The 118,597-nt window shown below is 35.4% G+C and overlaps 7 protein-coding genes and 1 pseudogene across 9 annotated transcripts; 5 read left to right on the top strand and 3 right to left on the bottom strand.

The window, feature by feature from the left end:
- Positions 1-15,531: 15,531 nt before the first annotated feature.
- LOC132179149 (putative serine/threonine-protein kinase At1g54610) lies at positions 15,532-22,556 on the top strand. The gene is made up of 7 exons (XM_059591802.2): positions 15,532-16,364; positions 16,704-16,988; positions 17,125-17,442; positions 17,613-17,840; positions 19,438-19,538; positions 20,046-20,166; positions 21,962-22,556. The coding sequence occupies exons 1-7, from the start codon at positions 16,023-16,025 to the stop codon at positions 22,256-22,258; spliced, it is 1,692 nt and encodes a 563-aa protein (XP_059447785.2). The 5' UTR covers positions 15,532-16,022; the 3' UTR covers positions 22,259-22,556.
- A 2,576-nt stretch (positions 22,557-25,132) lies between these two features.
- On the top strand, positions 25,133-26,281 carry LOC148587716 (uncharacterized). Its single transcript, XM_088513887.1, has 2 exons — positions 25,133-25,422; positions 25,773-26,281. Exons 1-2 carry the CDS (start codon positions 25,265-25,267, stop codon positions 26,134-26,136), a joined length of 522 nt encoding a protein of 173 aa, XP_088370013.1. The 5' UTR covers positions 25,133-25,264; the 3' UTR covers positions 26,137-26,281.
- A 10,323-nt stretch (positions 26,282-36,604) lies between these two features.
- BMY3 (beta-amylase 3) lies at positions 36,605-40,240 on the top strand. The gene is made up of 3 exons (XM_059578488.2): positions 36,605-37,015; positions 38,586-39,068; positions 39,169-40,240. The coding sequence occupies exons 1-3, from the start codon at positions 36,776-36,778 to the stop codon at positions 40,045-40,047; spliced, it is 1,602 nt and encodes a 533-aa protein (XP_059434471.2). The 5' UTR covers positions 36,605-36,775; the 3' UTR covers positions 40,048-40,240.
- A 994-nt stretch (positions 40,241-41,234) lies between these two features.
- LOC132168101 (tubby-like F-box protein 3) lies at positions 41,235-45,558 on the bottom strand. 2 transcript variants are annotated; one of them, XM_059579440.2, is made up of 6 exons: positions 45,084-45,558; positions 44,026-44,113; positions 43,715-43,844; positions 43,440-43,619; positions 42,558-43,048; positions 41,235-41,607 (listed from the first exon to the last, which is right to left on the bottom strand). In XM_059579440.2, the coding sequence occupies exons 1-5, from the start codon at positions 45,378-45,380 to the stop codon at positions 42,571-42,573; spliced, it is 1,173 nt and encodes a 390-aa protein (XP_059435423.2). In that variant the 5' UTR covers positions 45,381-45,558; the 3' UTR covers positions 41,235-41,607; positions 42,558-42,570. The 2 variants fall into 2 exon arrangements, with proteins under 2 accessions (XP_059435423.2, XP_059436102.2); XM_059580119.2 differs by having other exon boundaries at positions 42,558-43,042; positions 45,084-45,557.
- An 8,118-nt stretch (positions 45,559-53,676) lies between these two features.
- LOC132184637 (uncharacterized) lies at positions 53,677-66,961 on the bottom strand. Its single transcript, XM_059598348.2, has 12 exons — positions 66,625-66,961; positions 65,799-65,901; positions 65,234-65,320; positions 62,107-62,153; positions 60,633-60,690; positions 59,957-60,070; positions 59,630-59,752; positions 57,749-57,851; positions 56,942-57,009; positions 55,623-55,837; positions 54,326-54,539; positions 53,677-53,907 (listed from the first exon to the last, which is right to left on the bottom strand). Exons 2-12 carry the CDS (start codon positions 65,878-65,880, stop codon positions 53,855-53,857), a joined length of 1,164 nt encoding a protein of 387 aa, XP_059454331.2. The 5' UTR covers positions 65,881-65,901; positions 66,625-66,961; the 3' UTR covers positions 53,677-53,854.
- An 8,970-nt stretch (positions 66,962-75,931) lies between these two features.
- Positions 75,932-80,484, top strand: LOC148587717 (uncharacterized; annotated as a pseudogene).
- Positions 80,485-90,259: 9,775 nt separating this feature from the next.
- On the top strand, positions 90,260-95,267 carry LOC132180063 (sodium/hydrogen exchanger 1). Its single transcript, XM_059592915.2, has 14 exons — positions 90,260-90,434; positions 90,765-91,098; positions 91,215-91,333; positions 92,251-92,348; positions 92,501-92,560; positions 92,664-92,710; positions 92,795-92,989; positions 93,071-93,117; positions 93,410-93,476; positions 93,586-93,686; positions 93,819-93,920; positions 94,064-94,202; positions 94,283-94,345; positions 94,429-95,267. The coding sequence occupies exons 2-14, from the start codon at positions 90,931-90,933 to the stop codon at positions 94,846-94,848; spliced, it is 1,626 nt and encodes a 541-aa protein (XP_059448898.1). The 5' UTR covers positions 90,260-90,434; positions 90,765-90,930; the 3' UTR covers positions 94,849-95,267.
- A 968-nt stretch (positions 95,268-96,235) lies between these two features.
- Positions 96,236-101,773, bottom strand: LOC132168019 (vesicle-associated protein 2-2). 2 transcript variants are annotated; one of them, XM_059579087.2, is made up of 9 exons: positions 101,441-101,773; positions 100,812-100,864; positions 100,169-100,239; positions 99,860-99,941; positions 99,259-99,374; positions 98,942-99,190; positions 98,424-98,618; positions 97,774-97,851; positions 96,236-96,651 (listed from the first exon to the last, which is right to left on the bottom strand). In XM_059579087.2, the coding sequence occupies exons 2-9, from the start codon at positions 100,858-100,860 to the stop codon at positions 96,541-96,543; spliced, it is 951 nt and encodes a 316-aa protein (XP_059435070.1). In that variant the 5' UTR covers positions 100,861-100,864; positions 101,441-101,773; the 3' UTR covers positions 96,236-96,540. The 2 variants fall into 2 exon arrangements, with proteins under 2 accessions (XP_059435070.1, XP_059435069.1); XM_059579086.2 differs by having other exon boundaries at positions 98,424-98,624.
- Positions 101,774-118,597: the final 16,824 nt, after the last annotated feature.

The following is a 118,597-nucleotide window of genomic DNA, read 5'->3' on the forward strand; positions in this document are numbered from 1 at the left end:
TAGACTTAGGGTTTGACATAAATGGGTCAATTGGCTTGACCCGTTTATGAAATTTTATATATATATATATATATATATATATATATATGTTGAAATAGGTCAAACGAGTCATGTTTGGGTCACTTGAGGGTTGTGTTAAGATTGAAGAGTTTAACTTATTTAATTAAATAAGTTGTGTTCAGGTTGACCTGAACCCGACCTGCCAATTTGAATTGTCAGCCCTAGATTGGAGAGGCACTGTAAGATGCACAAATGCCGGTGGTTGAGAGTAGCAGTGAAGGTTTTGCGGTGGTTCAGTTGTAACAATAGTTACAATAACAATTATTTCAATTGTAACAATAGTTACAAATTCAGCAATAACAAATTCAACAACAATTAGTAGCAATGATAAGTTTATACATAGCAATAACAATTAGTACAAATAATAACAATAATGTCAACAATAGGAGAATAGTTGCAATATTAATTTAAATAATCACATAAAATGAAGAAAGAAAATAGTGATTAAGGGAGAGAGGATGCGATGGTATGATATTACAAGAAGGAGTGGCATGACCTCAAACCGACAATGGTTGAGCCTTTGACAAATGTTGAGCTATGTATAGGAAAACTAAGGTGTTGTTTTATGGTGGGATGAGCTTTCCACCAAGCTTTTTAGATTTTTCCTTAAATTAAAAATATATGGAGATAATAAGAATGAGATGTGAATCTCTCTCTCTCTTTGTATGTCTTGCTTGGCAAGTGTTCGTCCAACAACAAATAAAGTAAGAGGAATCAATAAAGTTCTTATAGATAACAAGGAGCAAGATGTTCTTTTGCTTATGATAATTTTGTATTATTCCATTGTTAATGTTGTTCCAAGGCTTGGGTTCTGTTCTCTTGTTTCTTGAAGGCCTAAGTTATTCCTCCTTATAAAGGAGAACAAACTTTGCGTTCCAAAAAAAAAAAAAAAACTTATTTAAGTTTCTCACCTATGGTTTTAGACAAATATGCAAGTTGTTGAGTAAGCGGTTTAGATTCTCAATGTATAATGGTTGAAAATACATGAGATGGTGACTTGTCAAGTTACAAGAAACTAAGTTGAAGTTTAGTCATTCAACTTGCTGCATATCAGCTCGATCTATCTTCATAATTTCTATGGCCCATTCATTGTGCCAACTCACACAATGCGTAGTCATGGTTTAATGACAAAGCCGTTGGATCGTGTAGAGAAGCTGAATCATGAATTGAAGATCAATTTTGATATGCATCCCATTGTAAGCCATGAACCTAATAAAATATGATATGAACAATGAATCCAATAAAATGTTAGGATTTTGTGAACTCTTTTTTAATGAAACTTTGGCCCAAAATCATGATTAAGTTTGAGCTGGCTTCTAAGATCGTACCACATGGATCGAGAGTAAAAAATAAATAAAATCAACTCTCAACATTTTTTAAAAAGTATGTAGTTACAATAGATAAACCAATCTATTAGCTAAAATTTTGGATAAAGTTGTGAATGCTAAATGTGAAGAGATGTCAAACCAACCTAGATAGTTTCACAAAAAGCACAATGGGTCGTATGTGTTTCCTCAAGTAGAACCAAGTAGTATTTTTTTTACACTAGCCTCCAAGAAATTGGTGGACATAGACATTGAGCATGAATCCCACCTCCCTTAATCATCGCAAATGAAATTCATATATGACCTCAAATTCATTAAACCATGTGGGCATCGTTACATTTTTTTTTTTTCCTAATATTTTTTACTTTATCTACACAATCATCATACTTGCCATAAAATGTGACTATACCAAAATTCGATAACATTTGCAGTTTATACCAATAGAGATTTCTTAATGCAATCTCAAACATACTTTAAGTTTGGCCTTTTATAGAGTAAAATAATCAAATAAGTACTTTTAAAGTTTTTTTATCAGATGGGTGGGCATTTTGTTTGGCACTGCTCTTTAGGTAATAAAAAATATTTTTTAAGTTTTCTAACGCAATTCCAAACAAGTTCTAAGAATTGCGTTATGGAGGTTAAAAATTACTTTTAGTACCTAAAAAGCTGTGCCAAACAAAAAGCTGTCATGTTTTGTAAAAAATCTCAAAAGTACTTCTTTGACATTTTTACTCTAAAAATAATCAAAATACATTTTAGGAAAAGCTTAAAAATAAAGATTTTTTTTAATAAGTCTTTTATTTATTATTAGTTTTTTTTTAAAGCTCTATTTTCCAACGCAATCCTAATCATGCTCTAAGTCTTGATCTTAAAGTTAAACTACTTAAAAAGAGCTTCTATATGTTTGTTAAGCTTCATGTTTAAATAGTTTCCAATTAAACACTATAACGTCATTATGATGCCCAAATTCAATTGAATATTTGATAATAATGTTGTTACTCTAGCTGTTTTATTTTAAAAGTTAATAGGCATTAATTATACTAAAATACTGTTTTTTTTTTTTTTTTGTTTTGATAAAACAATACTCTTATATTAATCAATCGGCATGAAGAAGAGTACAAAACTGACATAATCAATCATCCAACGAACTCCAATTTCTCCCTAATGGCCTCAACGGACAACAGGTAGCACTAACACAAAGGCTACACCCCCCCCCCCCCGCCACCCCATTGTCCCCATTAGTTTCTGCAAAATCAAAGCCGGGACAGGTTTTCAGTGATAATTAACAAGACTCATACTGCCAGAGCAATTCGCTCCAAACAAATAATTTCCTTAAGACAATCAAGCGTTTCTTCACTCCAGGTCCTATCTATAGCATGTGAAGCTGCAAACCAGGAAAGGAGATGAGCTGCTTGATTCCCATCTCTACGTATAAAAGTAAATTTCCAGAAAGAAATCCCCTACACTTCAGTACGTATGTCGTCCACAACATGACCCAAGTTGCTTATATCACGATCCAAGGAATTTATAGCATCCACAGCTACCTTTGCATCCCCTTCAAAATGGACCCTCTCCAACCCCATAGATCTGCATACTTGGACTGCCAGAAGAGCCCCTGTAAGTTCCACCCCCAAAGAAGTAAGCAAACCCTATCGGGATACACGTTGTGCGGCAACCAGCCGCCCCATACAGTCATGGAGGACTAGCCCAAAACCGGTGCAGCCCTGTGTGCGATTAATGCCGGCGTCCCAATTGATTTTTAGCCATCCTACCTATGGTGCCATCTAGCGAGCTGGCTGCTCAGCTAAAGCGACGGTGGGTGTTCTGTTCGTTACAGTAGCCTTATTGAACTTAGCAATAGCATTTGTGGTCAGTTGCAGCAATACGGACAGATGGGTTAGAAAACCCCCATGTACTATTTCGTTTCTCCTCAACCAAATCCTCATGGCTAGCCCAACAAACATTTGCACCTCATCAGGAGAACATTGAGCTAAAACACCCTTAACCACCTGAACGAAATAAGGGCCTATGAAATTCCTCTTCTGGAGTTTTTTATTGCCCATGCTCCAAACGTCCATGGCAGATGGGCATTGCCATAGAATGTGAAACCCCGTCTCCACCTCTCGCCCACAAATTGGACACTTGGGATCATCAACAATGTTCCGTTTGTAAAGGTTGGCACGTGTAGGGAGGATGTCGTGGCAAGCCCTCCACATAATTTTTTTTTTTCAGCATTTGGCACTTGCAATGCCCACAGTTCCTTCCAAACTGCCGACCTGTCATTCCTATGAGAGCTCCCAGCTGCTTGAGAGAGCAACAATTCTTGTTGTAAATGGTAAGCGCTTCTCACAAAGAAGATTCCATTCTTCGCACCACTCCATATTTGTATATCTTCTTGGTTGGTACAACTCAGGGGGATAGTCTTGATCATCTGAACGTCCTCAATATGGAACAAAGTTTCAAGAAGATGGGATTTCCACAATCTCGTATCATCATCAATTAAAGTGCTTACCGTGGCATCTGCATCCAACACAATGGGAGGGGATAAGATTCGGCCCAAGTGAGGGGAGGGGACCCATCTATCTTTCCAAATCCGAACTTTTTGCCCGTTGCCAACCCGTCATACCAAACCCTCTCTAAGTAATTCACGTGAGCTAAGGATGCTCCTCCAAGCAAAAGAAGTATGCTTACCCAATGTTGCATCAAGGATATTAGTATTCGGAAAATACTTGGCCTTCATAATTTGCCCAATAAGACTATTGGGTTGCTGCCAAAGCCTCCAACATTGCTTAGCCAAAAGAGCTTTGTTAAAACTTTGAAAATCATGAAAACCCATCCCCCCTGAATATTTGGACCGGCCCATATTCTCCCAATTCATCCAATGCACCCGAGACCCATTAGCTTGGTTGCCCCACCAAAATTTCTTTATAAGTGAATTTATTTCCCTACAAAGACTTTTAGGAAGCAAGAAGACACTCATACAGTAAGAGGGGATCGCTTGGACGACCACCTTGAGTAAGAAGACACTCATACAAAGACCTTTAGGAAGCAAGAAGACACTTATACAGTAAGAGGGGATCGCTTGGACGACCACCTTGAGTAGTATTTCTTTACCCACTTGGGAAAGAAATTTCAACTTCCAGTCTTATAGTTGCTTCCAAACTCTGTCAATAATACCCCTAAAAGCTGCCGTACGAGATTTCCCGACCATAGCAGGCAGGCCCAAATAAGCAACAAAAAGTTGAAAAGTTGGCATGCCAGAAGTTGTAAGAATCGCTTCTCTATCCACCAGAGGAGTATTTTTATTGAAATAAATGGACGTCTTAGCATTATTGAGTTGTTGGCCCGAAGCATCCTTATAGATTTTGAGCACATTCGTCAGACAATGCCATTGATTTATAGTGGCCCTGCAAAAGAGCAAATTGTCATCTACAAAGAAAAGGTGACTCAGCCGAGGACCCCTTCTCGATGTAGGGACCCCCGTCAAAACCCCATCTCCATTTGCTTTAAACAATAAGGCACTAAGAGCTTCCGCATATATGAGAAACAGATATGGGGAAAGTGGATCACCCTGTCTTAAACCCCTTTCTGAAATAATATGGCCATATGGGCTGCCATTAATAATGACAGCATATGAGACCGTGGTCACACACATCCTTATAAGACGAATCCATTTTGTAGCGAACCCCATACAACTCATAATAGATTCAAGAAAACTCCACTCCACCCGGTCATACGCTTTGCTCATATCTAATTTCACCGCCATAAAGCCTTTTTTCCCCTTCATACGTGAGTGCATTGTATACAAAGTTTCATACGCTGCCAACACGTTATCAGTGATAAGCCTCCCATAGATAAAAGCGCTATGAATTGGGGAAATTAACAAGTGGAGGATTTTTTTGAGCCTATTAGCCAACACTTTTGAGACCAATTTATACAGTACATTACATAAGCTAATGGGTCTGTATTCACTAACATTGGTAGGACATTTCACCTTCGGAATTAGAGCAATATTAGTGGAATTTAAGGAAGAAGGCATAATACCCGAATTAAGGATACCCAAAATTGCTTGGCTGATGTCTTCTCCCATTGTATCCCAATTTTTTTTGGAAAAATCCAGCAGTGAAACCATCAGGGCCCGGTGCCTTCAAATGGGCCATTTGATGTAAAGCCGATATACCTCTTCTTCGATAAACGGCTTGAGCAATTCTGCATTCATCGCATTGGACACCCTCCTAGTAATCGGGTGAAGGCAAGCCTCTAGATCCCCTGCATGATCCGAAGTGAACAAACCAACAAAATAACTTATGAAAGCATTTTTTACCTCTTCCTCAGACTCCCAGCCCCTTCCGTCACCATCTTTTATTTGCACAATCCGATTGGATTGACGTCGAGAATTCGCACAAGCATGGTAGTACTTCGTGTTGTGATCCCCATATTTTAACCCATCCGTCTTTGCACGTTGCTTCCGTATAAGATCTTGCTTGTCCATTAGAAGTTGCAGTTTAGCATTTGTAGAATTAAGCTGATGACCAGTTTCACCGCCCTCTTCATCGTGTAACCTACTTAGCCTTTGTTGGAGTTTTTTAATGTTGCCATGCAGATTCCCATGCAGGCCTTGCTGCCAGCGTAAGAATCCCTCTTGACAACGTCTTAAGTTTTCTCCAATACTTCCCCTAAATCCCGATTGTAGGTTTACGCCAAGCTTCTTTTATCACCTCGTCATATCCCGCATCAAGGGCCCAACTCGCCTCATAACGGAACCTTGTTTCTGCACGGCCCCTCGTCTTCTCCCCTGTTAATACAAGGGTCAGCAGGAAATGATCTGAACAGGTGGTCACATCCACCCAAATTTCTGCTTCCGGATACAAGATTCTCTATTCGGGGTTTGCCACACCTAGGGGTGTCAACCCGGTCCGGTTTCCTGGTTTTTGGCCAAAACCGGAACCGGAACCGGGGTATCCCGGTTCTCAATTTTGAGAAACCGGAACCGGAACCGAGGTCCTGGTTACTAGCTGGTTCCGGTTTTACCTGGTCCGGTAACCCTTTTTTTTTTTTTTTTTTTAAATTGGTTTTTTGGCTTATTTTAGGTATTGGGCCCAAAATAAGCCAATTTTTTTTTTTTTCATAAGTTGGCCCATTTTTTAAAAAATATATTAGTTTTTTTGTCTAAATTAAAGGGGCTTTGTTGTGATAGTTCCAAATAATTAAAAGATAAACCTAAAAAAGTCCAAAAATCCTAAAAAATCAATGTTTTTGCCTATTTGGGCCTTATAAGTAAAAATTTAATTTTTTAAAATACCCTAAACCTAAAACTAAGTGTAAAATATATATATATAATGGAAACCCGGTTTCGGTATTCCCAGTAAAAACCGGGTATCAAAAACCGGTACCGGTACCGAAACCGGGGTACCCGATTTTTTGATTTTTCAAACCGAGACCCCGGTTTCCCTGTTTTCTGGTTCCGGTTCCGGTTTCCTAGTAACTTTTGACACCCCCACCCTTATCCAATCGCTCATTTGAAAAATCATGTCCCTCCTGACAATTACTCCAAGTGAACTTAGGGCCCACATAGCCCAAGTCAGCAAGATTGCTATACTCTAAAGCCTGTCGAAAAGCTAACATTTGACTTCTCGCCTTATTTTTTTCGCCCCATTTTTCCGACGAGGCCACCACTTCATTGAAATCTCCTATACATATCCACGGTGTTGTAGAATGACGAGCAAGATACTTAATTAGTTCCCATGCTTCAAATCTTTTTGAGGGTTCCGGGTGTTCGTAAAAGCCCGTGAATTGCCACTCCCTCAACTCATCTGGTATTGTCACCAAACCACCTATATGTCGTTGGCTAAAATTTTTTATATTAACCGATACCTCATCCCCCAAAAATAGAGCCATACCACCATTCTTTCCCAAACAGTCAACGACAAACATATTTTCAAAATTAAGTTTACAACGAATTACCTCCATTTTGTTGAAATGTAACTTGGTCTCCATAAGAAAGACCATAGTGGGCCTCTTTTGCTTCAACAACCGGCAAAGTTCCTGAACTGTTCGAGGGTTCCTAAGCCCTCGACAGTTCGAACTAATTATCTTAATTGCGGTTGGCGGGGCTGTTCCACAGCCACCGCTATCCCCGATCTATTTTGTGTATCCACCAAACAAGTTGTTATTTTTTCACTCTGCGTATCTCCACTTGGTTTGAAATCGCCATTAACATCTATTTTGTGCTTTGGGCCTTGGTTAGTACTATTAGATTCCTCTGTGTCTATAACACCACAAACTTTACGTTTCCAGGAGACCATAGCTGTCACGTTATCCCTATTTTCCTTATTTTTTCCCCCACGTTTCGTCTGCATGGCTTTTTCAACCTCAGAGAAAGTCGGGCCTCTAAAGGTTTGCAAATTCATGGGGCTACTCATAATTCCATTTGGGCCTATGGAAAATTTTTCCACCGATCCATTGACGGTCTTGCTACCCACGTGTCCTGGAGAATCATGCAAAGAGAGATTACGTGCCTCCTCATCCCATTTTCCTTTTTTAGTAGCCCGTGATTCCGGATACACTGCCCGCAAATCCTCCCCCAGTGAAACATTATAGTCAGGTTCACGCTCCTTTCCTTGTGAGTACCTATTCCTCTGTAACCGTTCCCCTTCGCGTTTCTTTCCATCAAGAACACCATGATTTATGCCTCCACCTCCGCCCTTATTGTTTTGGAATCTATGGTTGGCATTCTCCTTGGGAAAGTCAGTGACAGTACCGCCGCCCTCATCCCCGTCGGAATCTGCTCTATACTGCTCGTTGTTTTTCTGGTAGTCTCTATCCTAGTGAGTCTCATAGTCGCCCCGTCCTGCATTCCCCTGGTTACTCGATCCTCTTGCCGAATTTCTCCCTTGATTCCTTTCAGGCAGTCTGGTTGGAGATGCAGCCCTCAACCATGGGCCATATTCCTGCTCTTGATGGCAGAATGAACTTCGACGGGTGCAGCCTGCCTTACCGTGGATGATGACCCCACAGTTGAAACAAAATCTTTTTGGGAGACGCTCATATTGAAATATTATCCACCTGACAGCTCCTTGGAGTTTTATCTCTTGTCCTCTCGGGAGTGGTTTAGTTAGGTCGTGAATAATCTTAACACGTAGGGATTCGCCCCACCCTAGCCCCTCTCCATCCGTATCAATGGCTTCCACCACCCCTACCGAGGCCCCGATCATTTGACCTATCTCTCGACCCATACAAGCTAGAGGTAAATTTCTCATCCGGACCCAGAATGCAGCGTGCTCTCTAGAGAAAGCTAGGGTTTAGAGTCTCATTGGAATTGCGTTTGAAAAATATAACTTTTAAGTCAAAAAAAAGCTTTTTGGCAAAAACTTCATTTTTAAGCTTTTGCTAAAAGTGCGTTTTGACTATTTTGTATGCTTTTTGGACCCTTAAAAGCGCTTTTAATTTTTTTTTACCAAACGAGTACTTTTTTCTTCAAACAGACATTTTGAGTGTTAAAAGCACTTTTAGGCCTCTCAAACGCAATCCCAAAAAGACCATTTGTTCGTTTTAGATATATTTTTAAAAGGCAAAAAATGATAAAAGTCTAGATTTTAAGCTTTTTGATGATATTAGGCTAATACGAGTAATGCTAGAAGTCACTAGCATGTCCCTTTTATGTCACTCAAGGAATAATGTGACTTTTAAAATCACCATTGACCTTATGATTTATTATTATTAAATTTCGATCAAATAGTGATTTTAAAAACCATTTTATTATGAGAAGAAAATCCATTTGATGAGTTGGGAGAAGATGGGCCGACCTAAATCTCAAGGTGGTATGGGGTTTAGGGATCTTTGTTGTTTTAACAAGGCTTTGTTAGCAAAACAAGGCTAGCGACTAGTGCAAAACCCGGAGAGCTTAACAGCAAAGATCCTAAAGGCAAAATACTATCTAAATGGAGATTTTCTTGATGCAAAAATAGGAAGTAGACCCTCTTTAGCTTGGCTAAGTATTTTATCGGCAAAAAACCTGCTCCAAACTGGATTGTGTTGGAGGATAGGGGATGGCTAATTGGTGCAAATTTGGAAGGATAATTGGATTTTTAAGAGTACGTCCTTTCAGATTCAAATGCCTAGCAGAATTTTGGCGGCGGATGAAACCGTATTGCTCTTATGGATACACAATTGGGTGGATGGAACACCCCCCTCGTTCAAAGGGCTTTTGGGAAGATGAAGTGGAGATCATTCGTAGCCTTCCATGGAGTAGATACAGCAGCCTAGACAAACTGTTTTGGCAAACAACAAACTTTAGGGAGTTCATGGTGCGAAGTGCGTATTATCTTGAGAAGGAGAGGATTGGATCCATGCAAGGTGAGGGATCTAAAACCTCGAAACTCACAGGCATATGGAAGAATATATGGAAGCTACAAGTTACCAATGCAACAAAGGTTTTCTTAGGAGGGCAGGAAGTGATATTCTTCCCACCAAGAGTAACCTTGCAAAACGTGGAGTAGTGAAAGAAGAAACGTGTATGCTCTGTTGTAGTGAGAGGGAGACAGTAGCACACATCTTATGGTCATGTTTGTTGGCACATGATGCTGTGTGAGGCTATGAACTTCATTGACATTATAGATTACTTGTTTCAACACTGCAGCAGAGAGGATATGGATTTATTTGCTACCACTACCAGAAATATATGGAACAGACAGATATTTTTTTCTTCACGGAGGCCCTTTCCATCATCCTAATTATGTTGCTAAAGAAGTAGCTCTTTCGGTGCAGCAATACTGGAATGTTGCTTTAACGAGGGAAAATGAGAGCAGGCCTACGGGTGAAATGGCACAAGTACACTGGACATCTCCTCCACAAAATTTGTTTAAAGAAAATTGGGATATAGCTCAGTGCAAAGAAAAACAGCGAATAAGGATCGGGATTATCATAAGAGATTTCAAGGGTCTCGTATGTGCAGTTCTAAGTCAAACAATAGAGATCTACACCGAGGCTGCAACTGCAGAAGCCATGGGAGCACTAAGAGTGATAGAATTCTGCAAGGATATAGGGATACAAGAGGTGATTTTTGAAGGTGATGCTGAGGTGGTCGTAAAAGCCATTAATAAACGTTACTCTACGTTGTGCTGATATGGACATATCATAAAGGACATAAAAATTTTCTTGGGATGCTTCAGATGGAGGGAAGTGATTCATGTAAAGAGAGAAGCAAATGGAGCTGCACACGGGTTGGCAAAATTGGCGACACGTAAACAGATTAATAAAATATGGATGGAGGAGATCCCTAGTACTATTTTTGATATTGTAACTTTAGAGCAAATTGCTCTTTCTGTTTTATACTTTAGATTTATTTTGATGAAATGAAGATGAAGTCTTATTCGCACAAAAAAAAGAAAAAGAAAAAGAAAAAAAACAAACAAACAATCTCATTCTTAGAGTAACACAAGAGGGACACAATAGTGACTTCTAGATTTATTCGGCTAATACACCATTGTTAAATCACCTGTTTTCCCAAAAACTTAAGCTTATAGGAATAAATAAATTTAATCACTGAATCATTACTTTAACACTCCCCCTCATGTGTTAAAAGTGAGGTCCAACACGTAAAATATTTAATTTAAATGGGGGTGATTTGATAGAATCAAGGTTCGATCTCATAACCTGTGGCTTTGATACCATGTTAAATTACCAGTTATTTCAACAACTTAAGCTCATAGGAATCGATAAATTTAATAACTTAATCATTACTTTAACACCCTCCCTTACGTGTGGGCTCAAATTATATTTTAATAGATGAAGCCCAGTACGTAAAGTATTTAATTTAAATTGGGGTGAATTGATGGAGACAATGTTCGATCCCAGAACCTTTGGCTCTAATACCATATTAAATCACCAGTTTTTTCAAAAGTTTTGCTCATAGGAAGAGATAAATTTAATCACTTAATCATTACTTTAACAACCACCACGTGTATTCAATTAAATTGCAGTTAACCCTTGTGTGGAAATCTCATTTTCTACTATCTTTGAAAACTTTAAGTATAACTACTTATTGAGGCATGCTATGCTCCTTTAAATTATGGCAAGTGTTTTATAATGAGTTTGAGGTAAGTATAACTACTTAATAAGATTGATACTATTTTATAAATATGTTCAGTAAGTATATTTACTTATTGAGGACAATACTAAGACAAGAGGTATGAAAGAAGTGAATATAAGCAATTTTTTAAATAATGATTCTTATATGGTTAATGTGTCTTTATGGTAAGAGATAAACTCCTTTAAGAATGGAATATGATATTGCATACTTTGTACATTGATAATACTAAAGAATGTTAATAAAAGAGCTTGAGAGTAACGGGGTGCGTGGCTACCTAGTCCAACAAATCATATATATATATAAAAGCCGAATCACTCTTTAGAAGTAGTCTAGAATTGCGACATGTGACGTGAACTCTTTTTTTTTTTTTTTTTTTTAAAGGGTAAACCAGTTTTTTAAGGCATAATTTTTTAACAATTTTTTAAGAGTGAACCGGTCATTAAATTAGCTTAATTAAGAGCATTTAATTATATTTCAATAATTTTCCTTATATGTGATTTTTTTAAGTTCAAAAATTTAATATACGATATTATTTTCTTAGAATTTATTATTTTCCAAAACTATATAAAGACAATATTTAGAATTTAAAAACATACTACATGTTGTCTAGAAGAAAAAAGAGAGAGAAATTTTAGAGATTGTTAAGTTAAATATTCCACGTGTCCTTCTTGCTATTTTTTTTTTCTTTTATACTTTTCATTAAGTACATGTTTGGTATACTTAAAAAAAAATAAAAATAAAAAATACATGTTCAATAATATATTGGTGTATAACCTTTAGTATATGTATTTTCATTAAAAGATACATGATAGATTTTTTCATACACCTATTTTAACTTATAATGTAAAGTAAGATGAAATGTGTTTAAATTTTGAAATCAAATTATAATAAAGAATTCAGCGCATAGTACGCAGGTTATGTGCTAGTATTAATGATAAACAAGCTGGGGAGTTATGGCTATTGGTAAAAAAACCCAATAAACTTTATATGGTGGTAGTTATGGCTAAAAAAAAAAAAACCGTTAACCGAGTTATAACTCTAAATAAGAGGAGTGAAATGAAGATAAATAAGACTCTGCATTCAAAGATTAATATTATAATTATATGAGGATGATATTTTCTTAATAAAGGCTCTAGACGAAATCAGTAATCCTTATAGTTGTTAAGACCGTTGACTCACCTATCTGCCTATGTAATTGTAGTAATTTCCACAATCACATATATGTATATGCAAGATGCAAGTACAGAGGATGAAGGTCAGGACCACCATGATCTATATGCCAATTCTAATATCTATGGATGAGGCAATTTGTTATGATAGATTATTATGTTTAGTCTATCTTTCGCTACTTATTTGCTTGCCTTGTATTTGTATAAACAATTTGGTTATATTTGCTTATTCGCTGCATGTGACACATGTTTAATTATTGCTTTAGCGTGAATTTAAGATGTAATAACACAATGTTTATATTTATTTAATTAGAGTTTATACAACAACTTTGATGTAGTAGTATTAAATGTAAAATTAAATATTGTCGCTCACGGCTTTGTTATTTAAAAGCCAGAGCATTACAGTTATTGACAAAACCACTAAAGTAATATGTGATGTTGTACGGGTGCTAAGTGCTATCCGGACGGACTCTTTAAATAACGAAGCGATGTTTAGAAGAGCGGTTGCCAATGGCCTTGTTAAAGCCACCATTTTTGTGGAGGCCTTGATAAGGTGTTTACAATGTTGTTCTAAGACAAGCCAAAATGTTCTTAAATCTCGCTTTTAACAAATGCACTGCAACAAAAAACCTTTTTCTTCACCTAATAATCTGTGTCCCAAGACTAAATTAAACATCGTACTTAAATAATTATATCGTTGTAAACGTAATCAACCAAGTATGGTGATTCGGTGAAGTTGCTTAAGCATACTCTTCCTAATTTGATTGTGACTTTACTTTTCTTTTTTCCCTTTATTTTACATTTAATATCATGATTTTGATCCAACTCCATCCACCTTCCATCCCCTAAAAAATAAAATAAAAATAAATAAAACACATAAACAGATTTAGTTTCTTTCTTAAATCGGAAAGTACATTTTGCCCCTATAAACTACAACGCATTTTCACTTTGCCTTTATGAACTATCAACTGTGACACTCAACCCCATGAACTACCATTTTGTGCCCAAATCTCTATTCTGTCAGTCAAAGACGTTAATTCAGACGATCAAAGTGACAATGAGTTGTAGTTTATGAGGGCAAAGTGACGGATAGGCCTTCTGAGTAGCCTTTGACTGACGAAATGGGCCTTTGATTGACGGAATGGGGTTTTTGACACAAAATGGTAGTTTATGGGAGTTAGGTGTCACAGTTGGTAGTTCATGGAAAGAAAAGACCAAGGCATTGTAGTTCATGCGGCAAAAAGTACTTTCCCCTATATTTAAATCTAAAAGGACTACCCTCATTTATTTTTTTGTTTTTATTATCAGTTAAAAGAATAAAAAAAGTGAAAAACATGAAACCAATATCCGGATACCTTTTCTCAACAAAAAAAAGAGCAGCTCAACTGCTCAACTATAAAAACCTGTCAAGGAATTCATCTGTCAAAGCATTCAAATAAGCATTAATGCTCTAAGCATGGCATCATCACCACAAAGCTCATGCAGATTCTTCCACAGAATTAAGGCTTCTCCAAGCTGTTTATACAGCTTGAAGTAAAATTCTTCTTTATAAATCACTAATCACTGATTTTGCTGCCATAAAGACATCTAATCAAGCTCCTCCTAATTGTCCCTTTCATTTCGTTTTCATCCAACCTACTTTATTATGGAATAACAACATCATCGTGAAGTGTGATCTATCCTCCCATGGTCAGCATAAGCTCACCCACCTTAACAACCTTGTTTCTTAGTCTTTGTCCCTTATTTTAAATATCTCAATCTTTTTCAGATGGGTTTATCAGTTTATATTGGGGATCTTGACCAATTTTTTTTTAATCTAAATCACTAATAACTTGAGCAGCAATTACGAGAAAATTCAGACGAGGTTCACATGCTCAAATATTTTTTTGGGTCGTCCATCCATCTACAAGCTAGATATCTGAGTTGCTATCTGAAGTTTAGACCGAAGCTGAAAAACAATTGAGTTAATACATAAAAATCATGCAAAGTTAAATTATGTACCAATTGACAACACAAAAAGTAACAAAATTACTGAAGATCTCTATTTTTATAATAGTTGCCATATTAGGTAACTTATCTCTATCTCAATTACAAGTCAAATGCAAGCCAATCCTTTGAATTCCAACGTCAGCAGTACACATTTGCTGCTCGATGGAGGAAACTTTTGATTGCGCCATATCCTCTTGCTTGTCTTTTAATTGCTTTCCCACAAAACTCTCCCTTTTTCTTTTGGTGCAATTCATAGAACTAGCTTTTTGTTTATGTTTCACATACCATGATTTGAAAAGGATTTTTAGCTACATTCCTTCCTCATTAAGACATAATACATACATACATACATAGCTTTTTGTTTATGTTTCACATACCATGATTTGAAAAGGATTTTTAGCTACATTCCTTCCCCATTAAGACATAATACATACATACATACATACATACATACATACCCTCTTTTTTTTTAAAAAAAAAAGCCCAAATCTCAAGCGAAATTTTTAATAAAATAATAAAGTCAGTCCAAATCTCAACCATGGTCCTAAAACCAACGAGCCCTTAAAAACTATTATCAACCAGATTTTTTTTCCCTTGTTTTCAGCTCACGAGCAAATAGTGAACCGTATTGCCGTATTGGTGCGACGTTTCTCAGGAGGGTGTGGAACCCACGGCACCTTCCCACCGACTACCGCCAATTACAGTTCGCCACATCAAAACAAAACTCTATCAAACGCAGACACAACAACTCTCAGGCCTTTCCTTGACGTGGCGACAACTTATTGGTTCGCTTCACGTACAGCATCGAAGTTTCCCCCTACCGAATCACCCCCATATTGAGAAGGACAATTTGACTTACCTGGCTCACTTGCTGTGTGTAGTGTGTATAGCTCGCTCGCTCGCTCTGTCAGGTGGTCAAAAATACAAAGACCAGAAAGAAGAGAGAGGGATCCGATATTCTTTGCTCTTTCTTATACATTCTTTTGGTACAGAGATCTTTGAATCCCGACTGAAAAGTCCAACGGAGGACTTGAATTTTCCCTAAAATCCTCATAAAAAAAAAGAAAAACACTCTCAAGACTCACAAACACAAAAAGCTAGTGTTATTTTACTGTACTCTCTAGCTTTTCCTTTGTTGAGAGTATTATAGCTGGGTGTTTTTTTTGACTTCAAATCATTGCTCTCCCACACTTTTGTCTCGCAAAAGCTTCACTCTCTTCAATTAGCGTATGCGCATTCTGGAATCACTCAAATCTCTCTCTCTCTCTCTCTCTCTCTCTTTCTCTCTCTCAACCTTTTTTTTTACACGCATTAGGGTTTCGGGATTGTGTTTGGATGGAGAGAAAGTGAGGGAAATGCGGTGAGAAAATGAGTCGATGAGAGAGCGAGATGGGGTGTGTGTTCGGGAGAGAGGTATCGGCGAGGCCGAGCTCGGTGGAGGAGGAGAGGAACGAGGAGGTTAGGACTGAGAGAGCGGAGAGAGCCGAGTCTGAGGTTGCTGAGGCTCCAAACGGTGGGAATCGGAAGGAGAATGAGGAGGAGGAGAGGAGTGTGAAGTCGCGGAGGCGGTCGGGGAGGCCGAGGCCGAATCCGCGCCTTAGCAATCCGCCGAAGCACCTGCACGGCGAGCAGGTCGCCGCCGGCTGGCCCTCCTGGCTCTCTGCCGTCGCTGGAGAAGCCATCAATGGGTGGACGCCGCGGCGGGCCGACACCTTCGAGAAGCTTGATAAGGTAAGCGATCTGTTGTTACTTAATGTGAGGTACAGTGTAGAGTCAAGGTTCGAAGAGAGAATTTCATAATTTTTAATCAATATTCTAACAAGTTACTATAATTTCAGTTTGAATACGTGCGTGAGTTTCCTTATTTTGATGATTGTTAAGAAAATGTAGGGAAAGAGATGGAAAGGAATTGTTTAGGTTTCTATAAATAAGAAATGGTCCACAATTTCGGAATATGGTTAACTTGACTTTTTGGAAAAATCAAATAAACCTAATTTTTTAAAGGAGATATGGTTAGTTTAGTAATCTCTTTATTTTCATTAAATCTGTGTTTGTATCTGTCATGATTAGATTGGGCAAGGTACGTACAGTAATGTGTACAAAGCGAGGGATACTTTGACGGGGAAGATTGTTGCATTGAAGAAGGTTCGATTTGACAATTTGGAGCCTGAGAGTGTAAAGTTCATGGCCAGAGAGATTCTCATCCTGCGCCGTTTAAATAATCCAAATGTTGTAAAATTGGAAGGCCTGGTGACTTCGAGGATGACGTGTAGTCTGTACCTTGTGTTTGAATATATGGAGCATGATTTGGCCGGTCTTGCTGCGAGCCCGGGAATCAAGTTCACAGAAGCTCAGGTATTGCCAGTCTTGCTTTGCCGGCTTTTGTTAGATAGTCCAAGATATCTATGCCTGGGTAAATTTTAATCCGTTGGCCAGTTATCGTAAGGAGGCCATGTTGTTTCCTATTTCATATATATTATGAATATGGCAGGTCAAATGTTATATGCACCAGCTGTTATCTGGGCTTGAACACTGTCACAAACGGAATGTGCTGCATCGTGATATAAAGGGGTCTAATCTTTTAATTGACAACGAAGGAGTTCTGAAGATAGCTGATTTTGGATTGGCTTCCTTCTTTGATCCTAATCACAAGCAGCCTATGACTAGTAGGGTGGTTACTTTATGGTACCGACCTCCAGAACTTCTTCTTGGGGCCACTGATTATGGTGTAGGTGTGGACCTCTGGAGTGCTGGTTGCATTTTAGCTGAGTTGTTGGCAGGGAAGCCTATCATGCCTGGTCGCACAGAGGTAACTACCATATGTTTGAATGAATTCCTTAAATTCGTTTATTGCTTCCTTTGGGATGATTAATGTTGTGGAGGTCTGTAGTTCTTAAAGTCACTTGAAGTTTGTTTTGCACCCAACAATTGCTTTTGTTGCTACTGTTGTTACTGACGTTTATCTTTTATGTTACTTAGGTGGAGCAGCTTCACAAGATATTTAAGCTCTGTGGTTCTCCATCTGAAGAGTATTGGAAAAAGTCAAAGTTGCCACATGCAACAATATTTAAGCCCCAGCAATCATATAAGCGATGCATAGCAGAGACATTCAAAGATTTTCCACCATCGTCTTTGCCACTAATCGAGACCCTGCTTGCAATTGACCCAGCTGAACGTCAGACTGCCACTGCTGCATTGAGGAGTGAAGTGAGATTTTATATTCAACTACTATTTTTAATCTTCAGATTGCCTCTTATTAGCTATTCTATCTTTTCAATAGTGGCTTTTGCATGGCTGGTTTGCTTAAGATATATTTCAAGCTACTCAAATGTCTGAATAAATTTTAAGGTGATGTATAATGTCAGATTGATGTATTGATAAGAAAGATATTGCATTCTAGAATTAGTATTGCAAATTGCATTTGGTCATATATCAATGAGAATCCATGAATGAATCTTGTTACCTTTTTTTATTGTGACTGTTGTTATGTCCATTATTTAGATGTGGTTATTAAAAAACGTGCATCTATAGGTGAAGCATACAATTGTCTTCATCCTTTTTAGTCATCCCTTTTAGGGTTAGCCTTCTTGTGTTCCAGGTTTCTTTCAACTGTTAATTTGTTGCTACAACTAATACTTATCAAAAAAAAAAAAAAAAAAAATTTGTTGCTACAACTAAAATCTCTAACACTTGCTATGTTCTCTACTGAGAAAGTCTAAAACTACCATGTCTTACAAAATATTTCGAATGAGAACTGCTAAACTTTGGTATTGATAGACAAAATTAAGGGTCTAAACTATTTTGGCTACTTGAATGCATTCTGATTTTCCTGACATAAGATTCTCTTAGTACTGTATGCCATAGATTTTAGCCATCCAAATGTATTAAGTCTTTGACTTTTGGACCTATCTTTTGCTGATACTACTGGATTTATGGGTTTCTTTTTCCCCCCCTTTAAATGCAAATATGGTTATTTTGACCATTGTCTAAAAGATTGTTTGCCCATTTTCAATTTTTTCTCCCAAATTGAAACAATTATTAAATGAGGATATGGATCAATGGAAGGATTCAGATGAGAAGAGCCAAGCCTAATCAAGACACATCTTTAGCCGCTCAGTTCTGTTTTAAATCGATTGGTTCAAGTTTGTATTGAGCGCTAAACTTTGTAGTGCTCATGCTTGGTCACGTAGGTTTTGTTGAGCTTGAGCTCTTTACATGCCTGGGCTTATTCGTTAGCTGAAGCCATGGTTTATGCCTTTATAAAATAGCAATCAATATTCTTACCTTGACAAATGAACATGGATCCTCTAATTCATGGTCCTAGTGTGTATCCACTCAAAGCTTACTTTCATCGAAGTTTTTTATTTGTATGGAGAGCTTTTCTTTAAGTATACCCTTTGAGTATTTAAAAAAGATCAAATATCATTATACAATACATTCTCTGAGTTTTCCATTCAGGCCAATCTTGGCAATCCTTAAACTTGACTTGTTGAGAAACAAGTCCAAAGGCTGTGTTTTAGCCTGTTATGTTAAGCTGAGAAATAGCTGAAGGGAACTTATTAATGACCTGAGGTGGAGCTTTTCACAGGAAACTTGTTTATTTGTCAGTCCCAGTCAGTATTGGTTTTATCACTAGAACAGGATATTTTCTACTTCTTTGTTGGTTATTTGCTCTGAATCTGAGTTGAATATCTGTGTTTCCATTAGTTTATAATTATTAAATATGATATGCAAAATAATTTGTTTGGAACTCTTTTACTTCACCTCTACTAATTATTGTATATGTGATGGGTTTTTTTGGCAGTTCTTCACAACCAAACCTTATGCATGTGAGCCTTCTAGCCTTCCCAAATATCCTCCCAGCAAGGAGATGGATGCTAAGCTACGGGATGAAGAAGCTAGAAGGTGGAATACTGCAATTAATTTTAGTTTCTGATTGTTCGTCTAATCAAGTTTGGCATTAGTTGATTTCTCAAAGCACATGATTTTTGAACTTTTATAACGTTATTTGGGTTCTTTGTGAAGTGTCGTCCAACAATCTGAAAAATCGTAAAGTAATTTGCATAAGAAATTTAATAAAGGAAAAGTATTGCAAAATGTTTTGACAATTTTCATATATAACTCAATTTTGGTGCCTCTATAATATGTCCACAGCACCATTGCTTTGTCATATATATATGGAACAAGTTGAAATTTCCTCATCTGATGAATGGTTTTCTTTTCATGCTTTTACCAGCCCAGTCATTAGGCATTTCTTCTTGTATTTGTTAATTAGTTTCTAGATCATTTGAAAATTCATTTTCGTCATCTTCATCCTCTTCTTTAGCAAATACAAGATGTCGTATGATTGTCTAAATATCTAGCATATGTACTCTTTCCAACTCTAACCTTAAATGAGCTTTATGGCTGTAGATTGAGAGCTGCTGGCAAAGCTAATGCAGATGGTGTGAAGAGATCTCGGCAACGCGATCGAGCTGCTGTAAGGGCATTTCCTGCTCCAGAAGCGAATGCTGAGCTTCAAGCCAATCTTGATGTATGTCAGATAATTTGTTTCTTTCAGCAAAAAATCCTTCTAGCTTTTTTTTTTATTTGTGTATTTAAGTTAACACAATTGCTGAGGCTTCAGTTGTTTCGATGGACAGAACAAGTTTCTTATTAGATTCCATGGCATTTCATGGATTAGGTTTTTTGGGGAAGAAAATGTTACCTTGAAAACTTGAGAAGGAACATTTTCAAAGTTACACCTTTATTGGCTGATTATGTAGACGTATGAGTCCAGGAAAAGAGGGGCCCATGGACCTCCATAGTTGGCACTATCTATAATTCCTGTGCTTCTTTTTAGGAAAAACAATTCATGGACCTCCATAGTTGGCACTATCTATAATTCCTGTGCTTCTTTGTAGGAAAAACAATTTAAAACACTTGCACACACAATACCCTGGAAAACAAAAGAGCCTGTTGTTAGTATATGGTTACCACCACCCTTAGGGGAAGCATATGGTATAGTCACTTCTTTAACATAATAGGAGTGACAAGCGACAAAAACTGACTTACACACCAATGTGGAGCAAGCTGGTGTGGGCTCAACTGTGTTGTTGAAGTAATAATGGAAGAGAATGCGTGTGGACTTGGTGAGAAATGATATAAAGAACACTTGGAACCTTGGAGAACTGGTAGTATGAGCTTGCTCAATGTCTGATTTAACTGGCCTGGCTTGTAGAGAGGAACTAGCCTACACTCATTGCGTTTTAGTCTTTGTGAGGAAGTTACAGAATGCTGTGGAATGGGAAGCCTCCAAAGGAAAGAGGGTGGAGAAGAAAACTGGTGTCTGTCAATGTGTCTTGTAAATATAATCTTTGTTGTCATGCTCCACTACAAGTAGTGGATGCAAGAATATATCACTCCCAAATTTTAAACCGGAGGTGTATATGTTTGTGTTTCTAGATGTGCAAGGGAATATGTGCGTGTGCACATGAGTGAGCAAGTTAGTTGTGCTTATGGTACAAGTTTGGAGTTGTCTTGAAATTGTCAATTTGAGATATAGGAAGCATTATGTAAATAAAAAGTCAGAAAAACAATGACACCTTTTTTCAGCGTCAGTCCGTGATAGAATTTCAAAGAAATAAGGTATCTGTTTTATATTGGTTTCATGAGAAGAAAATGCAACATTTTTCCCCTTCAAATGTCTCACATATTATTAGTAAATAAAGTGGATAATCTGTAAATGTCCAACTTAAGTTTGGCATGTATGGACCTATGTCGCAATCGAGTAGTATATGACCTACAAATAATGGACAGCAGGGCATATCGATTTGCTGGGGTCAAAATTGGATGATCTAACATTCTAGTATCTGTGCCAAGCATTTTTATCTAATCAGACTAGCCAGCAGTGGATGCTAAGTTCTAGGTAGAGTAGAACACACCCTTGGAGTATGTTTGTTAATGTGTGTTGGGGGGTGGTATTTGTTTTTGGTTTGAAAGAATATTCTGATGTACCGTAAAGGTGAAAACTGTTTTTGTGTGTTGAATAGTGTTTCGTGTTTTAGGTTATTTGTTAATGTATTTCACTTGAGAATAGAAAACAAAGTCATTAACAAAACATTGTTTGTATTCGTCTTTGCTGGTTTGAGCCCTGCACACTCTCTCACGCGCACAAACACAACCCATGTTATTAATGCTTCCTCCCTGCACTAATGTAGTTGTTTCATTCCTGCAGATTTTAGTCCTCTTGCAGGTTCTTATTGTATAACTTCACAACTAAAGCCAGTGGAGTTACTTTCAATTGAATATTCATGCTAACTATAGTTTTATGTTACTTCCTATGACAGAGGAGGCGACTAATAACACATGCAAATGCAAAAAGCAAGAGCGAGAAGTTTCCTCCTCCACACCAAGATGGAACACTTGGGTATCCTTTGGGTTCTTCACACCATATTGATCCAGTTTTTGATCCTCCTGATGTTCCATTCAGTTCTACTCACTTCACATATTCAAAAGCACCTATCCAAACTTGGTCTGGCCCATTGGTGGACTCTGCTGCCGGTGGTGCTCCAAGGAGAAAGAAACATTCAGCTGGTGATGGTCATCCACATTCAAAATCATCAAAGAAAGACTCAAAAAGATAAAAGAGTTCTACTGGGATCAAAAAGACACAGGCATGTAATATAATTTTTATGCATTTGTGAGAATATTCATGAAGCTGTCTTATATTCGATCCGGGAAAGCCAATTAAATTGAAAGGAGAGGTAAGATATATCTTGTAATCCAGTTTTCACATTTCTTGTTCTATTTTTGAATTGTGAGAGGCTTCTCAATATTGTATATTTTTTCTTTTTTCTTTTTTTATATATACTATTTCCCCTTTTGAGTTGAAGTACTCTATTAGTTATGTGAATTTCTTAATAAATTTGCTTTGGGAACCCTGATCTTGTGTTTGATTTTTCTTTTATTTATAAATTTGTAACTTCTTAAATTTAAGAAGCTATTCGTATCTGGAGAGGTTAATTCAGGCTGTTCATATTTAAATCCTTATTTCAAGTGTTTTATTTCTTTTTAGAAGTGAAATTTTATTAAATGTTTGAAAAAAATCACATGATTTGAAAGAAAATAATAATAATAATAATAATAATAATAATAATAGCAGTATGCAATCCCATCACATCCCCAATAAAGACCATTGAATTAGATGATCATATGGGTGCGCGCATAATACGTAAGAATTCCAGCCGGCGCATCTGGACCTGTTACTGTTAAGAGTCCTCAGACAAGGGTCCTAAAGCTGTGTGCCCCATTATTTGGTGACAAGTGACAACCACCACTCTACCTTATGCTATGAAGCTGAAATATGCACATTAAAAAACTTGAAAAGTAAACTTTTTACACCCTTTTATTACATTTATTTTAGACTGATTGATATAACGTGCTTTAAGTGGTTAATACTTTTAATTATTTAGGTAATTTATATGAAAAGTCACTTAAAATACGTCATGTCAACTAATCTAAATTAGATGTGATAAATGATTGTAAAGAGTAATATTACTTATTTAAAAAACTCACGTATATTCGTTCAACAAGTATTTCCTCATACATTACACTGTAAATATACTAAAGGTCCATTTGGATTTGTGGTTAAAAAATGCGTAATTCAAACCCAAAAAAAAAAAAAATTAAAAAAAAAAACAATTTCAAAATGTGTGATTTAAAAACACAAATTTAAAGTAATAGTTAAGTATTTGATAAAATCGTGATTTAGTATTTAAATTAGCAGTTTTAAAAAAAACCCATCCCTTTGCCTATAATTCGAAAAGACATTTTTCTACATTTTAAAAAATACACTATTAAATAATACAATTTTTACAATTTTGTTTAAAATCACACTCTTGGCTTACAAAATAAAAAAGGGTCAAACGACTCTAAAGTAAAGTTGGAAAGTGGAAAAGCACTTAACTATTCCATTTGATACGAAAAGTCCAAAGGCAATACTGCCTTAATACCCTCTTTTATATATATATATATATATATGAGAAAAATTTACTTTACCCCACCTGAAGTTTCAGGGGGTTTTCAATTTGAACCCTAAAGTTTAAAAAGTGGCAATGTACCCTCCCAATGTTTCAAAAAATTTCAATTTAAACCTTTCGTTACAATTTCCGTTAAATTAGACGGAATTTTTTTTAAAAAAAACCTGAGAGTAATTATGTAATTTTAGAGATTTCCGTCCAATTTAACGGAAATTATTAACGGAAGGTTTAAATTAAAAATTTTTGAAACATTGGGGGGGGTACATTGCCACTTTTTAAACTTTTGGGTTCAAATTGAAAAACTCCTGAAACTTCAAGGGAGTAAAGTGAATTTTTTCCTATATAAGTACATTGAAAGAAACCAAACTACAAGAAACAAACAGGTTAAGGAGGGTCTTTCCCACTTAAGAGAAATAGACAAAAGAAAGAGAAAAAGGGAATGCTATTAAAAAAAAGATCTGGCTGCGGCTCAACGTGCCACATAATGAGCACAGAAGTTTGCACTTGTATTAACTTTCCTAGCTTCCCAAGAAAAAGCAGAAAGAATAGAACCTAGAGTATTTGAAATGACATTGGAGATGTGCTAGTCTTTGGATTTTTGTGGGAATTGTAGAGCTGAGATCACCCTCTTATATTTCTTTGTTTCTAACCTTTTCCTCCTTAGCAACTTCAGCAGAAATAAGCAAAATAGCTATTGAAAAGGTACAAAATTTTAATTTAGCTACTCATTTTTTCATACACGCTCCAACAAATTATCTATTCTACTTTTTATTTTCTTTAAATATTATTTTGTGTGGGAGAGAGTGTAAAAGAAAGAGGAGGAGAGAGATAGTAAAAAAAAGAAATTGAGAGAAAAATAATAATAAACAAAGTTTATAATGTGAATAGTAAATAAGATAATCAGTATATTTACTATTTATACGAGAAGAAAAACTACAAAATGACTATTCTACTAGAGAGGAAAAAATGCTAATAATAGTCAAATCTAACTATTATAAAAGATTTGCCTATTCTCCTAGAGATGCTTAATACGCTATGGAAGTAAATGGCAAATGCATTTACATATGGCTTGGTAAATTTTAGCTAAAAAATCTTTTATTTTTTTATTTTTATTTTAGTTATTTACTTCTTCAAAACACCTATATTATACTCGCTATTATAATTACTTAATTTTAGTATTTTATTTAAATATTATTTCTTTATTCACTTTCGCTATGCTCAAAAGAAGAGAGTTTATTAATTAATATATGTATCCCTCTTTTTGACTAAGTTGACTAGGCCAACGCAGATGAATTTTTACCCATTTTTTTACTATTTTGACTGGCCCACGAGAATACTGCTTAATAGTCTTGAATGAAAGGTAGGTTGAAGAGGAGCGAGCAGTTGCATGCTGGGATTGAAAATTTGAAAGGCAGGTAATTGGGTAGCTTTGGACCTTTTACAACAGGATAAATGCATTCAAATAGTCTCTATATATTTATATTGCTAGTGCCCCAACAGAACTGCAAACTCAAGCCATCACCGCCATGAACCCTTTATCTTAATTTCTTGCTTTCACACAAGGCAGAAGCACTGCTGGAGCCTGGAGAGTTGTTGAACTTCAAGGCCTGAATGAGACCACCGCCTCCTGCTGGGCCTGGCGGGCCTCCGCCTCGGCCTGGCTGGGGACCTCCTGGTCCTGGAGGTCCTCCGCCTCCCGTTCCGTGGCCCGGACCGCAAGGCTATCTGGGTGGCTTCTTCGGTGGACTCTGCAACTCCATATCTTCTTGGTATGTGAAAATTCTCTCTACTTTTTTCTTTTTTTTGTTACTATTCCTGTCTTCAAGAAAAAAGAAAAAAAAAAAAGACAAATAATAAACAAACCCTTTTCCATTAGAAGAAGTTGAGAGGCCAATTTTACATGCGAAAATGAAGTTTCAAGCTTTATATATATATATATATATATATATATATATATATATATATATATTTCTCAGAATGCATGTCTAGCTAGTCTTGCAATATATATATTATTTCTGAGAATCCATGTCTAGCTAGTCTTGCAAAAAGCAAGTAGGTAGAGGTAGATTGGCATGTTCTTTTGATAAAAACCTAACAATGTGCTTTCTTTGGTCGGCAGCGTCTACTTCCTCTGCTGCTGCTGGTTGATACAAGACTGCTTTGGAGGCCCACCTGGGCCTCCTCCTGGCCCACCACCACCACCACCTCCTCCTCCTTTTCCTCCCCCTCCTTATCCTGGGTCACCTCTTCCACCTGGTCCCCCGTTCCCTCTTAGTACTCCACCTCCCCCTTGGCCTCCTGAACCACCGGTTGGCCCACTTGGCTCTTATATTGATCTGCCTCCCCAACCTCCACCCCCACCCCCACCCGGTCCTCCTGTTGGCCCATTTGATCCTTTCGTTGGCCCACCTGGTCCTCCTGGTGGCCCATTTGGTGGTCCTCCCGGGCCTCCTGGTGGCCCACCTGGACCTCCACCTCCTTAGTCTCCTAATAAATATGTTTACTGGACCTTTTATTTTCAGTAATCCCATTTTTAACCTTTGCAACCGTGATAGATGTCGATTGATGTTCAGTAATGGCAGGCAGTGCTGAAAGTAAATGTACTCTCTAGATGTTTTTTTTTTTCCTTGGACAATGTATTCTACGAATCTACGGATTGAAAATAACATATTTATATTTCAACTTCTCATCAAATATCAATCCTACAAAATAATTCAACATAGGTCCATGCATATGCAACTGAATGTTTCAACTAAAGATGGAGAGCGGCTAGCCCAGGCCCGTCTTGAAGCACTACGCTCATGGTCATGGAACCTGGCCATCATGGGCTTACTGGCCCAAGTAGGGCTCATGCCCATATGAGACTTAGCTCCATTGGCAGTTTATTTGCACCAAAGCAGTTTGAATATATGGCTTTTTATTTGTATTAAAGGCCCATTGGCTTTTTAATACCATTCGAGGTAACCATCTCTTATTTCTTCAGGCTCTAGCACCGCACCACACACCATTTATTCAATTGTTTCATATTTTTTATCAATCCGCATGTTCTTTAAACCAAGTTGTATTAAAAGGACGACATAATTTTTCACATTGTCTTTGTGAAAAGTTATGATTAACTAGTTGGTTGGCAACGTCTTTTTGTATATATATTCTTAAGATTTTGCTTGTATCATTAGGATGATAGTTAGAAACAAAAATTTAAAGTAAGGATCTATTGACAGATTCGTTAAATTCACCTTAATAATTATGAGCTTCCTTAAAATTCAACTGGGTCTCAATAAAATTATTTTTCTTCATAATCTTAGGTAACTACAATTATATAATAAAAAATAAACATACATATTAATTTACAATTAACTAAAGAACAATCTAAATACCAAAGTTTACATAGACAATCTTATTACTTGATAGTAAATTTAAAAATAAATTCATATAAAAAATTTAATTACATACTTGAAAATTTTCAAGAAACATAAACTATTTGTTATTGGAAATTGTGCAAACTGCAAAATTGAGGCAAAAAATATTATCAGATTTTTTGTTCTATTCTTGCCGTGTACACTGAGCGCCACTTGAGAGAGATAGAAGAAAACAAGCCCATGGTATAAATCTTGGGTATAACATACCTTTGAAAATCGGTTTATAAAGAAAGAGTGTTAAATAATTTATATACACATGGTTAAGATTAGACTTAATTCATGTGGGATATTAGGATCATAACATACCACCACGCTTCTATGGCCAAAGTCCACGGCGGCCCACTCTATTGACACTGACCCGATGGTAGCATTTTCTCTTTTGGTGGCTCCATTCACCTATCAGTATTTTAATCTAGCCTATAAGTCGCCCCCTTGTGACTCGAACTCCTCGACATGGTGGCTAGCTCTTATACCAAATGATACAAACCTTTGATAGAACTCACCCTTGAAAACCGGTTTTCAAGGGTGAGTTCTACCTAAGATTTGTATAATTTGGTATCAAAGAATACTCCATAGATCGTTGATTGCTATAGAAAACAATCAACCTGACTGCTTTGATACCAATATTACGTGAATGCTTTTACATACCTACAACGTGATAGATTGTTAAGTTTTGAGGGAACCTAAAACCTTTTCAAACACGTGGTTTGTATTAATTTTCTGCTTACTTTATTCATAAAGTAATGGCTTTTAAATAGGCAAACTATTACAATATTTCTAGGGCTGAGTCATCAAGACTCTTAGGCCTCGTTTGGTTCGCGGATTGTCTAGTCCATTGGAAAATGATTAGCTACCACTGGGAATAGATTAGTTAGTCCTATTCCTTTGTTTGGTTGTAAGTTGTAACCCTGGAATAGACTACCTAATCCTATTCCTTCGTTTGGTACAGTGCAATATGTTGGTAAATGGAATTGTATTGTGATCTTATTTCCTAAAATACCCTTATAATATAAATACAATTTATATTATTAAGGACTTTCATTCTTTTTTTTTCTTTTTTTTTTTGAAACATAAACAATTTTACTATAATTTTTTTTTTTTTAGTTATGTCATGTATATATAATTTTATATATATATACACGCTTGAACAGGTATGAATAACCTGTGTTCAAGTGTGTGTATATATATCAGTGTGATTTTTAATTCAGTTATATATATATATATATATATATATATATAACTGAATTAAAAATCACACTGAGAAAGTATAGAGAAAGAGAGATGGAGAAACAGAATAATAATAAAAAAAAAAAAACCCTAAACAGAATCAAAGAGAAACGATACAGAGAATCAAAAGAAATAAAAAAACAGAAGAAAAATAAAAAAAATCAGAAACGTTTTGGGTATATATATATATATAAACACACACGCTTGAACATGTATGAATAACATGTGTTCAAGCGTGTGTGTATATATATATACGCTTGAACACAGGTTGTACGCTTGAACATAGGTTATATCTATATATATAACTGAATTAAAAATCAAACTGAGAAAGTATAGAGAAACAGAGATGGAGAAACAGAATAAAAAATAAAAAATAAATTTTTTTTTTTTTTTTTTAAAAAAAAAGCCTAAACAGAATCAAAGAGAAACGATACAGAGAAGAAAAAGAAAAGAAAAAAAAGAAAAAAAAGAAAAAAAAAAGAGAAATGTTATAGAGAAAAAAAAATCCAAGAAATAGAGAGAGAATGAAATAACCAAGAAACAAAGAAGAGAAATCGAAGAGAAGAATGGGGGAGAGAGATCGCTTGCGCAGAAAAGAGAGATCGTTGCTCTTTGAGAGATGGAGATCGTTTTGCAGAGTCTCCTTGAGAGACATGGGTGCTAGAAGGGTGAGGTTTTTGTGGGCAATTTACACGATAATTTTAATCCCACAGGAAAGGATTAGCTAAGCCACTCGTTTTTGAGTGACTTAGCTAACCCCGTGTATATAGGATTAGTAATCCCATGGGAATAGCTATTCCCGGGAATAGAGTGTTATCAAACAAAGGACTAGCTATACCTAGTGTTAGCTAGTCCAATCCAAGGGTCTAATCCGCGAACCAAACGGGGCCTTACATGGAAAAAAATAAAGACAATATCAAATAAAAATAAACACAATAAAATATTCTACTATATCATATATTTGAATATATGATACTATTAATAATCATTCCGTATGAAACTTCGTTCTTGTAACGGCCCATGGTCCTGTTTTCATATGGAGAAGACTATTAAGCACTCGTCACCTCGTTTATTGGTTGCCTTGATTTATGTGGTGTTTGAATTGGAAAATGGGGATTTTGGAGTTTAGTTTAACTTCTATGGCGTTTAAATTGGGGGAAAAGGAATTTTGGAGTTTAGAAGATCATGAAAGAAAATGGCAAATAATAAGATGTCTTTATCTTTTTCGTTTTATGTTCTACTTAAGGTGACATTCTCTTATTAGAGCGAAGAAAAAAAAAAAAAAAAACGCAATTCATTCAAAATTTTTATAAAAGTAATTCTCATACAAAAATATTGGGTGTACATGTGGATGAGGGATGTAGTTATTTGCAAGAGGTGTGATACAGTCACAACTTAAATTTAACTTTGGCCTAATTTATAGACCAAATTTCTCTCTCTACTTGAAGGCTCTCTCTCTTTCACACGCAGTTTTTTTTTTAAAAAAAAACTTAAAGATAAAAGTTAGGTCAAAATTGAATTTAAGTTGTACCTTTATCATTTTCCTTAATAACCACATCCACATCATGTTTTTACAATATTGTGGTTAGTATCTGCTATCCACATTTTATGTAACGTGCCTATTTTAATCTCTTGGGCCTTCTTTGGATCTTTATTACGGCTTATTTTAAACGATTTTAAAAATGATTTAAACCGATTTTTATTTGTTTTTAAGGCTTAATGTTTTCAAAATATATTGATTTTACGTTACCTGTGCATTTTTGCCAAAGTGAATGAGTGAATTGTGAAAAAAAAAAAAAAAAACAAAAACAAAAACAAAAAAACTATATATATATATATATATATATATATATATAAAATTCAAAAGAGATATGCTAAAATCTAATAAAAACTCTATATTTTGCCTATAAAAATTCATGTGACAAGATGCCGCATCATTTTTTTTTTTTTTTACAAAAAATATGATGTGACATCTTATCACATGAACTTTTATAGGCAAAATATAAAATTTTTATTAGATTATAGTATTTCTCAATCCAAAATGACAGCAATCCAATGAATTTATTAAATATAATATATATATATATATATATATATATATATATATAAAAAGGGTATTCGGAACTTTTGCTAACAAGATTGCATGTACAAATACAAATGGCAGATAGCGTGCACGACAAGGCGTTTGGAAAATTGGAAAGAATTTGTTTTGACTACCTTTTTCACGTTTCTCACCAAAATATGGTTTTTGCCGTTACTTTTGACCGTTATAATTTTGTAGAGGGCCTCTAAATTGGTTGAAACTTGGCTTTTTTATTTTATAAAAATGGACTAGAAAGGAAACGGCCAATGGAGAGGCGGCGCTTGTTGGGGAGAATTTTTTATTTTTTATTTTTTATTTTTAAATAAAAAAGCTAATCATTTATCATGCAGATGTCTGGAATGGTGGGCTATCTAATGTCACAGGTCATGGTCATATTCACATGTTGTCATGACTCATGATCATAGCATAAATAATTTAGTCAGATCCACTCAATTCTTGCCAACCATGAGTCATCACCCATAATAGAGAGGATTCTCAATGTGAATTTGATTGCTCTCAATCATGTACACGACACAACGCACCAACTAGATTGTCTATTGGATTGGATTAAAATATTAAACATCAACTATATATAGTTGATGTGGTCCGTCTTGATTCATCCACTGGCCCCATTTTCCTCATCCTTACTACTTATTTCTCTTCTCTTTCTTGATCGATAGTTGAAAACTATATAGATAAGGGTTATTGTGCTGAAAAATATGTGTAGGGCGAAAAATTTCTAGATTGATCCATCAATTTCTATTCTTAACTACTATTATTCTTTTTAATTAAAGGTAAGATGTCAAAGATTACATGGGTTTAAAATGGTTAGACTCTCCAATATCGAACTCCAAACAAAAAATACAGTACATCAAATACAAACAAATAGTAGAAATAGGAAAATTTTTACAAAATTCTCTTCAACTTTCACGCGTTTTAAAATTATCTCTTCAAAGTTTAAAAACTTTCAATTTAAGGTATCAAACTTTCAATTTTTTGTATTGTTTCCTCTTGGTTTAGATTTTCCGTTAAATCTTTACAAAATTTCTAAAATACTCATTTTTTTATAAAATAAAAATTATGTAAAATAAAAAATTATAAACAGGGATGGAGGAAGGGGGGACTAGCAAGGGCCCCCCAAATGACAAAAAAAAAAAAAAAATTAAGGTAAAAACAATTTTTAATGGTTAAATTTTTTTGTTTTGCTAATGGGTCCCTGCCTCCGTCCCTGATTATAAAGATTCAGATTAATAGAATTTGCAAAAACACCCACACCCGAATCTTTACAATTTTTATAAAAAAAAAAAAAAAAGTATTTTGAAAATTTTGCAAAGATTTACCGAAAATCTTAACGAAAGAAGAACGTTGCAAAAAATTGAAAGTTCAATACCCTCGATTGAGAGTTTTTAAACTTTAAATAATATTTTCAAAGTACATGAAAGTTGATAGAGATTTTATAAAGTGTCCCTTATAAAATAAATTCAAAGTAGTGTCGGCTTTGAATTTAATTCAATGACTCGTTAGTCTAAAGTGACAATTTGGTAAGCAATCAATATACACTCTAGGAGTCAAGAGGAGGCAGCAGACATTCCAAATCGCTACCACCCGAAGTTAAGAACCACAAGTCAAACCCAAAGGAAAAAACAAGTAAAAAAGAAAAAAGAAAAAAACATATGTTTGAATACATCTTCTCTCTTTTGAAAGACAGTTCAATGTGCACTTATAACATGCCAGTGTGGGTTGAGTTTAAAGCAAAATAAATAGATGAGAAAATTATGTACTTACTCGTTATTAACTATATTTAATTTATAATTAATGTATTCAATTTGCAATAAAATTATTGTTATTGTACTTGTTGGACTTTCTTATAAAAACATATGTGCTTAGCTTAGGATCGAAATAATATTAAATATAACCTCATGTGCATAAAATATAACATTTTAAACCACAAGTTGAAAAATTAATTAAGCTCAATCCAAAAAATGAAGTGCAGTTAATTAACTGACACGTGGCAAGCTACATGCACGTACAAGATAAAGGGGTATCTCCTCCAATTGGGAAGAAATTGGAGATTCTCTAATTGTTAATCATAGTCCTTCATTTTAAATCCAATGGTCTATAAAATCATTTAAATCTCGGTAAAACAAAAGCCAACATTTAATGTCTCGGTTATATAAAAAGCAGTCGGTATTTTATAGACCATTAGATTTAAAATGAAGAGTTACTATTAACAATTGGAAAATTTCCAATTTCTCCTCAATTGGAGGGAATCTCAATTCGATAAATGGACTAGGCAATAATTAAGTCGGTGGATCTTTGCAGGAACAAGTATTCTCTTCAACTGATATGTTATTTTTATGGGAAAAATATAAAAAGCCTCCCAAACTATTCACCGTTTACAATATAACCTTCTAATGTTCAAAAGGTACTAAAGTAACCCCAAACTACCAAAATATATTAAAAAAGTCACTTATATTTTTATATTCTTATAATACCCATATTCTTTTCAAAAATAAAATAATAAAATAATTGTAAATAAAACCAGACAATTTTTTTTTTTTTAAAAAAAAACCAATGGGCGAATAAATACCAAAAAAAAAAAAAAGAAAGTTTTTTGGAATAAATAATAAATAATATGTCACTGTAGTTGGCCTAAATTACAAATTGCATCATGTCGTATTAAAGTAATATCAAAGGTACAGTTCTTGAGATATTCCAAAAAAAAAAAAAAAGTACTAAAGTAGCCCATCAAACTACCAAATTGATTTTACTTTAATACGATATAAAACAATTTGCAATTTAGGCCAATTACAGTGACTCATTATTTATTTATTCCAAAAAAATTATTATTATTTTTTTTTTGTATTTATTCGCTGATTTTTTATTTTAAAAATTGTTTAGTTTTTTTTACAATTATTTTATTATTTTATTTGTTAAAAGAATATGGGTATTACAGGAATATAAAAAATAAGTGGCATTTTTTTATACATTTTGGTAGTTTTTGGGGCTACTTTAGTACTTTTTAAACATTTGAGGGCTATATTGCAAACGACTGATAATTTGGGAGACTTTTTTTTATATGTTTTCCTATTTTCATCGTGCAATAAAGGACATCTATATCGTCTCAACTCTTGCAGTTGTATGGGAAGTTAATTAATTAGGGTATTTCAAAGTACCCTACCCTAAAATATATAAGGGGGCATATTGGATGACAATTTTTAATCTCACCTATTGAATTAAACAACTAATATTTTTCGTGTTAGGTTGTTAGCATGCACATGATGTGTCAAAATTGTCAATTCTAAATGTCATGTATTGGGTTTGAGTCGTGTTGAGATATTAAAACTATATAGGTCAACCTCAATCTGAACCGACTAATTTACATGATCCAACGTAATCATATCAAGAATTACCGGCCCTATAAACACGTAACATTAACCTTAGATAAAATTAGGGATTAGAATATGGATTGGGTGACCAAGTCTTACGCGTAGAAGATTCAATATGATCTTGCTGCCCACGACATGTAGCCCCGTATATAGGATAATTCAAATTCTCATCAAAATTCTAAATAATTGAGGTTGATTAATTCAAATACGTACACTCTAAAAAGAAAGTAGGATAATTCAATATCTTGTTTGTTGGCCAACGAGAGGCAAACATCAGTCACCTAACCGGCAAGATGCGTACAGACTTTAACTTCTCGAGTGGCTTTTGGTTTCGAAACTTGTAATTCAGGAAACAAATTAAAACGACTTACAGCTGAGGCCTCAGCCTCGAAATCAGTAGCAATCAGAAATGAGATAAAAACAAAAAATGGGTAAGACGACAATCTCGCAACAACTTGTATTATTTTGAATTACGGATGAATTAATTAATTTTGGGTCACATGTATAGTGTTTTGTGAAACAGATCATAGGGGGCCTTGAGTGACGTGGACGTGTTCCCGGTGTTGCCGACTTGCCGTGTTAGTTAATTTTACACCATCTCTCCTCTTTTTGTGTTTTTTCAATGCAGGATTGAAGGGACGGACGGCCGCGTAGAACGCTGCCTTCGATCAAAATCCTCACATGGAGATGGGATTTTAATTAGTATTTAACAGCCTCATCCGTGAATATTATTATGATTGACCCTTTATTATTATTATTATTATTTGGGGGAAAATATTTGAAATAAAATAAAATGTATTACTTTATGATAAAATGTATAAGAAGAAGATTAATTTAAGGAGAAACTTCACTTACCCCCTATACTTTCGCGCTTTTTGCAGACACCCCCCTATTGTTCAAAACCTCTCACTTTGGTGTATCAAACTTTCGTTTCCTTTCAAATACCCCCCTACCGTTAACTTTTGACCTTTCTACCCCTAATTTTTTTTTTAAAAAAAATAAGGGCACTATTGTAATTTTTCACCCTTTCCGTTAGGATTAAAATCCTAACAGAAGGGGCAAAGTGAATGGAAACGAAAGTTGAATACACCAAAGTGAGAGGTTTTGAACAATGAAGGGATGTCTGCAAAAAGCGCGAAAGTATAGAGGGTAAGTGAAGTTCCCCCTTAATTTAATTTGTACTTGAATCCGATCTCATTTCCTTTTAGAATAATATATATATTCTATCAAAACTAACCCAATCCAATCCAGAAGATGCATGCACAGAAGATCAAAACATAAAACAAATATTATCCTTAGAAATAACAAAACAACCGAAATTGCCGTACCAAGAAACTTTCTTATCCACAAACTGTATTACCCACCGGGCCACCCCTCTCTCTCTCTCTCTCTATCTTTTCAAGGAAGCATAGTGCCGTGGGCTGTGGTCAGCAACCAACGGCCATGGAATCTGAGAGAAGATACAACAAAAACTTTGGCAGAGTCTACCCTGGGCATGACTCATGAGTCAGCAGGCACGCAGCAGCCCGTGGGTGTTCGCCACGTGTCAGACCAATCCAAACAGCATCATTAGATTTGTGAAATACTTAAATAATAAAGTAATGAGATGGGACCCTGTGTGTGGTCGTTGGCATGACGTGGCCTTCTAACTTTCCACGTCGATTCAATCATCCACGCTTTTCTCCATATCCACATAATTAATATCTACCGAGCACACATTCTCTCATTTTTATCCCAAAACTTCATTAAAACGTGAAAATAGGAGATTATATGAGTCGAACGTTCTAGCATTTGAAGTTTGAGGATAAAATTTACAAAAAAGTAATAATAAAAAATTTGAATTATTGAAGGGAGCATTATTTATATTAAAAAAAGGGGAAACTTCAGAAAACCCCCCTGAAGTTCCAGCCGATTTGAAAAGACCCCCCTGAATTTTCAAAGCTCTCACTTAGACCCCCTGAACTTTAGTTTTCTCTCACTTTGGACCTCTTTAATATTAAACTACGTCGTTTTGGATGTTTTATACCCATTTTACCCTTCCTCAAAACTATGTCGTTTTGTGTCCTAAAATCACAACACATATTCAGCCCAAAACGACGTCGTTTTAAGCATAATTTTTTAAAAAAATTAAAAAAAGTAAAATATATATATAAAAAAAAAAAAAAAAAAAAAAAAAAAAAAAAAAAAAAAAACGGGCCCCTTGGCCAAAATGGGGTGGCCGGACCACCCCATTTTTGCCCAAGGGGATGGCTCCAGTTTTTTTTTTTTTTTTTTTTTTTTTTAATTTTTTTTAAATTTTAAATTTTTTCTTTTTTTAAAAAAATAAAAATTAATGCCTAAAACGACGTCGTTTTAGGCTGGGTAATTTTAGGACACAAAACGACGTAGTTTTGGGGAAGGGTAAAATGGGTATAAAACATTCAAAACGACGTAGTTTAATGTTAAAGGGGTCCAAAGTGAGAGAAAATGGAAGTTCAGAGGGCTTAAATGAGAGTTTTAGAAATTTAGGGGGGTCTTTTCAAATCGGCTGGAACTTCAGGGGGTTTTCTGAAGTTCCCCCTTAAAAAAATTAAACATGAATAATCCAAACAAAAGACAATTAATTAAGCTGCTATATCGGTATAAATAATCCAAAACCTGAAAACCCCATCTAGAATAAAATAAATAAAGCGAACAACTTCAATAATTTTACGCGGTTCAACTTTGGCATTGTCACAGAGTGACACGTGGCTAGCACCTTTTTTTATTATTATTTTTTGAATAGTATTCCACGGTCCCTCCCCTATATATTTATCAGCTTCCCGTTTCCTAAAACTTCACAAACTCTTTTCCAAACAAAATTCACGGTTTCACTCTCAGTTTGTGACCTCTCCGAGAGAGCTTTTTGTTGTTCAATCTTTGTTTTTAAAGTTTCTAATTGGGTTTCGTTTTCTGGGTTCGAAACTGCGTTTCGGGTAGTGAAAACCTTTTTTTTTTTTAAAAAAAAAAAAAAAACAAATCGGGTATGGAGGTTTCGATGATTGGGAGCTCTCAGGCGAAGATTTGGAAAACCGATTTGGCGTACAGGGAGCTGGGTTTTTCTGATCTGAAAGGTGTTGGGAAGGTGTTTTCTGCGAAGAGCAGGGTATGTTTCGAGCAGAGCCCGAGGTGGAGAAAGGCTCGGGTCCGATTCGCTTTGAAGGCTGTTCAGTCTGAACCGCTCCGGTCCGAGAAAGTCTCGGATTGTACCAGAAGATCCAAATCGGTGAGTTCATTTTTCGTTAATTTATTTTTTATTTTTTATTTTAGTCGGTGATGCGTTTGGTTGCGGAGAAAAAAAATAATTATAACAATTTGAAATAAGTTTTAGTAAGTTACTTTTCGCATTTCATTTTTTTTTTCGCACTTCTTATGTATTAGCCTTGTTGCCCTTAACTTGAATACTACTTTTCCTTTTATTGAAGGAGATAATTGAGTAAAGATAGGAAAGATTTTTTTTTTCTTTTTTTTGTTACTACTATATTTTTAATATGCAATTAAAAAGATAGTTAATTAGAATGGGATTATTCGGTAGCTGTTGACTATATATATATGGTACGCATTCCAAAATTTAGAGTAATTATAGGAGGCCTACTTGTGTGAATTACTTGTGTCCTACTAAGATTGATGTGGCTATTAAAATCACCATTGAGCTTGTGATTGATCATTATTGAATTTTGATCAATGGGTGATTTTAATAGCCACATTATTCTTAGTAGGACACAAGTAGACCTTCTAGAATTACTCCAAAATTTATTCCCAAAAGTTGATTCTCAAATGATGTGTCATTATTCCATAAGTTGGTAACACATTTTTCAAAATAATAAATCTCATGAGATGGTGATACATCATTTGGGAACTAGCTTTTGAGAAGAAAATTTGGGATGTATAGCTTATATATATAAACCCTGAGAGATTAAAATAGGGAAATGCTATGTGCTTTATTGGTGTTCTTTTCTTATGTTCTTCTATCCTACGTGAATATTATTTTATAAAAAATAAAAAATAAAATTGCTCTTATTTCTCTCGCTTGGTCTTTATAAAATAATATTTACCTAGACTAGGAAGACAGAAGGAAAACATTATGAGAGCACCTAACATTTCTCATTAAATTATAAGTGATAAATTTTCTTTTTGGCCATTTTCCTGCTATTTCAAATCTACATGAGCTACTTAACAAAATAAAAAAAATAAAAAATACATGAGCTCCTGGATGGGGTGTGAAAGGGAAAGACAAATGATTGGAATTATAGGGCTATCTTGGTTTTGTTTGAAATTGTTTTTATGCAAATATTTGAAATGATATGTACGTTTCCTTGGTTCCCTTGCCAAGAGAATTAGGTATTAATGTGTCAACCTCATTAATCATGCTATCATAACATACATGCCAAAATTTGTATAGGATAATCAATTTAAGGCCTTCAGAAATGGGATCAGAATTCAGGATTCAGGATCCTATTAGGTTTCCTAGAACCATTTTTTTCAATTAACTGATTCAGATTTTGTCCCCTAATACAATTAATTAAGAAAAAAGATTAAAAACCCTATAGAGATGGTAAAATATGATTCATTTTCTCAAAAATAATTGTTAGAATTTTAAGACTCTAACTTGAAGTTAACCTATGAAATTTAGAGGATCCTAACTTACCAAACCCAGAGGAAGTAAATGGAAAACATACAACTGATTCACTTATTCTTCTTAAGTTATTGCTTAGAGAGTTCCTGCTCTTTTGACTTGATGTATTTCTTATGATACCAATTTAAAAATCTTGTTATCTTTGAATAATTTTTTGCAGCATGATGGTGTAAGATTATTTGTTGGGCTGCCCTTGGATGCGGTTTCCGACTGCAATGCAGTAAACCATGCTAAAGCAATTGCAGCTGGCCTGAAAGCTTTGAAGCTGTTGGGAGTGGAAGGTGTAGAGCTCCCAGTTTGGTGGGGAATAGTAGAGAAAGAAGCCATGGGGAAGTATGAGTGGTCAGGCTATCTTGCTCTTGCTGAGATGGTTCAGAAAGTTGGCCTCAAGCTTCATGTGTCTCTTTGCTTCCATGCATCTAAACATCCAAAAATATCACTCCCCAAGTGGGTATCCCGGATTGGTGAATCCCAACCCGGAATTTTTTTCACCGATCGGGCAGGACAGCATTACAAAGAGTGCCTATCATTAGCTGTTGGTGATCTTCCTGTGCTTGATGGGAAGACTCCGATCCAAGCATATCATGAATTTTGTGAGAGCTTTAAGTCTTCTTTCTCACCTTTCATGGGTTCCACAATCACGGTAAGAAGTTTGTTTCGAAAATTCTATAATCAACAGCAACTGTATTATTTCTTATTATGGGTACTGACAGTCCCCATGGTTATGGATTGCTATTTTTCAGGGCATCTCTATGGGTCTAGGACCAGATGGTGAGCTCCGATATCCTTCACACCACAGGCAAGCCAAAAGTAACAAAATCCCCGGAGTTGGAGAATTCCAGTGTTATGATAAAAACATGCTTAGCATTTTGAAGCAACATGCTGAAGCAACCGGTAATCCGTTATGGGGACTTGGCGGTCCTCACGATGCCCCGACTTATGACCAGTCGCCCAACTCGAACAACTTCTTCAGGGAAGATGGCGGATCATGGGAGTCTCCATATGCTGACTTCTTCCTTTCCTGGTACTCAAACCAGCTCATATCCCATGGAAATCGTCTCCTCTCCCTTGCCTCTTCAATTTTCAGTGAGACTGCAGCTACAGTATATGGCAAGGTGCCACTAATGCACTCTTGGTACAGAACCAGATCCCATCCATCTGAGCTTACTGCTGGGTACTATAACACGAGCAGTAGAGACGGTTATGAAGCGGTTGCAGAGATGTTTGCAAGGAATTCATGCAAAATGATTTTGCCTGGAATGGACCTGTCAGCTGAGCACCAGCCAAATGAGTCCCTCTCAAGTCCTGAGTTGTTACTTGCTGATATCAGGGCAAGTTGCAGAAAGCATGGAGTTGATGTTTCTGGACAAAACTCATCAGCTTCTGTGGCTCCTGGTGGCATGGAACAGATAAGGAAGAATTTGTTGGGTGAGAATGCTGTGGACTTGTTCACTTATCAGAGAATGGGAGCTTATTTTTTCTCTCCGGAGCATTTCCCTTCATTCACAGGGTTCGTCCGGAGTCTTCATCAACCAGAATTGGAATCAGATGATCTACCTAAAGAAGAAAAAGAAGCTCTGCACGTAAGTTCAGAATCAGGCGTTCACATGCAAGCAGCTTAATTAGTAAGAGTGTTAGAAATATATTCCTGTAAATATAGAACAATATATCTATTTTTATCATTTGTATAATAAGACGTTATATAATTTGTACATCCTGGTTTAAACTTTGATGGAATAGAAAGCTCTAATTGTGTAGATAAATTTATCTTAAGCTTGCTCTTTCCTACAAGGATCTTGGCAGTTTGCCAGCTCCTCTCAAGTCTCAAGCCTACCCTCAGCAAAGAGGAAGCAGCTCTCTCTCTCTCTCTCTCTCTCTCTCATGGCCGCCAAAACCCCTCTCTCAAGCTTTCTAACAAAATTGACTCATCTCTTCTACTCTCCATGTTAGGCCTACTTTGGGTAAAGAGTGATTGAATTTTCTCATATATTCTCCTAGTATGATTTAATTTTGCATATCGTAGAACCAACTGGTCAGACTGGTCAATAGGAAAAAAGACACTTCGAAGTTTTATTTATGAAATTGTAAGCTGCAATAGAAATGTTATTCGTTTTAGGTCAACATATATTCATCGTTATTCGTTTTGAAACGTTTGTTCTCTCTCAACTCATCATCTTCCCAACTTTCTTCAACCCCGGAGTACTCCCATCTTTCTTCATTTTGTGCCTTTCATGCTCTTTCAGACTCATTATCCTCCCAACTTTCCTACCCTAGGTCCCCTTGCTCTCATCTCCCTTTTCTTCTCTATTCTCTTTTTCACACCCACCGCATCACTGCAACCATACGCTCATCTTCTCCTTTCCATGTCTTCGGCGTCTCCACACTATCCATCGTCGTGCTCATCATCTTCCTTCCCTTCCACCGTACCATTGCTGCTCTGCACCCGCTTCACCATCTCTTTTTCGTCTTCATCAGCAAAAACAAAGAGATCTATTGGAGATATCTCTACTGACACTTCTGCTGGACTCTGCCTTTGACATTTCGAAACTGGAGGAGGCTAGGCAGAAATAGCCTCCGTCCAAAAAGAGTCAGAACGTTTTTTTTCCAACTCTTCTGACCTTGGCGGAGGCGGAATGCCGAAACCCCATTTTCAACTCTGCCAACTCTAATGCACACCCCTACAGCAGCTTATGTTGTTTTGCAAAGAAAAATCTATTGACCATGATCCATAAATCATGTTAGCATTGAACCCCGCACAGCATGGTATGGAAAATAAAAGTATATGGGCATGTGTTTCAATTCCATGCTCTACCCAAACCAGAAATTATATCATAATATAGTATGTATATTTGCATATCAGTATCTGAATTTCAGAAAAATTAAATTAAATAGCAGCACAACCACAATCGAAGGCACATTGTATAAAAAAAAAAGTTGCTATGTACACAAACAGACAAAATATACGAGGCCTGGAGGGTGAAAAACTTCCGAAGCTCAAGACTCTTGATTTCATAAACTCTTCCCACGATTTAACCAGAGTCTTCATACGGGGTATTGAAGTTAAAACCCTGAAATCTGCCTCTTTCTGCAACGGTGAAAGCCATGACACCATTTGCAATTGCCTTCTCCAAACAACTTCATTGCATTACAACATGCTATATTTCCTTCAAATTATGCTTCTCCTGGACCAATGGAAAGCCGTTTAGTTTGATTCATCTTTAGAATTATTAACATCTACAGTGAAAAATAATTATTAAAAATTATTATAGACCAGTAACTTTATCACTATCTACATCAAAGCACATAGAAGGCCTTAGAGGATCAAAACCATGGTCATTTAACAAAAGAATCAAACAATAAATATGACCAAAGGAAAATGAAGGAATACATTAGATATTTCATAAGCTCGGTGGAGATGGTAGCAGCATGGCGTGTAAGTGAATGGCAGTAAATTGTCAAGCTGGCAAGTTGACAGTGTAGGGCTTAAACTTCATTAAGCCATTTATGCTCGAATGGCACTATCTAGATGGCTTAAACTTCATTAAGAGCATGTTTGAGATTGTATTTGAAAGGCCTAAAAGTGTTTTTAACACTCAAAAAGCCTATTTAAAAAAAAAGTACTCGTTTGATAAACAAATTTAAAAGTGCTTTTAAGGGTCCAAAAAGCCTAAAAATTGCCAAAAAGCACTTTTGACAAAAGCTTCATTTTTAAGCTTTTGTCCGAAAGCTCTTTTTGACTTAAAAACTTTATTTCTCAAATACAATTCCAAACAGGCTCTAAGCCATTTATGCTCAAATGGCAGTATCTAGATGGCTTAAACTTCATTAAGACAAGTTTCTGGTAGTTCAAGAAAAGCTTTGTAGCTCAGAATTTTGGAAGACTAAAGCTTCATGTCATGCCAATCATGTACTATAATCCGAAGGACTTGAAACACATTTAGCCATTTAGGTGCATCCATCAACTTGTACAAGATTACTCTAAAGTTTCTCTCGCTAGCAAGTCAAGCAATGTATCTAATATTTATGTTTGTAGAAAACAAAAGAGGGAGCATGGAAGTTGCCATGATGCCTTGCAGCTTAGTTTTTCAGCTACATTCAAATTCTGGAATTTCAGCTTTAGATAAATACAAACCTGTTCAAACGTGTCATTCACAAGCAATCTTGGTGTCAAAGCTGCTAAGGCAGATTGCAAATGCCTGGAATGCCGATATAGGATACCGGTAATCCATGGTAAACAAGTCCTTCCCTACTTTCCCAAACTGGAGGATGATCTTCTCATGTTGTGGTCCAGTTGGACCATTTTCTGGAGAAGCTACCAATTGAAAGTTTTTCACTGAAGCAACTGTCACCCGTCCATGAAAGTTCAAACACCAACACTGGAGCTGCTCATGCCACCTGGGAGCCTTGTTTCTTAATACTAGCACTCCATCTTTCTGACTGGCCAATGGTCCAGATAAGATATTCTCCACACGACTTGATTTTGATCGGAAAAATGGCAGTGATGGAAAGAAATCTATATTGCTAACAGAAAACTCAGTCTGTGTGGGAGCTACTCCTCCAGGTTCAATTGCAGATGTGGGTATGGCATCCATGCTACACTGCATTCTCCTAGGACCCCTGCTTCTTATGTTATACAAAATCTATAAGTATCTGCAAGTTTGTTTATGAAAGTATGCAATTGCAAAAATTGGGAAAAAGCAGAGGAAAATCTCATCGACTATGGGCCTATTTGGGATTGCGTTAGAGGAGCCTAAAAGTGATTTTAATACTCGAAAAATCCATTTTAGGAAAAAAAACTCGTTTGGTAAAAAAATTAAAAGCGTTTTTAAGAGTCCAAAAAGCTTAAAAATGGTCAAAACGCACTTTTGACAAAAGCTTAAAAATGAAGCTTTGCCCAAAAGCACTCTTTGACTTAAAAGCTCTATATTTCAAACGCAATCCTAAACAAGCTCTATATCTATTATTCCTTCAGCAAAGAAAATATCTCCAAGTAGCTACACAAGCTTGTTCTTACCTAGAACCCAACACATTAAGTTCATACGAGATGTGAGCTACTGGATAGTTGCCAGCAGGGACCCTTGGTGAAACTTGTTTTGAATTCACTAGCCTAGTGGAGCGACTTTTCGTTATTTTTGCTCCCGCATGAGGTGGTTGCCCATCAAAGATTGTGAACTTTGTTCCCAAAAAGTTTGATCTAGCCAAAGAAACAGAATAAAAATATATGTATTAATAGTTGAGCCCGTGAGTGAACAAAAACATAGGTCACATCATACGCCTCTAAAAGCATACCTGAGTTTTCCAATGTAGGTGCCACTCCCCTTCGACATATCATCAGCATCCAGAGAAATGATATAACCTGTGCAGGTGGGGCGTCTCCACTTGCGTGCAGCAAGAAGGAATTTTCCATCATCAGCAAGGGCTGCAACGGAGACCGAAATTAACAAGCGGTTTGACTGAATGAATGAACTACTTAAACAGAACTAGATCAATTCTAGTCTGCAGTAAAAGCTTAGGAAAACAATCTAACCATGTACACTGGTAACTTACAAATAACAGTCTGAAGTAGTATAAAACTCTGATTCAAGATACCAGATGCTCACCATTAGTCAAACTGAGGAAAAGAAAATATGTCTGGGTGGACCGGTTCCGTTTTATAAAGCACTGGAGGAGGGAATCCCTTGGCCCGGGCTGCAAAAAAATTACCACAAAAACTTTGGCAATGCGTAGAAACTAAAGATAAAGAGTACGAATGAGATCGTGAAATTATTTTATTTGTTCATAAAAAAACATGGGATCTAAGCTTGCTTTTTCTACTTATATTGATTGAGTAAACCAGTCCATTTCAAGAAGCTCCCGAATCAGAACCTAGTCTAAATAATCGAAGTAATTATGACAAACAACAATTTTTACATGATTTTAGGTTTCTTGCTGTCACTAAATCCATTTTACAGTACATGGCATCTCACAGTAAATTAGAAGAATACAAAGTTGAACAAAATATCTATCTGGAAACCAAAAAAAAAAAACTTTTTCAAAGCCAATCATCACAATGGACCTGCAACAATTGAAGCGGAAAGTGGTCCCCTAAAGAGCCTAGAATACTTTGGAAGCAAGTTTTTGAGCAATTTCCGATAGAAAAGCCTCAATGATTGTGAAAATGGGATAATTTTTGAGGTGGCCCCATGCATTATCAATACTATCATTCTAACCGGAAAAAATGGCTTAAACTTCATTCTCGAACTAATCCTCTGCAGAAAAAGAAAAATAATAAATACTTCCCACAGAAATTACACACGATATAGAAAGATCACTAATCCAAAAACGAAAACTACAAACAAACCGCCCAAAATCAAATACTATCAGGCAAGAATTACTGAATATATTACATTCACAGTTTCACAATCCCAACTTCTAGACTTGAGTTCCACATCTCATGCGTAAAAATGTGACCTTGATTTTACAAATCCAGAAGTGAAAACTTAAAAAAAGCCCAGATACATAAATTTCAGCTAAAAAGAAAAAAAAAACCATGAAATTGTTTTCAATAAACCCAATTCCCATTCCAAACCAATTAACTCATAAAACCAACCAAACAAACAAAGAACCCATATCCCAGCCTCCAATTCCAATTCCGATACATCACATGTTTTTCCATTACCTGCTTGACAGAGATCGGGAAAGTGAGCTTTCCAGAGACCTCCGGAGCCTTGACGATCTCCCTAGTGATCTCCCGCCAGCTCCGGCAAACGCCGGCGCACGCGGCGACGCTCTTCCGTGGGGGCCAAGCGCTCTCTGAGGCCTCGATCCTCACGAGCACCTCCCTGAGCAGCTCCTGCGGCATGTTGGCCCAGCAGCTCTGGCTCAGCCCGTCGGTGACCGCCTCCACCACCCTGTCCGGCACCGCTCTCTCCGACCTCGACCTCATGTCCTGTATGATGCTCCGTATAATAGTCATGGCTGTAATTGCTACCACACCAGTTTCAGAGTCTTAGCTTTGGCTCCGTTGCACAGCTGGGTTACAGCCATGGGAGGTTTATTTATATAAAGGTTATTAGTGTGTAAATGTTAAGAGCAAATCTGTGAGAGAGAGAGTGTTGATGGGTTGCTTTGGGAGAGGGGCACGAGGGAATATTTTGCGGAGTTGGCTGATGGTGACGTTCTTTTGAGAAAAGGGTCGCAGTGTTCAGTAGGATTGGGAAAAGTTAAAGACCCTGAACTTTTTTTTTTTTTTCTTGTTTTGTTTCTATAAATTGATTTGGATACAAATTCTCCTAAACTAATTTCTAAAAATGATACTTATCACGTGAGAAGTATATATTTGTTTAGAGTAATTTTATACAACCGAGTTGATGCGATAATGTCGATAAGCTTTTGGATTAGTTTTTATTAAAAAAGAAAAAAAAATTAAGGGTGATGAGCAATGCTATATCAGTCTAGATGTATAGGACTGAAATTGAAGTACTATTTTTTTAATAAAAAATATTATTTAGTAGATTATTATATTACTGTCATACAATTGAAATGACGTAATAATGAAAATCAGCAATTAATTTTTCTTTTTTACAAACTCTTGTTGAGTCAAATACTAATTTTCATTATTACGTCATCTTAATTATATAAGAGTATATTAAATAATATTATTATATACTCTCTTTTAATATCATTAATAATAATAAAAAATAAAAAATAAAAGTATTTGCTTTTTGAGATAATTAAAGTGCATATCACTTTAAAAGACTTTTTGGCAAAAATTTCTTCCCACCCTATTTGTAGAAATTTCTGTCCATTCGTTTTTATATTGTGGTGGGTTTTTTTTGAGGAATTTTGATTTTGGTGATTGGGATTTAGTGATGGTTTTGGTAGTCTATCAAATCTGCTGACTATCGAGTGTGACTTTGTTATGTTTTTTGTTTCTCAAAAATTAGTGGTTTGGAAGGTTTTTTTGTTTTTGTTTTTGTTTTTAAATAGAGTGGCCAAGTGAAGAATATTAGAGATAACTAGATAAGATGGCCAAAATGAGTGTCATCTTTTATAATTTTTGTGAGAAAACCAAATAGACAACAGGAAATTGCAACCCACAAAATCCCAAAACCTTTATCTTTTTGTTTGCTCAAATAGCAAGTGAAAATAAATTCTTGGAAAAATTATATTTTACCCCCCAAAGTTTGAGATGATTTGTAATTCCACCTCCAAAGTTTTAATTTTGGCAATCCACACCCCTAAAGTTTCAAATTTTTGCAATTTGACCAATTGTATTCAAAATTTCCAATATTGACCCTAATTTTTTATTTTTTTATAAAAAATTAAAAAAATATTCAGGGTGGCTCCTTTGGCCATCTGGCCATTTTTGCACCCCCAAATTTGCTTCTTTTTTTTTTTTTTTTTTATAAATAAAAATTATGGGTAATATGAGAATTTTGGGATAATATTAGTTGAATTGCAAAAATTTAAAACTTTGGGAGATAAAATATAATTTTCCCTAAATTCTTAATCCTCACAAGTAATAATTCACAGTTATCTCATCATCCAACCATGATGACATCTTTATATGTAGGCATCTTAGTATGTAAGGTGGCATACTTTTTCTTAACGATCAAGGTTGGCCATTTAGTGGTCTTTATTTATGAAATTTATTGTATAAAATACGTTATAAATGTGTAATATTATAATTCTTAAGTGTTAATTAATTTATTTTGATAAGAGAAAAGCATTTAAAACAGACCTATGAGAAAAGTTATAACAACTTTTATGTGCTTGTTTTATGGCCATAATGTTGTACCCTTAAATTCCTCAAAAAAAAAAAAAACATATATAAGGTAAAAACCTATAGCATAAATAACATGTTCCTCAATCCTCACCATAGCCAATCACATCCACAAATATAAAATTTAATTGTATTTTTTGACATTATTTTCGTTTAAAAGGCTCTTCTGTAAATACTTTCAACAAACAAAAAAAAAATCTATCTCTTTCCCTCTGGGTCTCTCATTTGTTCCAAGCAAGTTGCAGTGAATTGTGACTAACATGTCCAAATGTGAGATAGGTATGTTAGGTGAGGTTAAAGGTTATGGGCCAAGAGTTGCATTATTATTCTTTGATAAGAGAAAGAGAAAAGGGAAAGTATACCATGGCAACGTCTAATGGAAGCATCATTACAGAGTGGAGCAAATGTTAGTTGATAAGGATTTGGATTTTGGACCTTTTCCAGTTTGGTACTTCATCAGTTCATTGCATCAATTCCTAATTCAAGCTTTTTTTTTTTTTTTTTTTGGCAATTTAGTTGTTGGTAGGACTCAACTAAACACATTCATGGATGTTCCTTTGCACCCACATCATTTTATGCTAAACTGCAATGTATGTCATCTTAGCTCTATAACGATCCCGGGAAAGCGTTAGTTATATCTGTGTTAAGAGATCAGTCTTACGTAAATGTAAAACTTAACACTTGTGAGTGTTTTTATAAACCAAACGCTCTATATAAATTACTCATCTTTTCAATATGAGACTTGAGTGTTAAAAGCTTTGAAATTAGTGGCAACGCTCTCACCCTATCAACCACTTAAATTTGTTGACAAAGTTTGCTTTTACATACATAACAAACAAGATTGTTATTAAAGCTAACAATTCAATGGACCTACTCAAGTAGAGTAAGGATAGGGGGTTAAATACCAATCACCCTTGAAATTATTTTCTTTTATTTTTATTCATTTTTAGTATCTTTTCATTAGTAACAAAAATCAAGGGGCTTAGATTTACAATATTTTTATATTTAAATGATACTTCTTGTTGTGGTAAGTGCTCTTTATAATGAAAGCAGCTAGCATCTTAAACAAAGGTAAATTACAAAGAGGGTTTTGTTGTGGTGTGCTTATTAGATAATTAGTGGGTTGTTAGGTATAGAGTAATATTGAGGAGAAATAACAAGCAAAGAGATTATGATTGCAATCCATATAGCTTTGGAAAATTCATTTCCTTTATAATTATATTTATCATTGTACTACTACCCCTACAATGATATAAGGATTTTTTTTTTTTTTTTCATTTAAGTAAAACCCATAGTAACTATTTCATATTAAATAAAAATATTTTATTTTATTTCATCTAAAAATATAAATAATTTTGTATTATTTAAATAATATAATAATATATTAAAAAATAAAAATCTTAACCATAAAATTAGTTCCTCCCATTATATAGTGTCATCTCGAAGAAGAGTCCTGCTATCAGGCTGCCAAGAGTCAGACAAGTGTCCGCCAAAGTCTAATGTAGCTTTATTAAAAAAAAAAAAAAAAAAAATTGTAGAAAAATCTCTCTCTTCCTAGTCCTGTTAGATTTTGTTTTGTTTGTTTGTTTTTTTTTTTTTTTTTTTGGTTAAATTTTTATACGTTAATATTTAATTTCTAATGCCTCAAAATTTATTTTTTGATTTAAAACTAAAATCTATGGGTGGAAGGTTAACCTTTTAGGGACGGTATCACTTAAAATGGATTTTATCATCCTAAATTTAGTGCTAATACCTCAAATTTGAATTTTCCTTTAATATCTCTTTTCTCTAATTAAAAAAAAAAAAAAAAAAAAAAAAAAAAAAAAAAAAGAAGAAGAAGAAGAAGAAAGAAGAAAATGTCATATCTAACGCTTGAGGCAGCCGAAAATCTCAGCTCCTTGAAGAGACCAAAGAATTTGTAAAAATAAGAAATAAAAATAAAGTCGTAAAATCTTTTTTTAAGGAAAACAAAAAATCTCCCTTATTTATTTATATTTAATTATTTTGGAAGGATACACGTAGCCTAGTAGGGTGACCATCCTTAAATCTAAAAAAGAAGGGACTTGGTTACTTGGGATGTGGGCCCATATAGATAATATCTACTCCAATGGGTCCTAACTCCTAAGTCATCGCAAAAGGTTATACAAAAAAGCCATAGTCTCGGTCGATGACTCGATGGGCGGAGAGTACAAAGGATAGCATGAGGTGCGCACTAGGATAAGTTGCTGCGACTCCGTGACTGAACCGCAAATCTGTCTTTTGGGGTTTTGACTCCTCTCAAGATTTTTGTACTTGTGCTTTGTTAGAGACGGCATTTTTGGAATAACATGGATTACGACAACAACTTGGAAGAATTATTGTTTATGCGAAACTTATATTTTAATTTAAGTTTTTTTTTTTTTCTTCTGAAGTTGTTGAATGGATGGGTCAAGTTTGTTCAACTTTATTAAAATATGTTCTTATATTAACAAGGAAAATGTACTTCTAGCTTCCTTATTAATATAAGAAATTTTTGCCTTCTTTTTTTTTTTTTTTTTTAAACATTTTTTTTATTAGAATTATTTTTTTCTCTTTTTTTTTTTTAACAAAAAATGGCAATTATAAAAATTATAACAATTGAAAGATTGAGAGAGCATTGCAAATTGTTTAATAGATAGAGGAGAGTAAATTTACTTTTTCCTATTAATAATGAACTTGAAAATCATGAGTTATGATTGTAAAGGTCATTAAAAGTCATGATTTGTAATTGATTATTAACAAATGAAATGGTAAATTACAATTCTTCTTTTTTTGGAATCTAACCCGTGGTTCTATTTCTTTTTCATTTTCTTTTTTCTGTGCAATATAAAGGGAAAAGGGTCGAGGAATATTACATCAAACAAATACAAACAAAGGAGTGAGCTTCCCAACAACATTCCTAAAACAATAAGAACGGTGCCAAAAAAGAAACCTAGAGACTATTAGAAATGGGCAGAATGAATGGTTCTATCCATTTGTAGTGTCAAAGAGAAGCAAATTTGTCAACATAAAACCTATTGCAGCAACCAAATAGGAGAACCACATCAGGGAAAAAGTATTGAAGATGACTGATCAAATCCATCGAAGAGAAGCACTATTCTAGCATCTGGTGAATAAGGTACCCAGCAAAGACTGCTTGGTGGACACCAAAACAGGAACTACGACTAGAATTGAGAATCTTTATAGATCAAAAGAAGGTACCAACTATAAAGATATTAGATATACTATGTGAAAAGTGAAAAAGTTGACAATCAGACACGTGGATCAAAATGAAGCAATTGTGACGACAGCATGTGCAACACGCTCAAGTCAGGCCGGCGCTTGGTGTGGACACATGGTGGTGGAGGACATCGGCTAAAGCAGCCGAGCTCAATGGTGGTGGTGGGAAGGCGCGTTAGTGTAGTAGGAAAATGAAACATGATAGATATGACTTTCAAGTTGCGAATAAAAGAGAGAAAAGAGGGGGAAAAAAAATAAAACACTAAAAACGAAGAAAGAGACTAGAGAAAGGAAGGGGGAATGGAGGAGAATGGAAACAAATGTCATACTTCCTCCATGGATGGCACTCACGAAGGAGGCGCATTTTCTCGTGGGAAAATGATTGTTTTTACTCGAGATGTTTCAGAGCTTCTCCCACTTAAAACAAGAGAGAGAAGCGGCGGATAAAAGAATTAAACCTTAAACCCTAAACAACTAATTATATTTATATTACAAATATGATTCATTTCTACATATTAAAGTCTTCAGTATTATGCAAGGTTTTTTGTTTTTTGTTTTTTGTTTTTTTGTTTTTTTTTGTGCTAAGAGTTCTATAATTTTAACTAGAAACTAATGTGACATTTATCACGCCAGTCACTAATATAATAGACTGTCACGTGGCAATCTTATAGCACTTGTCACAATTACAAACTAGCATGATAGTTTGCTATAACCCTCACTACATCATATACTAAAATGTAAAACTATCACATGACACTCATTTTCATAAAATATAGATCGACTCGTGAGCTCATAAAGAAATTACAAAATGGTGGACCACCACTCACAACAATTTTTAAAATTAATCAAAGGAAGTAAAAAGTATAATTTTTAATTCAAAATGAAAGACATAGAAATAGCCCATCCATGGAAGGTATGAAATGGAGATATTCGATAACTATATTGGATATTTTACAGCGAGTATCATGTAAAATAGATGCCAACTTGGAACTTTTGATTTCTAAACGTGGGTCGGCATAAGAGAATTGGGTTATATTTGAGTTGACTACACAAACTGCAAATGGAGCTTTGATTGATCATATAAAATTGTGAACAGTAATAATATCTTCTTCTTTTTTTTTTTTACTTTTTTTATTGGTCATATTACAAGAATCTGTCTAATTGAACCCCACAGGGGCTGCCGAATCATTTTTCTTCCATATTTAGCACCATAGGTAAATAGTGAATGTATATATAAAGAAAATATATATATATATATATATATATATATATATATATATATATATATGAGACCTTCTGAAGAATATACGTGGGTGAGCCGATGAATTTGAAATCGCAAAAGAAAAAAAAAAGGATTCGTAAATCAATTTGCCTCAATATTAAATTGTAGTCAAACAGAATAAAAAGAAAATAAAAAGGGTTTCCCCCTTTTTTTTTTGGCCGATTTAAAAGCATCAGAAAGATCCAATTTCTCTTTTAGCATGCTTTGTAATATAGTACAATAAATTAGTGATACAGAAAACAGCAAGGCTCAAACAAAGGATTCTTTCTTTTATATGCTCGTGGGTCTCATGTTAGTCGGCTGTCGTCTCTCATATTATATTTTCTGGGAGAGAGATTTGTTTATGTTCCCCACAGGACAGCATAACTGCAAATACGAAAGATAAGCATAGCAGCCCCAACTAGAAGAACAGAGAATATGCATCTATGTTTATGGGAGAAGGGGAAGATAGCAACGCACCAATGCACCATGTCCACCACTTTGTCATTTTGCCCAAAAAAAACGCAAGTGGATTTTCTTTTTCAAAGGTTGAATGACACTTTAACATAGAAAAAGACAGATACCTGTCCTTATTAATCACATGATCAATACGATAATAACAAAGAAGAGACTTTCTCCACCACCTTCCCCTAATCTTTGTTTTTATCCCCAACTATTCAATTGCTGAAAATGTGGTAAAATGGTAAAAGCATTCGCAGACATAATTTTCATGCTGTGAAATTATAAGGGCTATATTTGTCATGACCCATGCTAGTTTGACGTCTAATAGGGGGGAGTGACCAAAGAAAACATCTCAACAATAAATGTTTCCCCTCAATTATCATATGAAATTTGTGAGAACCAAAACAAAAACAAACTTCTAGAAACTATTTGGCTTGGCTTGAGGAATACAATTTGTGCTGTGAAAAATATAGCAGCCAGAAGTTTCTTTTCTTTTTATTTTCCATCACCTCTATCTATCTATGACGAGTGGGTCAGGATTAAATTTTTATTTAAAACAATAATACACTCACCCGAAAATCCCGTAAAATGACAGGCAGCAGTACAATGAATGGCTCAGTAGCTTGCCCTTTGTGACAGGGCGAGAACCATAACCGTAAATTCCTATTGCCACGTCATTATCAAACGATAGACGACATATAACTATAAGTCCATCCAGTCCAGATGCAACAATGTGCTAGACCACTTTATATCATCAGAGAGCGCATATGAAGCCTCAAAAAAACATAAACAAATCCCCAAGCAAAGAGACAAGAAGTTGTCCGAGTCTTGTTGCTGTCACGCATTAGTAGTCTTGTGCCACTTCATTGCATAATTGCGAGTGGCAACATACCAGGTCCCAGCCTGCTCAACATTATTCCTACTTGATATCTCATTGAATTGGAGCACCCAGACCGCACTCCCCACCAAACCTTGATATGCCACAACAAAAAGGACGTATATTCATAGCATTCAACTTGAGAATCCTCCAGATGCTGCCATCATCAATGACATTATACAAATATATAACACCTTTATTTATGTGAGTTTTGCCACTTGAAGAAATATCTTCACAGGGGTTAAGAGAAACTCAATAGTTTATCCTCCGTATTCTGCAGCTTTAACTACCTTACCCGCATTACCAACCCTCCAAACACGAGAAAACATTTCATTTCAAAACATACCTCGAACGGTTCGGGTAGGTCAACAGTGACGAAAACTCAGCAGGATCTTCAAACCCAGATATCGGCATGTTCTTCCTTTATGAGCTTATTAGTTATGAAACCCCAGAAGATCTAACACCATGTTAAACCATTATCACAAAGAAAACAATAATTTAATACATTGAAGGCAATGCGCTCAGTGCAGCACTCACTCAAGGCTCTAAAACTTTTATTACTACTTTAGTGGATCCCGTAAAATACTGTACCCCCGGGCTCATTTTTCACTGAAACTAAAAAAGACCACATAGGTGTATACAATGCAAGAGAACAGAAAATTTCTTTTTCTTCATTTTCATTAATTATAAACATAGGTGTACAGTGCAGAAGGCTGGAATAAACAATTTGACTGATTTGCTTTATCAATTTCAAAATGGGATTCTAATTCCTAACCTCATGTATCGGGTTAATTACACCTTTGCCTAGCAAAAAACCCACCAGGACTCTTATATAACAGGAACACTTCCATTTGGCTGCTGCATGGTCCCCAGTGGTTTTCCTACAAAACCAAAGACATCACCCATACGTAAGACTTATTTCCCAGCTTCATAGAACTTTACACCATAAATAATACGGAAAAAGAAAACAGGGGGGAAATATAGTAGATGCTATTGAATGAGCTGTGTGTGATACTTATCAGTACTGTTGTTACTGTAGAAGGGACACAACATTTTGAGATATTGAACATAATAAGGCCTATAAATTGTGGTAAAAGCAGTGATTGCCAAAATGAACTCATTCACAAACACCTGCCCTCACTCTACTCGCTTTTAAGCTTAGCTTATAGTTAGGCTTAGCAACCAAGTTCCCCCTCACCACGTAATTTGTTAGCTTAGCTCATGCTCCTAGAATTACCAGCTACTCCAGAAACGATTCATTCATAAATGCAACAGTAGTAAAACATAGCAGTGCACTACCTGTGTTGCCTGCAAAAGAATAAGACTTTGAAACGTATTTGCTTCTCGTCAATCCAACAGAAGCAGCCTCAGGCCTCAGAGCATTATCAACAGGAAACTGATTTGAGAAGTTACTGGCTGAGAGTAACCCTCCAGTTTTACCCAAGCATACTTCTGAACTTTGTGCAAGAATTTGATCAGGACTTCGCACAGAAGACATGGTGTATGTATGTCTCTGCTTTTCAAGGAATAATGAAATCTTTAAGTCAGTTGTTCTCCATACTTAATTCATGCAATCTGCAGCATGTTCAAGAGGTTTACTGATAAAATAAACATATGGCATGCACTACATCATAACTTTATGTGGCCATATTGCATACATAAGAGGTTCAACTGACCATGTAGCATAGATTCATCTAGATGGACAAAATATTTGCATGGAATATTAGCTTACAAGGTATTCATGGATTTCTTCTTACACTTCTGGATCTCTTTTCGTTCTAATTACTAATATCAAATCCAGAGCATCAATTAGTTAGTTATTTTATTGTACGAATTCTTGTATTATGACAAAAACATGACTAAAGTTGGTAAGATCATCAAAGACAATGATTATGCTATTTAACAATGAGTAGGTACTACGTGAATCTAGTTTATAATCCAACCTACACTTTTTTCACTTTATGAATGCTTACAAAGGAAAAAAGAGTACAAAAGGAATTTTCATAGAATGGCTATAGATTCCAAGTTTACTTGAAATTTGACACCCTCAAAGTGTTAAGCACATACAAATCTAGAAATCAAAAGGTAAATGGCATGCGAATTCTACAAGTATCTCACTCCCATTGTTCCCTTCACAATTTTGTCTTCTGTACCCTTTTTAACAAAAACCCATATAAAAACTGCTACCATAAAAAACTGAAAGAAAAAAAAAACAAATCATTTTATGGAAGTTCAGAAGAAGTTAAGGCAAAAATATTTATCAAAACAAGTGCACTTCTATTCAGGTCTTAGATATTTGGAAGCAACATTAATACTAGGAAGATCATTAAAATTTCAACCTCATACAGAAGTTCATTTCACATCCTTTCTTGCTTTTCAATATAAAAGTAAGCAAGATATTGGGACTTGTACAGATGTAAGTTTCAACAACTAAAAATAGCGATAACTTGAGGATGCATGAAGACTTGAGATTTCAAATGATCTCTTTCATATATTTTCGTAAGATAAATAAAAGAAGAATCCACATAACAACTCTCTGCAACAGACCCAGGTGGATGCAATCAGCCTTGAAAAGTAGGAAAGAACAGGGGCAAACCTTCCTGTTGAGCATCTCATCCATTGGTTCAACCGAAGTGTCCCTTGGAGATGAAGACTGTAATGGAATCATGTTCTCTTGTGATATTTTTGAACTCACCATGTCATTGCAAAGTTCCTTAGTTGATGCCTCACGGTAAAGATAAGCAAGTGTTGATCGGTGACGATTATTTCTTTGTGAGTAGTATATTTTCGTAGCAAGAGGAACTGGAATATCTGATTGGATTACATCACAATAATCATTGTCAAATACTGTGAATCCAGAAAGCACTCCAAAGTCAAGATTTGAGAGAGAAAAAAAGAGAAAAGTTCAGGACAACTTTCCAAAACTATTACACAGAATGTTTATGACCACTTCAACCAAAAGATAATATTTGACAATTTTTGCTACAAGATATTGCAACCTATATTTTCAACCTGCTCCAGTGCAAAAAGCCAAGCAGACTATAATACAGAAAATTAAAAAAATAAATAAATAACCCTTTTGTTGGCAGGCACCATTGATGGATTTGCCCACACTTTTATATCCAATCATACAATCATTAGAAATTACACCTTCTGAATTTGTCCCTTTCGGACAATTCGTGCCTGCACATAAGCATGAGAAACATGTCTACACATGAATGTACCATACATTCAACATCAACATTAAGAATCCAAAGAACCCAAAGGAATACCATAGACAAGTCACCAATATCCAACTGAAGATATGTATGAATATGGCTTGATAACCATAATAACGCATTATTACGTCAATAAAGCAAAAAAAATATATATATATATATATTGAAATTAAGGTTGAAGTAAAAATGGTAAAAAATTTCAGAAAGGATCAATTAAAATTACCGCATTTATTCAACAGTAGCTGCTGTCTTCATAGCAATTATCAAATAAGCAATAGACAATATCCAAAGCAGCAATGCATCATTGTATATATAGTCATTATTAGGAAAGTCACAAGGACAAAGATAAATAAAGAGAGCAAATTTTAGTATTTCTCTTTTTCCATATCTCTCCCATCAAAGACAGAATAAGCATCAGATGAAAAAACTAGGTGAGAGATGAGTATCCCAACTGAAACTAGAAGCTATTAAATTACATTAGGCAATAATAATGCTAGACACTATTAGAATTTCCAAAAGATATTGGTTTCATGCCTTCAAGGTTGATGATTCTCAATCAGGTAAGACATCTGTTCTTTTCACTGTTTATCCATTAACTAAATGCTACTATAAAATATTCTGCTTAAGGAATTCTAAGGAAACAGAATAACTTCAAGAGATACAAATTCAGCCATACAGGGAAATAAACCCAAATTACTTGTGATTTTTGCAACACCAGATGCCGTTTCTAGATCATCTAACAGAAGTTGATGCCCAGCTGCTATCCTACAAGAAAAATAAAGAAAATGCATTATATATTCAGGACCAGCAATAAAATTTCAGAAGGGTCCTCAGAAGTAGCATAAATGAAGAATTTGATTACGGTTTTTTTAATTGGTAAGTTACAAATGCACCCAGCGGATCTTGAATCCATGATTTAGTCCTCCACCCTGTTCTTACAGGAGGAAGAAGTGTCATTTGGCATACAGCTCATTGACAAGAATGAAGGTCCAGTGTGATAATTACACCCAACATTGCAAACCAAGTCATTTATAAAGGAAGAAACTGAATCCTTCTCTTCACAAGAGGCTAAAGTAGGCCATTTTGGGGGGATGAAAAAGAATTAGTCACCTAAAGTCAGATGCCTAAGCACTCCATTATTCTGCCACATTCTTCTATTCTAAATGATTCTCCCCTTCGGCACTATATCCAACATTGAAGTAGCATGGGCTTGTAATTGGACTAGCATCGTTCAAGAAATGTTTTAGAAATCCAACCTTAAACTCTGTGCAAGTTCTTTAAGCTTGGATTTCTAAAACATTTCTTGAACATAAGAGTACAACAAGTATATGGCTGGGTATGAGATCAGCAGCAATGTATAAAGAGTAGAAGACTCAACGACACACATAAGTAGTCCAATGCACTATATGTTAAAGATTCAGAAAGAACTTTTTTGGGTACTGGAAAATATTCAGATAATCATTTACTCAAAGTGAAGTAGCATTATAGAACAAAGAAGGCATACAATTTAGAACGTTTTGTTGGAGGCAGCATTACACAAGCTGGGTGGTCCATATTTCCAGTACAAACTCCTGAAACATCCATCATAGATGCCACATCTACACAGGCTGAATTTCGTAAAGAAAATAGGTAAGTAATGAAGCAAGCTAGAACCAGACAGTAAAGAATATAATTTTGTTGCAAATAGAACTTGCATACAAAAAGCAAAAAGTGATTGCATTCAACAAATTTACAACATATATTCAGATACATCACTAAGCAAAAAAGAATGCAAAGAAAAAGGAATGCAACTTGACTCAAAATGTTCTTCCAACTATATGGATTTGCTACATGTTGTTTATAATGAATAGACAAGAAACTATGTTCACGGGTATCACTACAGATTTTTATTTAAATTAAAAACAAAAGGATATTTGACTCTTATTTGAGACAGCCTTTTCTATGAAAAGCCACACAGACACACTAAGATTTTCAGTTCTCTCGACAAATATAGGACACATCTTTTTAAGCATCATAAGTGGCAGTAAGATCAAGTTCTAAAACTAGAGCAGAGTTATGTTTCACCACCATGTTACTCTACCAATGACAGTTTTAACCAAATATACATGCATGGAGGAAAGAAAAAAGAAAAGAATAAGAGGGGGGCCCTTTATTACAATGTTTCAATCAAAGAAGCTAGTAGACATCATAACCCACATTCACAGCCCGATTGTTCACAGCAGAAATTTAGATATGGAAGCTGTCAACTGGAATCAACTAAAGTGAATGCAAGCAAGATATGAGATAGTAACAGAAAAGATTAAGATCAAGCAACCACTACCCTGGGTAAAGTAGCATATCTGATAAGCCATCAAAGAGATATATATATTATAACAACAATAAACTTGTTCAACAAAGTGATTTTATATATCAGCCAAGACAACTGCTAGAAAAGAAAACTGCTACAAGAGAAACAAAAATCTCAACCATACTATATGCATAATACAGAATCCAAGGCCACATGCCTGTACCATGTCTCATTAAGCCAATTTTTATAAACTGTTTATACAAAAAGCTGCAAAAATTTCTCCTAAGATCTCTCTCATAATAGCTGCTTTCTTAATCTGAAAAGTTCTATTGTAGTTCCTAAATCTTTTGTTTTAATCATTAAACAAGATCTTTTTTTTTATTGGTAAGTTACACGCACCTGGTGGGACATGAACCCATGACCTCACCATCCACCTTGCTGCAAAGGGAGGAAGTGCCATTTGAGCTAAAGCTCATTAAAATAGTTAGCTCCATAATCAATCTCCTAATCCAACTACTAGCTATGGTTTATGAAATATCCCTGATTCTATCCTAGGGCGTGATTTTTTCTAAACCTTTTGACGCTAGTTCCACTGTAGCAAGTCCAAAAGATTGAGAAATAGAACCCTTTAATCTTATTTGTTTGCAGTAACCATGAGTTGATCACTAGGGTGATTCTTTTGTCAATAGATGTTCATATTACTCATCATCTCTGATAAAAGAGAACCAAAAGGGGGAAAAAAAAGAGAGACTAGAATAAATACAAATAAAGGAAAACTCCCAAGAATAATTGCTTTAAATGACATGGAAAAAGATATATCCATTTACTGATATAAATTATGTTTTGATGTTCCATTGTCCAAGCATTGATGTGTTTACAACTAAATTGGCTATAGTAACAATATATTGGTTTATTCAAATTCTTCTCATTTTCTTCTCTCTCTCTCTCTTTTTCTTTTGGAGTGTAACTTCAGCTTTTAACCTTTTTAATTACTTACTATTATGATCATATTGAAATGTCTTCCCAGGATTGCTCAGCCTAACATTTGTTTGCTAGAACTCTAATATGAAGAATGCAAATAAGAGCAAATGAAGTTACGTTTTGCGTCCAGGGCGAAGGAAGCTATTCCAATTTGACTGTCCAATTGGGATTCTGACGCAGCAGCAACATCAGCATCTATGGGTTGAGACTTTTCTTGCTCCCCAACTGGAGTAGTTTGGTCTAAGAGAGGTCAAGAACTATAAAAAGTCATCCAAATCTTGTTTCCAAAACACAATATATGTACTAACTTGATCCAGATATTAGGACCTTCTTCAGTTCAGGCAAAACAATGTTCAAAAATAATTATCATAACAGGGCAATTGTCTGAAAGCCTGAGAAGCTGAACATTTAAACTTGCTCATGATTTTTCTTTTAAAAGGATACTAGCATAAGCAGTTAGTAACTTCTTCCTCTCCTTCCTTGGGGGTTTCCTGCTCCCCGTACTGCCATTAACCTCCAAAATATTTTCTTCTGCAGAATTTAGTGACCTACAGAGTCCTGAAAAGAAAATCAGGAAAAAAAAAAAAAACAAAAAAAGGCCCACTTCAGAGAAGCGCCAAAACAACATCCTCGAATTATAGATAGGATCCAAAATATTAACATTTGGCAACCAATTAACAAACACTACATGTAAGTCAATAAATGATAACTAGGTTCTCAAATGGAAACTGGGTGCTTAGTTAGGTATGATATATTGGGGCCATGCACACAACTTGTCTCATGCTGATCATATATGATGGAGCCCTCACATGCTGATCATATATGATGGAGCCCTCACTATTACAATGACAATCGGCATTTAGTCAACTAAATTACCAACCAATAAATAGTCATTTGTGCCAACGTCCCTTTCCCCTTTTGTAAAACTTAAATTTTCAACTTTTTTTTTTGAGGTGCATGGATGTGAGTTGACCAATTATGAAGCATATGAAACCAGACTAACACTTATTATTAAAACCAAGGGAAATTATTGACAAAAAAGGATGGGGAAAAGAAGGGTCAATTGGGGGGCGGGGGTGGGGATGGGGGCGGGAGGGAGAGAGAGAGAGAGCCTCCAAACCTGCATGAGCTGCATATTGACTGGCCTTGATAGACTTCTTGCAAGCATTGCAACATACCTTCACATTTATATTAAACAATCAGAAAATGAAGTGAATAAAAGATTATGTGAAAAGCAGATCTGCCTTGTAAGTAAACAGAGACAGAATCTTAATCATATAAATCAATGAGCTGATGTAACCAGCAGGTCCAAATTCAAAATGCACTAGACAAGCTACTTTCTTTGGGGGTGAAATATTATTCCTAAATTCAGGTAAGAATCTGTATCATAAAGGCATCCTTGGTATAAAGCAAAGACAAAACATATTATGCTCTGGAGAAGCTACTTTGCCTATGTGACACCAATAGAAAGAAGCAACAACATAGAGAGATTACTAATTCTATTATAACAATTACATTTAAACAATAAGAATGTTTTACAAGATAACAAGCTGGTTTGGTAATACCTTTTAGAGGGTGCTTTTTGCCTTTTGGTTGTGATGTGACACAAAAAGTGAAAGTAGTTTTAAGTATTTTGTTAGTGTTTTATATATTTAATTGTCTGTCAATGCTTATGCTTTTTTGCTAAAAAACATTAGCAAATGAGCCCAACATCTTTCTATTATTATTATTTATTTATTTTTTTCAAAATCTGCTAGAAGCAAGGCAAAGAGTTACTGCTTGTCACATAAACTACATACATAAAGTCACGAGGCTTTAAAAAAGCATCTTATTTGGCTCCAAAAAGGGAAAAAAAAAAAATGTCACAGCCCAGGGATGAACTAGTTACATCCACGTGATACTCAAAAAGGACAAATCACAAGTCATGCTACACATGCCCGTGTCCTTCATTGTGAATCTGTGATGAGGCACCACAATACATAGACACAGTTGTGCTATTTTGCTTCTTATCGCAAATCTACGTCCTATATTATAGCAGCGGCGAGAGAACAATAATTTATCTTTTTTTTTTTTTTTTTGATAAGTAATAATTTATCTTCTACTTATCATCAGATTAAAAAAAAAGAATAATATAAATAGAAGAAGCAGAAGAAGAAACAAAAACTTCTATGATAGTTTTCAAGTTCCTATTTATCTTCATTGCTTTAATGCACAAACAAAGTCCTCCAGATGCCAACCAACAACTCAGGACAATAGACCCTAATATAATATAATCCAGATGATACTATCTTCTAACAATCCCAGTTTAGAAGCTTACTGAATCACGACCACACATAGCAGTAAATACCCATCTTGGAGTCGAAATTAAGCAAAATTCCAATTTTTCCAAACATCAACCTAAACCAACTAGGGGGAAGACAAGGCTAATGGGTAAAAAAAAACACTTGTATAGCATTCTAGGCAAAAAATTTAAAAAGGCAAAGAACTATGAAGCATAAACAAAAAAGAGCTCTACAAGACCAGCTTCTCTACCATAATTTCAAGAAGTAATAAAATGTTGGCATAAAATAAGTCATATTGACGTCGAACCTTACCAAATGCAAAGGTTCTGTCATAGGCTTCAAACCAAAGACATGCATATCTGCAAAGGGAAATAATCAAACACTTACTTATCAAAAAAATAAAAAATAAAATAATCAAACACTTAAAAGGAAGTGAACACCAACAAAAAATAAAATAAATGGAAAGCAAAAATAAATCTTACACTCTTAACACTAGAATTGAAGGAGCTCTGCAAGACTCTTAGATCTCCCATTATGTGAGTACAGCATAATTGCACCTTGTCCACAAGGTCTAATCTTTAACTAAAGAAACATAACATTATGCGAATAAATGTTGCTTATAAACTCACTTCCCAGCTTTATGTGTAATGGAAGCTACTTCATGTAAGGAAAGACATCAAAATTTTTAGTGATGTCATAATTCCCCAATCTGCCACTTAATTTTTTTATATATGTAATCGAGATATCATTATAAGCGTAAGGTGCTCCCACGTACACAGGAAGTATACAAAATAAACCACCTAGCTAGTAGAAGTAAAAATAACAAGAAAATCATAATAACTAATCACTAAATGAGAAACAAAAGCAGCTGTCCAAAGATACAGGGTTTTGAAAAATACAAATTTATTCTCCTTCAAAGTCCTCTCAATGTCCTCAAAACTGTTGTCATTCCTTTAATTTAACTCAATGAGCATAGCTTCTTTTATATTTTCCCTATCAACAAAAGTTCAACAACAAAATTTGACGGCAGAAACCCTTTTTCTGGTCTATTTATTTGTTTTTCTTTTAGTAAAACGAAAGGTTTACTCATCTTTGGAATACCTAGATTTCTTTTGGGAAATTACATCACAACCCTCTCATGATTTCAAGCTTTTTGACATTGAGACCCTAGTTTTCAATTTGATGAAATCAAGACCCAATATTTGAAAATCAAGACCTCTGTTACTATTTTTCGTCAAATAGATAACATAAACAATATGAAACTACAATTATATCTCGGTAAAAAATATTCCAAAAAAAAAAAAAAAAGCATAAAACAAAAGAAAAAAACAAGTTGGGGCTAGGTTGTCACCCAGCCACACGGTCATGGCTTGGCTGGGACATGCCCAGCCACAGCCAGATGGTTGGGTGCCCAGCAACAGTAATGGCTGGGCTAGGGGATAGCACCCAGCCCCAACCACTTATATATATATATATATATATATATATATATATATATATATATTCAGGCCATGATTATATTTTCACATTGTTTTTGTTATCTATTTGATGGAAAAAAAACTAACGGAGGTCTCAATTTACAAATTTTTAAAGCACAAGTCTTGATTTCACCAAATTGGAAACCAAGGTCTCAATGTCAAAAGGCACAGAAGTAAGAGGGGGTTGTGACATAATTTACCATTTCATTTTTTTAGGTTGTTATACAGGAGAATGTGCACGAAAGCAACATAGGCACATTGAATCTGGTTAGAAGGAATTGATAGGTCACTTTGAACACATTTTTTTTTATAAGTAATCGATAATTATCATTAAAAGCATAAAGACACCACTAAGTGCACAGGAAGTATACAAGAAGAAGAACCTAGCCAGAATGAGCAAAAAGGACAAGGAAATCACTTTACCTAAATGATAAAGGAGAAACATAAGCAGTTGTCCAATGAAAAAAAAGCTTAGAAGAAAAAAGACTTGATCTCCTCCAAAGTCCTCTCAGAGTTTGTTTGGGATTGCATTAGGAAAGGTAAAAAGTACTTTTTAATATCTAGAAAGTTGTGCCAAACAAAAAGCCTGTTTGGGATTGCGTTTGAAAGGCCTAAAAGTGCGTTTAACCTCAAAAAGTCCGTTTGAAGAAAAAAGTACTCGTTTGGTAAAAAAATTAAAAGCGCTTTTAAGGGTCTAAAAAGCCTAAAAATGGTCAAAACGCACTTTTGGCAAAAGTTTTAAAATGAAGTTTTTGCCCAAAAGCACTTAGTGACTTAAAAACTCTATTTCTCAAATGTAATCCCAAACATACTCAAAAAGCTGGCATGTTTGATAAAAATTTCCAAAGTACTTCTTTGACTTTTTTTATTCTAAAAATGGACAAAGTGCTTTTGAGAAAAATTTAAAATTGCAGCTTTTTCTAAAAAGCTCTTTTTAACTTTAAAAGCTCTACTTCCCATCACAATCCCAAACATGCTCTCAATGTCCTCAAAACTTTTGTCATTTCTTTCCCTCATATAGCCATATAGACATGATATATTGCTCAGGCAACATCTTCAAAGCATTGACTCATATTTGTAAGTTGCATGGACACTTGTAAAAGAGAAAACAGCTCGGGTAGACACATGTCAATCACCAACACTTCAACAGATGCTAGTAGAACACTCCCTATACAATGTTGCCAAAGGCACACTGACCACAAGGCAAAAGGATCGTGCCAATATAGCAGCTTCATATACTTCAGGAAACCAAAAGTTACTAAGGCACTCACCTTTGTAACCTAATTGGTCAAAAAGAAAGAGATGAGAAGCAATAAAGGCAAGCACCTCATTAGCAGGTTTTATATATATATATATATATATATATATATATATATATATATATATATATATATATTCTTTATTTTATACATTTCTGGTAGCTTTTGCAAGGCACTTTCACCTGCCTTTAGCTATCAGTCACTCCCTGCTTCTTGTGTGTACCGATGTTGACTCTATATGGTAGTTTCATGATTTTCTGAAGGACTACTTATCCAGTACTCTTGATAAAAATAAGAAACGAAAAATAAACATATCAACCCTTTTTGTTTCTTAATTAAAAAGAATCCACATATAGGATCTATTATTTTGGGAAATGTGTCACCATCGATGGTGACGCATCACTTGGGAACCAACTTTTGGAGAGAAAATTTTGTAAATATAGCATTTCTCTTTTTGAGTAGTAAAGTTTCCATATTGAATATTCTCTTCTTTTTTTTCTTTTTTTCTTTTTTTCATTTTTAACATGAAAATGCAGCTAGCAACATCAATGAGAATTAAAAGATATATGCCACAACTCCACACTACAATCACCTCTTTGTATTAAACACACTATGGTAAATGACTTTCTCGTAAATGGAAAACAATCATTAGATTGAAGGACACATAAATAATGCTGTATTCAAGAAAATTGAAAAAACTACCTTCTTCGTCAAGCAAATTTGCTTCATCTGCATCGCGTAGTTCTCTACAGATGTATTGAGCAGCTAATTTCTGGTGCCCAACATCCTCTGCCAAAGGAGATAGGAGGAAGATGGTGATATCATACACACATTTAGAGAACTTTACTTTGCAAATAAAGCATAACAATTTAAATCAGTTGCATGATGCAAAGCTAAGTCTTGGTCACTGCAAGCCATCCTCTCGCTAAGTGGTAGGTGTAACTCAAGTTTAATCTGGTCTAGTTGAAAAGAAGTTAGGTAATTTGACAATGTTGGAAGCATTCATCTATTCCGGAATTTTCCCATATAAAATCTTAATAAGAAGTATTTTCATTTCGTATTTCCCAACAACTAGGAATATACGCATCTGTCCACAAATGAGGAGAGAGAAGCAGAGAGGATAAGAAAGGGAGAGTCGTGTCAAAATTTATATACACAGAAATTCACATGTTTACTATTATAGCTTCAAAATACAACCTTGCACATGGTCCTAAGCAGTGAGACAATAGAAAGACTGAATAACTATGAAACCTTACAGTAGTTGTACCTGCCATTGTTTGCGAGAAGCTCCCAGCTGCAAGAAGCCTTGCCATGACTGCCATTCTCCCACTTCCAATAGAGCATACCATTGAGAAAAGTAATTTGAATATCTGTACACTAAAACTACCAAATCAGCGTAGAACAACTTTCTTTTTTTTCTTTTTTAGTTTGATTAGTGAGTTTGGAGGGGAGGGCAAAGATCCAAACTGGTGACCTCCACTTCATATGATACGGTCCCAACCGATTATGCTACCCTTAGGATTAGTAGGAGCCAATACTACATCCTGAACATTGACAGTATCCTAATTCCAATTGCATACCCACATAATAATTGTAAATCAACCCCTTATAACAAAACAATAAACTATCACTCACACTATCACACACGCACGCACAAGCACAGGTTTAGACGGAGAAATTCGGAACGCTCGAGCTTTAAAGTGGACTTAGTATCAGGTCCTTTACAAGAATGCATTTCACAAATGCATTACACAAGCTGGCTCTGACAGCCGTTGAATAAAACTTTACATTATAAGATCGAAACACATTTCACAAATGCACGGATAATCAACCAATCGCAATCCAAAACACCAGCATTGGCGGTATAATCCGTATAAAATAAAATTTTCAGGCCCATGCAATATTGGAACGAAAAACCACTATACCGCCCAAAATAAAATCTGAACATTTTATCAAGTAACAGAAGCAACACACGCATAGAATCCAAATCGTACTCAAAGAATCACATTATATGTAAAGAAAAATGCACCTCACATAATTAATCGGAATTTTTTTTTTAAAAAAAAAAAACAAATTAAACCGAAGAACATCACCTCAATCCGTGCACAATTTTCTCCACGAAAACACCGATAAAGAACCCCCCAAATTCTGTGAAGAAACGTGAAGATTCCGAGAGTTGAATCAAGGTGCAAAACGACGTTGATCTCCGCCTGGTGTGCGTAGAACTGGAGCTGAATGGGGAGCGAGGAACCGTAACAAAGGTGGGAGCGGAACCCTAGGTCTCACAGAGAGAGAATTTGCTTTTGGTTTTTTCTGCGAAAGCTGTGTTCTCTGCGGTCTCTCACTCTCCTCCGGGGGGAGAAGAGGAAGAGGTGGGAAAGCTATCAAAACGAGAAGAGGGAAGATTTTGTGAATTTGTGCAACACTGTTCACGAACTACAGAACAATATTTTAGATATGTGGTTGATTTCGATTATTATATTCTTCAAGGGAACCGTCGTCGTTTTGCCTACCCAACGTCCATGACATTGACTTTTGTTTTTTAAGGCAAAATATAAGTAATTAATTTTGTCATGTGATTGTGACTCATGTCAATATTTTTTATTTTATTAAAAAATTTAGAATCGCTAAAAAAAAAAAACCAAGAGGGCCACACCCCTCTACCACCGTAGCCGTAGGAGGAGCAACCACTCCTAAGGCAGAGATGGCTCAAAGGGGCTCTTGTTAACAGGGGCAGAACTTGCATGAGTTTGGGGGCAAAATTACAAAATAAAAAAAATAAAAATTAGAAAGTAAAATTCTAATTTTAAAGGTATTTTAAAAAAAATTTGTGAAAAACGCACCATGTAGTTTCGCCACTGCTGTTGTAGCCACCCATCAACATACGGGTGGCAATGCAATAGTTTCATGGCAACATTGATTACATGGCATTAACCCTGAAAATGCCACGTAAGCAATTTTATACGATTTTAGACAAAATAAGAGAAATGAGGAAAAAAAAAAATTAAGGAAATAAAAGTTAAATTTTGGGTTAAATACATTTTTTCTCGCATGAACTACCACTCATCTATATGTTATCGCCATGAACGGACACATATCACACTCTAAAGAGTTTAATAGTTCAAAGTGTCCATTCAAGTTAGACTAGCTAATGCTTCTTTATCGCTAGCGTCGGGCAAAAGATCTATTTATGTCACGCCCTCTATGACCTTGTCTTATGTCCACAATGGACTTGATTTTGCTGCTAATATATTATACATTGCACATATTACCCTCGAGTTAAATTGTCAAGTCACTTCTTACTCTCATTGTTGTTTATTTCATAACCTAGTTATGAGGCGAATGATTTGCAGTGGTAACTTAAGCCTTAAGGGATGGCTTGTACTACTTGGACTCTCAACCCAGCACACAAGGCCGGCTCATACATGCTTATCATATTGTTTGGGCAAATGACTCTATAGCTAGAATTTGACAATGACATCAGCGATTGCGGCATTCTTACTTTTTAATTTTGCAACACATTTTTCATTATTTATTTATGCATAATAATGTTTTTAACTTTCAGCATGAAACTTGTGAAATTTCAAAAAATCATCGAATGTTTTTTTTTTCCTAGTATCAATAAAAGTGATGAGTATTTTATTCTTATTCATACTGATGTGTAGAACCCTTCCCGGGTGGTAAAAAAAAAAGTCAAAATTGAAGCTTAGAAAATATTTGTAGAATTCATATTTATTCTTTTTTCTTTTGTCTTTTTTTTTTTTTTTTTTTTTTTGTAGAAAATGTCTCAAAATGGGAAGTGGAAAGGGGAAATACAACTGTTGGGGATAAAATTCACTATGAGTCCCACTATTTCTCAACAACCCTCCATTATCTAAACTACCTTACATTATCTCTTTGCCATTTTCAAATGATCCCTCAATCATTTGAAGTGAGAAGATCGAGAAAGTAGTTACACAGATAAAATCCTATAAAAGGGAACTCAAGGCATTGGTAACGAGGATCGATCATTTTATTTCTCAATACATTGCTAGTTCCGACTACATTTTGACTTCATATACGACTACTAACTTAAGCATTGGAGGGTCCCCGGAGACCCCTTTGAAGCTCTTATTATTTTGTAGGAGCCCGAAGATTGATGATCACAGACACCTCGAAGAACACAAAGATCACACCTATCAGAGACGGTTAGACCAAAAAAATGCATCAACAGTTTGGCGCCATTTGTGGGAACGACTACGTTCTTGCAAAATAAAAATCAATTATGGTGGTAATCATGCGTTCGGGCGGTACATCAACCAGCCGGAATCAGATTTGCATAGATCTATAGTCATAGATCCCATATCCACTCTGTGGCAACCAACCGGAACCAGATCTGCACAGATCTATACTCACGGATCCCAGATCCACTCCGTGGCGATTTGCGTGTACACACACCAAATTGGTGTTTGCTTTCATCAGATCTGCAAGATCTGATCCATTTGGCCAACAGGTTGAGGAATTAAATGATTTCGAAACATGCACTGATGGAAGTCATTTCATTTCGAAGCATAATTTTCAAAGAAAATGAGGAGGAGAAGCTGCGTCCAAGCTTTAGGGGCAATTCGGTAAATTTATGTCTTATGTCAAGGAGGGACGTCCATTGCCACTTTTGCCCTCAACATGGGGTCCGACTCCTACTTTATGCTTTGCTTACATTAAACCAATGAGGATTTGCAACATTTCAAAAGGGCTGAAAATAAGGGACAATATCTACTATAACATCAGAAAAAGCAGTCAGAAAAAGAAGATATGGCCCAAAGATCCAACCTCTTATGTCCACGTAGAAAGATAAGTACAACTATGTACCATGTGATATTTCTAAAGATACTTTTTCTTAATTTGGGTGCGTTTCTCCAACTTGGTGAAAAAAGTTATTTCTGAATAACCCATGCAGTTATCACATCTACTTGCGACCCTAAAGCATGTGGATCCTCGTGTTCCCTCATGCATTCGGCGAACCCGCAATTCCTCAGCTTTCGCCAAAATCGGCTCGGGTCGCCTCTCAGGCTCGTCTACGATCTCTCCTCAAGGTTCATCAACAATCTCTAGGTCTTGAAAAATTACTAGATCTACGAAGAGCCCAGCCGAAGATGATTCGGCGTCATTTTCTGGTGCCTGTCGCTCGAAGACAGTGAAACCTCCGGCGAGCCTAGCAGACCTGCGCAACAAGCTCGTCCGATGAGCCCAACCTCACCTAGCCAGCGACGCCCTCGAGTATCGCCATACTCGGATCACCGAGTGTCGCCGGCAAACTCCCTCCAAATTCCCGGCAACGCCAAGGCCTCACCTTCAGTTTCGCCAATGGACCCATAAGTCCTGCCAATGATTTCGATGAACCTCCACTTTGCGCAGGCTTGCCAAGCTTTCCCCGATGGACCTACTGCTTCGACAATCTTGTCTCGGCAACCATGCCTCGTAGCCGAGCCTGACTCGGACAATGGGTCACTGACCTCCAGTCGATGAGCTTCATCTCGCCAGCGACCGCCAGTCTGCTACTCAAAGTTGCCGAGCCTTAACCAGACTGCATCTGCTCTCTCTAAAACCCAGGTTGCCATGACCAAGCACCACCATTGCCAAGCCTTCTTTGGCCCAGGCCCAACAAACCCACTAACAACCTCTCCTGCAGACTAGCGGCAAACCAGCATGCCTCGCGCAACGTGATTAGGATACGCCATTGTCGAGCATACCTCGTCGCTAAGAATCACCTTGGGTTCATCTGAACGAGTTTCGGCCCAGATTCGGCTCCATTAGACCAACCCCGATTCGGCTTCATCAAACCGACCCAGACTCGGGTCCATCTAAACGAGTCGCCTTGAGAGTCTCCAGACCTCACGTCCAAATGTCGGCAAACCAAACTCAGGTTCAGCAGACCCATACTCGATTTACCGAGACTGAGCCTTCCTATGGTTTAGCAGACCCATACTCGGGTTCACCAACCCTCTTCAGAGCCGAGCCATCCTTGGACCACTGAGATTGAGTATCACCATTCTCGGGTCACTGAGACCATGAGGCCATCCTCGAATCAACGAGACCGAGCTCTTGCCATCCTCGGATTGTTGAACCTGCCAAACATAACTGACGACGGTGTCGCTGGAACTTGCCAAATGTTTACAAAGACCTGTTGTCCCAACATCACTAATACAAAGTGTGAAACAAATAAATTGGCATCAGCGACAAATAGTGAAGGAGAAATTGAGTTGACGCCCATACAGGGTCGCTAGCTACATCGATATTCAATCCCGCTAGTGAGCTTAAGGGTTCACCGGCGAGTCTGCAGCACCGCTAGTAACCCCACGGCCTCCATCAGTGAACTCTGCAGCAGCCTTCTCGGCGAGCTCCGGACAAGCATCTCCGACCTAGCCTTGGCGAGCTCCCTCCAGAGACACTACTATTGCCCCAAAGAAATGGAGGTATGTATTTTATAGTTTACATGTATCTATCACCAAATACATGCAAAGGAATGGTAATCCCAAGAGTCAAAACTTCAAAGGAAAAAATTCCAAGAAAAATTTCCGAGAGTCAAAATTCCAAAGGGACAAAATCCAAGGAACAATCCCGAGAGTCACAACTTCAAAGGAAAAAGTCCGAGGAAAAATCCCAAGAATTTCAACTCTATAGGAACAATTCCAAGGAAAAAATTCTGAAAGCCAACTACTTTGAGAGCATCAACTCCTAAAGCGTCAAGGAACTAAAATGGCAACAAGTCTCTAGGTTTATTAATGCTCAAATCATTATGACTGCCTCTGTTAATCATGTTTTACCAAGTCACTTATATTGCTCTGATACATGCACTTGTTAGGTTTATTTCTCATTTTGTGCAGGAAAAAATTTCGAGGATAATTTTCTTAAGGAAGGGCCATCCCACAAAAGTCCAAGGAATGTAAAATTCCGAGAGCCCGGGGAATGTAAAATTCCGAGAGCCCGGGGAATGAAAAATTCCGAGAGCCCGAGGATAAAAAAGTTCGGGAGTTCGATAAAAAAATTCTGAGGAGTCCGAGGAAGAAAAATTATGAGGAGCAAAAATCCCGAGGGGAAAAATTTCGAGGAATCACTCAGCCTCCCGAGGGCCGAGGATCACTCCGCCTCCCGAGGGTCGAGCCTTACTCCGCCTCACCATGGCCGAACCTCACCCCACCAGATAAGTCCATGTGAACTTAATTTATTGAGGTGTGAAAATATGTGATTTTTTAGTCAACTATGAAAAAGCACGTTCACCTAAATAAATAAAAAATAAAATAAAAATAAAAATAAAAAAGCCTAGCTCTTTATGCTTAATTTGCTTTTTGCGAGCTTTGTTTAAAAACAAAAGCTCATTGCCCCCGCCAGGTAGCTTTCTATGGGATTCGTAAAAAGAAGATACATTTTGCATTTAAAACCAAAAATGATATTCATTTTTCAGTCAATTGTCATGAATGAGTACATGCATATATATATGGTCGTTAAATGCTCCAGTCCTTTACCAAAATCAAGGCACAATTTACAATTCTGAATACATAGGCTCATGGCTCTTGATAAAAATACAATAATACAAGAATATGTCGAAGATATGCTTTAATGGGTCAACACAAATGCATGCTTGATTAGAATAATGTTGTATTTTGGTCTTGGTGAAAGCCAATGGTAATTCAAAAATCATTGGGTATTGAATTTGTCTTTTTGTGAGAGGCATGCTTCTCTCATGAGAATGGCATTATCATCTCGATGGGTGACAATTCACACCATCATGAGAGGCCTACCATTTATGTTAAACAGATTCATAGTTTGTGCTACATATTGAATTAGTGCCCATTTATTTATTTCAGCTTTAATAGCATTCTACATCCTTAGCTCTATTCTCCTAGGATTATGATTGCTTGAGCTTGATAACAGTCAACTGTATTTCATACACCGTAAAAAGGCATGCTACTACTTGACTTTAGTGCACCAAGCTCAATGTTTCTTCTTTCAACTTTCATTGCAATAATCATGGTCGAGTCCTGCTCCGCCTCTCCAAGGCCGAGCATCGTTCCGCCTCAGCATGGTTGCGAGCATCGCTTCACCTCTCCATAGCCGAGCACATCGCTTCGCCTCTACATGGTCGAGTTTCACCCCGCCTCTACATGGCCGAGTCTCGCTCCCCCTGTACATGGCCGAGTCTCGCTCCGTCTTACCATGGCCGAGTCTCATCCCACCTCTACATGGCCGAGTCTCATTTCACCTCTACATGGCCGCATCTCGCTTCGCCTCTACATGATCGAGTCTTGCTCCACCTCTACATGGCCGAGTCTCGCTCTGCCTTACCATGGCTGAGTCCTGCTTCGCCTCACCACAAACGAGCATCGCTTCGCCTCAGCATGGCCACGAGCATCGATCCGCCATTCCATAGCCGAGCGCATCGCTCTGCCTCACCACAGCGAGCATCACTCTGCCTCAGCATGGCCACGAGCATCACTCCGCCTCTACATGGCCGAGTCTCACTCCACCTCTACATGGCCGAGTCTTGCTCCGCCTCACCATGGCAGAGCCTCGCTCCATCCCAGCATGGCCGAGCCTTGCTTCGCCTCACCACAGCGAGCTTCGCTCTGCCTCACCATGGCAAGCTTAGCTCCGCCTCTACATGGCCGAGCTTTGCTCCACCTCTACATGGCTGAGTCTCACTTTGCCTTTACACGGCCGAGTCTCGCTCCGCCTTACCATGACCAAGTCTTGCTCCGCCTTACCATGAGCGAGTCCTACTCTGCCTCTCTATGGCCAAGCATCGCTCCGCTTCCCCACGGCCGAGCAGCGCTCCGCCTCTCCATAGCCGAGCATCTCACTCCGCCCCAGCTTGATAGAGCCTCGCTCCGCATCACCACGGCGAGCTTCGCTCCACCTCTACATGGCCGAGTCTTGCTCCGCCTCTACACGGTCGAGACTCGCTCCACCTTACCATGGTCGAGTCCTGCTCCGCCTCACCATGGCCAAGCATCGCTCTGCCTCTCCACGGCGGAGACTTGCTCTGCCTTTGCATGGCCAAGTCTCGCTCGCCTTACCAAGTCTGAGTCCTGCTTCGCCTCACCACGGCCAAGCAACTCTCCGCCTCTCCACGGTCGAGCATCGCTCTGGCTCTCCATAGCCGAGCATATCCCTTCGCCTCACCACGGTGAGCATTGATCCTCCTCACCATGGCCGAACCTCGCTTCGCCGCACAAAGGCCAAGCTTTGCCGCGCCACGCTAAGTCCATGGTCACCTCGCCCTTGCTCACCATTGCCAGATCTCCCCGAAAGTTCAGATGATCTCGAGATTTCTTAGGAATCTAAACAAAAGGATCCCGAGAGTCACATATCCAGTAGTGGGGGGTATTTGATTTGAAGATAATCTCCAAAATTTTGAAGAAATGGCTTGGCGAGTGCAAAGGAAGCAGTCATCCCAGCCAGGGTTAGATCGAAAAGCTTTCGCGTAAAGACCTTCCGGCCCTAGTGCAACGATGAAGGCCTCAAGCTACACCTTGACTTGCTGCAAAACAAGTAGGACCAGCCCCAAGTAATCATGGTAGTATATTAGGAGAAAGCAGCTCGGTACTTCAATTAAAAGGTCAAGCACCAAAGTCACCATTGCCATCAAGGACCCAGCTGAGGGAAAGCTAGCTCCAAATTCAGAAGGACCGTACAGAGTCGTCAGATGCCGAGGAATTGGAGTGCACTATCCTAAGGAGTCCGAAGCGAAAGCACTCCTAAGGCCATAAAATGTCAAACACCTCAAACATTAGGTGGAATATCCAAGTATATATAGCTGAAGAGGCTCTAAAAAATCCTCCCCGGGAAATACAGCTGAAGAGGCCTTCTAGAGGATGTTTACGAGATACAGTAGAAGAGGCTCTCCAAACTGAGCCTAACTAAGAATTAAAAAGCCTCAACGCAGTATAATTCTAAGGCTAAACCCTCAGTGAAATGCAACCGAGGCAATCTCTCTAGAATAACTCGGTGAGACATACCCAAGGCACTTTCCTGAGGAAATGTTCAAAAAATACAATGTCAAAGCGCTTTTCGAACATAACCCGGTGCGAACATAAAGGCCTCCACGTCGGAATGTTCAAGGGTTAAACCCATCTCGAACATAAAAGCCCACACGCAGGAATGTTCAACGGTTAGACAAACTTGGGGAAAACCTAGAACAACAACCCCTGAAGAAGGATGTTCTTAGGTACTCTCCGAGGTCAAGCACTTTGCCAAAGCACTCTGCCAAAGCATTCAGTCAAGCAATCACAAAAATTAAACCCATAAGTTTCATTTTTAAGATTGTGAAAAGAAAAAGAAAACAAGTGAGACAATAAAGTCGAGCGAAAGATATTTTTCTTGTTAAACATGTTTTAAAGATTTTTTACAAATCTTTAGCCTCAGGAGGTCCAGCTTCGGGAGCTCCAGGGTTTCGGTCGCAAGTACACATAAGATTCCCGATGGGCGACTAGCAGGACAAGTTAGCCATGAGAATCGGGGGGTAACTGTTGGGGATAAAATTCACTATGGGTTCCACTATCTCTCAACAACCCTCAATTATCTCAACTACCTCACATTATCTCTCAACTATTTCAAATGATCCCTTAACCATCTATAGGGAGAAGATCGAGGAAGCAGTTATACAGATAAAACCCTATAAAAGGGAACTTAAGGCATCGGTAACGAGGATCAATCATTTTATTTCTGAATACATTGCTAGCTCTGGCTATTCCCCAGAGACCCCTTTGACGCTCTTATTATTTTGTAGGAGCCCGAAGATTGATGATCACAGACTCCTAGAAGAACGCGAAGATCATACCAATCGAAGACTGTTAGACCAAAAAAATGCATCAACAACAACAAAGAATAAAAGAAAAACTAGGGGTGAAATTTAAAACCTCATAACCGCAACCGGCTAACCGCTTTGAAAGTGGTTAGTAAAAACCGCTAACCGCTTAGGCAGTTGCGGTTAGCGGTTAGTAGGTTTTGGAAATCCGCTAACTGCTTTTTTTTTTTTTAAATAATAATAATAATAATAATAATAATAATAATAAATAACAATAAGGCTCCGTTTACTTCGACATAAAATGATTTTCAGAAAATATTTTTTGCATTTTACGGTGTTTACTACGACGTAAAATGGTGGTCAAACCGAAATCATTTTCGGTTTGACCAAAAAACCTTTACATTTCTAGGGAAAATGGTTTACACTTTTTAAATTCGTAAACCATTTTCCCTACTCAATCCAAAAAAAACCCGACGCTCTCTTGATTAGAAAAAAAACCAAACCCCCGCCCCTCCCCGACTCCTCACCTTCACGCACAGCTTCTCCTTCACCTTCACCTTCATGCACAGCTGTTGATTCTCCTTCACTTGCACAGCTCATCTCTCTCTTGGCCGAGCTTCACTCTTCAAGCCCGACGCAGGTACTCTGATCTTTCTCTTTCTTTGTTGAACCATATGTATGGAGTGATTCAAATCTACGAATTTCTCTTGGTAATTTTCGTTTGATTTTGGTTTCTTTCTCTGTTGGACAACTGGAAATCATGAAGCGATTTTGATTTTGGTTTCTTTCCCTATTAACGAATTAGATTTGCGATTTAGGTTTTGGGTCTAACGTGTGGATTTTGGAAAATGAGAACTTCTGTGATCTTTGTTATTATGGGCTGTTTTTGGTTGTTGATTCTTGGAAGTTCTGACTTTGAGATGAACCTCAACCGAATGGGTTTTTGTTTCCTTTTGATTTTCTGGTTTTGTGATGGTAGATTGGGGTGGATTTTCTGTGGCTCTTGGCTCTTTGCTTGGTGTTTTGCTATGTGAGGTCTTGGTTGGATTTTTGTTTTACTGTCATCAACATTCATGTAGTCTTGGTTGAAAAAGGGAGATTTAGTTTAGCAATAAAGCAAGATTACAGATGAATAAACGAGATTAATTGACCCTTTAACGTACAGATATATAGGTCAATACAAGATTACAGACTATATATATAGGTTCTCTGGGGTTGATTCTGGTTGCTGTGGAGTGGTTTTGAAAAGAAACCATTAGGCTCTGTGTTAGTCGTCCCATCTAAAGCTGTAATAAACTGCCTTCAATTCTTTGAGCTCCACTTTATCTTGTTTATCTTTTTCCTTATGTTATTAATTTGAACATTTTTTCAAACAAAAATTTTAAAAAACATCTAAAAAGCCAATTTTTTTGAAATTGGCTGTACAGGAAATTTTTAGATCCTCTGTTCTCTTTCCCCTCAAGGCCACTGCAAAATTGATACATTAGATAATGGTCAATCTCCCTAGTTTCTTCCATCGCTATGGTCGTTGCTTCCTTTTCTTTCATTTGATCATGTGATCAATTTGGGTCATCAAAAATGAACTAGAAAAAGTTCCTCTTACTCCTCCTAAAAGAGGAAATTCTATCATTATTGGTTTTGGTCCTCGGAGACAAATTGTTTGAAAAGAAGAAATTCCTACTTCAGTATCTTAATCTAGCAGCTCACTAGCTACTTCCTTTGAAGACCCTTTAACATACACCTGGTCCCCCAAAACCAAATCTCATTTATAGTTAATACATGAAAACGCATGGTTTTATAAACCAAATGGGATTGATGCTTTCCAGACTCAAGGACTTTAGGTATTGAATTAGAAACCCAATGATCCATCGGGCAAGAGGATCAGTTGCCGACATCACATGTACCTACAACATATACACACTAATTTCAATACCCAAAAGGTGAAGTAAAAGGCAAGTAGAGAGTCCCCCTATTTGTGTGCTCAAAAAACAGATGGAAAGAAAGCAAAACAGCACCCTACAAATTAACTCAACACTCAGGATGAATTGATGACTTATGAAATCATTCAGACCAACCAATTATACTTCCTCTGCAATGTTTTTCCTGATGATGACCATTCTCTGACAACATATGGAGTTTTTCTACAACAAATGCTTGGTCTTTTCATAGGAGAAATGATAATATTTGTGTTGGATTAGGGCCAATGTTAATTCAGTAATTCCTACTTGAGCGCGCTTTGGTCGGTCTTGGGAGTTTTCTAATGTAATCTTTTAGTTATGCTTTCCCATGTGTTTTGCCTTCTTGTAAGTTTTGTTATCCAAGAATTTATTGAATAAACTCAACAAGAACAAAGACAAGATGGCATTAAAGCCATCTTTGTCATTTTAGATATACAAGTTTATTTCACAGTATTGATTTGCTCTGTTTCAGGTTTTTTTTTTTTTTTTTTTTTTTTTTTTTTTTTTTTTTGTATTTGACAAAGCTTGTAGCATTTCATTCTCATTAATCAAAAACTTGTCACTTGGACAGAGCAGTTTACTCTGTTTTAGTTAAATAGTAAGTTGATGAAAAATATTAAAATATTAATATGATTTATTGATTTATTGGAATCCTGTACAAGTTTTGAGGATGAATTGGAAACAATGCATATATGATTTATTGCTTATTGCTTATTTTTATGTTGTTTGTAGATGGATGAAACAATTCTTTCGACAGTTACGACCACTGTTGCATCTGTTCTTGCTGTTGGGCTTGTAATCTTAAAAGATATTAGATCTAGGAGAGTATTACGAAGGGAACCTCATGTTAATCGATAGTATGAAAGAGGGATTTATATGGATAGTATTCTTTATGGAAGCAGACAAGATTGTATAGACCAAATAAGAATGAGTCATGTATCTTTCTTTGAATTATGTAAAATTCTTGTTGAGAACAACCTTATATGTGAGACCATTCACATGTCTATTAAGGAACAAGTGTTGATATTTTTACACATTATTGGGCATAATGTGAGGTTTCGAGTGGTTGGTGGAAGGTTCTATCGATCGATTAGGTCTATTCATCGATATTTTAAGGTTGTACTTGGAGGAGTCTTGACGCTATATAAACATTTAATTAAACAACCTGATAACTCTACTCCGCTGGAAATAAGGAATAGCCGAAGGTTTTACCCATACTTTAAGGTAAGTTTTAAAATTTGATTTTTTTTTTAAAAAAAAAAAATTCAAGTAATTTGTCAAATTAACGTAACTTGTATTGGTCTTCATTAGGATTGTGTTGGAGCAATAGATGGAACTCATATTCGGGCATCTATTCCAGTTGAAATCCAAGGAAGGTTTTGTGGTCGAAAAGATCGAACAACACAAAATGTGTTAGCTGGCATTACTTTTGATATAAAATTCACATATGTGTTAGCTGGTTAGGAAGGAAGTGCACATGATTCTCGTGTTTTAAACGATGCACTCACTAGGCCAGGGGGATTCAAAATTCTAGAAGGTAAGTATTATCTTGGTGATGCTGGTTATGGAAATCGAAATGGAATTCTCTCCCCCTATCGTGGTGTTCGGTACCATTTGAAAGAGTTTAGTGATTATCCACCTGAAAATGAAAAAGAATTATTCAATCTTCGTCATTCGTCCTTAAGAACCACCATTCAACGAGGATTTGGAATTTTGAAGAGGCGTTTCCGTGTGTTGGATGCAGAACCATTTTGGTCGTTCGAAGCACAAGTGGAAGTAGTTTTAGCATGTTGTGTCATTCACAATCACATTATGGGTGTTGATCCTAATGACTCAATTATGAAAGAAGCTGTTTGTGATGTTGAATCTCAAAATCAAAGAGGTAGAGTCTACCAAACAAGAAGGGAAGTTCAAGAGGAAAATAGAGAATGGACAATCAAAAGGGATGTAATATGTCATGCGATGTGGGATGATTACAAAAATAGGAAAAATGTGTAGATTTCTTTTTTTCTCGTATGGTTGATGTTGTAATGTTCATTTCTTGAACTAGTCATGTTTAAAGACAACTGCATTTTTTTTTTTTTTTTAATGATTTGATTGTATGATATACATTTGATATTTAATCCAGCTTATGATATGAGCTTATTTCTATATTGCATTATGTTTTTATCTTTTATGAGATATTGTATATTGTTATCTTGCATTACCATTCATATGTTTGTGATTGTAGCAATGGGCAAAGGTAAGGAGAAGAACGTTGCAAGCAAGCAATTTAGGTGGTCAAAACCTATGCACACTTTGTTACTTGAAATTCTTGCTGATGAGGTTGCTAAAGGAAATAAGCCTTCAAACACATTCAAACCTGCGTCATTCGCACTAGTTGTCAAGTCAATTAGCGAGAAATTTGGAGTTGAATGTGTACCTGACCATGTTGACAACTGCCTCCGAACCATCAAGAGCATGTGGAATATCATCGGCACCCTCCGTAAAAAGAGTGGCTTTGGATGGGATGAAAATTTGAGGATGATAACTTGTGACAAGAAGGTGTATGATGAGGAAGTGGTGGTATGAGACTTATTTTATTTATTGTAGCAATTATATTAGTCTTGAAGTTTTATTGAAATTCTATTTTTTTTCTTTCTTTTATTTATTACAGCAATTATATAGTTTTGAAGTTTTATTGAAATTCTATTCTTTTTTTTAACAGGCGAATCCTAAGCATGAGCAATATTTAAATAAAAAAATTGAAATGTACGATGAGATGGCCATAGTTGTTGGTAAGGATATGGTGACTGGGAGTTTTGCAAAGTCTTTTACTGATGTAGTGTAGCATGATAACATTCTTGATTCGGATTTGGATTTAGATTTTGATGATGTGTCATCAAAAGGAAAATATGTTGCTTCCTCCGATCCAGATTCAACCAAAAGGTCACATAGGAAAAGAAGTCGTGATGATAGTGAAGATGGATATAATTTGATATCTGAAAAAGTTGGGAGAAGTTGCATTAGCGCTTCAAGCTCTTAATAAGGGAGTCGAAGCAGATCATCTGTATCAGGAAGTGATGAAGGTGGAAGGGTATGATGAGTTTATGCTTGCAACTGCATTCGACCATTCGAATGGAGATGAGAAGCTTGCAAGAGGATTTCTGGTAAAGAATGCTAAACTTAGAAAGTTTTGGTTGGACAACTTCTTCAAAAACCATGGAAATTAGAATTTGTGTATTATCGATATGTAGTAAGATACTAGTGAACTTGGATGGTAGTTCTTTGGCCAAAATATTGTAATATTTGTGGTTGAATTTTAGAATTCATGGTTTTTTTGTTTTTTTTTTTAAGCAAGATGAAAGTAACGTACTTGCCCTTTCATATATATCAATCTTCCTAGATGTGGAATATTCGTAATATTGATGTATAGACATTTAGATACAGTACTTTCAAAATACTTTTTTTTTTTTTTTTTTTTTTTGAAAAAATAGAAAATCCAAAAATATTCTCAGATAGGTTGATTGTTTTTGTCGAATTTTAACAATCAAACATAAATTATTTTATATTTTGAATAAAAATTATATTTTATAGGTTAGTATAAAATATTTTTTAAAAAATTAAAAAATTGATTTTCAGTACAGTTGAATAGCTAATATAAAAATTAATAGGTTTTTATATTAATAGTTTTTTTAAAAAAATTTTAAAAATTAAAAAAATTAAAAATTGTTTTTGAATTTTTTTTTAAAAAAATTGATTTTTCGTGCACGAGGTAAACACCGTAAAATGTTTTCGGTGGAAAATATTTTCAGGAAAAATGACTTCCCTGAAAATATTTTCCGACGGAAACCATTTTACGTCGAAGTAAACGGAGCCTAAGTCGTTGTAGTATAATGGTAATTATGCCCCTCTTTCATCCAGATTCCCGGTTTCAATTCCCCCCAACTTCGATTTTTGTTTAGGTTTTATATTTTTATTATATATATAATATAGAAGTGCACTTCTTTTTCTTGTTCTATTTCTTTGTTGTTTACATGTTGTTGCTTGGATTAGGACTTAATATTATCTTTTAGTGATTAACTGCATGAAGCTTTGTTTTGATGGGGTCTTTGTTGGCAGATCAGTGAGCATTGGATCAGCAGAGACCTATAAGTGACTGAAGAAAGTAGCAGTTCATTATTATGGCAAAGGGATATATGTTTGAGTGTTCATAGAATAAAATTAAGATTGCTAGTAGATTATTTATAAGGTTTTTGGAAATTTTATTTATATTTGAAATGCATTCATAGTAAACTAATGTAAATTTGTGGAGTATTTTAGATTTTATTATTATTATTAATTACTATTGGGCTCCTTCAATATGGACTAATTTGATGCTAAAATGGCCATGAAAAGACAAAAAGATGGTAAAAAATGTTTAAAGTGAGCCCAAAAAAGCCTAATTCTCAAAACCGGTCCAAAACTAGCCCATAAAAAAGCCCAATAAAAAGGCCCAAAAAAGCGGTTAGCCAGATGCGGTTAACCGCTTTCCGGTTAGCGAAGGCGGTTAGTAAAATTTACTAACACCGCTAATCGCTAACCGCAACCGCTATTTCACCCCTAAAAAAAAAAGAATAGTGCAACCCAAAGCAATCACAAGAGTGTATAAAAAACCTTTAACTATTGAGAATAAGTCAAAAGAATGACCTAATCCATTTGAAAGGTCCCCATAAAAGACGATTTGAGAAGGGACATGAATCTCAAAAGGCTTCTTATCCATATGTGTACCATAGACAGCACATCCAAAAGACACAAGAAGATATATAAACCTCAAAAGGCCCATCAAACCTATATATGCATTCAGTTGTCTATTAATCGTGTCCCCAATAAGTAGTTCAATCAGCTGGGACCATACCTGATGAAACGGAGGTCTCTAGTTCGAATCCTCCTTTCCCCTCTTGTGCGGGCATGTCAAAAAAAAAAAAAAAACAAAATTATCTATTCATCATCTGAACACTCTTGCGACGAGGAAAAAAAAAGAAAAGCAAATCACCCCCCAAAAACATATGTTTTGATTGAACCCGTGACATTGCAATCTAGCCATTGGCCCAACATTGTTCAACATCATATGAGAATTGATGGGCGCCATTCTGATTAGTGTCGACCTCACTAATGGGCCGGAGCGACTTCGTTCGACTCCTCCACCAGGTTTTTTTTACATATAACTTTTTAGACCATTAAATAAAAGACTGAAAATAAGGAAAAACATAGACAAATACAAGACCGTAAAAAGTAAAAAGAATTTATTCAGTCTGTTTTTTATTATATAGTTTTATGTAGTTTTTTAAGATATACATGATGGTTGTTGAAATCATATTCGAAAACAACATATAACAGAATAAAATCCTTACATACTATAAGAGTATGACATTTCTAATATAATATTGGCAAAATTATAAAAATCCAATATTGATATTACAAGGCCCACAAACAAAACAATTTAATCCATACGTTGTTTGCTAATTACGTAAAGATGTGAAAGATATGAAATCTATACAATTTTAATTTCCCTACTAAAAAAATCATCAGGTTATTGGACTTGTTATTGGGCCTTGTAAATTCTATATGATAACAGTGGTCTGGGCTGTTCTGTTGGCCCAATTCCCAACAACTATAGTTGTCCAATAAAACAAGGAATCCTCGGATCGTGTAAATACCAAAAAAAGATATGCCATGTTGAGCTGTATATTGTTGTCCGTGTTTATCAAACTTTTTTCTCGAAATTGGTTCTCTAGTGACACATTATTTAAAAATTAATTTTTAAGAAGAAAATTTAATAAATATAACATTTTTCAAATAGAAAATCAACCTGACAGTAGCAAATCAAAACATTATTGGATCCCAATGATAGAGTTGTCAAAAGGGTTAAATACCTTATTGCCCTTAAGGTTTAAACTCTTTATTTATTTATTTTTTTGGGTAAAGTTCACATACCCCCCTCAAACTACCACCCAATTGACAATGTCTCCCCCAAACCTTCAATTGTGACAATGTCCCCTCCAAACTACCAAAACATTGTCAATGTCCCCCCCAAGACTAGCAATAAGACAAAAATGCCCATATAGATTTCTCAATAAGACAAAAATACCCCTATAAATTCAAAAAAAAAAGATTTTTTTTAAAAACAAAAAAAATTAATTTAAAAAAAATATTTTTTAAAAAAAAAACAAATTTTTTAAACAAAAATTTTTAATTTTTTTTTAAAACGAAAATTTTTATTTAAAAAAAAAAACTATTTTTTCTATTTAGTTTTAAAAAACAAAAAAAAATTCGTTTTATTAAACAAAAATTTTATTTTTTTTAAACGTAAATTTTTATTTAAATAAAATTATAAAACAAAAATAAAAATAAATAAATAAACGAAAATTTTCAATTTTTATATAAAAAATAAAAAAAAAATCTAAATTTTTTTTAATTTTTTTCTTATAAAATTGATTTTTAAAAATAAAAAAATAAAAAAAATTGGCCAACGTTTAGATTTTTTTTGTTTTTTTTGTTCGTTTTAGGTTTTTTCTAGAAGTTTTAGTTTTAGTTTTTTTTTTTTAATTTTACTAAGGGTAATTTCGTTATTGGGGGAACATTGACAATTTTTGGTAGTTTGGGGGGGATATTGTCACAATTGAAAGTTTGGGGGGGACATTGTCAATTGAGTGGTAGTTTGAGGGGGTTATGTGGACTTTCCCCTATTTTTTTTCTTAGGGTTTCATTTTTATTACAGGAGGTACATGTAATTTTTATAAAGATGAAAATGGTACATCCGTTAAAATTTCGTCCAAAATTTAACAGAATGACATGTCAGCACCAATAAAAATTTAACGGAATGTCATATAATTAATTTTTTTAAAAAAATATATTTTTTTAAAATTAAAAATATTAGAAAATTATATTTTTTTTAAAAAAAATATATGGCCACCCCCTTGGCCATTTGGGGGGTGGCCAGCCACCCCCACAACCGGATGAGCCACTCCCACCCTCCCCCCAAATGGCTGTAGCCACCCCAATTTTTTTAAAAAAAATATAATTTTTTAATCTTTTTTAAAAAATATTTTTTTTCAAAAAATTAATTATATGACAGGTGTTGATTTTTGATTGGTATTGACGTGGCGTTTCGTTAAATTTTGGACCAAATTTTAACGGAGGTAACATCTCCGTCTTTATGAAAATTAGAGGTACTTCTTGTGATAAAAATAAAATCCCAAGAGAGAAAAAATAAAAAGTTTAAACCCCACTGAACAATAAGGTACAGGGCCGGCTAGACCATCCCACTAGGTGAGTGAGGCGCTAGCCTAGGGCCCCCAAATTAATAAGGCTCCAAAAAAAAAAATTTGCCCAAAATTTTTTTTTTTAATATTTTTTGTTTTTTTTTTTTATTAGGACTAATTTTTTTTTTTTTTTTTTCATAAAAACTTAAGAACTCTAATCATGATAAATAAGTAATTTAAAAAATGCTTCAATTTAATAAGGCCCCAATATAATAAGCTCATGGTAAAATAAGACCAATTAACTCAGAAAAACAAATATCCTTATACTTAAAAATAGCCTACTTACTTATGCATTCAAAATTATTTGAGATTAAAAGATCATTTTAACAATACCTAACCACCCACTTTCTTTCTCTCTTTTCTTCTCCACTGCCGACAGCCTCCCCTCTTATCTTATTTTTTCTCTTTCCTTAGTTTTCACTCAAAACAAAACGTGATGGAGAGAGATGAAGCAAGAGAGAGAGAGAGAGAGGCTAGGTGAGAGAGAAACATGTGTATCAATGAGGTAAGGATTCATAAAAATAAAAATAAATAAATAAAGATTTTTTTTTTTTTTTTGTAATGTTAATTTCTATGCTTGATTTTTCTGGTGGATTTTGTATTGATTTTTGACAAATTTTTTGGTGGGTTTTGTTTGAAACAGAGGTATATCAAATAATCAAGTGAAAAAGTTACTGCCACAATATGGATATATATATATATTTTGATAATTTTGTATGGGTTCTTAATAATATTTTTGGTTGGTTTTTTTTCTTGGTTAGTATGCTTTTGTGTGTTTCAGTTTTGGAATATATGCTTAGCAAAGATTTGGTGCGGTTCTTGGATTGATTCATAAAAAAAATTAATTTTTTTATTGTTGTGTTTATTTTTATAAGGATTAATAAAAATGAGAATTCTAAATATAATAATAATATTAAAATAAATATTATTTAATTAATATATAAATATTAAAAAAAAAAAAAAAGCCTAATTTAAAAGTTTTGCTTAAGGTCCCAAAAACCATTGAGCCGGCCTGATAAGTATTTAACCCTTGTCAAAAACAACAAATATTCAATTAATCAGTAAATAGAATTTAACTCAAGCATCGGAGTTATCTTTTGCCCACACACAGTAAAGCTCTTATTTGCTTACACTCGAAAACTGTACTAACAAAAGCCATCGAAATTCCAGAAGACTAAGAACACTTTCTGACACACCCGTTCATAATCACGCAACCAAACGTGAACATATGAATGCTGAAGCCATAATCGACACTATCATCATGCAAGATCCACGCGAGGGGGGCTTAATTAGCAAACCAAATTAGTTTAATTAGCCCAGGCAATCCACGTGGCGTGAGAGATTATATATATTTCCGATCAAATGGACCATCAACACATCATTCAATCCTCCAATACGCATAAAAATAACAAAACTTGTCGGATTTAAGCAAGTCGGTTATCATGGCTTGCTGCCCAAAACATGCACCAAAGGCTGCTCGCTTTTGTACCGCAAAGCCACGTATCCACAGATCCGTACCAGTCTAAACCCTAGACTATTTCCCATAAGAAAAGAGATTTTTTTTTTAATTTTTTTTTTTAAATAAGGATTATGATCAGGGCCGTACAGCTCAACCCACCAACGAACAACCGATGAAAGTGGGAAACATTGATTCAGTGCTGCTTTCAGCGTGGGGGGTAAAGGAGGGTCCCGCTTCAAAGTTTTGCATATACTATGATGATGCCTCGAGATTCTATTTTTGCCGTTGAAGACTTCTGTACGTATGATCGAGTTCGTGGGAGAACTTTCTAAATTATTGTTAATGTGTCGGTAACTCGAAATACTGATGTCACAGTTTTAATATTAAAATTATGTGATAATTATAAGTAAAAATACTACATTCTACAATGTTGATATACCAATTGTTTATTGTTAGAATAAAAAAATTCAAAAAGCTTCCTAAAACTGTCATGTAAGTTCTATGAAAATAGTTATAATATGGACCACGGGCATGCTTTGCGCTCATGTAAAGACGCATGGCATGGAAATGGTATATTGGTTAATCTCTAGGTGATGACTTAAGCTAAGGGTGAAAAGATGGTTACGATCAGTTATTTAATAATTGCCGATTCTGATAACCGCTTTTTAAAAGAAAAAAAAAAAAGAGAATAGTGTAATACCATATTACTTCTAGAGTTATATATATATATATATATACATATATATGGGTGGTTAACGGTTAGAAGTTAGCTATTTTTTTAAATCTTAAAACTGTTAATTGCATCACCTTAAGTGATTAACGATTTTTTCTAACTGCCTTAAAAAATAGTTAGCTGACAGTTAATAACTATTTGATATGAACAATGTGCATTAAAATTTCAAGAGTCATCCAATTCGTGGAGAACTTTTCAGATTATATATATATATATATATATATATCGAGTCTTGTAGTCTGTAGGAGAAAGTGCTAGTGTTCAAAAACCGTTTGTAATGTATTTGTTCACGTTGGCGCTTACGTAAAGAGGCCTAGCATGGAATGGCTTTTTCGTTAGTTTATGCCATTAATTAGTTTCATGAGGACAATTAGCGTCAAGATGATGATCAGGACAGCGACCAAGAGACCGTTGACTAAAATAGTGAATTATGTGTAAAGTTTATCATGAACTCTTTCTATTAAGTTCATCACGTGTTTAAAATATATATAAAAAAGCTATCTATATGATGCAGGAGAAAGAACATTACTGTACGTGGATTTATTATTTATGCATATATGTTTTAGTTTTCTTTTTTTAATAAGATTGTGTTTTTCTTTTTCAAATTAGGATTTGTTTTCGTTTTTTAATTATAATTTCTTTTTCTTTTTCCTGTTAAATTAAGAGTATTTTTTTAATGGAATGTTTTAGATGATGGGTGGATCAACTTCAAATCAATATTTGGCATCTACGTACAGACAAAAATCATACTTTTGCTCGAAATTCTCGAATACGTAGCACTAACTTTGTTCCCTCAACCTTTGTTCCCCTCAATCAATAACACTACGTAGTTCGCAAATCGTAATATTCTTGTTCCTGATAACAAGTCAACAATTTTCCATATTCTTGCAATTATTCACTCATGACTCATACGCATTAATCTCTCATACTATATATATATATATATATATATATATATATATACCTGGTCCTTTGGTTCTAAATTAAGGGGCGGAACTGGACAATTAAGAGTGGAGGACAAAATATAAAAATTTAGTTTTGGGGGGGACATTTCATAAAAATCCATAAATTTTAGGAATAAAATTTTAAATTTTAAAGATAATTTTAAAATTTTGGGGGGACATTTGTCCCCCAAGGACCTATCTAGGTCCGCCCCTAGTTCTAATGGATACCGCTTTCTTCCAGTTACTTTTTTTTAGGGTAAAGTCTACATACTCCTCAAACTACCACTCAATTAACAATGTTTCTAAAAAACTTTTAATTGTGACAAAGTCTCTCCAAACTATCAAAACATTGTCATTATCCCCCCCAATGACAAAACTACCATTAGTAAAATAAAAACAAAAAATACTAAAACATTAGGAAAAACCTTACCAAAAAAAAAAAAAAAATCATTTTTATAAGAAAAAAATTATTATTATTTTTTATAAAAATTGAAGATTTTCATTTTTTTAATAGTTTGAGAGGGAACATTAATTATTACAATTAAAAGTTTAACGGGAACATAATCAATTTGATCGTAATGTGAGAGAATATATATAAGGATTATGTGATTTTTTTTTTATTAATATGGGGGTGGCAATGATATGACAACGGCCACTAGAAGATGTAATGCGTAGTCTCTTTTTGATATGGGGCAATTTTTTTCTTTTTGGGATGCTGATAACAATATGGCAACCATTGACTACGTAATTAATGCTCATAGTCGTTTGGAAACTTCATAAAATCAATGGTCGTTTGCCCCACGTGTTTGTGATTGGAAGGACGTCAGTGGCAAGGATGTGACAGATCATTGAGGAGGTGCACCATTGCTAATGGACATCGTGGAGTAATATGTCTCATGCATGATATCCTCCTTTGAATATAGGGGGCCGGGGGAAGATGCTTGGAAGTCAAGAAAAATGCATTCCAAAATTATACTTTTATTTCATTATCATCCTATTTTACTGTTGTATCCGTATTAACAAACATTTAAATTTGTTTTTGTTTTAAAAAAAAAATTAATAACTGACTGACACTACGGTCTGCCACATTAATAGGGTAAGACACTAGTGAAATAAAAGTGTAATTTGTAGTACTACATATTCTTTGTTGTTTGATGAATACTTTTTTTTTTTTTTTAACATAATCAAAGTCAAATAAAAGTATGGTATATAATATTATAGTAAGAAAAATGTTTATACGTCTATTTTTCGTCTGTCTCTCTTGTTACATACTATATTTTTATTCTACTAAACTGATGTGACAGTGTCAATCAATATTTGAATCAAATCTTATTTTTTTTTTTAAATGGTAACTTCATTTTAGACTTTTGAACTATCACTCGATTTGAGAAACTCTCACAAACTTCAAAATTTCTCAATTTGAACCACTGAACTTTCAATTGTAATCAATTTGAACTCCTCCGTCAATTTTTAAACGTAAAAAAGTGAGACAATGATGTTTATACTCCTGACTTTTTTTATAAAATTTTAAATTTATCTTTAATTTCAAATTAAAAAAAAAAAGTATTATAACAAAAAAAAAAAAAAAATCACAAGGTGACCCACGGTTGGGCCACCTTGTGACCTATTTTTTTTTTTTTTTCAATTTTTTCTTTTTTAATAAAAAGAAAATTGAAGGGTATTTTTATATTTTTAAGGGTTTTAAAGACAAAAATTGACGGAGAGTTGAAATTAATTGCAATTAAAAGTTTAGGGGTCGAAATTGAGAAGTTTTGAAGTTTGAAAGAATTCTCAAATCGAATAATAATTCAGAAATATAAAGTAAAGTTACCCTAAAAAAAATCAAAGATTAATGAACGCTCCATAAAAATCAATCCAATAAAATGAGAGATGAGATAGTAATATGCACATTTGCATTTAACATTACTATTGCCTTTTTGGTGGGTATATAATATTGCTTTTGCGATTGGCCAACAACATTGTGAAAATTTGAATAGAGATATCAAACTGTAGGCCACCAGAGAGACGAGATATTTGTCCCCCCCATAATCCAAGAGAGAATTGAGAGAGAGAGAAGCCTTTAGACTTTCATCTCCCCTCTACTTGCGTTACAAGTGGACGAAAGAAATTAGTGGAAGAAGACAAAACAAATTAGAATCTTACCACATGCTTCGTCGTCCCGACAAAAGCGTAAATATTGAAATACAATTGGGTATATATACTTGGAGGGAAAGGAAAGTAAAAGGAAATTTAAATTAATTAAGTAGTCAACATTTTGTCCCAGGCAAACAAATTCAAATTCTACTTTTCATTTGGGTACGTACGTAGGTAGAGTAATTCGACGAAATACTGTGGAAATTCCAAGTTTTTGACTTGCTAAACAAAAAGGGAAAGAAATGAAAAGCCAAAACGTTACCACAAATGTACGTACTAGCTTTGTGGCTCTTTAGACGACACAATCATCACGCTGGCCCTGGGCCACCCTTTCCTTTCCTTTCCTTTTCCCCCTCTCTCCCCGCCTCCATTTAGTCATTTACTTCCAAAATCCAACTATCCCATACCCTGCGTACTACAGTCCTAGATTATCACCGCCGTTGCTTCCGTCATCATAACGCTCACCGCCCTCAATCAACGGTCGATTCTCTTCCAACCTCACGCTTCTTCCGTGTCTTATATAATTATCTTCTGCGGCCTCTCACATCCCACATCACTCGCTCCTTCTGTCTCTCTCACTGTCTGACCTGTAAATTTTCTCTCTCTCTCTCTAATTTTAATGCTCCGATATTTTCTCTTCCTAGATTTGTCGAATCAGCGTTATTGCTCGAACGGAGGAGTTGATCGGTTTTCTTCAATTCTCGAATCTAAAGATTAGATCGTTTCATTTATTTGTTCGTAGTACGAAAAACTGAACTGCTATAGTTCCGAGCTTTATTTCTTTTTTGGAAATGAAATCACTCTCTGTTTGGTTAATGAGAAAACGAAGGAAAGGAGAAGAAAATTTCTACGCGTTTTTTGTGTGAATGTGTTCTCTTTGCTTTTCAATATTCTGACCACCTTTTGTTTCATTTGGTAGAGCTTGCTTGGAATGCCAGCTGAGAGATCCGAACGCCAAGCCTTTCGAATTGGAAAATTGACTCTGAACAGAAAATATTGTTCTTCTTCTTCTTCTTCGTATTTATCATTGTGAATTGGATTGGCTTCTACGACTACTTCTACTACTACTACTGCGTACTGCTGCTATGGCAGTGGACGGTTTCTTAGGGAAATTGGGGATGCTGACGACCTCCGATCACGCCTCAGTGGTCTCCATGAACCTCTTCGTCGCGCTTCTCTGCGCTTGCATCCTCATCGGCCACTTGTTGGAGGAAAATCGCTGGATAAACGAGTCCATTACTGCTCTTGCTATTGTAAGTATATATGTGTTTATATGTATATATGCGCACGCGTATGTATGCATCGATGTGTGTTTATATGTATGTGTTAGTGTGTCTGTGAGTGAATTTGAATTTGAATTTGATGGCAGGGTTTGAGTACCGGAATTGTTATACTGCTCACTACCGGAGGAAAAAGCTCGCATTTGCTAGTGTTTAGCGAAGATCTTTTCTTTATTTATCTTCTTCCGCCGATCATTTTCAATGCCGGGTGAGTTTTGGCAATTTTGGTCTTATTTTCTGTTTTCTATGAGAATATTGGTTACCTTGGATTCAAATCTTTGCTGTTAGTATTGTAGGTTTGTTTTCTTAGTTGTCTGGTGTTTTATTAATGTGACTTTGTGGTCTCTTATTGGAAAAAGTACATTTACCCCTCTAATGATCAAATAATTTGCAATGTCACTTGAACTTTCCATTGTTGCAATGTTCTTTAAACTATCATTTGGGTTGCAATTTTCCTTTTTGCGCAAAAAAGACGGAAAAAATGAAAAAAAAAAAAAAAAAAAAAATCCTGAATTTGTCCCTTTTTCTGAAATTGTCTTTATTTTTTCTAAATATTTTATTTTTATCACAGATATTTTTGTCATTTTTTGCAAAAAAAAAAAAAAGGAGAATGCAACCCAATAATAATTTGGGAGACATTGCAACAATACAATTGAAAGTACGGAAAAATTGCAAATTGCTTGATTGTTAGAGGGGTACGTACACAAGGTACTTTTTCTTTTTTATTTGTGTTAAATTTAATTAACAGCCAGGATTTGCAATTCGATTCATGTGATTCTAGGAACTAAGAATAATGAAGGGCTTTTGTAGATTTTGGTTGCCAATCGTACAACGTGAACAATATAGGCGGCCTCATCCAAGAACATTAACACATTTCTCTTTCAGATGAATCTATTTCATACTTTAATTTGCCACTGAAAATGATCGAGCCTTGGGGTGGATAAATTTTATGGATTTTGGCTGCTTCTACTGTCAATAATATTCTTCATCTGCAATTTTTGATAAGAACGAATTAGTGGAAGCAGGAAACGTTCTTGACTCTCACGTGAAAAGCATCAAGGAAAAATGAAAACAGATCGAGAAGAAAATCTTGTGACTGATTTTTTTCTTCTTTTTCCTCACCAGGTTCCAGGTGAAGAAGAAACAATTTTTTCGCAACTTCATGACAATAATGCTGTTTGGTGCAGTTGGTACTCTGATATCCTTTGCCATCATATCATTTGGTACACTCAGTAACATGATATCCTTAATTAAACTTCATCACTTGCATTTCCCATGTTATAATTATGAAGAATGTGTATACAATTGGGTAGATGAGTGCAGAATTCTTATTGTGTTTATATTGTATATTCATGATTTTTTTTTTTTGGCGTAGGTGCTATACACTTTTTCCAGAAAATGGATATCGGTCCCCTCAAGATAGGAGATTTTCTTGGTATAGTCATTGTAACTCTGTGTATACGAACTATTCTTCATTCTGTTTTCTCTCAGCATACCTTGCCTTCCTATGTACTTATAACCCATTCAATTGATTGCAGCAATTGGAGCGATATTTTCTGCAACAGATTCTGTTTGCACCTTGCAGGTAAAAATGGCAATGAAGCTGTGGTACTATAACAACTTACGAAAGAGAAGCTTCAGAAACAATTAATCCATTCTGTTTGTGCAGGTGCTCAATCAGGACGAGACACCTTTGCTATACAGCCTGGTTTTCGGGGAAGGCGTAGTAAATGATGCCACATCAGTGGTGCTTTTCAATGCAATCCAGAGCTTTGACCTGTCTCACTTCAACTCAAGCATTGCTTGGCAGTTTATTGGAAACTTTTTGTATTTATTTGTCACAAGCACCATGCTGGGAGTTTTAGTAAGTCTCTCTAGCTCTCTGGTCACATGCGCTCTCTTGTGATTGAATATAATTTAATGACTTTTTGTTGATCTCTTGCAGGCTGGACTGCTTAGTGCATACATGATTAAAAAGCTCTATTTTGGCAGGTTTGTTTTTTCATGTTGTGGAAATACCTGATTGTTCTTTAATTGGGACCTGGAAGTGTAGAAAGACAAAGTTACCAGGCCACAGCAGTGCAGCTGCAAGTGAATTACAATCACTTGTTTGCTCTTCATCTGCAGCTGATCTGCTGTTTTGTGTAATGAGAGTGTGCTATTATCTTTTTGAATAGACCTCAAGCTATTATTTGCCAAGTTAAAATGACAGGGAATATTCATTAGTGTTTTAAGGTTGTTCTTTCATATGTTTATTGCTTTTCTTTTTCAAATAACAAAACAGGCACTCTACAGATCGTGAGGTTGCTCTTATGATACTCATGGCTTACCTTTCATATATGCTAGCTGAAGTAAGTTTTTCCTCCACTTATGGGGCACCTATTGTTGCATTTTATTTGTCCTTGCATTAAGAAGGAATCTGACAGTTTAACCACGATCAATATTTTATTTATCTCGCAGCTATTTTATTTAAGTGCAATTCTCACCGTATTCTTTTGTGGAATTGTTATGTCTCACTACACATGGCATAACGTGACTGAAAGTTCAAGAGTGACTACGAAGTATGTTTAATCTACCTAAAAAATGTTATTATTAGCAAGTGGCTATACATTCTTGTTCATTTTGTTTTCATTTAGGAAAATCCCAGCTTAGCTATAGTACTGTCACTGAGTTTCAGTTCTCTTTATTTGCAGGCATGCTTTTGCAACGTTGTCATTTGTTGCTGAGATCTTTATATTCCTTTATGTTGGCATGGATGCCTTGGATATTGAGAAGTGGAGAGTTGTAAGCGATAGGTAAAAGGTTAATACATATGAAGGAGATTAGCTCCTATGAAACACCTACCTTGGTTGTAGACTATTAGTGGAATGTCAGTGTGACCTTTCGGTAAATGTAAAAGTAACTTTGCTTTGTTTTTGTTTATCTTTTTTTCCCTCAGCCCTGGAAAATCTGTTGGGGTGAGTTCAATTCTGCTGGGACTGATTTTGGTTGGAAGAGCCGCCTTTGTTTTCCCCTTATCCTTCTTATCCAACTTGACAAAGAATTCTCCATCTGAGAGAGTCACTTTCAAGCAACAAGTATGATCCTTCTCGCAATCTTGCTTTTTATGGTCTTAATGCTTTCAGAGAAATTGATGTATTGCTTTTTTGTTTTGCAGGTAACAATTTGGTGGGCTGGTCTTATGCGTGGTGCTGTTTCTATGGCACTCGCTTATAATCGGGTAAAATATCAAACAGTTTCCTTTTCTATGCATGGCTGTAGCTTTGGAATGATGACGATGAGCTCTTTATTTTATGCATGCAGTTTACTAGGTTAGGCCATACTCACTTGCATGGGAATGCAATCATGATCACGAGTACTATCACAGTTGTTCTTTTCAGCACAGTTGTGTTTGGATTGATTACAAAACCACTCGTGAGGATCTTGCTTCCTCAATCAAAACAAGTCACCAGCATGACTTCCTCCGAACCATCTTCTCCAAAATCCTTCACTGTGCCACTTCTAAGCAATGCACATGATCCGGAGGCCGACAAGGGCACCCAACACGTGCACCGCCCAACCAGTTTGCGGATGCTTCTGAGCACCCCTTCTCACACTGTCCACCATTATTGGCGGAGATTTGATGATGCCTTCATGCGACCGGTTTTTGGCGGCCGGGGTTTTGTACCCTTTGTTCCTGGCTCCCCAACTGAACAAGTTCTTCAATGGCCTTCTTCCAACTGAAAGATATGAAAAAGTACTAATTTCTGAAACAGATAGGTAGGGCATGAAATTCAGCAACAACAAAAAAAAAAGGAAGGTACGTAGGGCGTTGAATGGGCTTTTTCTGTGTGCGAGTTGTTAATATTGGAGAGATTTCATACGTGGCGGCAACAGCATTTTCATTCAGCTTGGGCTGCTTGTGATTTGATTTTCGTGTGGCGATTAAAAATTTTCGTGTCTTTATAGGTTGTCACTTGTCAATGTGCATGTGTCCTTGCTTGGCAAAAGCAAAAAAAAAAAAAAAAAAGAAGAGAGAGAGGCTGTGTCCTTGACATGCAGTATATAGCTTTGCGAGTTTTTTTCTGATTGTTTTACATGAAAATATTTACTGATTGTATACCAAAGTGAAAATTTTGATATCCAATTTTTTTGTTTTTTTTTTTTCATGGCATATTGTGCCTGATCGTCATATGTGGCTATGTAACGTAATTCTGCTATAAAGAAATGAAGTGAATATTTGTTTTTTATTTTGTTTTTGTTTTTGAAGAAATAGAGTGAATATGAAACATGTTATAATATTAATTAAATGATTAAATTTATTATTTATTATCAGCTTAAGCTTGTGATGGTTTAACATGATATCGAAGTAATTTTTTTTTTTAAAAAAAAAAAATTATTGAAGTCATAAGTTCGAATTCTAACTCTACAATTTACTTATTCATTTCAGTTAAATATTTTACATATTAGGACATGAAGAGTTTGAGCTCCAAAATTTCAAAAATTTCTCCGTACGCATTCATTATATAAAAAATAATAATAATAGAGAAAATGCAATCTACACCAATAAAAACACAACCCTGAAATCACTTTGTGACACATAAACCACTTGTACGACTAAAGGTTTTTTTTTTTTAATTTTTCAAATCATAATGAGAGCTATTTCTTCCATAAAAAGAGAGGGAAAATTTAACTTAATTCACTTGAATTGTTGCCATTTTTGTAATTACCCTCTAAAACTCAAAAAACTCTCAATTTATTATATTAACCTTTCAATTTTACCAATTTTATGTTAAATCCTATTAAAATTTTCAAAATACTCATATTTTTTAATATATATATATATATAATTCAATTTAAAAAAAAAAAAATCAAAGATTCAAGCATAGGTACTTTTACAAATTCCATTAAATCCTAACCAACGCCTATATTATTACAATTTTTTTTTCCTAAAAAAAGGAATGATATTTTGAAAATTTGATACGGAAAATCCCAACGGATGGGTTAAATTGAAAGATAAATATACTAAATTAAGAATTCTTGAAGTTTAGGAGGGTAATTGCAAATGTGATTGAAGATAAGGGGAGGGTAATTGCAGAAAAACCGGCAAATTCATGAAAATTCAGACCAATTCGGGTTAACAGTGACAAAAATTTCTAACATTAAATTCACAAACATCCAACATAGACCAATATTCAGCATGGCTTATATCAAAACCCTCATTATGCCATTACATAAGCTTCTCATTTTACTAAGCATCAACAAAATGCTGATATTTCTCTTATTTAAAGAGACCAGTTCTCTTTACATGCACAACTCGAAGAGGTTAAAACATGTGGTGTTAGACAAAATTAATAAACATACAATCAGATCCTCTTGTTCTATCACCTGCGCGTTCTAGAATGTCCAGCAACAGGGCCACAGAAGTCCTCTCTCTTATGGGTGGATAAGGTATCCCACTGCCACACTGATAAGAGCAACCATGCAGACATACAGTAAAGGGAAGCCCATCTGAATTCTTCTCACATTGTTCTTACTCAACACCTCCTGCAGAGCCGAAAAGCCGGTACAATCAAAATTCAGAAACAACCAGCTATGAACCAGAATAAATGTTTTAATTTACTATTACAAAGTGTTCCCTTTATGTATCCCAAGCATTAGAAATTAACGGTTAGCACGGACATGAAAAGCAGCAAGATTCAAACGGTGGTAGTCACAAGGATAAGAACGCTTAATTAAAATGCAAGAAAAAAGAGAGACATCAATTAGCTAATATTGGCAAGCTTGGAGAACAAATACACCACAGAAACCAAGAGTAGTTTTCAACATAGAAGTGCATAATTTATATTCTCATAATTACTCATATGCAACTGAATATAAATAATTTCATACTACATCCTGGGGCAAGTTAGGGTATTTAGTAATTCTATATCAAAGATTTAATGCAGGCAAGTCATATTTGAAAGTCAAACTTAAAACTGGATGGGAATAAGAAAATTGGTTTTGTAAAAATTAAAAACATGGGGTTGGGATGCATAAACTTCCACATATTACATAACATAGTGCCAAACTAATTAGTTTATTTATATTTTTCAATAGTTGTGCCACACTTTTTATTTTTCAAGACACGACCAAATGGCTCTGGTGAACATCACAATACTAATTACCCATTGATGAGATTAGTATGAAAAAGAAAATTGCACTTAAGACAAAAATTAATTACATATTCAAGAAGAGGAATTTTCTTTGAAACCACAACTAGTTTGAAACTCTCAGAGTTAATAATAACTATAGCATTAAATAATGTTTTTCAAAAGATTAAAAGCTCCAAGTAACCATTCCAAAAATAGACAAGGCTCAAATTATTCAGTGAAACTGCAGTTTTGACATGGGGCGTGCTCTGTGATTGTAAAAAACCAGAGTCTTTCCACAGTATCACGAATCAATTATCCTTTTTTTCCCATTATGTATCACTCAATGAAAAAGTTGTAACTGGAACCTAGGACCATTGCTATTTGTGTCATTTAGCTCATCTTCTTGTCTCAAACCATTTTTCCTGGGCTCAAAAAAGGTGCTGATGGTAGAGAAGTTGATATAAGCTTATGGCCAAAGTGATTAATTTTGAAAAACAAGATGATAGAAACGGATCAGGGAAACTGAATTACTCACCAATTCATGCGTAAGTCTATCCTTCTCTACATTGGTCATGCTCCTCTCTTCTGTCAGCTTTGTTATTGTAGATTCAGCCTGCAAATAATTCCACAAATCTTCATTACTACCTTCATCTTGACACTTAACAGGATAAAATGCAGAAATGTGGATTTTAAAAAACAATACTATGTAGTAGGAACTTCCTGCCATATAAAATTGAGGAACTCAATTTGGAATTGGGCCATATAATGCAGGGTCATCTTTCTACCATAAAATTAGGTGCATATTGGCTTATGATAGGCCATTCCCACCCTTCAAGGACTTGGCTTACCATGAAATACCTCCTGTTAGAGTATAACAGGCCACAATTATCAAAGTTGACAACAATATATGGTGTTAGCTATATTTCTTGGACAAGTAGATATCAAACAGATATACATTGGATAGCGAAACCTTTATTTAATTAAGCAATAAATATAGCTTTATCAATATTTTCCCCCATAATTTTCCTCTCAAAGAGCAAATGCAACCTATCGAACCTCAGATAATTTCCCAAACCGTCCTTAGAAAGAGTCAAGCCAGAATTTCTACCCCCAAAAACACATGACAAGAAGACAAATAAAACACAGTTCAAGGTTTGAGTTAAATCTACAATGAGAAAAATTGACCTCTCTAAGTTTCGAATCCATCATAGTTAGCTTTGATTTCAAATCCTCAAAATCCTTGGATATATTCAAATCAACATCATTCTTCACTGGTTTCAATCCCTCCACGTCGACGGCAGGTCTTGAGTCCATATGCTTGCCTTCTCTTAACTCATCCACTTCCTCAGCAGTTTCAATCCCCTTGACATCCTCAGCAAGCTGGCACTACAAAATGAATAACGGTTTGTGAAAATCATCATCACAACACAATTATTTAATTTTTTCCATTATAAGCAAGTGGTTACATCAAATACTCTGTCCTTACAAAATGACATTTTTCTAAAAACACAGACACAACAAACAGTTGGCTGATAACCACAGCAAAATGCTGACATGGATATGAACCATATCACACAGTACAAAACCAAGGTATTCATGAACCATGTCCTGCAACTTGATTACAAGCAATTTTTGACATACACACACACACAGAGCTGAGTCAATAATATGGCTTTAACTGATAACATAACAATATGTATTACCCTCTGAGGTGGAGGTATGTTTTCAACTCCACTCAGTACTCTATCTTTTTGCACCGTAGTTTCACAAGACGGATCTTTTTTTTGATAAGTAGTATCACAAGATGGATCTTTTTTTTGATAAGTAGTTTCACAAGATGGATCTTGCTTTGATACTCCATTAATTGGTAGAAGTACTGGGGAAGGAGGTGGACTAATCAGGATCACCCTTAGCTTCATCTCTTCAATATAGTTGCCACTATCTTTAGCAAACTGTCAAAATAAAAAATTGGTTAACTAAATTAAGAAGAACCTAATTAAATGGCAACCATAATTCTCACCATGTCAGAAGTAATGTCCTCCTCAGTTGTCCCATAAGGGACGACTGTGCTTTGAATCAGGAACTTGTCTTTGCACTGCATATCAGGTGGAGCTACACGCTGAGCTTGCATAGTAACTACATCAACCAAAGAGTGAAGAGTGAAAGATCCACTATAGTTGATAGAAGATGTTTGGGGCAGGACACAAAGGCACTGATCATTCACTGGTAACAAGTTTTTCAGAAGCTTAATCCCAATTTTACTTTCAAGTTGCTGTTCAGTATACCTTAGGTTGGGTTGTCTGCTTCGTCGATAAAGTCAAGACTTCTTTAACATGCTCAAAACAATGTTTCTAGGTATCACTATCTTGTTTTCAATAGAGCAAAGCAGGTTTCAGTTATGTTCTACAGAATATAGCTCATACAATTCACACTTGTGTAGATTAAAAGTAATTGGATGTATTATATGAGCAATATATATGTATGTATAAATATTAATTGGAGAACTTAAGCCAAATACATATAAACAGAAAAAACCAATCAGAAGGGGCAATGTCAAAATACATAAGGTTATTATAAATGCAATGGCAATAAGTCAGAACAAGGATATGATGGGCATATACCAGTGAAATCACATGTCGCTTTTGGCTTAATAACGCCTGTGTTTGGTCGCACGCAATACTTCTTTGGAGATGTAGTTTTTACCTGCCAACATAGCTATCCATCAAAACTTCCATCTAACCGAAGTTTCCTCACTTGGATTTGTTTTTTCACAAGTAAATAATAGCAAATTAAAAACTGAGGGAAGTTTTTTTTGGTAAGATATTTTTATTATAAAGAGTTAATTTTCCTTTTTTTTAAAAAAAAATGGGAAAGAAAGACAGAAGTTCGAGGGAAAAAAACTGCATGATCCACATGACTAATCTTATCACCTTAAAAGCAATATACTGATTGGAGTTATTGCCAAGTTGAATCGAGCATGAACTCTGTTTCTTCACCTCAACTAGAGAGACAGAGAGAGCCTTGTCAGTATCACAAACTTTCAGATAAATGCATGCCAGCCCAGGGAAAAAGAAGAAGATTAAGTTGAGCTAAGTACTGCTTTGCAAACCAAGCGACAGGTTGAGCTAATCAATAGTAGGAATATGTAGATCATATACTAACATATGAAAAGTATTTCTTTTTCCATAACAAGAGCAACATGACTGGGTGAGAACGAAAAAAAAAATACACACGTATCAAGTTCATTTGAAATTTCACAGAAGAATCCCAACTCCACAGGCTAATGTGAGCCTATGTTCAGAGATTCACACTGTATTTGAGACAAATTCTCTACAGCCATTAAAGGAGTAACGAGTTTTATGCAAACAGAATATCAGTTTCATTCTCTGTTCCTGCACTGGCTAAATTAGGAAATCTAAGCGATCAAACTAAATGTATTAAGAAATTACATGGATGCCATGGAAGTTGATACCTTAAAATCTATAACCTTCATATCCGGATCACAAGATTATATATGTCCAAGATATTAGAACCCAACAAAAAAAAAATGTAGATTTCTTGTCAAATACTTACAAGTAAATTTAAGCACATGTGGTTGAATCTCCAAAAGCTCCGTAGCCATGACTCTATAAATCACCAAAAATCAACACAAGTACATCAATAAACAACATTGCTAAAATCCTTAATCTTTAAATGGTGTTGAATATATCACTAAACTCAGAAAAAAAAGAAAGAAGGGTACTAGCCTGGTCATTCTGAACTTCTATATTATAAAACAAACAAAGAATATAGTATATAGTTTTTCAAAGAAAGGTATATCCCAATTAATTATTGCCAGTTTGGGCATCCCAAAAAGTAACTGAAAAAACGTGGCATTTCATTAAAACACACAAATCTAACATAGTTATGATGGTTGCACTACTTCCCACTGTGGACTCATGATTGCCCTTTGGATGCAAAGAAGTCAAACAATACCATTTCAAAAAAAAAAAAAAAAAAAAAAGAAAAAAAAGGCCATTCAATATGCAAAGAGAAACTCATCAAAAATTCACCAAACCCATATATACAAAAACCCTAACTTTGGCGTCTCACTTCACACTCCATAATCATAAATAAAAGTCTCTGAAAACCCAAACGCATCGAACGAGCACAAAACACTCAAATACAGAGAACAACTTAGCTGTACAGAGAGACAAACTCACTTAATTTGGGAAAAATGTGGATCAGAGCGCGCTCACAGCGAGACGAAGCCAACGAGACGCGATGCTCCTTTAGCTTTGAATTTGAAAACCGAAATTGAACAGTGAGAGAAAGCGATGTGTATGGTTGGTGATCTGAAAGACTATATCGTAAGGAAAAGCAGAGATAGAGAGAGAGAGAGAGAGAGAGAGAGAGAGAGAGAAGTGAAAGCAAAGAAAGAGGTAGTGAGGTGGGGGGATCGGGGCGTTGGTTGCGTAGTGGGATCAGTCTTTTCTGAGCGGTTGCACCCGCAGCGTTCCGTTACTTATTAATCTCATTCTCAGAATCTCTGTTCAAACCCCAACGGCTTCTTATTAGCCGGCTTTTAGCCACTAAATTTAAAATATATATGAACAAATCCATATATATATATATATATATATATATATATATATATATATAAAGAATTTTGATCCTTAAGTTTCGTGGTAATCTAAGAAATCTTTGAATAATTATTATATTTTAAAAAAAAATTATTTGAGATGATTGGTATTATATGATGGTGTGAAAGGTTTTTTAAGAACGTTTGAATGGGTGTTTTTTATTGTGACGTGAGATAAAGGTAAAAGGAATTTTAATTTTTTTTTGTATGAAAAGTTGTTATAAATGTTTTAACTTTTTATATATCTATAAAAAAAAAAAAAAAAAAAAAAAGGTTAGACACATCACATGGTTTTATCTTTTTCTTAGAACTTTCATAAGCTATAATTATTTTATCTTATATATTATATATAATTGATCCTTGATAACATAAGATGGACCATAATATTTCCAAATTGTAAGTTTCATTCCTGCAATTTCTTAATCTAAAATTGAATCATTTGTTGCAATCATGTTTCACGAGCTGTAAACCATACATACTTTCACATGATTGAATATTTACCAAACAATTTTAAAAAAATACCTTCATTTTTTTCCACATACGAATTAACGATTGAATTTGAGTTTACATGTAACACCTTGGTTTCATATCGGAAATATTGGAAAGATGATGAACAGTTCACATAGAGTGAGCAGTTTATGAAGACACTCATGAGTACTAAGTTTCATATAAAACTGATCTTTATAAGTAATTCTATAGAAACTTCAAATTGATTAATCTTTTTAGAGTGATAGCACATATGCGACTAACGTTTTCACCTGGATCATTAGGTTTTTTTGAGATGATAATGCAAATACAATTGGTGTTTTCCTCTTATCGTGATCATCATATTCACACACTCAACACTAGAATCACTTAACTAATTTTCAATTCGATTAAGTCATTTAGGGCTCAACCCAAAACCCTAATAAAAGACAAAATTCATTTGTAATATCACTGTATTTGAGTTATGTTGAACCAAGCCTAGCTAGGAGTGTCAAAAATTACTGAGAAACCGGAACTGGGAAATCGGGGAGTCAGTTTCAGTTTTTGGCACCCGGTTATAACTAGGAAACCGAAACTGGGTATATATATATATATATATATTAAACCGGTTAAAAAAAAAAAATCTTAAAAAACCGGTTACCTGACCGGGTACAAACTGGACCCGGCTGGTAATCAAGACTCGGTTCCCGGTTCCGATTGCCCAAAACCAAGAACTGGGGTACCCCGGTTTCCGTCTATGGTTTTGGCCAGAAATCAAGAACCGAGACCGAATTGACACCCCTACACCTAACTGAAAGAAAGAGAAAGAGAGCTACAATTTTCTTTCTTTGGCATCCAATTTCCACCCATCATTTTTGTACTTTTTACTTTTTATGCCTTAAACTTTGCTAGAAGGATTAACGCAACCAAAAAGCCGGCTGAATGACTACCATATGCCACCACATGTAATTCCACCCACCGCAAAAAGAAATTGCAAAGAAAATAAAAAAAAAATACCCACCGAAAGTAAAATGAAAAACGAATATTTCTTTATCTTCTTCACCTTTCTCTATTTTCTTTCTCTGAAAATGCAAAAGAAGAAAGTAGGAAACAAAAGTGATCCATTAGAAAAATAAAAAAATAAAAAGAGGGAGAACAGAAAGGTTTCTCATAATGATAGTGAATAGAATTTCCCATTTTGACTTAGTTTTCTCTTTCTCTTCCCTTTCTTCGGAGATGGGTAAAGGGGTGACAGACAAAAATGATATGAAAAGATTGGCACCTTAACAATGGGTGTAAAGTATTTTATATGATATCTTTTATCTTACAAATTGAAAGGAAGCATAAAGTAGCATGATTATTGCAATGGGGCCAAAAAGGTGAGCCTGCTAATGAATTTGGGTCAAAGATAGAAAAAAAGCAAGCCATTTAATTTGAGCTTTTATTAATTTAAAATATTAAAATAAATGTACAACGTTTATTGTTTGCAACTCTCTCTCTCTCTCTTTCTACGTATATTTTAATAATTGGTCCTGTTGGTGGCCATGGTGGGTAAAATGGCGTACGTATGGTCCTCCCACAAACTTAAGAGGCAGTACGCGTAGACATTATTAAGGGCAGTGGTTTAGTGGTCTAAAAAAATTATCAAGTGATCAGGGCATGTATTAGAGTTTAGGTTCAAATTTCTACAATGAAGAATCTTCATATATGTCTGATTAGTATTAGTCGCCTTAAATTTTCATTGATGCTCTGGTAGGGTTAGGTCAAGTTATGGCTCAGTCAGACTTGAAAGAGCGCCTACAACTCCTAACGGGTAGATGCTACTATGATCATGTCTAGGTAGAATAGTCACAATTAGTCTGTCCGACCTACCACTTATAATTTTTTAATTTTATTTTTAAAAAAAAGAGGCGGTAGAGAAAGTTGAGAAGATACAAGCTTCACAGTAAAGAATTCATGTAACCTTTAAGCGTTACTTGGAGGCTATGTTATAGCCTCAACTTCATTAATGAGAAGGTTAGAAAATAACTATGAAATACGCGACTGTTAGTAGGCGTTTGGAGTAATGCCTGAAGGGTTGCTCCAATGGCTGGCCAGTGAATGGCGTAACGCCTGGCTTGCATGAAATGGTGGGGCAAGCCCACTTCAATATCAAGATAGAAGATTTTTGAGGGTTGAGTTTGAAAAGAAATTCTTATTTCTTTTGTTTTTTTTTCTTTTTTTGTGGTGGTGGTGAAGGCCGAAGATGATGATTAGAAACTTGCTAGAGTTGGTGGCGGCCGGCGACGGGAGGTGATCGATGGCATGATCGGAGATCAAAGATGCTCCTTAAATAATAATATGTCAAAGAAGGCCAACTATCCGCCAAAATAAAAGCCAACAAAATGGCTGAAAATAAGACCAACTATGGGCCTTAAACAAAAGCCAACAATGGGTCATAAATGATGCCAATAAATTAAGGGCTAAAATAATATGGGCAACTTGCCTAGTTTTTCCGTTTTCTTTTCTTTCAACCGAATTTTCTTTTTCTTTTTTTAATTGTTTTTGTCTGAGACTATGCAAGATCTATTGCGAGGAGGTATGTAAAAGTAATGACTATCAAGAACAAGATAATAAAATAGAAAAAAAAAAAAAAAAAAGTCCACATGACCATTGCGATCGAACACGGGAATTAGCCTATAACTTTAATATCATGATAGAAAATATAATGTGGAATAAATATAATGCAAAAATAATAAAATAAACACAAAGAATTACATGGTTCAGTTTACGACCTACGTCCATAGAATAAACCCCAAAGGCCTACATTTTGCTTTTATTTCTTTTGGTGACATTTATAATATAACAATCTCTTATTTAGAGGATAATTATGATAAATGAGAATAATACAAATGTAAAGATAGTATCATATTTGCATACATTCAAATTTGATAACTTTTATTTTCTTGAGAGAATAACTTCTTCTATTAATTCGTCAAAAGATAATAAGACAACTAGAACCCCAAGGCTCTAAATTGAAAGAGCATAATACTCTAGAGTAACAATATCAAAAATACAGTGTGGTACTTCTTCCATCCATATTTGCTCATCGATGTGTCTCCCTGCTTCCTTGGCCAAAAAAGTGAGCTGCCATTTTGGCATCACGCTTCACATGCCCAATAAACCAACTCCTCATATTGTTGAGGACTGCTATAGCATCCCCTACTATTTGCCCATAAGAGCTCCATTGAATGCCAGGTTCTTTAATAGCCTTTACCATAAGGAGTGAATCTCTTTCTAACTTAATATCATGTAACCCTAAATCCCTACAAAATTCTGCTACAATTAAAGCTCCTATTGCTTCAGCCACCACAGGATCTTGCTGCGATTGTATTGTTCTACTAATTGCCGCATGAACTTCCCCCAAGTGATCCCTCACCAGGAACCCCCACAGCAATTGTCTTCAGGATGGAATTCATTGCCACGTCCCAATTGGCCTTATACCTGCCAAACCTAGGAGCTTTCCACTTCACCTGATGCTCCTCTTCATTTTCTCGATTAGTACCCCCATGTGCTAGCTTGTATTAGGGTTGACAAAACAGGTCCGCGGGTCGACCCGTTTACAACCCGCGAGTACTCGCGACCCGTTTAAGCAATACCCAAACACGACCCGTTTAATAAACGGGTCTGACCCCCCGACACAACACAACACGAGTATTTTCACGGGTCATCTGACACGACCCATGAGACCCGTTTAAAATATTGGTAACTAAAAAAGTGATTCTTTTTTAAAATAAAATAATAATAGTTTTAGCAATTATCTCTTGAAATTAAACTTCTAGCAGGTTAGCCACACCAAATCACTTAATAGTTATAAGTTAATAGGCTTAATTGTCTAATCAAATAACAAAAAAAAACTACATCATCATTACAAATTTACAAATACAAATTGGGTTCTCATTTTTGCCACTTGTTGTCCACTCTTGAATAGTTGAATGATCCACAAATATACTCATTTTAACATGCTCCAGATGAACTTAGAATCTCATAGGAATTGATACTATCCAATGTCAGAACATCCTCTTCTTCGTTATCCTGATCCACCTTCATTAAAACTTGTTCTATATCAAAAGATAAGAGAAATTAATGTCATTAAAGTAAGATAAAAAAAATACAAGTAAATGAAAAAAATTAAATATGCAAATAACTAATATTACCTTGCTATCCATATAACCAATCTCTAGTGCAAATTAATGCATCAACAATATAACCAATCGACTCCATCAAATGCTAGAAATTCCTACATGAAAAGAGAGAATATAAACATAAAATTAGTAAGCGGTTATGAGTCTATATATAATATACTAAGTTAGTAAGTTACTAACAAGCTAAGAAACTTATGATATTATTCACCTTTTCCCTATCTGGGTCTTCTTGTGGCCGAACGATTGTGGAGCTTGAAGTTGTAGGAGTACTATACTCCATAAAAAGTTTAGTTAACTTTTTATAAACATTATCATACTCTTCAGAATCAACTCCATAAATCTTCGTATAGTAGTACTTTACAAAGCGAAGCTTGTAATGAAGATCTAAGACAACTGCAATGGCCAACGCTACACTAAATTCTGACCAATATTTCTCAAATTTGATGAGCATTTGATTTGCCATTAATCTCTTATACCCATCTTCGCTCACAAGTTCTTGCTTCAAGTTTACATAAATCAATACAACTACAGGAAAGTATAATTGGCTATGGGATATTTGGTACCAGAAAAAGTACATGTAGCACGATAAAAGCTGTCTAAGAAAGTACTGATATCAATCACCATTTTCCCACTCAAGTGAACTAGGACAAAACTTATAGTTTTTATCAGTCATCTCCAAATAAACAAAAGCACGCCTATAGTGAATAACACTTTCAAACATAAGATATGTCGAATTCCATCTAGTTGGCACATCTTGTCTTAACCCCTTGTTACTGTCTAATGACATTTGATTGACAACCTGAAGAAAATTTTGTTTTCTCACTTGTGATCCTCTAAAATGCTTAACACTATCTCGAATATTTTGGATAGCATCAATGATCTCTTTCAATCCATCTTGCACTATTACATTAAGAATATGGGCACAACAACGCATATGAAACAACTCACCTTCACAAAAAAGGGCTTTCCTCATGTTTAATGTTTGTTTCAGTTTCTCAACACAAGAATCATTAGCAAAAGCATTATCTAATGTTATAGAGAAAACATTTCTATCAATCCCCCACTCTTGTAGCAAGATGTCTATCTTCTCAGCCAAAGATTCACCATTATGTGGTGGTGGCATAAATGAAAAGTTTAAAACCCTTTTAGATAATACCCAATTTTTGTCAAGAAAAAGTGCAGTAAGGCAAATAAACCCATCAGTTTTCAAAGAAGTCCACAAATCAGATGTAAAACTAATCCTCCCAGGACAAACAGTTAACAAAGACTTAACCTTTTGTTTCTCCAACATATGCATTTTAACCAATTCAGCCTTAGATATATTTCTAGAGATTAATGGTACATCACTACGCAAGTATCTATGCATCTCTCTTACACCATCATATTCAACATATGAAAATGGCAAGTCATGCTTAATAATCGTAGCAACCAACAATTCTCTATATCTTTTAGGACAAAATTTTGAGGCTTTACTGACAGAGTTCCTTGATCTCTAGATAGGAGCAATTGCTGAATATCATGATCATTTTTCCCCTCACAAACTTTCATATGCTTCTGTAGATTTCCAGTTCTATGTGAGCTGTTAGCTATATATTTATGATCACAAAACCTGCATTTTGCCCATATCCTTGGGTCATTTGGATCTTTAGAAGGAACTTCATCAAAATGGGTACAAACTGTTGAGGTCTTCTTATGCTTCTTCTGGACCCTTTTGTTCATCATCGAATTCGTATGAACAGAAAGATCTTCTTTTGTATTTATTTCAACCACATCATCATCAAATACAATTGAATCTTCGTTAATCACTTACACACATAATTGTTAGTAAGTTAGTTAAAGATAAGTTCAAGGCTTCAAGTAAGAATCAAACTAGATTTAGTAATGCTACCACAAAACTAGAATTAAGCAATAACAATTATAGATTTTTATTTATCAACAAACACAACAAATTTTCAATTCTAACAAATTGTCAAATACCCATTTCAATAAATAAATAAAAAGCTTCTTATTTTTATTTTAACAAAAATAAAATTGAGGACAAGACAGTATGGACCATCTAGATCTTGTGTCAAACCTGTAAATAAAGCAATAAACCCCTGAAGGATATCGATGACTCATTTTTTCAACTGGCAGTGGGTTTTTATGGTGCATGATAGTAGGAGGATGCAAAATAGTTTCTACATTAGGTAGCCTAGAAACTTGGTCTAGAAATGGCCAACTAATACAACATTTCTTATTGATCGAAGGCAGTGGTGATAGTAAACCTTCGACTGGAATATCAACCTATCTTCTATGTCTATTAATCAATAGAACTAAACATTTCAGTTATAAAGCTAATTATTAAATCTTTGATTATCTAAATGCCAGCCACAAATTTCACAAAATAATGGGGTTTTTGTTTGTTATATGGAATGTTTAGCTTCAAACATTGTCCGTCTCCATAATTGATGAAATGATTAAATTTTTATACTTCTATTAACAGTTAAAATGCTTAATCATTTCATCAATTAGGTGTAAGAACCTTCAACCCATTACTTCTCCCTATTCCATTATGAATTCTCGCTTTGCTGTTAAAGACAAACGTGATAAATGGTAGCAGCCCAAGCCAAGTCTAAATTAGACAATTTTACAATTCAGGATTTTCATTTTCTCAACCTACCAAGCAAATCCCACAAATTCAGAGCATGAGACTTAAGAGAGCAAGAGACCGAAGAGAGAGATACATACTGGATGCAACATCGGCGAAAGAGAGAGAGCGGCAGTGCGAGTGTACGATGTCGGCAGTGAGAGAGAGAGCGGCAATGAAGAAAGTGAGAAACAAAGGAAAAATGGAGCGGTGAGAGGCCAAGAGGTCTGGTCCGTGAGCGGTGAGCGTGAGGACTAAGGACTAGGACTAGGCTTGGCGTGAGCGGTGGCAGGTGAGAGGCCGAGAGGTCTAGTTCGTCTAGATCTGCTAATCTACCGATCTGGAGAGTGCAGTGGAGGAGATTGCAAGTTTGCAAGCAACACGGGGCTAGACTCTTCTGGACTGTCTGGTGACTCTGGTGCATTTTTGGTTTTTCACTTTTTCGGTTTTTCCTTTAGGGTATATATATATATAAATGGGTATGGCAGGTCACCCACGGGTGACCCGTGACACGACCCGTCAAACCCTCATAAACGAGTCGACCCGTTTATGACCCAAACCCGTTTAACGAAAACTCAAATCCGCTAATTTTGTGTTGAGTTGTCGGGTCGTGTCAAAATTGCCAGCCCTAGCTTGTATTGCTTTAAAGCCGCCTCTTGAGCAAGCAGATTGGGATGTGTGAGATCCCCTCCATGCAACACATGGTTTCGTGGTGTCCATACCCATTTAGATACTATTGCAAATAAATCCACCTCCTCAAGCTTGCACGTGTGTAAAATATGTTCGAAAATGCTCATGAAAGAGTCACCCCCCCCCCCCCCCAACTTTTTTGAAAACATATCCCACTCACGCCCCATACGTCCATAACAGATGAGCATTCCCACACACATGCATTGTCGTTTCCTTACTCCTAAGGCAGAAAAAACATATATCATCCTTGATAATTCCTCTCCTAAACAAATTGTCCCTAGTAGGTAAAATAGAGTAATGCATGTACCATCTTTTTATCCTCCTAAAATCTTACTAAAGCTGATGTGGCTTTCAAAATCATCATTAAATCAAAATTCAAGTATGATTCATCCAACATTTAATGGTGATTTTAAAAGTCACATCAGCTTTAAGAAAATTTTAGGAGGATAAAAAAATGATACCTAGCATTACTCGGTAAAATATTCTTGCAAGCTCTCCATAAAAATACTCTAGTAGAATTAGGAACCCGCAAATGCCAAATAGTCTTCCAAACCGAATTATCAAGAGTGATTGCAGAACTCTCACCTTTCTCCATTGCCTTCCTCTCCATGTCCATGTGATAACTTAAAAGGTAAGAGATAACAATCAAAATCCATAATATCATATTTGATTACCGTCAAATCTAATTACAATCAAATCTCATAATATAAGATAATCAAATATGTTCTAACACTATGGACGCCCCTCCACTTAATATCTCTCACGCGCAAACAGTGCGCATGACCTAGCCATACATCTTTCAATGTGTTTTTCATCATATTTGTACTAGTAAATAAAATGTGCAACCACTGAAGATGCATGTAGAAAAGAACGAAAGTACTATGCCAAGTCTTTAAAGAAAAAGACTAACATAGTAGCATCCCTAAAGTGTCCCATTATGCCCTAAACTCATTCGAACAAATCTGATCAAGCATTTCTAGTCCATCTTGAGTTTAAATACTCAACACTATGCTTGCCTACCCATAAATATTGTGATGTATTCGTAATTATGTCACTATAACCATGTAGCACCATAACATGTCGATAGTGAATACAATCAAAGATGTGTTATCAAACAATCTTCCCTCCGCCCTCATATCATTCAACCTTGGCTCAATTGCTTTCCTAGTTATGCCCATTTAGCCCATATTAATCATAGTCATAGGCAACACGTTAGGGTAACAAACATCAAAAAATCAATCTTATGACATAGTCAAAGGTTACCGTGGACATACATTAGAGGCTTTAGAGCCATAAAAACAACTCATGGAACTCACACGATGAGGAAGAAGAGATCTATACACTCACCTCTATAGTTAGCCTAATAAGTACATATGGGTTGATTCCACTTTGCCCCTCTGAATTACCATCTCATTTGCAATTACACCTCTAAACTTTAAGTCACTACAACATGCTCCTATGAACTAACATTTTGCTCCGAGTTGCACCTTGGGTTATATTTGACCATTAAATGTAGATGAAAAATGTGTCACATGCTACATGTTTAGGATTTAGGATACAAAATCAAGAGCTAGAAACTCTTACCTTGGTGGAGTCTCCTTCTCCTTTCTTCCTCTTGTCTTCCTCCTCCTCCTCCTCTTCCTCCACATCATCATCATCATCATCATCATCTTCTTCTTCTTCTTTCTCTTTGGTTTGTCTTTCCAATGAAAAGGGTTGGAAAAAAGAAAAGAAAATGTTCCCCTTGTTTTTTTTTTTTTCTTTCATTCATTTTATCGTGGCTTATGATGCATAACTAAAACCAAGTTTGATCATTGGAACCCAATTTCAATCGATCGAAACACGTCAAATCTCATTAAATGCGTGTCAGATCTTACCTACTCGCACACTTATTCCTTTGTTAGATAGATCGTATCATGCTTTGATCAATTGAAGTTCCTTAGAACCATTTAATGCAGGTGCTTCTCAACTACACATGCATGCCTCTTCTAGTTAGACTGATCTAAAGTACTTTCGATCGATCGACAATCACCATATCCAATCACAATTGTCTAATCTCACCTACATGCATCGCATCACTCCAATAATTGCATTTTCAATCAATCAAACCTTACCTTGATTGATCATAGTCTATCAAGTCCAGAAGCTAAGACGAACCCTCTGTTGTCATCTATTATCATACCTAAAGAGTAACTTGTTTTTGTTCGTTCTTCGAATCATGCTAATGGATACAAATTCCTTCCAACTAATAAAGATACTACTCAAGTCTTCCCATTCATTCCTAGTGGATCCTTCTTCTCCCTATGAATTGAACAAACCAATTTCACCTATACAAGAGTGAGGAATAAAAACTAAGGCTGGCAAAACGGGTTTGTGGGTTGACCCATTTACTACCAGTGGTGACCCGTGACCCATTTAAGGTAGACCCAAACACGACCCGTTTAGTTAACGGGTCGGCCTCACCAAACACAACACAACACGACAATTTTCACGAGTCACCCAACACGACCCGTGAAACCCGTTTAAAATAAAATATACTTTTTTTTTTCTTGAAACTCTTGCTTTCTCTCTGTTTGGTCTGCGATCCGTCTGTGTCCGGTCCATCTCTCTCATCTCCGCTAGCAGGAAAGGATTTCAATGGCAGAAGGAGATTTCTATGATTTTTGAATGAAGGAGATTTTTATGATTTTATAGAAGAAAGATATGTTGCCAATTGCCATGTTGCTGTGGTGTGGGCCGTGTAGTTGTGTGGGTTTAGTCTTAGAAGTTAAACCTAAGAGATAGAATTAGGGAGAAAAGAAGAAGAATGAGACGACTAGGGGGTGAGAACTGAGAAGAGAGAAGAAAGGTAGAAGAAGGAGACGGCTAGGGTTGGACTTGGTTTGCAAAAGAGAGAGGCTAGGGTTGGTTTGCATAAATCATTAGATCTGCACCCTTCCAAATAAAATAAAAAATAAAAAAAAGATGTAGCTAGACGTGGAGGTTGTAGCACATTGCATTGGGGCAAAAAGTGTAATGCGTAATAGCTGTATGCCTCAAGGTACAAGCTTTAATTAAAAAAAAAAAAAAAAAATCTTAATCGTGTCTCGTGGGTCACCCACGGGTGACCCACAACACGACCCATTAAGAGCAACATAAACGAGTAGTAAACGGGTTGACCCGTTTACGACCCAAACCCATTTAGGGTAAACCTAAACACGGTAATTTTGTGTCATGTTCGTGTCTGCTTGTCAGGTCGTGTCAAAATTGCCAGCCCTAATAAAAACCAACAATCAACTTCCCACTTTTTATGTCACACGATTCTACTAGTTTAGAAACTAAGGAGAGGACAAGGCTTGCGAGGTCTGAAAAGCGATAACTACAAATTCTCTCCAAGTAAGATTTGAACCTAAGACCAATCAATTAACATCTGATCGCTCTACCACTGAGCTACTGAGGAACAACAGACTTACGGAAGTTGACTCTTATTCTTAGGGCAATATGATGCAGCTGAAAAATGTTAGCCATTTTTTTTTAGGTTAGTGTAGGTTATGGAAAACTCCAAAACTAGGGTTCCAAAAAGCTTACCTTATATTAAATATAAGTTTTATAAAGAGATTAGCTAGAAAGGGAAAAGATAGAAGAATGGGACCTATTATGATCATTACACTTCAACCGGGTTATTCTATTCCACTTCTTAGAAAGAAAAGAACTTGGATCAAAATACTTAATAGCATGTCGATACATTTATACAAAACTTCTACCTTGAGCACATGCAATGGAGTCGTAGACAGTCAAGAAAGCGTAAACACCCTCAAGTTTCCACTTTATTAATGCAAGGATGTGCCATGTCTATCCCAACATTGAGGTAAGAACGGATATCCCTTTTTCTCTTTCCGAGGTAGAGTGAGTCCTCGCCTATTAGCTCGTAGCTAGTAAGATTATCATATGATTATTAATACGATTAGAGCTATGAAGCATCTTAGAGTATTCAATTCCGTTTTTTAGTTGGATCCTGGTCTAGTACCTTGCTATTTTTTGCCCTGAAAAAATTGTATTTACTAGATAGAGAGAGAGGGGGCTTTTTTCTTCCACTGGATTGGCGACAGCATGAGTTGGTTGGATCAAGAAGCCATGGTGGATTGGGAGACCTCTTAGAGCATTCCCAGCAGACTCCCTATAAGGGAGTCTGTTCCCTATGTGTAGGGAATATGTCCAAAAAATCACAAAAAATGTCCCACAGCAGATTTCCTAAATGAGCCTCAACCATGAGGATCGCTACAGTAGAACCCAAAGTATAGGGTTCCACTATTGCGATCCTTATGATTATTAAATTTAAAAAAAAAAAAAAAAAAAAAAAACATTTCTCTCTCTTCTTTACACTCTCCTCTCTCCTCTCTCCTCTTACAATTCTCTCTCCTCTCTCCTCTCATATATACAATATAATTAAAAAAAACAAATATTTTAATGATATAGGGAATGATTAAGGGAAGCTATTGGGGTGTATTTTGACATAAATAAGCAAAAAGTAGTTTGAATCTTTAAATATAGGGAAAATAACGAGAAAGCTGCTGGGAATGCTCTTACAGAAGATTCACATGATGGAGATCCAAGACTATGCTTGTTTGAAAAAAAAAAAAAAAAAAAAAAGGCAAACCAATTTGCAAAACTTTATGCTTTCCCTCAACACCACAAATTCAATTGACCAAATCAAACTTCGATCAATCGAAGCCTATTTTTCCCTTACTATTTCCTTTCATTATTTTCTTCATATCTCCCAATTACTAAAAACCAATGCTCTTCCGAAAATCATCCTCAGCCTAAGCACTTTCTAATCTACAAACCTATCAATAAACCCTTATCAATTGTCACAATTAATTCCTCAAAACTGTCGGGTGTTACTAAAACCATATTCTATATGGTCGTGAATCTTCCAAAGAATCGAGGTAAGGGTCATGTTTTGGAAAAATGAAAATTTTACTTTTGTAAGATGGTTTTATAGACATGTACGTAATTTTTGTACACAGTTATAAGCATGTTCGCTATTTTCTTTAAAGGTAGTTGTCAATATGTCAAAGTTAAATAAAATATAAAATAATAATAATAATAATAATAATAATAATAATAAAATTAAAATTTAAAAAAAATTTAAAAAAAAAAAAAAGCACCTGGAATTCACCATTACCAGGGTATCTCCAACCATGCTTTACAGGATAAGAAGGGTACTTATGCCAGTCATAACAAAACTCTTAAGGATTGGAAATAAGTCCGGATATGGATTGAAAAAGAAAGAACAGCAAAGAAAAATTCATTTTTTTTTTCTCTCTTTTGAGCTCAGATTCATTTGTGATGTTTATTTATGTAATAAAAGGAATGTGTTTGGATATGGATTGGAAATAAGTTGAGAGATGAGGTCCGGCTTCCCATCAGTAGGAATGGATGACTTTACAATTGAGTAATATTATCAAGTGGATAATTTTTGAGCTGTTATAGATTTTTAGTTGTAAGAATTAAATTGCCGGTTTAAAGAGCATTCATTGGAATTGCTTATTCTCAGCTCGGCTCTTAATCCTCAAGTTGCATGTGAATCTTTAAAGATGTTTGTCAATTGGTTAACAAGTTTTACCTGCATGACTTTACAGATCTTGAATGAAAAACAATTGAAAATAAAACTTCATCAATATGAACATAATATAGTTCAAGATTCAAACTTCCGAGGATTAACAAGTATTTCTGAATTATGCCAATGGTTGGTAAGCATCAGAAGATTAGTTGTCCATCAACTTATTTTTCAAGTTGTTGTACTTGTACTTACTCTTACCGTTTCTGCTGCAAGAACAAAACGAGCATTTTAAGTTAAAAGTATAGTCAAAACTAGGCTTTGCAACAAAATTGAAAATAAGTTTTTGACTGATTCTTTGACGTTGTACATTGTTAGAAAAATTGTTACGGAATTTAGTATAGATTCAATTATAAATGATATTTGGGATTTTTTTTGTGAGAATAACAAGTTCTATTTTGATAGATGATTAGGTTGAACATTTAAAATATATTAAGAAACAATTATTTTGTGTCTTTTCTTTTGTTTATATTTGGTTAACATTGAGTGAATATCGAATTAATTTAATATATTTCTTATTCATGCTTTATCTCTTCTATTTTAATATATTTTTTATCCATGCTTTGCGTCCGTCTAATAAAAATTTCTCTGCTTAATTCGTTTTTCATAATAAATAGAGATGCCCTAATTGGGCTATCTATCCAACACGGGACAAGGATCTCAGCTTTGTTTGGCAAAGTTTTTCTTTCTTTTATTACTGTTCATGCTCAATTTTACCCAAAAAAATAAACATCCAAACATTCAAATTTTTTTTTTTTCACTTTTTTATATCACATCATTTACTTTTTATCACTATTCAAATAAAAAAATCACTACAAAACAAAACATTTTCATTTTTCTATACCACTTTTTCATTTTTTATACCAAACCTTTTTTTTTTTTTTGTCACATCAATCTAGGGCAAAAAATTTGCCAAACAAAGCCTCGTATTACTCCAACAAGCAGGCAAAACTTTCACAGTTTTCATCTAATTCAATTAATTATTGGTACTTTAATTGGCGGAAGCGGAAGGGGAAGAAGGTAGAAGTTGAAGAAGTGCATATATATATATATATATATATATATGAAATATTTTCATAGAAGAAGATTCAATGAGTGGCTAAACCCAACCCCACACGGATACCTCCATTATTGTTAACCTAACACCCACTTCCTCTGCACCAGAAATTTTTGCCGTTGACATTAAAAAGCCACAAAAAATGCAGGCATGTTCACAATTTATTACTCTTTATGGGGCAATATATGTGGGTAATATAGTCAAAGGTGACATGCAAATTAAACATAAAATAAAAAATGGCCTGCATATATATATATATATAAACAATTTGTTATTATTATTATTATTATTTTTTAACATGTCGGCACAAATGGGGACAAAATTAAAAAATAAAATAAAAATTGGGGGGCGGGGAGGGGGGGGGGCAAAAAATAATTTTTAAGGATATAAAATATTTTATAAAATACACACACACACACACACATATATATAATTTTTTTTAAAAAAATATTTTTTTGGGGATCACCTTATGGCTTGGCAGGAGCTTGGTTCCGCCCCTACGCACAAGGGGCGAGAAAAAGTGAATTCGACCTAGTGACTAATATTTTATGAGGCATAGTCTCCAACCAATTGAATTACTCCTTGGCGACGACAACAAATATATTCACATAGTTCTCATGGCTATTGATATGTTACAATAAGGATTTTTTTTTTAACAATGAATAAATGTAAGAGCATGCAAAAACTTTTTTTTTCTAGTCAAGATGGGAATGGAAAAGGGTTTATAGGAGATTACATGAAAAGTAAAAAACAAAGGGTGGGTAACCCTAACAATAATCCCAAAACAACCCCAAAAAAAAAAAGTGCTAAACCTAAAATTACTCGAATTAGTAAAAAAAAAAAAATCCATAAACGAAACAACCTACAAAATAAGCAGTTGTGCTCAATCTCCTTTAAGGTAAATCAAATATAAAATCCTTGAAGATAAGCCGCCTTGGTTTAGCCCAGAGATATAGGGAATGACTTTGTTGACTATTGTACATTTGGGCCATTGGGTTGGTTTGCATAATTTATTATATTTATTTACTTGGGTCGTTCACCATGGTCCACGTTGAAAGTAAACTATGTCGGCATCATAATCTTTGGGTGAGCAAAAAAAATCTTTGGGTGAGCAAGGATCTAGGATTAACGAAGTGAGGTTGCTAGACGTTTAACCAATGAGAAAGATTTCATAAAGCTTAGAGCAATTTAACTATCAACTTTCACAATTCTATTTAAATATTTTTTTTCAAATAATTTTTATATATATTTATATATATAAACTTTTTCAACTAGTAAGAAAGGAGAGACAATTTATATTATTTTTTATTCATTTGGTGAGTAATTAGTAGTCATTATCTTTAGTGAGTACCGTTCACTCACCATTTATTTTTGGTTAAAATGTTGAGGCTAAAAAGGGAGGATTTTAGTCACTTTTACCAAATTGACTCACCAAAATAACCAAAAAATAATTTTAATGAGGCTACAAAGAAGAGCATTCTTTTCCGCGTCACCAATATAACTAAAAGTACATTTTTCTCTATTTTAACTACCCATTTTTTTAAAGTGCTTCCAGTAGCCTCACTAGTTTAACTATCAACTTTCACTATTCTTTTTAAATATTATTTTTCAAATGATTCTTTATATTTTTTTAACTTTTTCAAGGAATAGGGAAGAAGAGAGAAAATTTTTATTATTTATTATTTATTTCGTGAGTGAGTGAATAGTACTTAGAGTAATGTTCACTCACCATTTATTTTAGGTTAAAATAGTGAGGCTAAAAAATGAAGATTTTAGTCACGTTCACCAAATTGCCACACCAAAATAACAAAAAAATAATTTTGGTGAGGCTACAAAGAATGCTCACAAAAAATTCTTTTTATGCTAAATGCTCACAAAATTGAATGAGTAATGCTAAACATTTTCTCTGTATTTTTTAAAAATTGTTGTTGAATCAAAATTTAATAACGATCTATTACAAATTTGAAGATAATTTTAAAAGCCACGTCAATTTTATAAGAACAGAAAGAAGACATTTAACATTACTCCTTGTATATTATTATCAAAAACAAACTAAATTTAGTTTTTTTTTTTTTTTTTTTTGCAAGGTGAATCTAAAACGCATTTTGAGTGTATCC

Source organism: Corylus avellana, chromosome 2 (assembly GCF_965113065.1).
Source record: "Corylus avellana chromosome 2, dhCorAvel1.hap1.2, whole genome shotgun sequence".
Taxonomy (NCBI): domain Eukaryota; kingdom Viridiplantae; phylum Streptophyta; class Magnoliopsida; order Fagales; family Betulaceae; genus Corylus; species Corylus avellana.

Excerpts from the sequence above, each read along its gene's own strand:
- LOC132168019 (XM_059579086.2), bottom strand. The coding sequence starts at position 100,860 with ATGGCTACGGAGCTTTTGGAGATTCAACCACATGTGCTTAAATTTACT. Across the intron at positions 99,191-99,258 it reads AGGACATTACTTCTGACATG|TTTGCTAAAGATAGTGGCAA; the intron begins GTGAGAATTATG and ends TTATTTTGACAG. Across the intron at positions 98,625-98,941 it reads ACATACCTCCACCTCAGAGG|TGCCAGCTTGCTGAGGATGT; the intron begins GTAATACATATT and ends TTCATTTTGTAG.
- LOC148587716 (XM_088513887.1), top strand. The coding sequence starts at position 25,265 with ATGAGACCACCGCCTCCTGCTGGGCCTGGCGGGCCTCCGCCTCGGCCT. Across the intron at positions 25,423-25,772 it reads TGCAACTCCATATCTTCTTG|CGTCTACTTCCTCTGCTGCT; the intron begins GTATGTGAAAAT and ends TTTGGTCGGCAG.
- BMY3 (XM_059578488.2), top strand. The coding sequence starts at position 36,776 with ATGGAGGTTTCGATGATTGGGAGCTCTCAGGCGAAGATTTGGAAAACC. Across the intron at positions 37,016-38,585 it reads GTACCAGAAGATCCAAATCG|CATGATGGTGTAAGATTATT; the intron begins GTGAGTTCATTT and ends AATTTTTTGCAG. Across the intron at positions 39,069-39,168 it reads TCATGGGTTCCACAATCACG|GGCATCTCTATGGGTCTAGG; the intron begins GTAAGAAGTTTG and ends GCTATTTTTCAG.
- LOC132179149 (XM_059591802.2), top strand. The coding sequence starts at position 16,023 with ATGGGGTGTGTGTTCGGGAGAGAGGTATCGGCGAGGCCGAGCTCGGTG. Across the intron at positions 16,989-17,124 it reads TCAAGTTCACAGAAGCTCAG|GTCAAATGTTATATGCACCA; the intron begins GTATTGCCAGTC and ends TGAATATGGCAG. Across the intron at positions 17,443-17,612 it reads TCATGCCTGGTCGCACAGAG|GTGGAGCAGCTTCACAAGAT; the intron begins GTAACTACCATA and ends TATGTTACTTAG.
- LOC132168101 (XM_059579440.2), bottom strand. The coding sequence starts at position 45,380 with ATGACTATTATACGGAGCATCATACAGGACATGAGGTCGAGGTCGGAG. Across the intron at positions 43,845-44,025 it reads TTTCCTCAGTTTGACTAATG|CCCTTGCTGATGATGGAAAA; the intron begins GTGAGCATCTGG and ends TCTCCGTTGCAG. Across the intron at positions 43,620-43,714 it reads ACCTACATTGGAAAACTCAG|ATCAAACTTTTTGGGAACAA; the intron begins GTATGCTTTTAG and ends TTCTTTGGCTAG.
- LOC132180063 (XM_059592915.2), top strand. The coding sequence starts at position 90,931 with ATGGCAGTGGACGGTTTCTTAGGGAAATTGGGGATGCTGACGACCTCC. Across the intron at positions 91,099-91,214 it reads CCATTACTGCTCTTGCTATT|GGTTTGAGTACCGGAATTGT; the intron begins GTAAGTATATAT and ends ATTTGATGGCAG. Across the intron at positions 91,334-92,250 it reads CCGATCATTTTCAATGCCGG|GTTCCAGGTGAAGAAGAAAC; the intron begins GTGAGTTTTGGC and ends TTTCCTCACCAG.
- LOC132184637 (XM_059598348.2), bottom strand. The coding sequence starts at position 65,880 with ATGGTATGCTCTATTGGAAGTGGGAGAATGGCAGTCATGGCAAGGCTT. Across the intron at positions 65,321-65,798 it reads CTTCTCGCAAACAATGGCAG|AGGATGTTGGGCACCAGAAA; the intron begins GTACAACTACTG and ends CTCCTTTGGCAG. Across the intron at positions 62,154-65,233 it reads AAATTTGCTTGACGAAGAAG|ATATGCATGTCTTTGGTTTG; the intron begins GTAGTTTTTTCA and ends TTCCCTTTGCAG.